At 45.1% G+C, this 117,166-nt stretch overlaps 2 protein-coding genes across 4 annotated transcripts; one reads left to right on the top strand and one right to left on the bottom strand.

Moving 5' to 3' along the window:
• Positions 1-564: 564 nt before the first annotated feature.
• On the bottom strand, positions 565-43,611 carry FLT4 (fms related receptor tyrosine kinase 4). 2 transcript variants are annotated; one of them, XM_060636445.3, is made up of 30 exons: positions 43,450-43,611; positions 28,560-28,656; positions 27,699-27,943; positions 27,390-27,502; positions 27,109-27,271; positions 26,753-26,892; positions 26,275-26,443; positions 25,879-25,996; positions 23,136-23,290; positions 22,808-22,970; positions 21,260-21,386; positions 20,071-20,179; positions 18,730-19,092; positions 18,302-18,448; positions 18,068-18,199; positions 17,799-17,905; positions 17,368-17,503; positions 16,815-16,919; positions 16,344-16,457; positions 16,079-16,167; positions 15,798-15,945; positions 15,199-15,293; positions 14,493-14,615; positions 13,264-13,375; positions 11,363-11,462; positions 10,949-11,054; positions 10,295-10,440; positions 8,919-9,039; positions 7,721-7,806; positions 565-2,171 (listed from the first exon to the last, which is right to left on the bottom strand). In XM_060636445.3, the coding sequence occupies exons 1-30, from the start codon at positions 43,514-43,516 to the stop codon at positions 1,973-1,975; spliced, it is 4,095 nt and encodes a 1,364-aa protein (XP_060492428.1). In that variant the 5' UTR covers positions 43,517-43,611; the 3' UTR covers positions 565-1,972. The 2 variants fall into 2 exon arrangements, with proteins under 2 accessions (XP_060492428.1, XP_060492427.1); XM_060636444.3 differs by having other exon boundaries at positions 565-2,174.
• Positions 43,612-85,600: 41,989 nt separating this feature from the next.
• On the top strand, positions 85,601-111,111 carry LOC132681720 (nuclear envelope pore membrane protein POM 121-like). Of its 2 annotated transcripts, none has more exons than XM_060636447.2 (2): positions 85,601-86,931; positions 110,938-111,111. In XM_060636447.2, exons 1-2 carry the CDS (start codon positions 85,715-85,717, stop codon positions 110,939-110,941), a joined length of 1,221 nt encoding a protein of 406 aa, XP_060492430.1. In that variant the 5' UTR covers positions 85,601-85,714; the 3' UTR covers positions 110,942-111,111. The 2 variants fall into 2 exon arrangements, with proteins under 2 accessions (XP_060492430.1, XP_060492431.1); XM_060636448.2 differs by having other exon boundaries at positions 85,601-86,851.
• Positions 111,112-117,166: the final 6,055 nt, after the last annotated feature.

The raw sequence follows: 117,166 nt of genomic DNA on the forward strand, positions 1-117,166 counted from the left end.
ACCAGGCTGGGTGCTTCCTGGCTTGGGGAGAGCAGCCGGGCCTCCTGGTGGTTCCCAAGTGCCCTCTGCTGGTGGCTTTGGGGAACTGCACAGCTGGGGAGGGGACCGGGCTCAGCCGCCTCTGGTGCCTGATCCTCTGGGTAGCCTGTCCTGTGGTCTCATGGGGCTAATGACTCCATGAGAAGAAGGCTGGAGTCACATCTTCATAGACAGCTGGGACTTAGCTGAGAACCAATTCATTGTAACTCAAAGACTGGCATCAAATTTATTATTATCTTTTGTTAAATACTTTAGATCTTTTCAGGACACATGGTCTATAAGGGCACGGTAGGTTGTCTTCCCAGTTTTGCGTGTACAGTTATGTGACAGGAGGAGAGGTGACATAATCAGGTGATATGCACGTAGGGAGGGTACTGGGGGACTGCCCCTGCACCTGCATCCATGAGCCTTGCCCCTCTGAAATGGCCTCTGGACTTCCACCAGGTAAACCTGGGACTTACATCTCCCAGTCAGGTGACAGCTTAGGAGGAGGGCCGTTGGGGACAGTGAGGATTACAGTCATACACGTGCATTCGATATATTTTAAAAGAACAATACACAATGGGCAGTGGGGGAGGTGTTCTGCCGGGCAAGCCCCTGCTCGCTGCACGGCCGCCTGTCCTGCAAGCGTCTCGTGGGGTGGGGGTGGGATGTCAATCTCCATGGTGCTAATTGGAGAAGGGTCTCTCTCCTGCCGGAGGTAGGGGTGACTGGGCAGTGGGTGCTGGAACGGGGAGCGGGGGCCCGGGCAGAGCAGCTCCAGCCTCCAGAGGGTCCTGGTCACTTCCCTGTGAAGGCTTGACCTGCCAGAGCACCGACATCAGGCACACACCAGGGGAAGAACACAGGGTTCTCCCCGGGGCCACAAAAAAGTCTGTTGATAGCCTCCCGGCATAGCGCAATGCTGCTGGGTCCTCTGGGCCAGCACCAAAGACCTTCCTCAGTGGGTCCCACGGTGTTGGCTTCTCATAAGGCCGTTCACAGCTTGGAAGGTGCCTTGGGTGGCAGATGGAGGACCCAGAGGGAAGAACCAGGCATTTCTCAAGCTGGACAGCTCTGGACTATCACCTGGTTCTTCCACTTTTGGGCCAGGCAGGTGGGGCTGGAGCCCTCCTCCAGCAAAAGGTGGCCATGGTGGCCTGTGCTATGTTGGTGTGGCCCCTGACTAGGGGTCAGAGACAAGAGTCGTCTAGATTCAGAAAGACCTTCCCTGGGCTCCCCTGGGACTAAAGATTTGAAAAGTAAATTCTTCACAGCAGCGCAAATAGTCTGAAGTTCTAACAAAAAAGTTCTGTTGGGTAGTTCTCAACACCCAGGGGAAGGTACCCTGTGACCCTGACACTTGGTGCTGCAGAGACCCCTGTCCCTGGAAGGGTGAGCTGTTCAGCAAGCTCAGGAGAGGACACCCCACCCCCCAATTCCTCATTTGTTGTTTGAGATGGAAGTACAAAGCTCTGTCTTCAGCCTTGGAGAGGCAAGAAAGCCATTCTCATGGGACTAGGTGCAGGGGACGGTGGGGCGGGACCTGGGAGACCACAGTACAAGTCTGGCTCCACCTCTGTCCCTGTGACTCTCAGACCTACGGAGTCCTTGTCAGAAATTGGGGACCGTGCCACCACCCAGCATGGTGGGCAGGGCAATCAGGGCTGGCCCCATAGGTGTTGGGCTACATGGAATCTGAGTCTGAAGGGAAGAAGGCCCCGGGAGATCCAAAGGGTGGCCTAGGGCAGGCGTGGTGATGGAGTTTGGGGAGCCTTGGAGCCTGGGTTTTATTCTTTCTAGCCAGGGAGGAGGAAATGCCTCCTGGCCCAAGCTGAAGGAGAGGAGTTCCCAGCCTGGGCCCCCTACCCTCTGCTCACCATCCAGACACGTCCCTCCACCCGTGCCAAGGGTCAGAGCCCAGGGTCTTGGGGGCCTTGCCTGGGGGCCGCCCTCAGTAACAGTCGTCTGCAAAGAAGGGTGCACGGGCAGACGGTGGGCAGTCCCCCACATCGTGTGGCCCCACCAGCTCCCCATACTCGCTGTTGTAGAACACCTGGCCTCCCCGTGCCCCGCGGTCCGGCCTCCGCCGCCGCCCTTGGGTGTCAGGGTGCGCCCTGGTCACGTCCACATTCCGGCCAGGTCCTTTACAGCTGCTGAGACAGGGAAGGAGATGGTCAATAAGACAAGAAGACAAGAGGGACAGGACCCTAGTAGGGGGTCTGGTTGGAATCACCAGAGACATGACCAGAGCATCAAACAAGTCCAGAGCCATCAGGAACACAGGCTTGACGCACACAGCAAAGCAGGTTGATGTGAGTGTTGGCAAACACTGGAGCTTTCTCTGTCCCAAGCCTGGGTGTGGGATGATGGAGAATGCCTGCTCCATGCCTCCAGACCTATTTCTCTCCCAGACCTGCCCATCTCTGTGAACGCACCAATGCTGACTCAGTGGCTCAAGCCCCTGGGTGACATCCTTTCCTGAGCCCCTCACATCCAATCCACCCAGACGCCTGTACATTTTAACTGCAGAATGCATCCATGCCCCTCTCTGCATGCCCTGTCCTGCTCCAGAGCCAGTGGCCACCTCAGATGCTCTGCACTAACTTGGCACACCTCTCCTCCTCCCAACCCTGCCTCCCTAGGGCCTTGTCTTCAGGGATCCTTTCAGCTGGAGAATGTCCTTCTCCTGACAGACCCTCCAATGGCGTTTTGTCACTCTCAGGATGAACGCCAAGCTCCTCTCCCTGGCCTGGGAGGCCTTGAAGGTGCCAGCCCCAACCCCTGCGTCCTCAGTGATGGTCAGGTGACACTCCCCACTAAGCTCTCACTTTCTTTGAGAGTTTGCAAATGTTGCTTCATTGCTTCTGATTTTAATTTTGCTTTGCATGGTGCTAAGCCTGATGCCAGCCTGACTTTTTTTTCCTTCATAAATGACTCTGCCTGGGGCACCTGGGTGGCTCAGTCAGTTGAGTGGCTGACTTCATGATCTCAAGGTTCATGAGTTTGAGCCCCACATCGGGCTCGCTGCTGTCAGCACAGATCCTCTGTCCTCCTCTCTCTGCCCCTCCCGGCTTGCATTCTCCGAAAAATAAATAAATATTAAAAATAAATAAATAAATGACTCAGCCTTTTTGCCTGAATTTACAGAATGTTTACCTTGAAAGTCTAACAGTTCAACTAAGCTTTGAGTCCAAGCCTACTGTTCTGGGTCAGTTTTCCTAGTCCATCTTTGGAGATGTAGATTTAGTTATTCTTTTCTAAGAGGGTTATCTTGAATTCCAAGTTTATTTTGTTAATTTTTTTAATCGTTTATTAATTTTTGAGACAGAGAGAGACAGAGCATGAACAGGGGAGGGTCAGAGAGAGAGGGAGACACAGAATCTGAAACAGGCTCCAAGCTCTGAGCTGTCATCACAGAGCCTGACGTGGGGCTCGAACTCACGGACCGCGAGATCATGACCTGAGCCAAAGTCGGACGCTTAACCAACTGAGCCACCCAGGCGCCCCTTGAATTCCAAGTTTAAAATACTAGGTCTATTTTACTGTCAGCATAGGCTTCCTCAGAGACTCCAATTTTACATAGATTGGCTCTTTTCTACTCAACTACTACACCACCAACTTTCTTTCTCATCTTTTTTACCTCTTTGTTTTGGTTTTATTTTCTTTTGTCTTTTCATGTCCATCTTCGGTGTCTTTCTCTGTAAGGAAGAATTATCATATCTACTGATCCTTGGGCACCCCCTCTCCAGTCTTCATTTTTGAGGGGATTTCTCTTTTATTTCAATTTCTTTCCTGAAATGTAGTCAACCACCATTTAATACTGTCACACTACCTATTTCCATCTGAGTGTTTGAGTTTCTGATTCCTGGTGTGGCTCCTTTGTTTAATTATGTATTGAATACACTGGAGTATGTATCAGCTTTTCCTTGCTTCCTTTTTTTTTTTTTTTGAGTATTTACATCTACATTCTAATTGTTTTATTCTTATAATAATTCTGTATGGATAGTGATTATTTTTTTCTGTTCATGATTATTCATGCTGGGATTTCCTCAGCTAGAAGTATCTGGTTATCCTATGGAAGGGGCTTGGGATATGGGTGGCTTCTGAGGTTGCTTAATTTAGGAGTGCTGCACTAGACCTGTGTCTGTGGTGTCACATTGAATTCCTTCAACTGCATCCTCTGCAAAGGCTCCATTCTTGTCCTGCATTGTATTGTCACCTGGAGCCAACCAGTGACTTTGCTGGGAGTCTTGGGCCCCCTTGTGGTTGCTGCCACACAGCCATGCTGACCTACCACAAGCCCAGGGCTTCCATATCTTCCTCTTGCCTACACACTTGGATGAAATGCCACACTTCAGGGGGTGGATCTGTCATCCTAAGTGGCTCCTCTAAGGGCCGGGTGAGTGACCTAGAAGTGAGGACCCTATGTGGTAAGTGTGATTGGTGGTTCACAGGAGACAGGAAAGGACCAGACAGATAAGCTCCCTCCTTCTCCCTGCACAGAGCCCTTCAAGGTGCATTCTATCTTTGCACCTGTTTGGAGAATGTTCCATGTACCAAGTGAATGCACCCACCAGGTGACCTGCTGTACCTCTTGGTGGCTGGTCATGCTGTGCTTCCCAGGGAACCCCGTGAGAAGAATAGTGCTGTCACTTCTATTGTGAGGTGCAGTGTTGTAATAAATGGTTTCCTTGGGTGTGTATCTGTCTTCTGGATTCTTGCTTCTGGAGGACTCTTATCTTCTGCAACTTTCTTCCTCCTTCACTATGAAGCACTCCCTTTCACAAGCAGCTCCTTCCCAAGACGGCTGCCCCTGGTGCCTCAGACTTGCCCTGGAGTCCTGCTCTCCTCCACCAGACCTCTGGCTCCTCCATTATCTCCCCAGTTTGTCTGGAGGACCTTATCACACTCCTCTCTCACGGGACAGTCCCTATTTACTCTCCCTCCACCAGGACTCAGGTATGGCTCTGCTGGCCCTAGTGCTGAGTTCCCTACTCACAGGTAAACTTGAGTCTGTTTCTCTTGGTTACATCACAGGTATGGGCTCTGAGTGGCCTTATTTTGGGTGTTGTTTTTACAAAGATAGGTGGAGATTAGAATTTAACAATCACCCTATGACTCACCCTCTTACTGAATTATCTTTTTTTGAGATAGAAAATACTGTTTGGTAAAGGGACATTAGCCAAAAACTATTTACAACAATGCAGTTAGCATTAATTTTCCGAAACTAGGTTACCAATAGAGATCACCTGATGGAATCAAGAAAAACAAAAAAAGAGGCCAAGATGCATGGTATAGATGCAAGTAGTCATGGCTGGGTGTGTGATCCCACAACCACCAGCATTCACAGCGCTGCAAACACACCCTTTGCAGGCTGCTGGGAAAATATCCAATAGTTGGTTGAGTTGTAGATGTCATAAATACACCTACCAGAAAGGTGAACAATAGCATCAACTATCCTAACGTGATACAAATAAATACTTGTGGTTTAGTGTAAAATATTCAGTGACAACCTCATTTAGTGATTAAAAAACAGCAGAGGCAGAAGCCATGGTTTGTTCTGGAAAATTGTGTCAGATGACCTAAAAAGGGACTCCTGAGACAGACACAGACATCAAAGGTAGAACTGAATGGTCTGAAGAAAGTGGAAAAGGGCAATGTCTTACAGTATTGTAGTTCCTGTCATCTATTCATCCATTCATTCATTTGTTCATTCGTTCATTTCAATGTGGGGTTTGAACTTGCGACCCCAAGATCAAGAGTTGCACGCTCCAAAAAATGAACTATTGGGACCTCATTAAAATAAAAAGCTTTTGCACAGCGAAGGAAACAATCAGCAAAATGAAAAGGCAACCAACGGAATGGGAGAAGATATTTGCAACGACATATCAGATAAAGGGTTAGTATCCAAAATCTATAAAGAACTTATCAAACTCAACACCCAAAAAAAACAAATAATCCAGTGAAGAGATGGGCAAAAGACATGAACAGACACTTCTCCAAAGAAGACATCCAGATGGCCAATCGACACATGAAAAAAGGCTCCACATCACTCATCATCAGGGAAATACAAATCAAAACCACAATGAGATACCACCTTACACTTGTCAGAATGGCTAACATTAACAACTCAGGCAACAACAGATGTTGACGAGGATGTGGAGAGACAGGATCTCTTTTGCACTGCTGGTGGGAATGCAAACTGGTGCAGCCACTATGGAAAACAGTATGAAGTTTCCTCAAAAAACTAAAAATAGAACTACCTTACGACCCAGCAATAGCACTACTAGGTATTTATCCAAAGGGTATGCTGTTTCGAAGGGGCACATGCACCCCAATGTTTCTAGCAGCACTATCAACAATAGCCGAAGTATGGAAAGAGCCCAAATGTTCATCGATGGATGAATGGATAAAGAAGATGTGGTATACATATACAATGGAGTATTACTTGGCAATCAAAAAGAATGAAATCTTGCCATTTGCAACTACATGGATGGAACTGGAGGGTAGTATGCTAAGTGAAATTAGTCAGTCAGAGAAAGACAAATATCATATGACCTCACTCATATGAGGACTTTAAGATATGAAACTGATGAACACAGGGGAAGGGAAGGGAAGCAAAAATAATATAAAAACAAGGAGGGGGACAAAACATAAGAGACTTTTAAATATGGAGAACAACCAGAGGGTTACTGGAGGGGTTGTGGGAGGGGGGATGGGCTGAATGAGTAAGGGGCATTAAGGAATCTACTCCTGAAATCACTGTTGCACTGTATGCTCACTAACTTGGATGCAAATTAAAAAAAAAAAAAAAGAGTTGCACGCTCCACCAACTGAGCCAGGTAGGCACCCCCAGGTCCTGTCATTTAAACAGCTATGTACAGGGCACCTGGGTGGCTCAGTTGGTTAAGCATCTGACTCTTGGTTTCAGGTCAGGTCATAATCTCTCGATTTCATGAATTGGATCCCTGAGTCAGGCTCTGGGCTGGCATCGTGGAGCCTGCTTGGGATTCTCTCTCTCTCCCCCCCTCTCTCTCTGTCCCTCCCGTAGTTGTGCTGCCTCTGTCTCTCTCAAATATATAAATGAACTTAAATAAACCCAGTAATGTACAAGTCAAGTAGGAGAATGAATAGGTAGACATGTAACTATTTCATCTATACTCTTAAAAGATTAAACATTCAAGTTTTTTTGGGGGGGGTGCGTAGGGTGCTATCACCTTGGACAAAGGGAGGTCATCTATCTGGGTCACTTTCTGTGCAGGCACACAAGGATTTCTCTGTAATGGTATTCTTATCAAAATAGGACAGCAGCCAGCTCCAAGTCACATGATCTCTCTGTCTCCTTCTGCCACTGAGCTTAAATACTGGGGTCCTGGGATGGTGGTGGAGTCCCCTGGCTACGGGTGCGTATGTACAGTGGGCATGGTGGCTCATACTCGATTCAGCTAGAGCATCCGTCATATGGAAGGAAGGTGTAGGGGACCAGCACCAGGTATGCTGAGCCAGGATGGTGATGGGGGTGGGGGCTATTTCGGGAGGACTGGTGGCCAAAGGCCTTGAGTTCCAGAGTAGTTTGCTTTGAACACACAAAAAGGCAATAGGCAACCATGAAAGGTTTCAGGTAAGACAGTGATGGGCATACCCAGGCCCAGCTTCCCTTTCTGGCCCTTTGCAGGGAAAGAGGTTCTGAAAGCCCTACCTGAGCCCGCTTTCTTGTCTGTACCTGCTCTCCAGCTGCTCAAACTCCTCGGAGGCTAGCACCATCCCACTGTCCGTTTGGTTATCCTGTGTGCAGAGAACAAGCCGAGGCTGTAGGCCCCCCTGAAGCCCATCTGCAGGCAGCTGCCCCCCGGCCAGAACAGCATGGCACAGACCTGCACTGCTGTAGACCTAACACCTGTCCTGTGAAAAGTGAGCAGAAAACAGGTGTCCGCCCCTCACTGGAGCATGCAGGGGAGGGTCACATGCCCTTGCCATGGAGGGAGAAACTGAGGCCCAGAGGGGCCGTGCTTGGCCGGCACTCAGAAGTTGGCAAAGCTGGGATACCGCATGCTGGGGGGTCCTACAGAGTGGCCATGCAAGCGCTCAGGGTGCAGGGAGAGCAGGAACACAAGGAGAAACTGGGAGAACATTGAAAGAATCTGGCAGCTCGTAGTGGATAAAAATGGTCTTCACGGAGACACATCCCAGATTTGGCGGGGTTCTGTCACCCTTAGATCGGGCGTGACTTTCGTTTTGAATTGCATGGAGGGGAATAGCACTCTCGTCAGAGCTGGGGGCCCTCCAACATCTTCACCTGGCCCCAGGCGACATGAGCACTCACTGACCAGGCCCATCCAGAGCGAGGCTGGAATGGGAAGGTTCCTGGCTATGTGTCTTGGCAATAGGCTAAGAGGGTGAGTTTGTGCTTTTACAAAGTGGACACGCGGGCTCCGGCTTAGTGGCATGGTGGGTCCACTCTGCTTGACTGAATCCGAGGACACAGCTATGTCCTGTGCCCTGTTCCCAGGCCTCCTTCTCTGGGGACACCATCCCCTTCTCTCTGGCCACATGGCTGGGGGGCCACCAAAGGGAAGCCCTGACCCAGGCTAATCCAATAATAACCATCTGGGAGGAGAAGCTGTCTTTCCACTGGGTTTCTATGCTGTGCGGAAGGAGACCCTGTGTGAGTGATGAGGGCACAGTGGGGAGTGGCTGAGGGATGGTGGCATCGCAGAGGCACACAGACCCCAACATGCCTGAGGTGCAATAGTGGACTTGACATTTCAAGGGACAGTCGGCACCCTTTCCTCAGCGACTTTTCCCCTGCCAGCCTCAGGAGTTCCTGGCACCTTCTCCCAGCAGACAGAGACCAGCCACCCTGATCTGGGGTGCCCGGGCCCACTGGCCCCACTTACCACGGAGGCCTTGTAGGTTGTTGGGGTCATGGGAAATTCTTCGAATGTTTTCATCCTGGAGGAGCCCTGGGTCTGAGTCCCTCTGGCCAGGCACCCAGGAAAGGACACACAGTTGTAGTATCTGTGGGGAGAAAGCAGGGAGTGCTGAAGAAATGTGCCCCAGAAAGCTCTCTTCACCTCTCCATCTGCCCCATGTCTCCCCAGGAGGACCCAGTCCTGGGATGAGAGTATGGGCCCTGGGTGCGGTGCTGGGCTGGGTCCCCCTCGGGTGCCCCCTGCAGCCATCTACCACGCGGCCCCCCTCCCCATGCTGAGCGGTGTCTCCTCTCCTGTGTGTGCGGGAGGAGAAAACCTCCTGAGGCCACTGCTGGGAAGGGCATGGGATGTGAGTGCAGAGCGCCCAGCCCCGGGGGGCAGAGGCGGGTGGTTGGCATGGAGCTGGCGAGAGATGTAGGGAGGCCTTCACCCCAGAACGGGCCTCTCTGTGCAAGGCAAGCAGTCTGGTGCAGCAAGCTGCCACCTGGCCTGTGTGTGTGGGTGTGTGTACACATGTGTGCCCATGTGCATGTCCGTGTGTGCGTGGGGATGACTGGTGGAAGGAGCCTCGTGGGCACCAGCTGGCTGTTCCTGTCTCCCAGGCCTGACCCTGCTCTATGCTGGGGTGCAGGGGGTGGTGGGTTTCAGAGAAACATAAAAAGCCTTCCTGGAGTATAAACAGCCATCGGCAAGAGACATCTGATCCAGAACTCTGGGAACTTAGGCTACCGTCTGAATCCTGAATACAGATTAGTGACAGGCCTACTCTGCTCCCAGGACCCCAAATTTCAGACTAAGGGGAAGTGCCTTTAGGGGCTATGAGTGCCAGAAGCAGAGGAGGCTGGAGGGTAGAGAGAAGGACTGAAGGGGTGCAGAGAAAAGCAAAGTGGCAGTCTATATGGCCTTGGAGGGGCCCCAAAGCTAACCAGGGCCTCCAGGGAGACACAGCCCCCAGTACTGTCTTTTAAAATCACTGTGCTCTTGGGGTGCCTGGGTGGCTCAGTTGGTTAAGCATCCAACTCTTGATTTTGGCTCAGGTCATGATCTCACAGGTCGTGGGATCAAGCCCCGCATTGGGTTCCAGGCTGACGGTGCAGAGCCTGCTTGGGATTCTGTCTCCCTCTCTCCTCTGCCCCTCTTCTTTTCGCTCTTTCTCTCTCAAAATAAACAAGCAAACATTAAAAAAAATTAAAAAAATAAAATCACTGTGCTCTCTGAGTTGGTCTCTCAAGTCCTTGTGGTTTGCTTTTTCTTGATGACTAACGAGAATAAAATATACCATGTTGGAACTGCTTTCTCCCTGCCCAGGGCATCCCTGGACCTGAGGCAGTGTGGCTGACCTGGCCGCCAGGCTGTGCCGGTGCAGGCTTGGCGGGCTGTCCTCGGTGTCGGCCTCGGCGATGTGCAGGGCCGTGGTGGACGCCTGCAAGAAACTGCCTTCCTCCAAGCTCTGAGAGCTGCAGGGAGCCATGCAGTCCTCCTCCTCCTGGTGGGAATGGCAGAGCCCACCAGGGTCAGACATCACTGTGTCCCCTCAGCCCCCACCCTCACGCTCAGGACTGCTGGGGCTCCTGACCGGTGAAGCTCTGTGCAGCAAGGTGCTCTGAGGTTTAAGTGAGCCTGCCTGGCGAATTCTCCCAACAGCCTTCCCAGGTGCCCCACTTATAAGGAGGAAGACACAACATGGGCAATCTCAACCCAGGGTCCCGTCCTTTGGGGCACAGTTGGTGTTGTGGGCACAGCCCTTGCTCACGCCTCTGGACCCCAGAGCACTAGGGTGGGCTTGAGCTGGCTTTGCTCTCTGCACCCCCAGGCACATTGTGGGAGGGAGACAGAAGTGAAAGGTGGGTGCAGGGGGCAGGGCTTGCAGACCCCCTGAAGGCCAGTCGAGGGCTCTGCATGGCCAAAGACGGGCTCTGACCATCTGCCCGATGGTCCTGGGGTTGGGGGTCAGAGGTTGCTACAGCAGGACAGGGTGGACAGAGAAGACTTACTTGTCGGCCCCTGCCCTGGAGCAGGTCCCCCAGGATCTCCACCAGCTCCGAGAACGCAGGCCTCTCTTTGGGGTCTCCTGACCAGCAGCTCAGCATGATGCCACGTCTGTGGGTAAAGCCGGCTGCTGGCCTGTGGTCTGAGTGCACCCGCACCATCCACCAGCAGACTGCCCAGCTCCCCTAACCTTGGCCCCTCACACCCTCACTGCCTACCCTGTCTTTTCTGCCTGGGGCAGGTGGGGGAGAGCTGTCCAGGGGCCAGTGGGTGGATCAGGGGTGGAGCAATGAACTCCATCTGCAGGCCTCTACCCCAGCCTCAGGCCTGTGCCACCTCCCCAGTTCTGCTCCTTTTGCATGCAACACCCCCAACCCCACCAACCCCCCAACACCTACAGAGTCAGTGGGGAAACTCACATGGCGGGAGTGGCCAGCTCTGGGGCTCTCATCCGCGTGCCCTCTTTTAGCCGCTGACAGAACTCCTCGTTGATCTGCACCCCAGGGTAGGGGGAGGCCCCTGATGGCAGGAACAGGGTGAGGCAGAGGGTGGGTGGGGAGCAGGCAGCCGGTGCTCAGTCCAGCCCCCTCAGATTGGCTCTGTCCTGGCCCTTTATGGCAGAGGGCTCATCCTGCTGCTTCCAGGCCTGGGGTGGGGGTGGGGGCTGGCCAGCACTCCTGTCCTCCTATTATAGTTCTTCATTAGGTTAAAAAAGAATGATGGATGAAAACACGGTTGCAGGGATCCCCAGGGTCAGGGAGCCACACTGAGCCAATTAAGCCAGGTTTGGCACAGTGACCCCTCTTCAGAGACACCCTCCCCAGGCATCCAATCCAATCCCTTCCTAAATCCTGTGGCTTTGCCTGCAGCACCTTGCCTCTCCTGACCACAGAAAAGATGGCCCTAAAGAGCCTCTTGGTCTCCCTCTGCCCCTGAGGGCAAGCCACACAACAGCAGGGTGATCCTTTTTATTTTTTTAATGTTTATTTATTTTTGAGAGAGAGAGAGAGAGAGAGACCGAGTGCAAGTGGGGGAGGGGCAAAGGAGAGGGAGACACAGAATCCAAAGCAGGCTCCAGGCTCCAAGTTGTCAACACAGAGCCCTACATGGGGCTTGAACTCACTAACTGTGAGATCATGACCTTAGCTGAAGTTGGACCCTCAACCCACTGAGCCACCCAGGAGCCCCAGTAGGGCAATCCTTTAAACTTTTTTTTTCATTTATATTTGAAGAAGAGAGAGAGAGAGAGAGAGAGAGCATGCACGCGCATGTGTGCCTGCATGCGAGCAGGGGAGGGGCAGAGAGAGGACAACAGAAGATCCGAAGCAGGCTCTGAGCTGGTAGCAGAGGCTCGAACTCAAGGATCGTGAGATCATGATCTGAGCCAAAGTCAGATGCTTTACTGACTGAGACATGCAGGCGCCCCAAGAGTGATTCTTTTAAGACAAAACCCAGACTGCTCTCTCCCTCACTCAAAGCTCTGAATGGCTTCCATGAGACTTAAATTCCAGGTCCTCACCCTGGTCAGCTCGTGCAGGGCATGGACCACCTCTCCTACCTCTTGCTGCATTTCCTGACGCCCCTTCCTCATCCCCTGCCCACCTCCGACACTCCGGGATGATGGGCCTGGTTGCCCCCTAGTCCTGGAGTGCTGTCTTCCCAGGCCTGCCTGCCCTCCCCCAGCCCCTTCATCAGCCAGGCCCTCCCCTCCAGCTCACACACAGCCCCTGTCTGTCCTCCTGTGCTCTCCAGGCCCTTGGATTTTTAGTAATAGTATTCATGGTAGTTGCTCTTTAGTTCTTTTACTTCTCCATTTGTTCACTGCCCAGCTCCACCCTAGTGTGTGTGTGTGGGGGGGGGGTTCATCTTGGTCCCAGGGGGCCCACCCAGGGACCCACGTGGAACTCTCCTAAGTAGGTACAATCCTTGAGTCAGCACCCAGTCTCCTCCAGGACACACCCCAGCCCTTGAAGGCAGGAGCGGCATCCCCAGTGACAGGTGAGGAAGGGGCTCATCCAGGGAGGGGACGATCTGGGGAGACCTGTGAGGCCTCTCCTCTGGGACCTGCGGTAGCCCCGGGGACTGCCTAGTAAACACAGGCTCTGTGCTCACAGAGACTGGAGCACACCACCCTCTACCTGCTAGAGCTGGTGCCAGGGTGGCCCACGCTGGAGGCAGAGGGGAGAGGTGGAGGGCTGCTGCTTGCTCCAGGTGCACACGTCTGAGCCGCCCAGCCCCCTGCTTCACAAGGGCTAGGGTGCTGTGACCTGGAGCCTACCATCCTGCCTCTCCCCTCCCCCACACCCTGCCGTGCACTTACCCAAGGAGAAGATCTCCCAGAGCAGCACCCCAAAGGACCACACGTCACTCTGCGTGGTGTACACTTTGTCAAAGATGCTTTCAGGGGCCATCCACTTCAGAGGCAGCCGGGCCTGGGGGAGGCGGGAGGAAGCTTGTCCCCATGGAGGGAGGGAAGAGAGGGAGAAAGCCAAACACTTGGGCAGCCCCTCTCTCACCCCCAGTCTCCCCAGAACTCTGGAGCCACACCCCAAGAAAGGCCTTTGGCCCTTCCCACCCCTTCTGTGTTCAGAAGACTCTCACACCCTATAGGTGCCTAGTGTCTTCCTTGAAGTCTTCTGCCCTGCTGCTGTTCTCCCAGGTCTGTCTGGGCCCCTTTCTGCCCCTGAGCACTCTTAGGGGGGCACTTGGAACCCCTCCTCCTCTGGACCCCAGACCCAGCCTCTAGCGGAACCGGGACCCTGCACCCCCTCACCATCCCCACCTCATCTCCTCATCTGATCACTGGGTAGCCACTGGACGCCTGGCATCACCCCTGACCACTCCTCTTGTAGCTCCTGATGTGCCTTCCCCATCATCTGTCTCTCTAACCTCTTGTGGCCTCTACCTGGGAGCCCTGAGGGCCACAGCTCCTTCTGACTGACCTCTGCCTCCACCTCAGCACCTCTGCTCCCCTTTCCTCACGGCCTGCAGAGGGGGCTTCTGGAAGGCACACTGGACTCTCCCCTCCAGCCCCCTCTACTCACCCGTGAGTGAGAATGAAGGGCAAAAGCTTTCTGCATGGTGGCTATGCTATCAGGGTGGCCCATCACAGCCTAGACCCATCTCGCCCACTGCTCCCTCTCCAAGCATCTTCCTTTCTCCTCCGGGGGACAAACCCCTAAATTAGTGCCTGCCTGGCTGCCTCTGAGTGCCACCAATGAGACACACACTGCACCCAGCACACACAAACTTTTCTGTGACCACCCTGCACCATTCAGGGTCCACCTCTGCAGGGCAAGCATGTGGAGTCAGTCAGTGTCCACCTACTGGACAAGGACATGGGGCCAAACACAAGCTCTAGTTGGAACACCACGGTCCCTGCTCTTCAGCTCCTGTCTCTACTCCCCTCCCCACGTGCCCTGGTGGGGCCTCTAAGGTCCCTATAGGCTCTCAGGCCTGCCATGTAGATGGCTGTGAGTCCCCCACCTGGCTCCTGGATGGGAGCTCCATGCCCCCATCGTCTGCCCTCCCTCTGTGGCCTGCACTCACGCTGCCCTTGCGCACGTAGTCAGGGTCTTTGTAGATGTCGCGGGCCAGGCCAAAGTCACAGATCTTCACCACATCACTTTCTGACAGCAAGATGTTCCGAGCAGCCAGGTCTCTGTGAATACACTAGGGGCACGAGGAGGTGTGAGGGGGGGGTGGTCAGCACAGGTCCCCGGGGCCCACCCATGCCCAAGTCCTGCTCTTTCTTTTTTTTTAATCTTTCAAATTTTATTTATTTATCTTGAGAGAGAGAGAAGGGAGAGAGAGAGAGGGATGGGACAGAGAGAGAGGAGAGAGCAAGAATCCCAAGCAGCTTCCTTGCCAGTGCAGAGCCTGATGTGGGGCTCGAACCCACAAACCATGAGATCATGATCTGAGCTGAAGTCAGATGCTTAACCAGCTGAACCATTCAGGTACCCCTTGGGGATAGATTTCTTGCTCCCCTGACACTCTCCAGGGGCTCATGGAACTTTGGGGGCAGCAGAAGAGGCTGTGGAGTGGGACAGATTCCACATCCAGTTCCACTGCTGATAGCTAGAGATCTTGGGAAATCACTGTCACACTCTGGTGTCAGTTTCCTCCTCTGCAAAGTGGGAGAAACATCCCCTAACCATAGCATCACTGTGAGGTGAGCTAGGACAGTGTGTGTCTTGGTGTGCTGGTAGGTCTGCACCTTTCTCCCTTCTGAGGGGCCTGCTGGGACAGTCACCTTGCGTGAAGCGAGGAACTCCATCCCTCGGGCCACCTGGAAGCTGTAGCAGACAAGGTCTTCCATGGTCAGCGGGCTCAGCCACAGGTCCCGGGCTGCACAATGGAGTGAGGCGGGCTCATGAGGGGCCCCTTCCACAACTCCTATCTTCCACCCCTCCCCAAAGGGAGCATTTGTTCACCAACCCTGGCGTATCCTCCTGGTTGGGCCCCTGAAGCCCCTGGCACTAGCTCACTGGCGTGTGGGCCCCTTCTCCTGCCCCTCAGCATCCACTTTCTCTGTGACACCCACTATCTACTCCCAGAGCAGTGAATGTTGTTGCATCACAGGCCTTTGCACCTGCTACTTCTTCCTGTTTGTTCCCACCCTTGTCTGGAAGGCAAATGTCTGTACATCCAATGATGCACGAATCAAATGTCAAGTCTCTGGAAACTGCCCCTGTGGTGTCTTCCCTTCCAAAGGAAAAGCCCATTACACACTCTCCCATGTAAGCCCCTTCAGGAGGGCCCAAGTGAGGCCAGTTTGTCTCACAGTCCCCTGATCATGGGTATCATCATGCCAGCCAGACTTCTCTGGGCAAGGGGAAGCCAGGCTCTTACGTTCTTGGACCGGAGGGGCCCGTCCTGCCCCGCCCTTGCCCATCAGGAGCCTGGAGAGGAGGGCCCTGTCGCTGCTTCCTGGCCTCCGGTCAGCCTTGGCGCCTTCCACCATGGCGCGGAAGCGCCTTCGCTGCTCAGGGGACTTCTCCTAGGTATGAACAAAGTGGGTCTCAGGGGGGGCTCCGCCACCCGCGGCAGTGGCGCTCCCCCACCTTCTAGCCCACCTTGGCATCCTCCGGGTCCCCGGCAGAGCTCGGGCCACTGGTAGGGCGCCCACTTACAGCATAGGGGTTGAAGGCCTCCCGCTTGGCACGCAAGAAGTTGGAGAGATTGCCGTACTTGCAGAACTCCACGATAACCATGAGGGGGCCTAGAGCAGGGCGAGAGCGCGGCGCTCGGGGACCAACGGCAAGGTAGAGGGCTGGCACCACAGCAATGCCCCACTCCTCAGTCCTCCTGCCCCGCCCCGGACCGGCCCCGCCCATACCAAGCCCAGCAGGCCCCTCCTCTCAGGGGAAGGGGAGGGGTGGGGCACGAGCTCCTCACCATTGGGCTTGGTGCACGCCCCCAGGAGGTTGACCACGTTGAGGTGGTTGCCAATGTGGATTAGGATCTTGAGCTCCGACATCAAGGCTCGGTGCTCGCTAGCTGTGGCGCCCTCTGGAGGGGATATGGGGGCTTCGCGGGGTGTCCGGCCTGCCGCCTCCCTCCCCGGACCCGGCCTCTAGTCCGTGCGCGTCCCTCTTCCCCACCACCGGCTTAGCTAAAGTGCAGCTAGAGCTCTCGCGCGTGAGGGCGTAGAGTCCCCAGCTGGTCCTGCTCGCCTCTTTGAGGCTGGAGTTTCGGGTGGGATTGGGAAGCATGACTCGGATCCAAGCCTCAGGCCTCCATGAAGAACCCTGGGTCAGGCTCTGGCTCTGAACCTCAGTTTCCCCTTCTGCACCACAGCTCTGCCAGCCCACCCAGAGCTGCTGCCCCTCACCGTTCCCACCACCTCCTGACCCGCAGACTCCACACCTTTCAGCATTTTCACTGCCACAGTGTCACAGCTGCTGCCCTTGTTGATTCCAAAAGCCGAGGCTTCCACCACCTTCCCGAAGGCCCCATGGCCGAGAACTCTCCCTGTGGGGGCAGGGAGCCGGCTCCAGGTGAGCTGTATGAGGGCGAGGGTGAAGAAGGATGGGCAGCAGGGGCAACCCTTGTGAGGGGCCAGGAAGGAAGGCCCAGGAGGGGGAGGAGAGGGCGCCTCTCTGCCAAACAGGAAGAGCACTGAGACCAGGAGCGGGAAGAGAGGGAGAGGAGAAGCTGACAGGAAGGCCCTGCATCCTCTCCCAGCAGGTGCGATGGGCCCACCCAGCTCAGAGCTGCAGGAAGTGACCCCGGGGGGCCTGAGAACTGAGAGCCCTGGCCAAAGTTCTTGGGATGCACGCCCAGATGGGCAGGTTGGGCCAGGTGGGGGCCAGGCATGACTTTCTGGCCTGAGAATGGAGGGATTTCAGCACTTCAGAGGCTGAAGCCCATCTGTGCAGGCAGGATAGGGTGGGTGGGGCAGGCTGGGCGATCGCCTCACCGAGGTGCAGCCGCTCCCGGGGGAACTCCCATTGGCTGGCATCATAGGACAGGTATTCACACTGCTCCTCCAGAGGCACCTCCCCGGGGTCCATGATGATGGACAGGTAGCCTGTCTTGATGTCTGCATGGGCTGGCTGGGGTGGGGGTGGGGACGACTCACTGATTTGGCCACACCACGGTCTTGGGTAAAACTTTCCCCAGGACAGATGGGATCTCCTTTGGGACTCTCAGGCAAGGAGGGGACAGACTGACAACCTCTGGTGGTGTAAGAGCCCAGCATGGAGGGGTCTGAGAGGCTTCCTAGGAGGTGAGGCTTCCAGGTGAGCCAGGACGGATGAGGATTTTATTTCTTATCTTACACGAGGTGCATGGTGTAGAGAGACCCCACAAGGAGCGGTGGAGAGGCTCAGTTGGGGGAGAAACGCTCACCCTCCTCATGTTACAGAAGATGAGGAGGAGGAGGACCCAGAAGAAGACAGCGATGACCCCGGTGCCGACAAGGATCACGATCTCCATGCTGCCTTTATCTTCGGAGCCTGAGTGGGCAGAAAGGGGCTACTCTGTGTGTGTGTTTTGGGAGGGGGATGCACCCTGCGAGAAGCGCCCTGTCTGGCGGGCACGACTTGAGGGAGGTGACTATGAGAAGGCGTCAAGTGCGGGTGGCAGGTGGGCGGGAGGGTGCAATGGGGAGGTTGGACCTTCCACGGCCACGCTGGCGGAGGAATTGACGCAGCCCTTGGCGTTGCACACGCTGCACAGATAGCGTCCCGCGTCTTCCTCACGCACGCGCTGTATGCTCAGTTTCTGGTTGGAGTCTGCCAGGTAGATTCCTGTATGGGGTGGGGTGGAGGTTCGAGTTCATTTTGGGTCTGGGCCCTTGACCTGGATAGCCTCTCTCTGCACCCAGCCCTTCGCCTGGATCCACCACCTACCGGACTCTTCCTCCAGTAGCCTCTCGTCTTTGTACCACAAGATGCTGGGCACGTGCGCCCCTGCCACGGGGCACCGCATCTCCAGAGAGTCGCTCACATTCACCAGGAGATCGGTCAAGTTCTGTGTGAGCCGCGGGGCTTCCAGGGCTGAGGGTGGGGGTCGAGAGCGAGCTAAGTAGCGCTGCAGAAAGCCTCAGGGCATTCCGGGAAAGGGTCTCGCAGGGCTGGGAGCAGAGAGTGGGGACGGATTGTGCGAAGCTCAAGGAAGGATCGGGTTTGAGCACAGAGTGGGAGGGCTGTGGACCTCCACAGCAGGGGGGTGGGGTGGGGAGGAGGAACCTCAGTGGCGGCTCAGGCGCGTTCTGGGAGGGGAGAAAGGCTCTTGGGGAAACACCGCCAGCCCTCTCCTGCAGCCCTGCCCGCCTCACCCTGCACTGACAGGTACTTCTTGTGGCAGTGCTTGTCGTGGCTGCGACGGTCCTGCACCTCGCATACGTAGTCGCCTTCGTGCTCTGGAGCCACGCGGGGGATGGTCAGGCTGAGTGTGGCGTGGCGCGCCCCTGGCTCCGCCTCCTCCAGGCTGGCTGCCAGCGGCGTAGCGAAGAGGTGCACGTTCTTGCAGTCGAGCAGCAGTGGGTTCCCGTGCGCATCGTGCAGCGTGGACAGGTTGAGGCGGTACCAACGCAGATGCTCGTAGGTGTAGTTGTCCGCCCGGCAGCTCAGGCGCACGTCTTGGCCCTCTAGGGGTTCTTCGGATGGCTCGGATACTATGCTGAAACCGTCAGGGATGTCTGGGGAGGGAGGAGGAACCTCTGTGACACTGCACCCAGAGTTGGCGCACCTACCTGCCTGTCCCGGTGCTCGCTCTCCCTTTCCCAGCTCTCTTTGGACTCAGCTCTCGATCAAGAGGGTGCATCACGTGCATTTGGGCCGGGTGCACCACCAGGGAGAGCCCCCTTCTCCCCAACACTGACCAGTGGGACTGGCTCCCTGAAGTCAGCCCCACCATTTCCTGCCTGTCATCCTTCTAGCTCTCTATTGGATAAACCCCAGCCCCGCTGCTGTCCCTACTGCTCCTGGGAGCCTGGACCATCAGTGGGGTCCTTGTCTGCACACTTGGTGCCGTCCTGTCCCATCCTCCCTCGCTGCTGATCACACTCCACCACTATCCCCTCCTTGAAACAATCTCATTGTTTCATTAGCTTGTGGCGATGCCTCGCTCCTGATTTCCTTTTGTCCCTTGGTCACACTCCTTGTCCGGCTCCTGTGGGCTCCTCTCCCCCCTCCCTCCCTGGGGGAGGGTGTCCTCTCTGGCCCCATCTCTCTTCGAGGTGCCCTTATCTACATGCCTGGGCACAGTGACTGTCCTTTAATAGGCTTCTGAGCATAATTGGGGGCACTAAAACATCTGAAAATCTGAGGAAACTACAGACCTTTTTCCCCCAGGAAACATGTACATGTGAGCCAGCTGTGGTGTGGGAAGGGGGTGGGAGGAGCACCAGTGGGGAGGTGTCTCCAGGGCTGGGGGCAAAGGGTGCCACTCCATCCCAGTGGACCGGCACCCCAGTTCATATGCTGATGACCTCCAAATCTATCCCTCCCACCCAGACCCAGGGGCCCACTGGGCCCCTGATGTCTCTCCTGGGTGCCTGACATCATCAGAAACTCAATGGGCCCAACTTGGGTTCCTTATCCTCTTCCAGGCCTTGTCTCCTTCCTCCTGTGCCCGCTGGTTCCTGACTCCACCCAGACCTGTGCAAGTCACTCACTGGTCACGTAGAAGTAGATGAGCCGCTCGTCCTGGCCCACTTTGTTGAAGACCATGCACTTGTACATGGCAGACACGTTGGCATCCTGGATCACCAGCTTGCTCACCGTCTAAGCAGAACACAAGCATTTCCTGCCCAAGTTCATCCCACCCTGACCTTCCTCCCTTTCTGCAAGAGGGCAGCTGTGCCCAGCAGAGTAGTGGGGATCACTGAGGCCTGGAGCTGGAGGGGACCAAGCTCAGAGACAGGACCAGGTGGGGAGCAGAAGGTGAAGCCTTTGCACAGCAGAAGTGGCTCTCTGGAAAAGTCAAGGACGAAGCTATGAACAGCATCAGCTGTGGCTAAGGTCAGAGGGCAGCATTAGGCAGGGCTACAGAGACTCTGGGTGTGGATAGGCTGAGGCTGTGGCCATGTTGAGGAGGAGGGGACAGACTCAGTCTAGCACTGGGGCGGTCCAAGCCAGGGCTAGGATTCATGGTGTGGAGCAAGGCCAGCAGCTGGTCACTGTGTGGGACCCTTGCGATGTGTCACATTCACCCCAGGGCTGCTCACAGCACTTCTCTCTGGGCCCTGGATGGTGGCAAGGGGAGGGAATGGGTCCCAGGTCTGGAATAGGACTGGCCTGAAGGACTCTGGCCTGGGGAATAGGAAGCTTGGAGGCTGGGGGAGGAGAGGGCAATAGGCCCTGCCTGCCATCCAAACACCACCACCCCCCATTCCAAGCTGGGCACTTCCTGGCCAGGCCTGGAACAGGAAGAGGCTCTGGAGGTGTGTAGGAAAACAGGAAGTGACCGTAGGAAGTGGGTGCCTTTGTTCAGTCCCTTCCCCCCCACCCACCCCCCCCCCCCTGCCTCTTCTAGGCATTGCCCCCAGGCTGGGCCAGAGGCTCAGTTGCCTTCGGTGGAGACCTAGCTAGCCCCAGGCATAACCCTCCTAGCTCTGGAGCCTGTGGGTGGCTGGGGCCCAGAGCCTGGATGGGCTGCCTTGAATCTAAGCTTCTCTGTCTAGGAAGCAGCTGGAGGTCCCACCCCCCATCCACGTGCAGGAAGGGGAGCTGAAGCCCAGAGACACTGCTGAAAGACCACCAACTGTCAGAGCTCAGCAGGCCTAGGGGAAATGGAGGAGGCCAGGAGAGGGCTCCTCTCTGCCTGCCTTCTCCTCCCCTATCAGTGGCACAGCTGACGCATACCTTATTCTTCCCCTCTACAAATTCGGTCCAGGTGTCCAGACTTTCAATGGGGTTCACCGCATCCTGTGTGGTCACCTCTCTCCAGTCATGGCACTGTGGCATGTGGTCTCTCTGCTGCCGCCGGCTGCTGGGAGCAAGAGGGGGCCAGGTCAGGTCAGGATATGGGCAGGGAAGGCCCCACAGAGGGTGGGGGTCGAGACTTTGTCATACTCAGAGTCATCTGCTCACACGTGTGGGGATTGGGGCTTTGTTTCTGGAACACTATCTTCCACTCTTTATGCTTATGGTCCCCTAACAACCTATCCTGTGAAGGCTGCCAGACACAGCCTTCCCCAAAGGCCAAGGCCTGCTGCCTGTGGAGCAGCACATACCTGTGGCCTCATGGCCCCCTCTATCCTTCTGTGCCCACCATCCCCTACTCAAGATGTGTCCCTTCGGCATCCCATTCCTAGATCTCCCAGGGGCAGCAGAGTCAACACTTTTGTTCTAGGAAGCCCCCTCCTCCTTCCAGAGCTGTGGCCCCTTCCTGGGCTGGGTGTGACCCCAGCACCTTTGGTCCCTTGTTGGGATATGGGTCTGGGGTCCCAAGGGAGGCTCTTGTCTACCCCCAGCAGAGCAGAGTGGGAACCTAGGGTTCTGTCAGTTGGCCTAGAGCAAAAAGGTAGAAGCATCAGAGGGAAGCAAACTTGGAAGGGCCTTGTGGTCTAGAGGAATCTCTTATGAGCCTTGGATGCAGCAGGCCACCCCTACCGAGCCTCCACCATTGATGGTCCTGTCGCTATAGCCCCTCTCCTGGTGCGGCTTCTCTGTCACTTCCTTGGGTTCCCAGCCTCCATCCTTCCCCAGCCTGTGGCCTTCCACCCTGCCCACAAGGATCTCTTGCTCAATGGCAAATGTGACCTGTGAGCCCCCCTACTCCATGCCCTTCACTGCTCCCTAGTGCCTTCCAGACCGCTGGCTACCTTGGCACCCTCTTCTCCCATCCCCTGCTTGTCCAATTTGTCCCTGCTCTCAGCAAACTCCTTGGTCTGTCTGTCCTGCTGGTACCCAGCTCTGTGTAGGGGCGCATGGCTCCTCAGTCGGGCGGGCAGGCTCTGCTGCTTACAGCCGTGACCTTGGGAAATTCAGGGCCCTTCTCTGATCCTCAGTTTCTTCCTCTATAAGGGGTCATCGTGAACACTGCTCAGGAAAAGTTAACTGGGCATGATTGGTGTGCCCCAGTGCTCAATACAAGTCTCATAAAACTAGCTCACGTCTGCCCACTTGGTGCCCAGTTCCCTTTGTCCTCCTGGATGATGCAGTTATGTGTCTTGGGGGCTTTCATTTCAAGGCGGTGGGTGGCAGCTGCACCATCCCATGTGCAGCCCAGCCTGATGGATACTAGGGAGGCTCTGAGCCTTGCTCAGGTGAGGTAAGGTCAGGGAATGGCGGTAGGGTTCGAGTTTAGAGCAGGACTCTGGGGAGGAGTGCGGGCAGCGAGAGGGGTACCCAGCCCAGGTTGAGGATGGGGCTGGGAAACAGGGAAGGACAGGCTGGAGCCACACTCACAGGCTGCGCTGGGTGAAGGTCTTGCAGGGGGTCCATGGCCTCCAGTGCCACTGGACGCTGAGAGGAGGGGGCACCCCATAGGCAGTGCAGGTGAGGGCCTGGCGGCTGTGGCGGGAGTAGGTGCTGGGGGAGGAGGCCTCCTTCTCGTGGATGTGGGGGGGCACTGGGGACACAAGCAGACAGCTAGTCAGCAGGCCCCTGCCGTGCCCACCATTCTCTACTCAAGATGTGCCCCTTCCTGTAGAGTCCACCCAGGAACAGCAGAGTCCCCCGTCTTGTTCTAGGAAGCCCACCCTGCACCGTCCCTTCTCCCGTGTCGCCCCTGTACCGTTCACCACCAGCTCCAGGCTGATGTTGCGCCACAGGCCGGCCGCAGAGTTCCACAGGGCGAGGGTGTAGATGCCTGCACTGGCCTCCGTCACCTCCTTGAGCACCAGGGCATGCGGACTATGGCGCCCGGACACTGACTTTCTGTCCTTGTACCTGGCCCGAGAAGGGAGTTCAGGGGCTCACGTGCACCAACGCCTGCCCTGTCCTAGCATCCCTTCCCTGCCACAGCCAGGCCCCTACAGGATAACTGCAGTAGACTGTCAGGGGAGGCAGGAAGAGGCTGGTGCCAGAGTCCTGACAGGCCAGGCTGGAGTGAGAGACCCCTCCTGGACCAGACCAGGAGGCTGCTGGGAAGGGCGGCAGGGCTTCAGGCTGGGGCAGCTGCTGACTCTGCATGGAGAGCAGATGACCTGGAGGCTATGGGGATGGTCTCCACGCCACACTGTCTCTCACAGACTTCAATGGTATGTACTGGGAAGGACCGGAAGTCAGTCCTCCAGTAGCACAGACCAGACCCTTACTGCATGGGGGCTCTGCCTCACTCTCTGACCCCAGCTCTGCCCTTCCTGGAGCTTTTCACATGCTGGGTCTTCTTGCTGCCCCCACACTCCCACTTGGGGCCTTTGTATTTGCTGTCCCTCTCCTTGCTTGGATGCTCGGTCCCCTAGACACCTGTATGGCTCCCTCTCTCCTACATTCAAATACTTACTCATTAGAGAAAACTTTGCCTACTGTCCTATGAACCAGCTCCTGCCCTCTGCCCTGCTTCTTCCTGCCTGCTTCTCCTCACACTGTCCCCTTTACTGCTATGTCCCTACACTTAGAGAAATATACATCGGTGTTCAGTGTATATGCAGATAGATGTGGTTCCTCCCCAGGCCTGACCTGGGAGTGCTGCTGGCAGCTGCCTCTGCAACCCAGACTCTACCTGGAAATGGTCCTCCCTCACACAGGTGCCTTCCCCTGGTATTCAGCCAGAGTGGTGTGGGAGAGGCACACCCTTGGTCAGAGACCAACAGTGAGGGGGGACGTAGGGGAGGAGCATGAGTCATCCAGGGTCACACAGCAGGACAGGGCAGGGCAGACCTGAGGCCATGTGGCCTGCCAGGCTCTGGTGCAAAATTCTGAGTCTGCCTCCTGCTGCGTCTGTGATCTTCGGCAACCCCCTTCATGGCCCCAAGCCCCCAATGTCATCATCTGAAAACCGGGGAAACAAAATGCACTTTTTTGCAGGGGTCATGAGGTTGAACTGAGTTATAGCCTGTGGTGTCAGCACTGTGCTGGACACAAAGGGTGCTTCAGGAGCTGAGGGCCAGCCTGTCTGTCCACTAGATCTCTATCCATTCACTTACTCATGGCCATCACATGACAGCCTAGAAGAGTAGACCCTTGTGGGGCTGTGGTGGCTACTGTGCCTGGGGGCAGGTGTCTCAATGGACAATGGGCCCAGCTGAGCACTTCTTGGAGGCAGGTGTTGGCCAGGTGAGAGGAGAAAAACTAGATGTAGTGGGAATGATGAGAGGCAGCCAGCTGCCTGAGCCTCAGGTCTGGGCCAGACCCTGGATGGGTCAGTCTTGCTGGCCTTGGAGAGCAGGGGACAGAGCCCCAGGTATCTCCAGGAGGCTGATATGTAAGGGAGGCTCCAGGCTGCATCAGTGCCTTCTACCAGGTACTGCTAATGGACCACAAAGCCTATGGCCTTAGAGGTAGGGTTATACAAGGCCCAGGCCCACAGCATCCTGAGGCCCTCCCAGGAGAAGCCTGCTTCCAGCCTGGGACAGCCAGCACAGTGACATCCCAGTGAGAATGTCTGGGGCCCCTGCTTGCCCAGCTCCAGGCTTTCATAAAAGGTCATCCTGCCTGGAGGGAGGTGCCCTGGTCTGGGAAGGGCAGGGTTTCTCTGGCCAGCTGGGAAAGGATGAAGCAGAGTTCTCCCAGGAGGCTTAGTGATCAGGTAGGAATGCCCTTCCCCTTCCCCCACCTCTGTTTCCATGTGTACAATGGGGGTCAGGCTAGAGTGTGACATCCCAGGGTTGGACTGCACTGATTTCTCAGATGACCCAAGGGTGTGTGTGTGTGGGGAATGCTGTGCCAACCTGAGCTCCTAGGGAGCTCTCTGGGAGCACATAGCAAGGGCGGAGCCACCACTGAGGGACCCTCCCCCTCACTGACCCTTAATACATCCTGAAGGGGAGGCCTTCTCGGGTCACAGACCAGAGCTGGGGCTCTGGAGTCTGTGGGCCTCCTGGAAACTCTTGCTTTCTGCCACACAGCTCAGGCCCAGCCCAGAGCCTGGCCCTACAACAGTCTGTGGAAACTGTGTGGCATCTCTGAACTCATGGATAGGAGGGTCCTGGCGGTGGTAACCTGTTCAGAGGGAGGCCTAAGAAACCCAAAGCCACTGCTGTAGGGCAGGCCCAAGCTCTGTGACATCCTTCAGCTGGTAGGGCCCTCAGGGACACTGAGCAGTTGCAGGAATCAGTTGGATAAAGCCCTACATTGTGCCCACCACACCCACTGATAACAGGAGGCTGGTGTTTGCAAGCTTTCGTAGCTTAGAAGCAACCAGAGATAACTTTCCCTCTGGCTTAAATATTGTCTTAGGTGCATGTTCCTTAGAGTGTCTTCAGAGGAGAGTCCCCATAGGGGTCTCAGGGCACAGACCCTTGATGGGGAGGATGCTGCCCTTCCCGCCTTGTTGGACCTGGTGGGTAGCAAGAGGCAGGGACCAGGGCTGGTACCATTGGAACTCCGGCGGGGGGTACGCTGCTAGCTTCACAGGCAGCTTCACCAACTCATCTCCTGCGGTGGCCTCCAGGACAGGACCCTTGAGCCACTCGACGCTGATGAAGGGCTTTTCTGCCAGATGGGAGGCATCAGTGTAAAGCCGGAGCCTGGAGTCACTGACCCAGCCCTGCCCAGGGACTCCCAGCTGTGGTCTGGCACCCCCCAGAGGACAGATGCCTGCAGACTGGGGCTCGCCCTGCCCTCTGGGGTCCACTCATTACCCTCCCTTCCCTCTGGCTGGACTCTACACTGCTCAGGTGCACCCTGACCTCTGACCTCCGCCCACACTGCACATGGACCCTTGTTCCTCAGGCTTGATGACTGACACCCGACTCAGCCCCACGCCATACCATGCACAATGACCTCAGTGCTCTCTCGGAATCGCTGGATGCCGTTGTTGGCCTCACACACATACGGGCCCAGGTCATGCTGGCTGACGTTGTGGATGGTCAGGATGCTGGAGAGCTCTGTGTGAGTCTGCTGGGAGCGCCGCTCTGGCACCCACTTACCCCGCTCTGCCTGCCCACGCCCAGGGGAAGCCCAGGGTCAGAGCAGGTGGGTTCTGGCAGAACTGAGCACCAAAGGCACATACCCCAGCCTAGCAGGGACTCTGGAAGCCTTGGACCCAGACCCAGAGTTTTCCTTGGGGTAGGAAAACTTTGCTATCAGACAGGGGCTCTTGGGGCAGGACCCTCTATTCAGAGGCCAGTGTGCACCAGGCCAAGGTGGGGGTGGGCAGTGATGGACACTCCTGGGGACAGTGTGGGCAGTGAATGGGGACTCCGGGGGATGGTTCCAGTATGACCCTGGCCGGGCTGCTGGCTTCACCTGCTTCCCTGGATAGTCCCAGTCAAAGGTGACACCCGAGTTGAACTCGGCCCACACAGTGCAGTTCAGGACCAGCTTCTCCCCAACCAGCAGCTCCAGCGACTTCTTGGGGAACAGCTGGATGTCATAGAGCTCGTTGCCTGGTGGACACATGCACAGTGACCCCCCCACCCTTCACAGGATGGCACACACAGGGTGTAGGGCACAGGGTGCCCGGTGAGACCAGCTGTGGCACCTATAGCCCCATTAGCAGGAATTGGGGGACCCCCCATCCTCTTCCTGCGGTCCCCCCAGGACATGGGCAGGGGTTCCCAGGTGGGGCAGGAGGAGGGCCTGCAGAGCAGGGCAGCCCCTACCTGTGATGTGCACGAGGAACGGGTTGGACAGGAAGGCCTGGCCACCCCAGGTGGTCTCACACTGCAGGTACAGGGCGTCGCGCAGCAGTGGTGTGGGCACCCGCATACCCCGGCGGTCGTCCCACACCACCTCCTGCCCATCAGGCCGCAGTGCTGAGTTTTGCTGCAGAGACATGGTGGCTGTCAGCTCACTTCCTCCTGGCCAGACCGGGGAACTCTTTTTCCAGTGACAGAGACAGGAGGGCCAGATCCTGGGGTGGGGTTGGGGATGGGGGCTGTACCGATCGCAGCGTGACGTTGAGGCCAGGGATGGATACCAGGCAGGGCACCCACATGGAATCCTTCCTGTTGACTAGAAGCGTGTCTGGCTTGTTGATGAACGGCTGCTCCAAGTCTGAGGAGAGGGGGCAGGTTGTGGGCGGGGAAGGCAGGGCTTAGGGGTTTTCTACCCAGGCAAGGGGCCCTGGGTGGCGCCCACAGGGTGTGCAGGTTGGGGCTGGGGGTGCAGCTGCTGGATGCCTCTCCAGGATCCAGCACACTGCCCATGCCTCCTGGGCAGCCGCGGGGCCGGCTGCTCTGGGTGCCCTCACCTCTCACGAACACGTAGGTGCTGGCCGCGGTGGTACCCTCTATGCGGGCTTTGATGTACTTGTAGTAGCAACGGTAGCTGCCCGTGTTGTTGGCGTGGGCCTCGGGCAGCAGCAGCACCTTGCAGTAGGGCCTGGTGTCCGTGCCCTCGCAGTCCCGAACAACCCCTGTGTCCTCACCGTCCTTCTCCCCCGTGGCTGGTGTCTCGTGAGCCCCTGGCCAGGCCCACTCGAGGGGGTGCTGCCCCCTGACAGAGGACATGAAAGGACAAGGGGGTTCCTGCTGCAACTCTAGGGCACAATCCCTGCGGAGCCTTCCCAGAAGTCAAGCCTTGCCTATAGCTTGTCTCACCCAGAGGTTGGAACAGCCCATGGACCCAGCCTGGGGCAGGGTGCTCCTCGAGGCCCTTGGGGGCCTTTGCATGGCTCCTGGGCCCACATATTGCAGGCTGGCTTGCAAAGAAGCCTGCAAGTCATTCCTAGGGCTGCAGGGAGGATAGGAGGTCTCAGGTCTGTGTGGGTGGGCCTGGAGCCAATGGAGGGTGGCTGGGGGTGGGTGTAGGGAACCTGGGGTCCATGCAGGGTAACTTGGGGCATGGAGTGGCCTGGGGTCAGTGAGGAGTGACCCAAGGGTGGATGCAGGGTAATCGATCTGTGGCGAGAGCAGGTGTAGCGTGTCTGCAGGGCAGGGGATGGTCTATGCCTCCAGGAACCGACACCCAGGCAACCAGGGAGCCCCACGAAGCCTTGAGGTCCCTTTGCCCTTGGGAGGGACTGCCTTCCAGGTTCTCCTCTACCATCTCCTGCCTTGGCCTTCTGTAGGAGGGACCCGGGCCCCTGATCCCTTGGCTGAGGTATGAGTACCTGCAGGAGATGGACAGGCTGTCACTGGAGTCAATGATGTATGTCTCCTCCGTGATGTTTAGGGTTGGAGGGGTCATGGAGTAGCCACTTGCCAGACCTGGGGTGGGAGACAGGGTTAGTATGGTGCTGGATCATGAGTTCACATGGTGATGTCAGTCTGGGACTGATGGGCCTTCCCTGCCCACAAGAGCATACCCCTCTCTACGGCAGGGCTGCCCCAGCTCTTGGCCCCGGGCAGCACCTTCCAGGCCCCAAGACAACCAGGGATCTCTACCTCAGGCTGCCCCTTGCCCTTGTCCCTGGCAACAGACTGGGCCCAGCCCCCAGTGAGCTGTGACCTGACTGAATCCCAGTCTCTGGCCCCATAAGCTCACATAAGCTGGGCTGCCGACATGAAGTTGATGGGAGAGACCACCGGCCTTACTCTAAATTGGGGAAGGCCTGGAGTGTGTCACCTTGGCATGGTGACCCCCACATGACTATATGAAGGGCTTTCCCTCCTAAACCCCAGACACACAGCCACTGCTTGTAAGGGGGTCCTTACATGCACAGTGTAGACCCTTCCCAAATGCCCAGAACCAAGGGCCTCCACTGCCCCTGCTGCAAACTCTGCCCGTGACCTCACCCTCTCCCAGGTCCCATGGAGTTCGCCTCCTGTGTCCTTGGCTCCATCTGCTTCTGTCCACCCTCGCAGCCCCCTCTGGCTGCCCCAGCATCCCCCGACACCCCTCGCCTCGTTCCTCCATCCTTCCCACAGGGCTTGACCCCAAACACACAAATAACTCTGCTTTGAAAACCCTCCTGCTGCTCTGCTGCTCATGCAGCTTCTTGCCCCCATTCTCCTTTCAGCAGGACAGCATGTGCTTATGTGTGCACATGCCCATAGGTGTGTGTGTGTGTGTGTGTGTGTGTGTGTGTGTGTGTGGCGTGGATCTGCGTGTTTGTGAGGCTGGTGTATAAGTGGTGTGTGTGGCTTTGTGTGTGGATGTGTATGTGTGTGTCTGACATGTCCATGTGTGCATGCCCATGGGCGTGTGTGAGTGTGTGTGTGAGATCCCGGTAGGGGTGGGAACAGGCCTTGGGGGAGGTCTGGACCTGGAACTCTGGCAGATGCATCCTGCCAGGACCATCGTGAGACAACAGGAAGAGAGGACTGCGTGGCTGGAGGCCCAGGGCTGTGTCCTGTCCCCCCTCCCCCCAACCCACCGTGTCCCATGTCCCTGTCCTTCTGAGGGGCACAGCTCACTACTGACCCACAGGTCCAGCTCCTCTGTCCTTCCCTGCCCACCTCCCTGATACCAGGTGTCCCGCCCTGGCAGCTTATTGTGGGATGCGGATCCTAGAGGACCCCCACTATAGTTGGCTCTACACCACCCTGAACCCTTGACCCCCGACCCACCCTAGGGTGTAGGACAGCACACTCTGTACACTCAGATCTCATTTAAGCCTCATGTGGACAAGAAGGCCACTAGCCAGAGCCTGGCTCTCCCCTTCCCTTCCGTGCCTCCTGTTGGCCAAAACCTTCTAGGCACCACACCACAGTGGGGCAGAGGCAGAAGGCCCTTACTGAGCATCTAGTCTCATTGTACTGACAGGGAAACTGAGGACCTCCAGTTGGACTGCACCATTGCTCTCAGAAAGCAACTCCCCGTCTGGCCACTGTGACCACTGCAAAGTCCCTCCTTAGCCTGAAGGTGTGCCCCCTCCTGATACTCAGACCAGTGGGCTCTGCCACCAGTTCCACCCTCCCCAGGGCAAGTGTTAGCACTCCCTGCACACCAGCCCCCATTGCACACCTCCAGGGCTGGTGTGGGAAGGGGGTGTCCTGCAGAAGGGAGGCTCCCCTCAGGTGGTTAGGGGCTAGGAAGAAATCCCAGGAGAGGTGGGTGTTGAAGGAGAAATGGGATTTTCCAGGTAGCGGAAAGTGAATAAAGCCACACCAAGCAGATGGCTGGCCTCTGAGCTACAGTAGAGGGAGGTCAGTGGGCTTGGGTTTGGACCTGTGAGGGAAGAAAGGATGGGCCCTCCCAGTGGATCAGTTAGGGGTGAGGCCTGAGGCTGGTGTGTGGGCACCAGAGGAGAAGTATGGCAGCCAGCACTCACCTGCCCCTGGCTTGCGCATGCCCTATGGTGAGGCCTGCAGCATTGCCTTGGGACCCCCAGGGTCCCATTTTCTGGGGTACACATCCAGGGCACACCCCTGGCACCCCTGGCTAGGAGCTGTGGCAGATGTCAGCCCAGCTTCTTTGGCAGCAAGCTTTTGCTTCTAAGATAAAGTAGGGGCATGCCAGGACTTTCTGCCCAGTGCCCTTCTCTCCAGCTTCATCCCCTGACACATCTCTGAGAGGCACAGAGTGCTCACCGTTGTCGCAAAGGGCTGGGCTTTTCATATCCTGAAGTCTTTGCTTTCACCTGTCTTTTCACCCTGGACATTTGTACTTCCTTCCCTTCTGCAGAGCCCCCTCTTCAGGGCCTAGTTCACATGTCCCTTCCCTATGGTGGGGCAATCATCATTACTCAGGCAGCTTCTGCCTCCTGGGCTCCTGCTGTTAGAACGTTTATCAGACTGATTTGTGGTTTTCTGGTCACATCTGAAGAGAGGCTGTATTTTATTGATCTTCCTAAGCTCAGTTCAGAGGAGATGTACACTGAAGATTGAGGGGATTGATTCAAGAATGGTAAGATGGATGATGAATGATCAGGTGAATAAATGGATGGGTGTGGGTGGATAGGTGGGAGGGTGGATGGGTGGCTGAATAGTTGGATGGATTGATGGTGGGTAGATGGTTGGTGGATGGATGGAATGATGAATGAGTGGTGGGTGGATTGATGGATGGAGGGTGGATTGGTGAATGGGGCATGGATGAGGGGTAGATGGGTAGATGGGTGGGTGGATTGTGGGTGGATGGGTGGATGGGTGGATAGGAGTGGATGGGTGGATGAATGGGTGGGGGTTGATGGGTGGATGTGGAATGGATGGGTGGACTGTGGGAGGATGAATGGATGAGAGGGTTGGTGAATGGAGGGTGGATGGGTGGATATGGGTGGATAGGTAGATGGGAGTAGATGAGTGGATTGGGGGGTAGATGAGTCGATGGGTGGGTAGATTGTGGGTGGAAAGGTGGATGTTGGAGTGGATTGATGGATGAGGAATGAGGCCTGTAGGATCTTCCTCCATAGAGGGCACCGTACCACCAAAGGAAGCATCCATATCACTGTACTGAACAGACAAGCCATCCATTTTCCTTGCCAACCCTTTTATCATCTGTGCAAGCCTCTCCTTTGTCTCCAGTGCCCCTGTCTTCACTCACTTCCACCAGGCTCTGCATGCTCAGCAGACTTTGCTGTAGACCTCACCATCCTCAGCCTTAACTGAAATATGACTTTCTGAAGCCACCCCTCTCATTGGGGCAGTACTGCTCTCCACTGCACATACCTGGCAATGAAGGGCTCCTTGTGGTCACCTCTGTTCTCTTATGGTACCACCTACTCCCCACTAAAGCTGTCATCAGCTGCCGTCATGGTGACTTCCCTTCATTCTCTGCTCCTAGCTTTCCAGCTCCTGCAACCACAACTCCCACCATTCCCCATGACTTCAGAATCCACGTGGATGACTCACCAGCGTCCTGGCCTTTGTGGTCTTCATCCCTACTGTCCTTCCTCCTCCTCTCAGCCACTCACTTCCTGGGCACACCCTGGATCTGGTCCTCATGAGAACTACACCATTACCAAGTGCCTGCCTTGCCCTGCTCTCCCCATCTCCTCTTGCTAGGTGCCATTATGCCACCTCTGCTAAGTCCTTCAGCCTCATGAAAACTCCTAGTCCAGGGACCCCTCCCCATAGGCAACCCCCTCCCTGGCCTTGCCCTTGTCTACTGGGCATAGTGCGGCCTTCAGCCCATCATCCTGATCCTTTCCTTGCCTCTCACCTTCCACCGCATCCCTGCAGTGCCACCATGGCCCTCAGTGGCTCAGCACACAGTGCAAAGCCAGAGCCCTGTGCTGTTGCCCCACCCCCTTCTTTTCCTGTAGATGGATCCTAAATGAGCCCTCAGACTGAAGTTCAAGGTGTTCTTTCCTCCCTCACTCTCAGCATTAATGAAGTAAAACCATCATATGGAGATCATCTTTCCCCATCCGAACTCTACACCCCCTACCTGGGCCCTGGAACCCCCTGACACTCGCACTCCCAAGGCCAAGACCTCCATCTCCCATCCTATAAACAAGTCTCGCCCCACCCGCCACCACCCATTCCTTGATCCTCTATTCGCTTCCTGTGCCTGTCCCCTTTCCCCTTTCCTATTCCCCTTCACCGCAAAAGCTCTGCTTGCTGCCTTCTCCTCTCAAGTTCATCCATCCTTCCTGTGGGGTGCAGATCTCCTTCTCCTCCAACCCCCTGCTTCAGGGAGCCATTGGTCAAGGCATCCCATGACCTCCATGTTATAGGACCAGTGGGTGCTCCAGGCAGAGAGCAAGGCTGCCTCCTCTTCTGCCACCTGCTGTGAGCTCACTGTACTCTTATCTTCCTCCTTCCCCTCTGCCCAGCACCACATGTACTCCCTCTCACTCTCTTCTCTGTAGGTCTCTTCCCTAAGTGTCTGGATACTTCCAGAGTCTCTACCTCCTGTCCTTCTCTCAACTCCAGCCTGAAGTATCCAGCTGCTGCTGCACTTAGCCACCTTACAGACACCCCAAGTCCGACATTTCTGATACTGAACTCCAGACTCACACCCTCTTCACCTCTGCCCAAGGTTTCTCCTTGATAGTTCCCACCTCTCCATACGGGAGCAGCTGTGGACACGCTTCTCCTCACCCTGGCCAATCACCGACCACCAAAGCATCTCAGAGCCAGCCCCTGCTGTCTCATTGGGGCCTGCCCAACTGCACTTTCCCCCAAAGTGGGCTTCTGGGCCTATTCTTGCCCTCCTTCAGTCCCCCACATAGTTGTAAGTGATACATAGGGAAGAGAAAGGGGCCATATCATGCTCATGGTTAAATCCCTTCAGTGATTTCCCCTGCATTTTCAGGAAAATCCAAACTCCATGGCTAGACCCCTGATCCCTTTCCATTCCCTCTTGGGCCACCCTCACCTTGTGTTCGTGTTCTCCAGCCATCATGCCCTTCAGGCTCTTCCATAATGTGCATGCTCCTTCCTGTCCCGGGGCTTTGAACACACTCCTCCTGATTTGCATCCTCTCACATGCCCTGCACAGGCTGGCTTCTTCTCACCTTAAAGCCTTAGCTTAGCCATGACCTTCTAACCCCTTCTAAAACCTAAATCCCCCTTTAATATTCATCTTAACTTTCTGGTTGCTTCCTTAATCCTTCTTGTCACAACTTGTAATTATCTTATTTACTTATTTGTTTAAGTTACATTTTTCCATTTCCTCTACTAGACAGTAAATTTCAATGGGGTAAGAACCAGGACAGTTTCCTTTTCTACCCCACCCCATGTCTAGCACAGCATCTGGCACAGAATCAAGATTCCATAAATACTTGTTGAATGAATAAATGGATGACCGGATAGACTGATGGATGAATGAGTGAATGGATGGAAATATGGGTGGATGGATGAATGAAAGAAAAGATGGCTAGCTGGACTGTCAGATGGACAGACAGATGAATAGAAGGATGGATGGATAAATAGAAGTACAAATAGATGGAAAGAAGGATGGGTAAATGGATGGATGAAAGGAAGTATGGCTATGTGGAAGGACAGATGTACAGACAAATGGATAGAAGGACGGACAGATGGATAGATGGATGGATGGATGGATGGATGGATGGATGGATGGAAGGGTTGATGAATGGAAGGATGGGTGGATGGAAAGATGGATGAAAGGATGGAAGGGAGGATGGCTAGTTAGGAAGATAAATGGACAGATAGTGGATAGAAGGATGGATAGATGGAAGGATGGGTGGATGGATGGATGGATGGGTGATGGGTGATGGATGAAAGGGTGGAAGGAGGGATGGATAAATAGAAGGATAGATGGACAGATGGATAGAAGGATGGGTAGATGAAAGAATGGGTGGATGGATGGAAGGAAGCAAGGATGGATGAATGGATGGATGGATGGAAGGAAGGAAGCAAGGATGGGTGGTTGCATGGATGGATGGGTGGATAGAAGGATAGGTGGATGGCTGACTGGCTGGCTAAACAAACCTCAGGTTTTCCTTTAGGTTGGAACTATGTCAGACCCTGTCATTCCTCTGGAAAATGTTTCCAATTTTAAAGACCAAGCTCCCTGGTGACCATGTGTACCCCAGAATGCTCAGTAGCTAAGGCAGATTTGGTCCAATGACTGCCTTGTCCAGAGGCTCCATGCTGCCCAACCCCCACCTGCAACCCCAAAGAAGATGCATCCTTCCTGCCTGGTTGTTGTCTGTCCCCACTGTCCTTCCCTTCCCGCAGCAGGAAGCGCTGTCATCCTGGCCTCTGCTGCACTCCCCCTGCCTTCCTGTTCCTGGCCCAGGAACTGGCTTCTTCCTTCCCCTGGCTGGCGTCCCTGGCCCCCCAGCTTGCAACAGAGCAGTCAGGGCAGGCGCTGGGCCGAGGTCAGGGAGGCCAGAGTGCACACCTCCTCTTCTGTGTGCTGTCAGCAGCCTTGGACAGTGGGGACCCTGGAGTCAGCCACAGGCAGCCGGCTGTGGGAGCAGCACACTGGGATCCTGGGTGAGGGGTGAGTCGCAGGGGGCGGGGGTGTGGGAAATTCTGTGCATTAGGCACTGGCCATGACCTTGTAGTCACTGTCTCATTTGATCCTCACACAGCCTGGGAGGAAGGGAAGAATCATGAATCTAGTCAGCAATGAGGAAACTGAGTCTCCCAGCCCCATAGCAGCAGCAGGCTAACAGCTGTGCAGGAGCCCAGGTCTGGAAAAGTCCAGGCCCATCCCTGCCCAGTCCTAGCCCTCACATCTCTCGGTCCCCTTCTCTCCCACCACTAACCTGAGTGCTGGCCTCTCCTCCTCCCTGCTCCCCAGCAGCCTCCTTTTTGGCCTCCAATCTGTCCCTCAGCCCAGAGGGGTGTCGTGACCTGAGGAAACCTGCACTGGACCCTCAAGGCCCTCTGGAGCTGTGCATTCCCTTGGCCTGGCCTCCAGGGTGATGCCCATCCTAACAGGCCCTGCCCTCCTGGCTGGCTTCACCTCCCAATGCTCCTGCCACAGCCAGCATCTACTAGGTCCTTGCCCACCTCCCTGCTTGCTTCAGGTTGTACACTTTGTCCTTCCCTGCTCTCTGTGGCTAGAGAATCACTGCTCCTGCTCCAAGACACTAGGCTGAGCACATTGTCCTTACCCTGGCCCTGATGCTCTACATGGGGAGGATTTGTATCATCAGGCAGCTCCTGGGGGTCATGGCTCTGTCCTCAAGTCCAGTATGGCCAACCTGGGGATGATGTCAGGATTGTCTGTGAGCTCAGGGGTGCCCCCACACACTGCCAGAATATAGTGGTAGTGGTTATTGCATTTGATAATTTCTTCCTGCAGACACTGTCATGGTCACCCTGTGGGTGATGGAGATTATATGGCAGTAATGCCAGTCTGATCCACACATTCCTTAGCAGCTGTGTCCAGAAGGACAGAGGCAGCTATGGCTGCAAACTGGAGGCAAGCTGAGGGAGAAACATGGGAGACAGCTGGCCAGTTGAGGCTGGGTTTGGGGTCTCTATGCATCTGTCCTAGAGCTGAGTAGATCTGGGGAGACCTGCTCCAGGTCTCTCTCTTTCACTCTTGGCCAGAAGGCACAGGGGTGTTCAGTCCTAGAGTCCCCCCACACCTGGCCGGTAACCTCTGTGCCTCCAGAGGTCAAGGGTAGGGTCAAGAGGCCACAGTTCCCTGACCATACAGGGCTGAGATGGCTGGGATGAGAGGGGCTGTTCCCAGAACGTGCTTGGAGCCCCTTGAGCCTGGCTGTGTGCTCCACAATGCCACTCTCTGGCTGTATGGCCTTGGGTAAGTCCCTTGCTCTTTCCAAGCCCCAGTTTTCCTACTTGAGAAATGAGAATTGTTCCCAGGATTACAGGGAACCACAAATAACAATACCACATAAGAATCATAGCAAGGACAAACTGTTGCTGGCTCATGCACACTGAGCCCTTGGCTGTCACTGTCTGCTGAGTGCTTTGTATGTCACAGTTGTGGTGGTGGTGGGGGGTGTCAGAGAAAGCCATGCTGGTAGGAGGGGGTGAGCTGAAATGGGCTTTGTAGACTGAGTAGGAGTTTCTTCCAGGAGAACACACATGGCAGAGGGAAGTGCAAGACCAGAGTATGGCTGACCTTGGATTGTCACAGAGACAGAACTGATGTGGGTCAATGAGGCCACAGAAAAGGGTCCCAGGTCACAGGTCAGCCTCAGACTTTTGGCCTTGCTCCCTGGGGTGCTGCCTTCTGGTGATGGCAGGGCTCTGAGCCCACCTTTGAGCTCCCCCACTCTCCCTGGCAGCTCTCTTGAGCTCCAGCCCTGGTTGGGGGTGGGGCTTGCTTCCAAGATGTCTCTGGCAGGGCACCCCCCAGCCCTCCTACCAAACCACACTCACCACTGGGCAGGATAGCTGGAGCCACAGGGCACACAGCTGTAGATGAGCAAGTGTCTAAAGGATAGAGAATTCCCAGTGTTGGCAAGGATGTGGGCACACAAGCACTCATCATAATAAAAGAATATTCACATGCTTTGATCCCCAAATTCTGCTTACCCCATACATACTATTTAGGATAATAGTAGCAAACATGGATTTAACACTTTTCTGTGTGCCTGCCCAGGCCTATGCACACCACACCCCTCTAACGCCCCACTGAGGTGGGTACTATTCTTGGCATTTCGCGGGTGAGAAAACTAAGGCACAGAAGTTAACTTGTTGCTCAGAGATGATCTCTGAGGGACAGGATTATGGGAAGTTACCACTTACTCTATACAGGATCGCATTATTTGCATTTCTGCAGTTTATGAAATGTAAAGGCCTTCAGCTGATCTGACCATCTTCCTTCCTTCAGCCCAGAAGCATTGCTCTCCCTTCCACTAGGTTTGCCATCCTAGGGACGGTCACCTGTCAGGCATTCCTGACTCTGCCCACCCCCCACAGCCCGTTAGTCATAAAGTCTGTCCATTCTCAGAGGCAGCACCAAAGGCAGGGTGGCTGGGAGCTCTTGGCCTGTCCCTCTTCTCTCCCTGCCCCCCTGGCAGAGGGCTTTGCACTTCCAGCATGCAGACATCTAGCAGTGGATGCCTTCTGCTTGGATAGCCACATCTTAGGTCTGCCCTCCTCCAGTCCCCTGCTGTCTAGCCCTCCAGTCCTCCACTGTCTGGTGTGGCCCACCACACCAGTGTCTTCCCACTGGTCCAGATCTTACCCAGTGGTTAGATTATTTTTCTAGAACACAAGTTGCTTTCCTGCCTAAAACCATTCTGCTGCTTGGCGGCAGAAGCTGAGCTCTTTGCATGGCCTTATCTAGTGCCCACTCCCTAGAGGTACATGCTGAGGCCCCTCCCCCCTCACCGGGGACCCCATTGCATGTTTCTGCAGCTCCATGCAGTGGTCAGCTCATTACATTTGACAGTTGCTTTGTGCAAGGATGAGGGAGCTAATGCTCGCCTTTAATGGTGGCATCCCCAGTATGAGACTTGGCCTGGGATTGCTGCCCACTCCCCCGAGGATCTAGGGGGCAAAGGGGCAGCTGTGGAGGTGAGGGATGGACATGGAGATGTCCTGCATTGAGGTAGGCATGTTGGCCAGGGGCAGACTTGGGAGAAAGGCAACGTGTCTGTGGGGCATGTGGCTTTTGAAAGGTCTCTGGGACAATCAAGGTAAAAATGTCCAGAGGTGGTCAGAAATTTAGTTTCCCCCATGGTCCCCCCTCTAGATCCTTCCTTGGGGAACGTGGACAACCACCTGCCCCTTCTAACCCCTTGGCCCTATGCCATCTGAGACCAGATACTCTAGCACTTAACACTCTAGCAACTTGTGAGCCATTTCACCCCTCTGGCCTTAATTTCCTTATCTCCAAAATGGGCACAATAAGCCTATGACACAAAGCTAAAACTTTCACACACCCTAGGGTAAAGCAATTTGATTTACCATTTTATACTGAGGTGAGGCTCCGCTGCTGGACACTCCAAATGTGCATGTGTGTGTGTGCGTGCCTGTGTGCTGCTTAATACTGAGGAATCTCCATTTGGTAGAATTTAGGGTGGCTTTGAGAATGGGGCTTTAGGTTGGGTGACGATAAGAGCTCCCCCTGGAACTGCCTGAAAGCATGCATTTGTGCCTCTGAGGCACACAGCGAGTGGGAATGAAGCCCCCTCCCACCCACCCACATGGAACAACACCATCCTCCCTCCACCAGCCTAGAGCTCCTGGCAATCTCCCAAAGGCTGGATGAAAGACAAGGTGTATCTAGAGTAGGAGAAAGGTCATGTGCTGAGAGCTGGGGTGTGTTGTGGGTGTGGGCTAGGCAGACACAGGGTTAGGGATGCCCTTGGGACCCCAGTGGGAAGGGTCAAGAACTTGGTGCTTATCATTGGCAGTGCCACTGAAAGGTCAGATCAGATCTGTTTTCTAGAGGTCCCACGGGGGCAGCATGGAGGTGATTTCAGGGAGGGTAGGCTGCCTGAGTCCCCCTGAGGGTGATATGGGGGGAGGGGCACACTGGCAGATGTTGGGCTCCTGGTGCAGGGCAGCTGTGCCAGGCAGTTGCCTGGCCTGCCTGGGGTCAGGGCTCTGCTCCCTGGCGGCAGGACGGGCGGTGTTATCGGACAGCCCAGCTGGCTCAGAGGTGGCCCCCCAGCACTTCTAAATCGGGGCCGTGGGCTCCTGCCACAGGAAGAGGGAAACGCAGGCAGGATGTCCTCTCCTGTGGCCGACAAGTCCTTTCCCATGAACCCCTGCTGACCTCGCTGGACACGTGGCGGGGCTCCCCCACTCGCCACCCAGACCTGCTCCTGCTCGTGGGGCCACCCCCACCCTGGCCTGGCCTGGTGGGAGGGTGGAGGTGGCCTGAGGCTCGGGTCCCGGCCGGGGCGTGCCTGCTGCTGCCCCACCCAGGCCCAGCCCCTGCCAGCACTGAATGCCCGCACCTTCCTGCTCCCAGACTTCTCCCTTTGGCGTGACCGGAAAACTGAGATCCCAGAGGAAGCCAGTGTCTGAAAAGGATCGAAACTCAGGAATCCCTGGCTCCAGCTGGACACGTCGGCTGCCTCTGGCTCTGAAGTCAGTGCAGGGAGTGTGAGGGACTCTCCGGACCCCTTCCTCTGCCCACCTCCCTCTCTGAGAGGCATCTCAGAGAGCCATGGGGGCCAGGTCAGGCCCCAGGGGGGTTGAAATCTGCCATATGGAGGAAAACACCCAAATGACAGCAGTAGGAGTATAAGCTAGATGCAGAGAAGAACTTCCCACTTAATTTCCCTGGGTTCCCTGACTCCTCTCTGCCCTTTTACACTCAAGCACTCCCAAATTTCCTCCTTCCTTATCTGGCCCGGTTGCATCAACTGGGGTCTCCCAGGAAGTCCTGCTGGGCACCTCCACCTGGAGGACCTGCCTCCCAGGGCAGCACTTCCTCTTTCCCTACATGTGCCCCTCCTCCCATCTGGTCAACAGTCTTCACGACCCACTCTGTGGCTTAAGCCAAAGACTAGCATACATCCCTCTCACCCCACCATCTCCTGCTGTCTCCTCCTCTGGTGTATTGTCCTTGCCATGGGCTCCCATCTTGTTTTGCCCCTCTGGCAATGCTTTCAGGGAACCTGACTAGGTGGCTCTCTGTCCAGAACGTCCCCTTTCCAGGTGTGCTGCTGGCTCCTGCCACCTCCAACAGCCTCACCTCCCCCACCCCACCCAAGACTAGTGTCATCTGACTACCCCTGAGTCCCCATAGGCCATCTGCACCTTCCTGCCTCTGAACCTTTCAGGGGTTCTTTGCCCTACTTGGAATTCCCTTCCCTGGAGTCTGCAGACCCTTTCAAGAAGCCCTGAGCTGGAAATGATGCCACCTTCCTGAGCAGCCCACAGCTCCCAGCTGGACCTCATGGGGGTCACTGAGCACCTGCATCCCTATGATACAGATACCATGCCTGTGTCCCTGCCAGTCTGGCACTCAGGAAACCCCTGCAGGATGGGGCTGGTCCAAATCCTCCCTGAGCTACCCTGAGCAGGCACCCTAGCTTGCGACGTGCACAGAACTGCAGTCTCCTTCCCTGGATCAGGGTCCCACTGCCTGGGGCAGGGTGGGGAGGTGGCCAGATCATCCTCTTGTTATGCCTCATTCTCAGTGCGGTGCCTGGTAGTGTGGGCACTGTGCTTTGTGAAGGAAGAGAGCCCTTCAACCACAGTGACTGAGCCGGGGCCAGTGGTCCACAGGACTGAGTAAGGTGGCCCAGCCCCCACATCCTGCCTGCGCTGACTTGCATCCCCCATCCCACCCCCACACCTTTGTCCAGACTTGGGTCTGGCTCAGGGCTGAGTAACAGGGACAGCAGAGAGCTGATTGGCTGGCAGGGGCCACTGTCCTTAGGCCAAGGCAGTCCTGAGCAGTCACTTGCTTCCCCTACCTGTCCCTGAGCTGATTTCCTACTGTCCAATGGCACAAACAGCCTTTCTCTAGAGGGACTCTCCTCCCTCTTGGGCCCATCTTCTGCCACTTGCCCTCTCCACAGGGACACTGCCAAGGCAAAGCTTTTTGGAACTGGACTGGGACCCCAAGACATAAAGTTGGGCCCAAGCACAGCCCTCAAGTGCTTGCCCACTGCACTGCTATGCATGGGGAAACTGAGGTGCAGGGAGAGGAAGATAGAGTCCCAGGCCACAAAGCCAGGAATTTAGGGGCAGAGCTGGGACAAAAATCTGGTTCTAGGACTAACTGCACACCTTTGAGGGGTCAGCTTCAGGGTTCCCAAGATTCTTACCTACCAGTACTTGGCCACCCACCCTGGGTGCCCTGACACTTGGTTACATTTAAGTGTTTATGCGTCTGCTCCAGCATCACCTACCAGGCTGGGAGCTCCTCAGGGCAAATGCAGGGCTCATTTCCTACCAGCCATGCACTGATCCAGTCTGGGCTCTCTTGCTCCACGGACCCCTTCAGCTAACATCCTCTCTCCACTTCACTGCCTGACTTTGGTAAGAGCCACCCGCACTCCCTGTAGGACTGGCCTCATCTGTCTTCACTCTTCCACCCCCTGGGTACCCTACAGCAGGCTCTCCCAGTTCTTACACCTTGTGGTATGTTCCCTGTCTCCCGGGAAGCCTTTTCCTGTTCTAGCTTCCTCCCTGGGGTGGGGGAATCCCGTCCTCGAACCTTTGCTCTGCTCCCACTCCAGCTCCCCAGCCCAGCCTCTCTCTTGAGCCTCATACACTACATGCAACTGCCTGCTGGGTATCTCCTCAAGGTGGGGTCTCCCATTATCAGCCTGACCACCTTCACTTCTCTCCATGTTCATTCAGTCACTCAACAAGCTCACCAAATATCTGTGGGAGCCTAACCTCAGCTGGATGCAGGAGAGCAAGGAAGGACTAAAGGACAGCCCCTCTTCTCTGACCTGCCCCAACTCAGATGTCCTCCTCCAACCTGCCTCTAGATTCATCCACACCTACTTCATCTCCCCTGTCCTCTGCCCTTCACCTTGCCAAGACATAGAGAAGAGGGCTTTGTTATCCTATAGATCTGGGTTGACCATTTCCCTTACTGCTGATCTCTGAGAACCTTGAAGAAGTTACATATGTCTTTATTCTGTGCCCCCCATCTATAAAATGGGTCTAACACTTCCTTGTGAGTTAAAACAGTTAAAACATGTAAAGCCAGTACTCAATATGGGCAGTGTTCAAAAATAGTAAGCTCCCCACCCCCTTCTCCAGCCGTTCCAGCACTTTGCTCCCAACCACTGGGGACCCATGACCCTCCTTCCACCCTCTGATTCCCTGGGTCACTAGATCATGCGTGGACTTCTAGCACATCATCACCAAACCCCTGAGGGGTTATCCCTGACATCTCGATTCAAACATACCCCTCTGTTCCCTCCCTCATCTTCCACACTCCCTTTTCTCCAACCCCACAGGGGCAACTTCTGGTTATATTCCTTTCACAGACCGGACCCTGTCTGTCTTGCGCTTAAGATCCTTCCGTGGCTGCTGCTGCCTTATATATAGTCCAGGCTCTTGAATTTGGCCTTCAAGGCTCCTGACCCATTAAATACAGGGAGCGCTGGAATCCTGCCTCTTGCCACGCTGATCTCTCCTGAATTGCCAACTCAAGACTCCCCTCAAGTTCCCACGTGCACCTGCGCCCAATCCGCCTGACGGCTTCTGTCTCTGGCGGTCCCCGAACCGCTGCCCCGGCAATCTCTGGCCTGGGGAAGGTGGACACCTGCCCGGAGCGCCCTCTGGGGGACCGACCTCGAGTGCAGCTAGGAGGAGTCGGGAAGTGCGCACCCAGGTCTGCGGCCCCGCGGGGATTGCCGCCTCGGTCACCGGGATACTGTCCCCGTTGCGCGAGGGTCTGAGGGCAGAGCCGTGCAGCGCCGGGACTCCGCCGGGGAGCTAGTAAGCAAGCGAAGGATCCTATCTGAGAATGCCGTGCGATGGGGCCAGGCTCCAAGGGAGCTGAGCCACAGACAGTGGAAGGTGGTCGAGGACCCCGAGCACAGTCCCTCCGCTGTGGTGCAGACGGTGCCCGGTCCCTGACCCGGCTGGTCTCCGCCCGCCCTTTCCTGATCCCGGAGGGCCCAGGCCCTAACTGCCGTGCTCCATCGGCGTCCGTATCCCCGGGCTCCCAGCCCCGTCTCCCCTGCTGCCCCAGGCTCCCGGGGGTCCAGTGCCCCCCCCACCCCATCCCTCGTCGCCCCGGGGAAGTATCCCCCCTCGCGGCCAGCCGCGCACTCGCGCGGGCGGCGGGCTCACCGCGCTCGCCGTCGAGCAGTCCGAGGCAGAGCCACAGGCGCAGGCACAGCGCGGCTTCCCGCTGCATCTCCGGCCGCTGCGGCGCGGGTCCGACCTGCGCGGCCGCCGCTTCGGGCTCGGTGTGTGAGCGCGCGGCCAGAGCGCGGGCGGGGCTGGGGCCAGGCCGCGGGCGGGGCGGGGTCCCGGCGGACACCCCCCAGGGGGTGGGGCCAGGCCCGTCGGACCGCCCCTCGCACCTATCAGTCCCGCCCCCTGGCCGGGTGGAGCTTGCCCGCTAGATCCGAGGTACCCGTGTTGCTCAGCGGCTTGGAGGCTGGTTAGTGTCCTCCTTCGGAGTCCGTGGCCGCCCTACAGCCCCCCGGGACCCCTGCGGGCGGACAGAGAATGCAAGTAATGCACCAGTCCTTCACTGCGCGCTGAAAAGGGAATGAACCCCGCAGCGGTCAAGTTTAGACAAAATGTAACGGGGTGTAAAATTTTTCTGTAATTTCCTTTAATCAGTAAATACAGTGTTTAAAGTAATAAAAATAAAAAGCAATGAATACAGTATGTCAAATCTTCGAGAACATTCGGTAAGCTTTGTGTGGCTGGAGGCTGTACCCTTGGGCGAGACATCCAGTGTTAACAAACCTCCGCCCTGCAGGCACCGCCTCCTCTTTAGATCTTCCCCAAATAGTTTTACTCTGAGCTCATTCATAAGTCCTTGTATCAGGTGACGCTTTACTCTCTGACTTGGCAACCCTCTCACAGACTTCCTTTCTCTTTTCAGTTCTGTCTCTAGAATTTTCCTATTTAAAAATAAATCCCATGATGATGACTATCGCAGCCTCCCTCCCCCGCTTTTATTCACACTTCAGTCCCCCCGCCCCCACGCAAAAGTCCATTCATCCTGGCCAAAAACCAAGACCAGATTGTTGATAACAACCATAACCAACTCTCAGCTGAGAGTAAGAATTAAATGTTAGAAATGTGTGATAATTCAGATGATTTAAAAAATTATGTTGGAGGAACCCCGCCACCAAATAAATGAAGTTAGACTTTTTCTCAACTATATATTGATTTTATTACAATATTTTTAGTTTGAAAATAAAAACTTGTTGTAAGATATAGCACACATAAAAAGTATATATCAGTGTATTATAAGTGTTAATTTAAAATATGCCTACACCATCCGGATCAGAGCATATAGAATGGCAGGAGCATTCCAGAAGTCCCCACCCTTTCCCATCACAAACCCCTCCCATACATCCTCCGTGACCCACCAGTCCTGGCCTTATCATTTCCCTGCTTCTGTTTATCTTGTTATTACCCAAAAAAATGTTTTGGCTGTTTTAAAACTTTATTTAAATTGATTCATCCCATATATTCTTTTGTTCAGCATCTTTTGTGTGATACATGTATCACGATGATGGTACATCATCACTCATTTTCATAGCTGTGTGATAACCACAATTAATCTGTCCCTTTACTGTTGAGTTGAGTTTGAGTTGTTACCAGTTCCCAACTTTTGCTGCTAGGAACATACTTGTGTATGTTTCTTGGTGTACATGTGCGCTGTTCTCTAAGCATGTGGCTAGGAGTGAAACTGCTAGGTTAGAGAGTGTGTATCTTCAACTTTGCTGGACAGTAACAGCTGTTTTTGTTGTTGTTGTTGTTGTTATTTGTACTATTTTGCACTCCACAGCAGTGTAATTAGTTCCCTGTACTCTGTATCTTCACTGGCACAGTATTGTCAGTTTTGATTTCTTAAATTTAGCCATTCTGGTTGGCTTATAGGGGCAATCTCATTATGATTTTCATTAGCTTTCCCCTTATTACTGTTGAAGCTGAACACATTTTTATAATTGACCATTTAAATTTTAAGTTGTTTGCTCTTTACCACTGTCTGTTGTCTTTTTCTTACTGATTTGTAGAAGTTCTTTATATATTCTGGATATGAGCCCTTTGCCAGTTTTGGATATTATTGCTGTGCAACAGATTACTCCAAAGTGTAGTGATATAAAACAGCAACCATTTTATTTTGCTCAGGCTTTTGAAAGGCAGAAATTTGAGAAGGAGTTGGCTGGGTAATTTTTACCTGGGGTCTCTCATGAAATTGCTAAAAGCTATCCAAAGGCTTGATTGGGTTGGACAGTTGGCAGGTGATGCTGGTTGTTGCCTGGGAACTCACCTGGGGCTGTCAACCAGCATCCATGGCCATTCCAGCATGGCAACCTCAGAATAGTAGAGCTGGCTTCCCCAGATAAGTACCCCAAGAGAACCAGCTGGAAGCTACATGGTCTCAAAGTGGTAGTTACAGCCTCCTGGGGAGACATACTATCCAGCTTTTAGATAGGGAGAGGCAAGGTCACACTGACGAAGAGCATGTGGGAAGGGAGATACTGTTGAGCCATCTTTGGAAAATACACTTGGCCACAATGTGCTGCTGGAATCCTCTCTCCCATTCAGTATCTTTTCACCCTCTTAATGGTGTCTTTTTTGGGGGGAGAGTGGGAAGGATGTGAGACAAAGGATCTTAAATTTAATGCAGAACCCTTATTTTCCTTATGGTTGTGCTATTTGTATCCTTTTAAAGAAATCTCTTTCTTGCATGAAGATATTTACTATTTTTTTATCATTTACAAATTTTTTTTAAAAAATTGAAAAAAAAATTTTAATGTTTATTTTTGAGAGAGAGAGAGAGAGAGAGGCAGAAAGAGAGAGAGACAGAATGCCATCGGGGGAGGGGCAGAGAGAGAGAGAGAGAGAGGGAGAGAGAGAGAGACAGAGCATGAGTGGGGGAGGGGCAGAGAGAGAGGGAGACACAGAATCCGAAGCAGGCTCCAGGCTCTGAGCTGTCAGCACAGAGCCCTATGTGGGGCTCGAACTCATGAACCTCGAGATCATGACCTGAGCCAACATCTGATGCTTAACCGACTTAGCCACCCAGGTTCCCCTATCATTTAAAAATTTTAATTGTTTTGTCTTTCACATTTATTTTTTTAAGTTTATTTATTTATTTTGAGAGAGAGAGAGAGAGAGAGAGAAAGAAAGAGACGGACAGAGAGAATTCCAAGCAGGCTCCGCATTGTCAGTACAGAGCCCAATGAGAGGCTCGATCTCACGAACCCATGAGATCATGACCTGAGCCGAAATCAAGAGTCAAAGACTCAACTAACTGAGCCACCCAGGTGCCCCCAGGGTGGTTAGTCCTCTTACATTCAAAGTGATTGTTGATGTGGCCAGGTTTAAATTTGCCACCTTGATATCATGCTTTGGTTTCCTATTCATCGCATCTGTCTTTTGTTTCTTGTTTTGTCTTTCTCTTTTTTGGACTGAGTACTTCTATGGTTTCATTTTATCTCTCTTGTTGGCTTATTAGCCATAACTCTTTGTTTTCTGACTTTAGAGGTTGCGTTAGGGTTTATGGTATATATCTTTAACTCATATTAGTCTACCTTCAAGTGATAATATACTGCTTCACATTGTTGATGGAAGTTTGAATTGTTACCGGTTTCCAATTTTTGCTGCTAGGAACATGCTTGTATATGTTTTTTGGTGTACATGTGCCTGTTCTCTAAACATGTGGCTAGGAGTGAAACTGCTAGGTCAGAGAGTATATTCTTCAACTTTGCTGGACAGTAACAGCTATTTTTTTGCAATAGTTTACCTCCATTCTCCTCTCTCAGCTTTGATGCAATTGTTGTCATTCATTTCACTTGCTCCTATCATAAGCCCCACAACACCTGATCATTCCTTTTGTCTAGTCACTTATCTTTCAAAGACATTTAAATAATAAGAAAAAATGTTGTATATTTATCATTTCTGATCTGTCAACATTAGGTATCATTTTCTTTCTGCCCATAGGACCTTTTTTTTTTTTTTTTTTTTTTAACATTTCTTTCAGTGTGAGTCTGCTAGTGATGAATTCTCTCAGGTTTTGTAGGTCTGAAAAGTCTTTATTACTTCTATCTTCTTCTGGGACTCTAATTACAAGAATACCAGATCATTTGATATTGTCCCATAGTTTTCCAAGACTTATTTTTTAGCCTTTTTACTTAAAAATTTTTTTAACGTTTATTTATTTTTGAGACAGAGAGAGACACAGCATGAACGGGGGAGGGGCAGAGAGAGAGGGAGACACAGAATCGGAAGCAGGCTCCAGGCTCTGAGCCATCAGCCCAGAGCCCGACGTGGGGCTCGAACTCACGGACCGCAAGATCGTGACCTGAGCTGAAGTCGGATGCTCAACCGACTGAGCCACCCAGGCGACCCTAGCCTTTTTATTTTTAAAAAATTGGGGTAAAATGCACATAACAGAAGCTTTACTATCTTAACTATTTTTAAGTCCAGCAGCATTAACACTCACATTGTTGTGCCATCATCCCCATTGTCCATAAACAATAACTCCCCTCTCATCTTCCCCTCAACCTCTGGAAACCATCACAGATGTATTTTCCATCTGTATAAATTTGATGACTCTAGGTACTTCTTATAATTGGAATCATACAGTATTTGTCCTTTTGTAACTTATTTGTCCTTATTTCACTCAGCATAATTTTCTCAATGTTCATCTATGTTGTTTGTAGCATGTGTCAGAATTTCATTCCTTTCTAAGGCTGAACATCATTCTATTGTGTGTATACAACATTTTGCTTATCCATTCATCTGTCGATGTACACATGGGTTGCTTCTACCTTTTGGCTATTGTGAATAATGCTGTTATGAATGAGTGTGAAAATACCTTTTTGAGTCCCTGATTTATGTACATTGCTTTGGGTATACACCTAAGGGAATTACCGGCTCATATGATAACTTTATTTTTAATTTTTTAAGGAACTTCCATACTGTTTTACAGCAGCTACATAATTTTAGTCTCCTATCAACAGTACACACAGATTCCAATTTCTCCACATTCTCACCAACACTTGTGATTTTCTGTGTTTTTCCTTCGGTAGTAGCCATCTAATGGTTGTGAGGTGGTATCTTATTATGATTTTAATTTGTATTTTCCTATTGGTTAATGGTGTTGAGCATCTTTTCATGTCTTTATTGGCCATTTGTACATCTTCTTTGGAGGAATGTCTATTTAAGTCCTTTGCCATTAAAAATTTTTTTCTTTTAGCCTATTTTTCTAGTGTATTTCAGTTTGATGGTTTTTACTGATTTTTCAAGTTCCCTGGTTTCTTTTTTCTGCTAATCTTCTATTAGGTATTTTCATTTCTTTTTTTTTTTATATATATTAACTTGTTTTATTTTTTATTTTTTTAAATTTACATCCAAATTAGTTAGCATACAGTGCAACAATGATTTCAGGAGTAGATTCCTTACTGCCCCTTACCCATTTAGCCCATCCCCCTCCCACAACCCCCCTCCCCCCGCCAGTAACCCTCAGTTTGTTCTCCATATTTATGAGTCTCTTCTGTTTTGTCCCCCTCCCTGTTTTTATATTATTTTTGATTCCCTTCCCTTATGTTCATCTGTTTTGTCTCTTAAAGTCCTCATGAGTGAAGTCATATGATTTTTGTCTTTCTCTGACTAATTTCACTTAGCGTAATACCCTCCAGTTCCATCCACGTAGTTGCAAATGGCAAGATTTCATTCTTTTTGATTGCTGAGAAATACTCCATTATATATATATACCAATCTTTATCCATTCATCCATCAATGGACATTTGGGCTCTTTCCATACTTTGGCTATTGTTGATAGTGTTGCTATAAACATGGGGATGCATGTGTCCCTTCGAAACAGCACACCTGTATCCCATAGATAAATGCCTAGTAGTGCAATTGCTGGGTCGTAGGGTAGTTCTATTTTTAGTTTTTTGAGGAACCTCCATACTGTTTTCCAGAGTGGCTGCACCAGCTTGCATTCCCACCAAAAATGCAAAAGAGATCCTCTTTTTCCTCATCCTCACCAATATCTGTTGTTGGCTGAGTTGTTAATGTTAGCCATTCTGACAGGTGTAAGGTGGTATCTCATTGTGGTTTTGATTTGTATTTCCTTGATGATGAGTGATGTTGAACACTTTTTCATGTGTCGGTTGGCCATCTGGATGTCTTCCTTGGAGAAGTGTCTATTCATGTCTTTTGCCCATTTCTTCACTGGATTATTTGTTTTTTGGGTGTTGAGTTTGATAAGTTCTTTATAGATTTTGGATACTAACCCTTTATCTGATACGTCGTTTGCAAATATCTTATCCCATTCTGTTGGTTGCCTTTTAGTTTTGCTGATTGTTTCCTTTGCTGTGCAGAAGATTTTATTTTTATGAGGTCCCAGTAGTTCATTTTTGCTTTTGTTTCCCTTGCTTCCAGAGACGTGTTGACTAAGAAGTTGCTGCGGCCAAGGTCAAAGAGGCTTTTGCCTGCTTTCTCCTTGAGGATTTGATGGCTTCCTGTCTTACATTGAGGTCTTTCATCCATTTTGAGTTTATTTTTGTGTATGGTGTAAGAAAGTGGTCCAGGTTCATTTTTCTGCAGGTTGCTGTCCAGTTTTCCCAGCACCACTTGCTGAAGAGACTGTGGATTGGATATTCTTTCCTGCTTTGTCGAAGATTAGTTGGCCATACGTTTGTGGGTCCATTTCTGGGTTCTCTATTCTGTTCCATTGATCTGAGTGTCTGTTCTTGTGCCAGTACCATACTGTCTTGATGATTACAGCTTTGTAGTATAGCTTGAAGTCTGGGGTTGTGATGCCTCCTGAATAGCCAAAGCAATCTTGAAAAAAAAATTTTTTAATGTTTATTTATTTTGAGACAGAGAGAGACAGAGTGCAAGCTGGGGAGGGGCAGAGAGAGAGGGAGACACAGAATCTGAAACAGGCTTCAGGTTCTGAGCTGTCAGCACAGAGCTTGATGCAGGGCTCGAACCCATGAACCGTGAGATCATGACCTGAGGCAAAGTCAGACACTCAACCAACTGAGCCACCCAGGTGCCCCAAAGAGAAAAATCTTTAAAGCAGCCAGAGAAAAATGAATCATCACCTATAGGAATTCCCTGTAAGATTAACAGTTGACTTCTCAGCAGAAACAATGGATGCCAGAAGACACTCGGATGACATATTCAAAGTGTTCAAAGAAAAAAAATCCCTGTCAACCAAGAATCCCATAGATAATATAACTCCCTTTCAAAATGAAGACATAATAAAGACATTCCTGATAAATAAAAATTGAGAGAATTTGCTGCCGGAAAATTCACCTTACAAAAAATACTGCAGAATTTCTCCAGGCTGGAAGTAAGTGATCACAGATAATAATTCAATTTCATGTGAAAAAACAAAGAACACCAATAACAGTAATTATAAAAGACAGTTCAAATGAATATTTCCTTTCCTTTCTACTCCTAACAGATTTAAAAACAATTATATAAAATAATATGTATGTAATATCTTGTTGATCCTTTAAAATATAGAAATGTAACATATTTGCAATAATAACATAAGGGAGGAGAGTGTGAGCAAAGCTGTACTGAGTTGAAGACATAACTCTGGGTAGTAACTTGAAGCCACAGTAACATATAAAGAAATCCAGAAATGGTAAATGAAAAGGCTAAAGTGACAGAAGCTATAACTGTATACTTGATCCCCTTTCTTATCTCAGCTTCTTTATTTTTTTTTAAAGTTTATTTTGAGAGAGAGAGGGAGAGAGCACATGTGAGCAAGCAGTGGTGGGGAAGGGGCATAGAGAGAGGGGAAGAGAGAATCCCAAGCAGACTCTATGCTGTCAGTGAAGAACCTGATGTGGGCTTGATCCCATGAACTATGAAATCACAACCTAAGCAGAAATCAAGAGTTGGATGCTTAACTGACTAAGCCACCCAGGTGCCTCTCAGCTTCTTTAAAAGATAAAATTAACAAGAAGATGTGGCATATATACACAATGGAATATATTCAACCATAAAAAAGAATCAAAAAAGAATGAAATCTTGCCTTTTGAAACAACATGGATAGAGCCAGAGGGCAAAATGCTAAGTGAAATATGCCAGGCAGAGAAAGACAAATACCATATGATTTCACTCATATATGGAATTTAAGAAAGAAAACAAATGAACAAAGGACAAAAAAGGAGAGAGACAAACCAAGAGACAGACTCTTACAGAGCAAACTGATGGTTATGAGAGGGGATGTGGGTGGGGGGATGAGTGAAATAGGTGATGGGGATTAAAGAATACACTTATCATAATGAGCACTGAGTAATGTATAGAGTTGTTGAATCGCTAGATTGTCCACCTGAAACTAACATAATATGTTAGTTGTATGTTAGCCATACTGGAATTAAAATAAACATTTAATTAAAAAATTAAATTAAAGACATAAAATTATGTAAAGTTCTAATTAAAACCTTAAATTTTTAACAGTGTATTCTATTTGTAACAGGGATGGAATATGTCCAACTATAATACCACAAAAAAAGGGTGTATCCTATATCTTACTGGGATTGAGTCAGTACAAATATGAGTAGATTGTGATTGGTTAAGATGTATGTGTAAGCCCAAGAGCAATCACTAAGGAAATAACAACAAAAAAAGTTTAAAAAAATCATTAAATAAATTAAAGTTACATAAGAAGATATTATTGCAAAAGAGAATAGAATAGCAATAGAAGAAGAAAATAGAAGAACAAAAAATACATGAGACATATAGAAAACAGGAAAAATGAGATGGTAAACAAACCCATCTATATCAATAATAATAAATGTGAATGGATTGAATAATCTATTCAAAAGATAGAGATGATCAGACTGTACAAAAATAAGACCCAACAATATGCTGTCTATAGGATACACACTTTAGATTAAAAGATACAGATGGATTGAATGTAAAAGGCTAGAAAAAGATACATCATGCAAACCGCAGCCATACAAAACCTGGTGTGGCTGGGCTAATATCAGTCAAAATAATCTTTAAAACAAATGATGTTACTAGAGATAAACAGGAACATTTTATTATGGTAAAAGGGTCAATCCATCATGAAGATATAGTAATTATAAAAAAATATGCACCTAACAACAGAGCATTAAAATACATGAATCAAAACCTGACACAATAAAGGAAGAAATAGTCTATTAACTGCAGGGTTGGATACTTTAAACCCTACTTTTAATAATGGATAGAACAACTAGACACAAGATCGACAAGGAAATCGAAGACTTGAATGACACTAAAACCAGTTGGATCCATAGGATCTATAGAACACTCAAACTTTCAATAGCAGAAACATACATTCTTCTCAAGTGCACAAGTGAGAGTCCCCGAGGAAGCCATATGCTAGGCTATAAAGCAAATTTCAATAAATGTAAAAGAATTGAAATTAGACAAAGCATGCTAACTACAATAGATTGAAATGAAAAATCAACCACAGAGAGAAATTTGGGAAACTCACACACATGTGGAAATTAAACAACACATTTCTAAATACCCAATGGTCCAAGAAGAAATCAAAAAGGAAATTAGCAAATACTTTGAGGTCAATGACATAAAGACACAACATACAAAACGTATGGGATGCAGCTAAGGTAATAGCTGTAAATGCCTATATTAGAAAAGAACAAAGATCTCACTAGTAACCTAACCTTCTGCCCTAAGACCCTAGAAAAAGAAGAATACACTAAGCCTTATGAAAGAAGATGAAAGGAAATAATAAGATCCAGGGGGAAATTAATGAAATTGAGAATAGAAAAACAATATAGAAAATTAATGAAGCAAAAAGTTAATTTTATGAAGAAAATTGACAATACTGACAAACCTTTAGCTAGACTAAGAGAAAAGGAGACAATGCAAATTAGTAGAATAAAAAAATGAAATATGAGACATTACCAGTGACCTTACAAGAAGAAAAAGGAGTATGAAGGAATAGTATGAACAATTGTATGCCAGTAAATTACATAACTGAAGTGAAATGTACAAATTCCTAGAAATATACAAACTACCAAAATTGACTTCAAGAAAGAATAGATAATCTGAATATACCTGGAGTAAGTAAACAGATTGAATTAGGAACCAAATAAACTACCCACAAGGAAAATGCCTAGGCCCAGATAGCTTCAGTGGTATATTCAATGAAACATTTAAAGAATTAATACCAATTGTTCACAAACCCTCCTAAGACACATCCTAACTCATTCTATGAAGACATTATTACCTTGATACCAAAACAAAACAAAACAAAAACATCATAAGGAAAGAAAACCACACCCTAATATTTTCTATGAATATAGATGCAATAATCCTCAACAAAATACTAACAACTAATATCTATCAACATGTAAAAGTAACTATACATTATGACCAAGAGGGATTCATTCCAGTATTGCAAGGTTAGTTTAACATTTGACAATCAATTAGTGTAGTGCACATTTCAAGAGGCTAAAAAAAATAATCCACAACATTATATCAATTGATGCAGAAAATGCATTTGACAAAATTCAGTACCTTTTTGTGATAAAAGCACTAAAAGAATAGGAATAGGTTCACCTGAACCACACATGTGACCATTTGAAAATGAAATTAAGAAAACAATTGTATGTACATATAAACAAAACGCTTAGGAATAAATTTAACAAAAGAAGTTAAAAAATTATACCCTGAAAACTACAAGATATTACTGAAACTTTAAAGATTTAAATAAATGGAATGATAGTTCATGTTTTAGGATTGGAATTGTGACGATGACATTAATATTAATTAATATTGTGAAAATAACAATACTTCCCGGACTGACCTATAGATTCAAGGTAATTCCCATAAAATTCCTTTTTACAGATGTTGACAGGCTGGTTCTAAAACCCAAGGTACCCAGAATTGCAAACAATCTTGAAAAAGAAAAAAAAAAGATGGAGGACTCACGACTTTTTGTCTTCAAAATTTTCCATAAAGCAACAATAATCCAGACAGCATAGCAGTGGCATAATGTAGACATAAAGATCAATAGGGTAGAATTAAAAGTCTAGCAATAAACTTATTTGTATATGGTCAATTGATTTTTGAGAGGGACCCACTGATTTTTGGCATGGGTGCCAAGATCATTCCATGGGAAAGGAATAGTCTCTTCAGCAAACAGTGCTCAGATAATTGGACAGCTACATGCAAAAGAATGAAGTTGGACCTTTTCCTTACACCATATACAAAAATTAACTCAAAGTGTATCAAGACCTGAATGTGAGAACCAGAACTGTAAAATTCTTGAAAGAAAACTTAGGGGTAAATCTTTGTGACTTTTGATTTGGTAAATGATTCTTAGATCTGACACCAAATGCACAAGCAACAGAAGAAAAACATGGATAAACTGGGATTTATTAAAATTAAGAAAATTTGTACACCAAAAGGCATGAGCAAAAGCATGAAAAAACAGATTATAGAATGGGAGAAAATATTTTCAAATCATATACCTGATAAAGCACTTGTATCTAGAATCTATAAAGAACTCTTTGGGGCATCTGAGTGGCTCATTCAGTTAAGCATCCAATCTTGATTTTGGCTCAGGTCATACTCTCATGGGTTCATTGGTTTGAGCCCCGTATTGAGCTCTGTGCTTACAGTGTGGAGCCTGCTTGGGATTCTCTGCCTCCCTCTCTCTCTCCATCCCACCCACCCCCACTCATGCTCTCTCTCTCTCTCAAAAAATAATTCTTACAGCTCAGTAATAACAAGATAGTTCAATTAAACGTGGGCAAAAGATCTAAATAGACACTTCTCCAAAGAAGAGCTACAAGTGGCCAATAATAACATGAAAGATGCTCAACGTCATTAGTCATCAAGGTAATGCAAATCAAAACCACCATGAGAAGCTACTTCACACCTACTAGGATGGCCATGATCAAAATAATGAACAATAACAAGTTTTGGTGAGGAAGGGAAGAAACTGGAATTCCCACATACTTCTGGTGGGAACTACTTTGGAAACTATTCAGCAGTTCCTCAAAAAGTTAAACAGAGTTACCATATGACCCAAGAATTTCACTGGTGTGTATATATTCAAGAGAAATGAAAATATATGTCCACAAAAATATGTAAACAAATGTTCATAGCAGCATTATTCAGAATAACCCAAAGGTGAAACAACTCATTTCTACCAACTGATGAATGGGGAAGTTAAATGGGGTTATATCCATACGGTGGAATATTGTTCTGCTATGAAAAGGAATGAAGTAATGATACATACTACAATATGATAGTAGTTGCTTAAGGCTGGTGCAAGGGAGCATAGGAGAATGATAGTGAAAGAGTACTAGTTTTCTTGTTTTTTTAATGTTTATTGATTTTTTAGAGAGAGAGATAGAGCACGAGTGGGGGAGGGGTCAGAGAGAGAGGGGGACACAGAATCTAAAGCAGGCTCCAGGCTTTGAGCCTGTCAACACAGAACCTGACCTGGGACTTGAACCAATGAACCGTGAGATCATGACCTGAGCTGAAGTTGGATGCTTAACTAACTGGGCCACCCAGGCACTCCCTACTAGGTTTCTTTTTTTCTTTTTTTAATAATTTATTTATTTTTTAATTTACATCCAAGTTAGTTAGTGTATAGTGCAACAATGATTTCAGGAGTAGATTCCTTAATGCCCCTTACCCATTTGGCCTATTCCCCCTCCAGCAACCCTCTGTTTGTTCTCTATATTTAAAAGTCTCTTAAGTTTTGTCCCCCTCCCTGTTTTTATATTAAATTTGCTTCCCTTCCCTTAGGTGCATCTGTTGTGTATCTTAAAGTCTTCATATGAGTGAAGTGATATGATATTTGTCTTTCTCTGACTGACTAATTTCACTTAACCTAATACCCTCTAGTTCCATCCACATAATTGCAAATGGCCAGATTTCATTCTTTTTGGTTGCCAAGCAATACTCCATTGTATATACCTATATCTATCTATCTATCTATCTATCTATCTATCGTTATATATATATATATATATATATATATATATATATATATGTATGTAATATATATATATATATATCTTCTTTATCTTTTTTACATCTTCTTTATCAATTCGTCCATCGATGGACATTTGGGCTCTTTCCATACTTTGGCTATTGTTGATAGTGCTACTATAAACATTGGGGTGCATGTGCCCCTTTGAAACAGCATACCTGTATTCCCTACTAGGTTTCTTTTTAATGTTATAAAACCTAAAATTGATTCTGGTGTTGGATGCACAACTGTCTGAATATGCAAAGAGGCATTGAATTATATACTTTAAATGGATGAATTGTATAGCATGTGAATTAGTAGCACAGTTTTATACACATTAAATGGTTAAGGAGTAGATAAATACTTCAGTAAATATGGCATTTTACCCTGAATAAAATTCAAGGTTGCTTGTGGAATGGTTGTTGGAAGCGTTGCAGTTTATGAGTCGGTGTGAAGTGATGGAAGGGAGATTATCTGAAATCAGATGGAATTGGAAGTTGTTACACCACATATGAATGGATATGGCTCATAAAACACATGGTGAGGTAAGGTGGCTGCTAGGTGTTGGAGGTATGTTTCTTTGTGCTTTTCTGTAATTCTATATGGCTGAGTCAGTTGGGAGTGGGTACATTTTCTACATTTACTAATATTTCTTGAAAATGAAATCACACAAGAGCAAATGCAAAATGTGTGCTATGGTCAAATTGTTTCCTAATATATCAATTGTGTTGAATAAAATTCAAATATTCAAAATAAGTCTTTTATAGCATAACTGACTGTAACTATTCCCTTATGTTTAAAATATTTGATAAACACCATTCAGTTGACTTAAAAAAGAAACTAGGCTGACAACCTGACATTAGTGCCTTTACATTTAATGTAATGACTAAGATATTTGGGTTTATGTCTATCATCTTGTCATTCATTTCCTATTTGTCCTATCTTTTTGTTGTTAATTTATTTCTTCTTTCTTATTTTTTATGGACCAATTGAATGCTTTAAATAGATTTTATTTTTTAGAGTAATTTTAGGTTCATAGCAAAATTGAGCAGAAGCTCTAGAGATTTCCCATATACTCCCTGCTTCCACACATGTGTAGCCTTTCCCATTATCAACATCCTTCACCAGGTCAGTACATTTGTTACAATTGGTGAACATACATTGACACATTGTCACCCAAAGTGACAATAGTTGTTACTAGGGTTTAACGATTTGTACATTCTATGGGTTTAGACAAATATCCACTATGACAGATTAGTTTGCCCTACAAATCCTCTGTGCTCTGCCTGTTCAACCTTCCCTACCCCCTAACCCCTGGCAACAACTGATCTTTGCATTGTCTCAATAGTTTTACCTTTTCCAGAATGCCACATAGTTAGAATCATACAGTGTGTAGCCTTTTCAGATTGGCTTCTTTCACTTAGTGATATGCATTTAAGATTTCTCTGTATCTTTTAATGGCTTGATAGCTCATTTCTTTTTAGTGCTGAATAATATTCCATTGTCTGAAAGTACCACAGTTTATTTATCCATTCACCTGCTGAAGGACATCTTGGTTACTTTTGGGTTTGGGCAATGATGAATAAAACTGCTATAAACATATGTGTGCAAGTTTTTGTGTGGGCATAAGTTTTCAACTCCTTGTTGAATCATGTGGTAAGTGTATGTTTAGTTTGAAAAAACCCACCAAACTTCCTTTCAAAATTGGCTATACTATCTTGCATTCCCATCAACAATCAATGAGAGTTCCTATTGTTCCATGTCATCCCCAGCATTTGGTGTTATCAGTATTCTGAATTTTGACCATTCTGATAGGTGTGTAGTGGTATTTCATTGTTGTTTTAATTTGCGATTCCTTGATGACATACAATGTGGATCATCTTTTCATGTGTTTACTTGCCATCCATATATCTGTTCAAGTTTTTGGCTCCTTTTTAAATTTGGTTGTTTTTATTATTGAGTTTTAAGTGTTCTTTTTATATTTTGGTTGACAGTTCTTTATCAGATGTGTCTGTTGCAAATATTTTCTGCCAGTCTGTGACTTGTCTTACTGTTCTCTTCACAATTGCCTTTCACAAAGCAGAAAATTTTAGGTTTAATGAAATCTGGTTTTTTCCTTTCTGGACCATGCTTTTGGTGTTGCATCTAAAAAGTAACCACTATTCCCGGGGCCATCTAGGTTTTCTCGTATGTTATCTTCTAGTAGTTTTATAGTTTTGCATTTTACATTTAGGCCAATGCTCCATTTTGAGTTAATTTTTGTGAAGAGTGTAAGGTCTATGTTTGGATTTATTTTTATGCATGTGGATGCCTAATTGTTCCAACACCTTTTGTTGAAAAGACTCTTTTCCATTGTACTGCCTTGGCTCCTTTGTCAAAGATCAGTTGACTCTATTTAGGTTCCATGGCTCTATTTATCTATTCTTTTGCTAATACACACTGTCTGGATTACTGTAGCTTTATAATAAGTCTTGAAGTTAGGTAATGTCAGATGTCTGGCTTTGTTCTTCTTCAAAATCCAGTTGGCTATTCTGGGTCTTTTGCCTCTCCACTTAAACTTTAACACCAGCTTATCCATATCCACAAAATAACTTGTTGGGAGTTTGAATTGGATTGCATTGAGTCGTAGCTCAAGTTGGGTTAAGTGTTTTTTATTATTACATATTTTCTCTTCTATTAATGTGGCAGGTAGATTGCAAAGATGGCCACCATCCCTTACTTGTTCCTATGTCCATGCACTTTTGCTATGTGACTTTGAAGCTCCTTCCATCAAAAGTTGACGTTGATTTCTTATCTCCTTGATTCTCCTGTCTTATTTTAGCCAAGAGAATTTCTCTTTACACTCTTAGAACCTACCACCACTGTGGCATGTACATGTTAAGGATAGTCTGCTGGATTATAGAAAGCAGAGGAATCACCAAATGATAACTCTGGTCTGACTTTGAAATTAAATGTTTTAAAGCTCAGAACAGAGGTAAGTGTTGGGGAAGATGGCAGAGTAGGAGAATGCTAGGCTCAACCTGTCCCATGTTAACAACTAGATATCATCCACATCCAAGTCAATAAGCCAGAGAGTGATCCAAAGACTGGCAGAACAAATTCCATAACTAAATATAGAGGAGAAGTGCAGGTGAAAGGTTAGGAAGATCAAGGGTACCTGGTTGACTCAGTTGGTACAGCATATGATTCTTGATCTCAAGGTCATGAGTTCAAGTCCCATGTTGGACAGGGAGCCTACTAAAAAAAGAGAAAGGTTAGAGGAATGTCAGAGAGGCAAAGGGAGGCTGCCGACAGCAGAGAGGGAGCTGCATGTGTGAAGAGGGCAGAGAAAAGGGCCCTTACACCCAGGAGCTCATATGGGGAAGACTAATCCCCATAATGTTTGGCCTTTAATACCAGAGGGGCTGAATTCTATGAGTTTGTAAAACCAGTGGGACACCCAAAGTCTGGAGCTTTGAAAGTCAGACAACTGAGCACTCGTGGGTGGGGGAGGGTGAGTGACAGCTGGGTCGCTGCCCTTAAAGAGATAGCAGCCTGTGTGGAGAGGCAACATAAAAACAACCGTGTACATAATGCCAGGGCAAACCAGGACAGATCTGTTCATACTGATTTTTCAGCATTGGGGGGACTTCTCTGAAAATGAGAGAGCTGACAGGTGCCATTTTCCTTCCCTGACCTCCAGCACAAACACAGAACCACCTGCAGGAGGTGGGGTTGCACAGACACTTGTCTCAGCCCAGGGCTCAGGGCAAATTTGATTAAAGCTGCATGTGCACCCTGCCCAGCCATAACACAGTGCCCAACTGCCATGCCCCCTGCCACTGTTGTAAGCTGCACCCACTTAGGCGTACAGTGGCAACTGCACACAGCACCCAGCTGCCCCACCACACCCAGACTTGTGTCCCCAACCACTCTGGCATGTAGCCCCCAGCCACTGCAGTGCTTCAGGGGATCTGGCATAAGACTAGTGGCCCAACACAAACTTTGTTAAACACTGCCACTCTGCACTCATGCTCCCTAGTGCATACACCCCCTCAGACTTGGCCTGCATGGGTCCCACTAATATCACAGGCATAGCCCACAACAGGCAGAGAGTCAGTGCAGATGGCTGCACTGAAAGGAAAAGTGACAGACACAACAACAGGGCATAAGCAACACAAATAAATTACTCTCCTGAAGTGCCAGGTTCTGGTGAACAGGGGACACTGCACTGCAGGGCACTCCAGGACCTCATCTGCATTAAAGTCACTACTCTGAGAGCAGAAAACATAGCTAACTTTCTTAAATATTTTTTAAGTGTACTTATTTATTTGAGGGAGAGAGAGAAGGAGAAAGCTGGGGAGGGGCAGAGAGAGAGGGAGAGAGAGAGAATCCCAAGCAGGCTCCACACTGTCAGTGAAGAGCCTGATGCAGGACTTGAACTCACAAACCATGAGATCATGACCTGAGCTGATCTCAAGAGTTGGATGCTTAACTGACTGAGCCACCCAGGTGCCCTAACATAGCTTACTTTCTTAGCACAGAGAAACAGACACAGAGAGGCAGACAAAATGAAGAGACAGAGAAATTTATCTCAAATGAAAGAATAGGACAAGGACATAGCCAGAGATCTAAGTGACACAGATATAAATAACATGACTGATAGAGAATTTAAAGAAATAATAATAATAGGGATACTCACTGGACTTGAGAAAAGACTGAAAAACATGAGTGAGACCCTTAACACAGAAATAAGGAATAACATAGCAGAAATAAAGCTCAATAAATGAAATGAGAAACATGATTCATGGATTGAACAACAGGCTGGAATAAGTAGAAGAACGAATTAATGACCTAAAAGAGTAATGGAAAGTAATCAAGCTGAAAAAAAAGAGAAAAAAGAATTACACAAAACAAGATTAGATTTAGGAAACTCAGTGACTCCATTAAATGTAATAACAGTTGTATTATAGCAGTCTCAGAAGAAGAAGAGAGAGAAAAGGGAGTAGAAAATTTATTTGAAGAAATTCTATCTGAAAACTTCCCTAATCTGGGGAAGGAAGCGGACATCAAGTTCCAGGAGGCACAGAGAATGCCCATCAAAATCAATAGAAGCAGACCCACACCAAGACATATTGTAATTAAATTTGCAAAATATAAAGAAAAAATCTGTAAAAACAGAAAAAGTAGTCAGCAACTTACAAGGAAAAGCCCATAAGGCTAGCAGGAGATTTTTGAACAGAAACTTTGCAAGCCAGAAAGGAGTGGCATGATATATTCAACATGCTGAATAGGAAAAATCTGCAGCCAAGAATACTTTATTTAGCAAGCCTACCATTCAGAATAGAAGAACAGATAAAGATTTTCCTAGACAAACAAAAACTAAAGGAGTTCATATCCACTAAACTAGCCCTGCAAGAAATATTAAAAGGGACTGTTTGAGTGGAAAGAGAGAACAAAAGTGACAGTATAAAGGCAGGAAACACAAAAACAGTAAAAACTAACATTTCTGTAAAAAAATAGGTCAAGGAACTCACAAAAAAGGATATGAAGTATAATAACATATACCTAAAATGTGGGGGGAGGGAGGAGAAAATAATGGGTTCAGATTTAAATGACCATTCAACTTGATATAGACTGCTATGTGCAGAAGAGGTTATATACAAACCTAATGGTAACCGTATATCAAAAACCGCTAGTAGATATAAAAAGAATAAAGGGAAAGAATTCCAGATATATCAGTAAAGAAAATTAGCAAAATGTGAAAGAGAGAAAGAAAGGATCAGAGAAAATCTTCAAAAATAGCCACAAAACAAGTAATAAAATGGCAATAAATACATATCAATTGGTAAATGCTTTGTAAATAGACTAAATGCTTCAATCAAAAGACATGGGGTAACAAAATGGATTAGAAAAACCACAAGACCTGTCTATATGCTGCCTATAAGAGACTCACTTCAAACCTAAAGACACCTGCAGATTGAAAATGATGGAGAAACATAGATCATGCGTATAGATGTTAAAAGAAAGCTTGAGTGGCAACATGTGAGACAAAATAGACTTTAAAACAAAGACTGTAACAAGAGACAAAGGAGGACACTATATAATAATAAAGGGGACAATCCAAAAAGAAAAAAATAACAATTGTAAATATTTATGCACCCAACATAAGGAACCCCAATACATGAAATAGTTAATAACAAACATAAAGGAACTAATGAATAATAATACAATAATAGTAGGAGACTTTAACACCCCACTTGCATCAATGGACAGATAATCTAAACAGAAAATCAAGAAGGAAACAATGATTTTGAATGACACTGGACCAGATGGACTTAACAGATATATTCAGAACATTTCATCCTAAAACAGCAGAATACACATTCTTTTCAAGTGCACTCAGAACATTCTCCAGAATAGGGGTGCCTGGGTGGCTCAGTCAGTTAAGCAGCTGACTTTGGCCTGCGTCATGATCTCATGGGTCATGGGTTCAAGCCCCGTGTCTGGCTCTGTGCTAACAGCTCAGAACCTGCTTCAGATTCTGTCTCTACCTCTCTCTCTGCCCCTCTCCTGCTCACTCTCTCTCTCTCTCAAAAATAAACATTAAATTTTTTTTAAAAGAATGTTCTCCAGAATAGATCACAGAATAACCCACAAAAGAAGCCTCAAAAAATTTAAGAAGATTGAAGTCATACCATGCATCTTTTCTCACCACAATGATATGAAATTGGAAGTCAGACACAAAAAATCTGGAAGGACCACAAATGCATGGAGGTTAAATAACATGCTACTAAACAATGAGTGAGTCAACCAGGAAATCAAAGAGGAAATTAAAAAATACATGGAAACAAATAAAAATGAAAGCACGGTAGTCCAAAATCTTTGGGATGCAACAAAGTGGTTCGAAGAGGAAAGTTCATAGCAATACAGGTCTACCTCAAGAAGAGAGAAAAATCTCAAACAACTAACCTGATACCTAAAGGAGCTAGGAAAAGAAGAACAAATAAAACCTAAAACCAGCAGAAGGAAAGAAATAACAATTTAGATTATAGCAGAAATAAATGATACAGAAACTAAAAAATAATAGAACAGATCAGTGATACCAGAATCTGGTTCTCTGAAAAAATTAATCAAATTGATAAACCTCTAACCATACTTACCATAAGAAAAGAGAAAGGACCCAAATAAATTCACAAATGAGAGAGGAGAAATAACTAACACCATATAAATGCAAACAATTATAAGAGAATATTATGAAAAACTATGTCATAAAAATGGACAACCTGGAAGAAATGAATAAATTCCTAGAAACATATAAACTACCCAAACTGAAACAGGCAGAAATAGAAAACTTGAACGGACCAATAACCAGTAAAGAAATTGAGTCAGTAATCAAAAATCTCCCAACAATAAAGTCCAAGTCCAGATAGCGTCACAGGCAAATTCTGTCAAACATCTAAAGAAGAGTTAATACCTATTCTCCTCAAACTATTCCAAAAAAATTGAAATGGAAGGAAAACTTCCAAATTCATTCTATGAGGCCAACATTATCCTGATACCAAAACTGGATACAGATCCCACTAAAAAAGAGAACTACAGGCCAATATCTCTGATAAATGTAGATACACGTATCCTCAACAAAATACTAGCACACTGTATCCAACAATACATAAAAAAAAAATCATTTGCCATGATCAACTGGGATTGATTCCTGAATTGTAAGGGTGGTTCCATTTTCCAAATCAGTCAATGTGATACATCATATTAATAAAAGAAAGGATAAGAACCACATGATCATTTTAATAGATGCATAAAAAGCACTTGACAAGTACAACATTCATTCATGATAAAAACCCTCAACAAAGGGTTAGAGGGAACATAACTCAACATAATAAAGACCATCTATGAAAAAACCCACAGCTAATATCATCCTTAATGGGAAGAAACTGAAAGCTTTTTCCCCAAGGTGAAGAATAAACGAGGATGTCCATTCTCACCAATTCTATTCAACATAGTACTTGAAGTCCTAGCCTCAGCAATCAGACAACAAAAAGAAATAAAAGACATCCAAATTAGCAAGGAAGAAGTCAAACTTTTACTATTTGCAGATGACATGATACTCTATGTAGAAAACCCAAAAAAACTCCACCAAAAAATTTCTAGAACTAATACATGAATTCAGCAAAGCTGCAGGATATAAAATCAATGTACATAAATCCGTTGCATTTCTATACACCAATAATGAAGCAGCTGAAAAAGAAATCACGGAATGGAGCCCACTTACACTTGCATCCATAACCACAAGATACCTAGGAATGAATCTAACCAAAGAGGTAAAAGACCTGTATTCTGAAAACTATAGGACACTTATGAAAGAAATTGAAGATGACACAAAGAAATGGAATATTCCATGCTCATGGATTAGAACATTGTTAAAATGTCTATACTACCCAAAGCAATCTATAGATTTAATGCAATCCGTATCAAAATACTACCAGAATTTTTCACAGACTAGAACAAACAATTATAAAATTTGTATGGAACCATAAAAAAACCTTGCATAGCCAAAGCAGTCTTGAAAAAGAAAAGCAAAGCTGGAGATGTCACATTTCTAGACTTTAAGTTATATTACAAAACGGTAGTCCTCAAGATAGTATGGTACTGGCACAAAAATAGACACATAGTCAGTGGAATAGAATTGAAAACCCAGAAGTGAACCCACAACTGTGTGGTCAATTAATCTTTAACAAAGCAGGAAAGAATATCCAGTGGAAAAAAAGTCTTTTCAATAAGTGGTGCTGGGAAAACTGGACAGCTGCATACAAAAGAATGAAACTTAGACTACTTTCTTACACCATACACAACAATAAATTAAAAATGGATGAAAGACCTAAATGTGGGATGGGAAACCATCAAAATCCTAGAGGAGAACACAGGCAGTAACTTCTTTGACATCAGCTGTATCTTCTTTCTAGATATGTCTCCTGAGGCAAGAGAAACAAAAGCAAAAAATAAACTGTTGGGACTTTATCAAAATAAAAAGCTTCTGCACAACAAAGGAAACAACCAACAGAATTAAAAGTCAACCTACAGACTGGGAGAAGATATTTGCAAATGGCATATTCGATTCAGGGTTTGTATCTAAAATATACAAAGAACTTATAAAACTCAACACCCCAAAGCCAAATTATCCAATTAAAAGTGGGCAGAAGACATGAAAAAACATTTCTCCAAAGAAGACATACAGATGGCTAACAGACATATGAAAAGATGTTCACCATCACTCATCATCAGGGAAATACAAATCAAAACCACTACGAGATACCACCTCACACCTGTCAGAATGGCTAAAATTAACAACACAGGAAACAACAGATGTTGGCAAGGATGTGGAGAAAGAGGAACCCTCTTACACTATTGGGAATGCAAATTGGTGTAGCCACTGTACAAAAACAGTATGGAGGTTCCCCAAAAAGTTAAAGATAGAACCAGCCTACAATCCAGCAATTGCACTACTGTGGGTATTTACCTAAGGAATACAAAAACACTAATTCAAAGGGATACATGCACCCCTATGTTTATAGAAGCATTGTCTACAATAGACAAGTTATGGAAGCATCCAAAGTGTCGATCGACAGATAAATAAAGAAGAGGTGGCATATACATACAATGGAATATTATTCAGCCATAAAAAAGAATGAAGTCTTGCCATTTGCTACATGGTGGATGGAGCTAGAAAGTCTTATGCTAAGTGAAATAAGTCAGTCAGAGAAAGACAAATACCATATAGTTTCACTCATGTGGAATTAAAGAAACAAAACAAAAGATCATAGGGGAAAAAAAGGAGAGACAAACCAAGAAACAGACTCTTCACTATAGAGAACAAACTGATGGTCACCAGAGGAGAGATGGGTGGGGGAATGGATTAAATAGGTGATGGGGATTAAGGAGTGTACTTGGGATGAGCATAGGGTGATGTATGGAAGTGTTGAATCACTATATTGTACACCCCAAACTAATATTACACTGTATATTAACTAACTGGAATGAAAATAAAAACTTAAAAAAATAATCAAGCTCAGAGTAGAGAAACCACCTGAAAACTAGTTGGCTTTTGATTTCCAAGTGTTAGAATGAAATTTTGGGTTGAACTCCAGAAAGGCCAAGAATAGAAGACTCAGACCACAGAATTTAAAAAATGAAGGCACAAAATAGGGAAGTAGCTATAAGAACCATTTTTCCGAGGAGAGACATGTGTATCATAGGTAGACAGGAAGAAGTGTAGGCACCCAAGTCTGATGAGGCCTGGATTCTCAGGGGTATGTCGTGTCCCCAGTAATTGGGCCTTGGCCCAGGAAGGTGGTCTTGAGATGATGGTTGGGGGCTACTTCAGGACACAGAGGCAGTGCCATATTCTGGAGGTTGCCTGGAAATAACATGAGCACCAAAGATAAGCCCATGTCCAGCACACTGCTGTTGGTCCTGTGGAGAGTAGACAAGAAAAGGCTGAGGGAGATGCCCCGAGTGACAGGCCCAAGGCATCCTCCAGGGAAGGCCCCATGCAGTGCATGCCAGGAATGTTGAAGAGAGGTCCTGGAATTGGTTTCTATAAGACCCTGTAGCAGGTGTGGCCTGGAGGAGCCAGGGTCACGACAGGAGGTAATGGCACCAGGCCAGCCAGCCGCATGGCAGTGATTACATACAGGGGAGACCCTAACTCTGCCCAGAGCTGCTGAAGAGTGGAGAGTGAACTCTGGGGAGCCTCTACAACCTCCCCAAACTTAGATCACCCTCAGGGATGAGGGGAGCTGATGGAGAATTGGGGGAACCTTGACATGCCAAGCATTTACCCAAAGGAGCCTGAGTTAGCTTGAGAGGAACTGAGATTCAATTCAGAAATGACTAAAGGGACATGTAGGCACAAGTGTGTTTACAGAATCTGTGGAAACAGAGGATGTTGTCCAGTAGTAACTTCATTCAATTATGGATAAAGAGCCATGCATTTATGTGCCTCTGAGTTACAATATGTCCATGTCAAAACTTCCGCATTTGTGAGACAGAGAAAAGCTCAAGAAGGGATTTGGTTAAGTAGGTTAATTTAGCTTCACATCATGAAATCCCAGATAGCCATTAAAAGGTGGTGCTTGCTTTATATGCACTAACTTGGGGAGATGCCCTTGAGATATGATTAACTGAAAAAAAGTACAAATGACAGAGCAAACATTGTCCCTTTAAGTGAGAGAAAGGAAGGCAGATGGGGACACAGGTGGGAAGGATGAATAGATCTCAGGACCTGCCAATTGAGACACTGCCTCATGGTCAGGGTGCTGCTGTTCCACTCTTCAGGGCCCACCTGAATGGAGGAAGAGGAAGATGCCCAGGTGGAGCCCCTCCCCCTACACACACCAGCAGCCCTGACCCCACCCTACAGGCCACCCTACCTGCTCATCCTCATTCCCTCCCCTGCACAGGGCACAATTGTGATTTCATTTACCCCTGAGATTGGCCTACATGGGGATAGTACTGGTACTCAAATACCTAATGGGCTATTGTGGAGAACAGGATTTGATTTCTTCCATCTGTCTCTGGTGGAGGGCAACTTAGGAACACAGTCTTTTTGAATGGTTCTAGTTTTCTAAAGGCCCTGCATAGTTGAAACCATATATTTATCAAGGTTAATTTTTCTGTATTTTCTCTTCTCCACATTGTCTCTTTTACCTCACAGACTCTCTGGCATTATAGCATGTCATACTGTAGTAGAAGTTTCATTGGCTTCATAACATTGTAGCACATGTAATTTCAAGCACTGATTCTTATTTGTGTTTCTCAGCTCTGGCACTAATGTTGCCACCTAATGAATGTGGTACACTACTGTGGTACTTCTGGGAAACACAGCTTACAGTATGATAAGAATTTTAAAATAGTATAGTCACATTGTAGAAAGAAAGAAAAAGAAAGAAAGAAAGAAAGAGGGAAAAGGAAGGAAGAAGGAAGGAAAGAAAGAAAAGAAAGGGAGGGAGAGAGAGGGAGAAAGCAAGCAAGCAAGCATAGTGAGAGACCACTTGCAGGTGAGATGTGGGGATATTGCAGCCTGGGTTTCAAGATCCTAAGCAACTGCAGCAAAAATTTGGTTACTTCCTAAAGGGCGCCACCGTGTGGCTATATTGTGCTGTGTGGCCATGAACCTAAAACTGCTTACCTATAAAAATCACTGGATCTTGAGAAACTCAACAGAAGACCACAGGGGAAGGGAAGGGGTAAAAAATAGTTATAGAGAGGGAGGCAAACCATAAGAGACTCTTAAATACAGAGAACAAACTGAGGGTTGGTGGGGGGGTGGGGGAGAGGGGAAAATGGGTGGTGGGCATTGAGGAGGGCACTTGGGATGAGCACTGGGTATTGTATGTAAGCAATGAACCACGGGAATCTACCCCAAAAACCAAAAGCATACTTTACACACTGTATGTTAGCCAATTTGACAATAAGTTATATTAAAATAAATAAATATTAAAAATGAAAAAAATCACTGCCATTCGCAATGACATGCATGGAACGTATTATGCTAAGTGAAATAAGTCAGTCATAGAAAGACAAATACCTTATGATTTCACTCATATGTGGAATTTAAGGAATGCAATTATGACGAACACAGGATAATGTATGGAAGTGTTGAATCACTACATTGTATTCCTGAAACTAATATTACACCGTGTGATAGCTAACTGGAATTTAAATAAAAACTTAACCAAAAAAGTCCAGAAACATAAAAAAATCCAGAAACATACGAAAAAAAATCACTGCCCCAATATTTTTTTAATTTAGAAGGATTCACATTATTTTTAAAAACCGTGCACAAAGAGAGGACTTATGAATGATTTTTAGCATGCAATTTCAAATTCACATAATTTATACCTATGGAGAAGAGCATACTTAGGGAGAGACGAGCTGCACTACTTTGAAGAAGAGCTGTGTAGACAATGTGAGTCAAGAGGGTTCATCTTTCCCCTTTCCACCGGTGTTTAGGGGCGTGTGCCTAGAGAAGAAAATCCCTCTTTAAGATAGGTGACCAATCCAGTTATATTTTACTGAATGCTGACTGGCCAGCCCCCATGGTAAGTACTCCATGCATTTATTTATTTGCTTATTCATTCAGTAGTGACACCTTGCACTCCTACTATGTGACAGGATCTCAGGATATAGGGGTGAATGAGTAGGAGCTCCTTGCTCCTTTGTAATCTATTGGCCTCACCACAACTCTGTGAGGTAGGTACTATATTCATCTTCACTTTTCTTATTGGAAACTGACTTGCCCCATAGCATTACTCTGTCGCTAGTTTGGACATGCCCCTGCCATTTTATGGTCCCAAGTAGGGGCCATCTCTTTGGGGATGCATCATGCAATCAGGAAGGGCCACAGAGGTGAGGAGCACTGCCTGGTATGCCAGATCTCCACACACCTCCATTATCTGTGGATTTTCTACTTACTTGCTCATGCAAGAAGGACCCATTAGGCCTGTATAAGGAGCTCTTGTAGACACATGTATGAATGACCTCTCAGGGCTACTCAGTGGGAACTTTAAGTTGGAAGGGCCATGAGAGGTGATAGCTTGTCCTCTGACCTTGCACAGTACCCTCTGCATGGGACCTCTGCTTTGGCTTGCATCCTTTCAGTGATAGGGGCTCAGCCCTTGTAAAGCAGCTGGTGAAACAAGCCAAGCTTCCCTTTATATCTGAAGAAAACCACAGAAGACCCATGATGAAATGAATCTTTTACTCATGAAATTAAGACTTACTTATTTCTTTGCAAAAAAATGCAAAATACTTAAAATACAGAAATTGAGTCACCTCCTCAGACCCTCAGAACTGTCAAGCTAGGACCTGTTTGAAAGTTGCATATGAGCTAGGTCTGTTTCTGGGCTCTCTGCTCTATTCTATTGGTCTATTCATCTATCTCTGTGCCAAACCATCTTCATCATTATGGCATAATCAGGAATAATCAGGAATAAATCCTGATGTCTGGTATAGCAAATCACATCCCTTTAGGCTTTTTTGGAAGTGTCTTGGTGATTCCAAAATTTTTTTTGAATATAGGTTTTATTATTATATGGGTCTGGCTAGGCCAACAGATGATGAAGTCATTGTCATCGAAAAGATCCCAGGAAGAAGGTACATGCTGCCACACTAAGGGGCCACAGAGGGAAGCATAGGGTCAGCAGATTTAGGATTGACTAGTTTGAATAATTTTAGGGGGCTCTGGATGAGATTAGAGCAGGTGGCAGAGTGTGAAAGCCAATAAAGGAGGTGGTTGGGGGTGGTCTCTGGGTTATGTGGTTTGCATATGAAAGATGCACTCTCTCTCCTGGGAGTTGTTCGCTGTCTCTGGGAATTGGGAGACCCTGGAGGGGGAGCCCCTCTGGCGTCCCCATGACTCCAGATGTCAAAACACCAGAACCCAGAAAATAAAAGACACCATTAATACTGTACCCATTTAAAGCTTTATTCTAAAATTTAGTTACAATAAAATTTTGTGATATGCAGTTTTGTAAATTTCATCTAATGCATAGATGGGTGTATCAACTACCCTAATCATGATACACAATTTTATCATTTGCCCAAATTCCTTTATGCTGTCCTGCAGCCCCAACACCTGGCAACCACTAATGTAATTTGCCTTTTTCAGAATATTGTACAATGCAATCATGCAAGAGGTAGGTAGGCCTTAGAAGTGGCTTCTTTTACATAGCATAAGGCTTTTGAGATTCATCTAAGTTATTGTATCCATAATTCATTCCTTTTTGTTGAGGTAGAATTCGCATAACAAAATTCACTATTTTAATCATTTTGAAGCGTACCATTTAGTGGGACTTAGTACTTTATAATGTGCAACCATCACCAATATCTAGTTCTATAACAGTTTCATCTCCCCAAAAGGAGATGCTTTCTTTATAAAGCAGGCATCCTGATTCCCCCTCTCCTCATCGTCTGGCAACCACAAATCTGCTTTGGGTCTCTGTAATTTGCTTGTTCTAGATATTCATAGAAATAGAACCATGCAGTCTGTGGACTTTTGTGTCTGGCTTCTTTCACTTAGCATTGCTTTTGAGGTTCATCCATTTTGTAGCACATATCAGTACTTCATTCCTTTTTGTGACTGAACTGTATTTTATTGTATGGATAGACTGCATATTTATCCATTCATCTGTTGATAGCCATTGAGGGTGTGTTCACCTTTTGTCTACTGTGAATAATGCTGCTATGAACATATGTGTACATGTATGTGTTTGAGGGCCTGTTTTCAATTCTTTTGGGCACATGCTTAGAAGTGGAATTGCTGGGTCTATGGTAATTCTAACTTAATTTGTTAAGGCACCATCAAACTGCTTCCCATAGCAGCTGTGCCATTTTACATTCCTGCTAGTAATGTATGAGGGCTCCAATTTCTCCATGTGTTGGCCAACACTTGACATTTTTTGTTTTGTTGATTATGGCCATCCTAGTGGATATGCAGTGGTATTTTACGGTGGTTTTGACTTGCATTTCCCAAATGACTAATCACATCGAGCATCTTTTCATAGGCTTGTTGGTCATTTGTATATCTTTTTTGGGAAAATGTCTATTTCACCTCCCTTGTCCATTTTTTTAAATTGAATATTTTGTCTTTTTGTTATTGACTCAAAGGAGTCTTTTATATATTTTGGATACTAGAACCTTGTCAAGATATATGATTCCCAAATATTTTCACCCATTCTTTGTTTTTTTCTTTTAATGTTTATTTACCTTTGAGACAGACAGAGAGACACAGTGTGAGCAGAGGAGGGGCAGGGAGAGAGGGAGACACAGAATCTGAAGCAAGCTCCAGGCTCCAAGCTGTCAGCACAGAGCCCAACCCCGGTCTCGAACTCACTGACTGTGAGATCATGACCTGAGCTGAAGTCAGATGTTCAACCGACTGAGCCACCCAGGCACCCCTCCTTACCAGTTTTAAAATCTGACTCAGAACTAATAAATACTTGTTGTATTTTCTATTATTTTCCCCAGGATATAATTCTTTTATGACCTCATTTGAAATATTTAGTTAATGAATATATCTGGGGTTCATTTGGCATATAAATTGTGGAGTTAACATAACTATTTTTGCTGAATTGTTATATATTTACCACAATACTTCCCACTACTCTATACCTACTTCCTTTTTAAATAAGCTTACTGTACCAAAAAAAAAAAAAAGAATACACATATATCATCATCTTTCTTTTTTTTTGGTTTTCCAGTCTGTTACTGTACTCTATATTTCTACTTTTGTACTCGTGTCAAAAGCTTTAAAGTTTGTTGTTTTATAATATGCTGTAATATCTGCTCTTATCTGGGTGGTCTTTTGCTATCTACTTCTAGTACATTTTTTTAAGGGAATTTTAGAATCATTGTGTTAAAAACATCCTTTGAGGATTTAGATTTCAATTTCATTTGGTTTGGTTGCATTTAAAAATGTATTTACATCTTGGTAATTGTGATTATTTAATATTCCTCTCCCTGTACTTGATTTTTATCTATTTCTTCTAATACAACTTTGAAGGTTTTTTTTTTATAAAAAATGACTGATTTTTAAAAATTAATTGATCATATATGTGTGGGTATGTTTTTGGACCTCATTGATCTATTTGTGTATTTTTATATGAATGACAAACTGCCTTGAATCCTATGGTTTTTTAAAAAGTCCTGAAATCAGATAGTGCAAGTCTTCCAATTTTGTTCATCTTTTTGAAATGTATTTTGGCTCTCCTAAGTCTTTTGCATCTCCATATGAAACAGGTCATCATTTTCTATTAAAAAAAAAAAAAGCCTGTTGAAATTTAAATTTAGACTGCATTAGATCTATAGACCATTTGGGGAAGAATTGATACCTTAACAATATTTCATCTTCAGGTCAATCAACTGAGAGTCTTTCTTTCTTTCTTTCTTTCTTTCTTTCTTTCTTTCTTTCTTTCTTTCTTTCTTAATTATTTATTTCTCTTAGCAATGTTTTGTAGTTTTCAGTGTGCGGGTCATATGTATTTATTATCAGACTTATTTGCAAGTTTAAAAAGTTAATTTAATTTAATTTTTTAAAAGTTCGTATTTAAATTCCAATTAGTTAACTTATGGTGTAACATTAGTTTCAGGTGTACAATACAGTGATTCAACACTTCCATACAACACTAAGTGCTCATCACAACAAGCACATTTCTTACTCCCCATCACCTATTTCACCTATCGCCCCCCCACTTCCCTTCTGGTAACCATCAGTTTGTTCTCTGTAGTTAAGAGTCTGTTTCTTGATTTCTTAATTTCAATTCCAGTGTTTTTTATTTATTTTATTTCATCTGTTTTATCATTTTTGTTGATTTTTATATTTTGAATTCCAATGGTCTTTGTGAGTCCATAGAAATATAATTGATTTTTGTTTATTGATTTGGTATGGTGCAACATTGCTAAAGTCACTTATTTCTAGTAGTTTTTGGTAGATTCCACTGGAATTTCTATCTAAAAGATTATGTCATCTGTGAATAAAGAGTTTTACTTCTTTTAAAATCTAAATGGAAATCTTTATCTTGAGTTATTATACTTTCTAGAGCCTTTAATGCAATGTTGAATGTAACTTGTGTAAGGAGATATCCTTGCCTTGTTTCTGATTATAGAGGATAGCATTTGGTCTTTCACTATTAAGTGTGACACTATTAAGCAGTCACACCAGAGGCTGCACACTACAGGGAAAGCTGAGTTTAAAGGAAAGTCACTGAAAAAGCAAAAAAGAGTAAAAACAACATTCCCTAGGGGACCAAAATTCAGAATTACTTCAATCTGATATTTACAGTTTCCAGTATTCAAAAAAATCTATACAATCTATACAAAAAAAATCTATACAAAGAAACAGGAACATATGACTTATAATAGGAAAAAAAGTTAGGTAATAGAAATTGTCTTTAGAGGGCCCAGATGTTGAAATTAGTAAACATATTTCAAAGCTGTTAGTATAAATATGTCCAAAGAACTAAAGAAAACCATATTTAAACAATTAAAGAAAATTATGACAATAATCCATCAGATGGAGACTACCATTAAAGAGGTAAAGATTATTAAAAAACAAATGAAAATTCTGTAATTAAAAATAAAATGACTGGTATGAAAAATTTCTAGAGGTGCTCTAGATTTGAGCTGGCAGGAAAAAGAATCAATACCTTAAAGACAGAGGAATAGAGATTATGCAATCTGAAAAACAAAAGTTAAAACAATGAAGAAAAAGAAAAAGAGCCTCAGAGTCTTGTGGGACACAACTAAGCATAATGGGAGTACCAGAAGAAGAAAAAGATTGAAGGACAGAAAAACAAAACAAAACAAAAAAACCCTCAAGTAATATTGGCCAAAAATGTCCCAAAATATTTGATGAAAAATAATCCATACATCCAAGAAGTTCAATGAACCCCATGTTGGATATATTCAGTCATCCACACGGTCCCCTCATCGTCAAATTGTTGAAAGCTAAAGATAGTGAGAGAGTCTTGAAAGCAACAAGATAAAGCTAACTCCTCAGAAACAACAGAGGACACATGTGTGTGATAATATATTCAGTGTGATGAAACCTCTCAGCTAAGAATCTTATACTGAGCAAAAATATTTTTCAAAAATGAAGATGAAATAAAGGCATTCCCAGATAAACAAAAATGAAGAAATTAACTGTTAGCAGACCTGCATTACCAGAAATAGTTTAGCAAGTTTTTTTTCAATGTGAAAATAAGCAACACCAGACAGTAAATGAAGAAAGAACAAATATCAATAAAAGCAAGTATGTAGATAATTATAAAACAGTATAATTATACATTTTCTCTTTTTTCTCTTATGTTATTTAAAAATAAGTGCGTAGGACAATAATTATAAAATTGTATTGTTGCTTTTTAGCATATAAAGGAACATATATATTATCTATATCAATAATAGTACAAAGGGGGAGGTAGAGATGAAGCTATAGATTTTTTTTTTCTTTTCAAATTTTTATTTAAATTCATTAGTTAACATACGGTGCAATATTGGTTTCAGGAGTAGAATTCAGTGATTCATAACTTACATATAACACCCAGTGCTCATCATAACAGGTACCCTCTTTTTTTTAAATGCTTATTTACTTTTGAGAGAGAGAGAGAGCGAGCAGGACAGTGGCAGAGAGAGAGGGAGGCACAATCCAAAGCAGGAACCCAACTCGGGGGCCCAACCCACAAACTGTGAGATCATGACTAGAGCCGAAGTCAGACTGAGCCACAGGCGCTCCAACAGGTACCCTCTTCACTATCCATCACCTGGGGCATCTGGGTGGCCTAGTCAGTTAAGTGTACAACTCATTATCTTATGGTTCATGAGTTTGAGCCCTGTACTGGGCTCTGCACTCCTACTTGGGATTCTCTCTCTCCCTCTCTCTCTGTCAACCCCACCCCCACCACATGCTCTTTCTCTCTCTCAAAAATAAATAAATAAACTGAAAAAAGTACCCATCACCCATCTAGCCCATCCCCCACCCACCTCCCTCCATCAACCCACAGTTTGTTCTCTATCTTTAAGAGTCTGTTATGATTTGCTTCCCCTTCTCTTTTTTCTTCCCCCACTCCCATATGTTCATCTGTTTTGTTTCTTAAATTCTATATATGAGTGAAATCACATGGTATTTGTCTCTCTTTGACTTATTTTGCTTAGCATGATGCTCTCTAGTTCTATCCATGTTGTTGCAAATGGCAAGATTTCATTCTTTTTGATGGCTGAATAATGTTGCATGGTATATATATACACCACATCTTCTTTATGCACTCATCTATGGACACTTGGGCTGCTTCCATAATTTGGTTGTTGTAAATAATGCTGGTATAAACGTAGGGGTGCATGTATCTTTTTGAATTAGTGTTTTTATACTTTTTGGGTAAATATCCAATAGTGCAAATCCTAACTCATAGGTTAAATTCTATTTTTAATTTTTTTTGAGGAACCTCCTTACTGTTTTCCACAATGGTTGCACCAATTTGCATACCCACCAACAAAAGCGAGGGGGTTCCTTTTTTCTCCACATCCTTGCCAACACTTGTTGTTTCTTGTGTTTTTGACATTAGCCATTTTGACAGGTGTGAGGTGATATGTCATTGTAGTTTACATATGCATTTCCCTGATGATGAGTGATGTTGAGCATCTTTTCATGGGTCTTTTGGCCATCTGGATGTCTTCTTTGGAGAAATGTCTGTTCATGTCATCTGCCCATTTTAATTGGATTATTTGTTTTTTTTCAGTGTTGAGTTGTATCAACTCGTTATTTGTTTTGGATACTAGCCTCTTATTGGATATGTCGTTTTCAAATATCTTCTTCCATTCAGTAGATTGTCTTTTAGTTTTAATTTTTTTAATGTTTATTTATTTTTGAAGGAGAGAGAAACAGAGTGCAAGTGGGGGAGAGGCAGAGAGAGGGAGACACAGAATCAGAAGCAGGCTTCAGGGTCCGAACTGTCAGTACAGAGCCTGATGTGGGGCTCGAACTCACGAACTGTGAGATCATGACCTGAGCTGAAGTTAGACGCTCAACCGACTGAGCCACCCAGGCACCCCATTGTCTTTTAGTTTTTTGATTATTTACTTAACTGTGAAGAAATTTTTTATTGATGTAGTTCTAATAGTTTATTTTTGCTTTTATTTCCCTTGCCTCAGGAGATATATCTAGAAAAATGTTGCTATGGCCAATGTCAGAGAGATTACTGCCTGTGCTCTCTTCAAGGATTTTTATGGTTTCAGGTCTCACATATAAGTCTTTAATTCATTTTCAGTTTGTTTTTGTGTATGGTGTAAAAAAGTGGCCCAGTTTCATTTTTTTTTTTTTTTTTTTTTTTTTTTGCATGTTGCTGTCCAGTTTTCCTAGCACCATTTGTTGAAGAGACTGTCTTTTTCCCATTGGATATTCTTTCCTGCTTTGTTAAAGACTAATTGTCCATATAATAGTGGGTTTGTTTCTGGGTTTTCTGTTCTATTCCACTGATCTATGTATTTATTTTTGTGCTGCTACCATTCTGTTTTAATTACTACCGCTTTGTAATATAACTTGAAATCTGGAATTGTGATGCCTCCACTTTTGTTTTTCTTTCTCAAGATTGCTTTGGCTATTCAGGGTCTTTTATGCTTCCCAAGTTTAAAACTTGTTACAAAGCTACAGTAATCAGACAGTTTGATAGTGGCATAAGAAAAGAGATACAGGCCTGTGGAATAGAATTGAGAGGCCCAGAAATAAACTCTTACATTTAAGATTAATTGATTTTGAACAAAGGTGTCAACACAATTCAGTGGGGGTAAAGGATAGTCTTTTCAATAAATAATGCAGGACATCTGGATAGCTCAGTCACTTAAGTGTCCAACTTCAGCTCAGGACATGATCTCATGGTTCGTGAGTTCGAGCCCTGAATTGGGCTCTGTACTGACAGTTCAGAGCCTGGAGACTGCTTCAGATTCTGTGTCACCCTCTCTCTCTACCCCTTGCCTGCTCACACTCTGTCTCTCTCTCTCTCAAAAATAAATAAGCATTAAAAAAATTATAAATAATGCTAGTACCTCTGGATAGCCACATGCAAAAAGATGACTTTGGACAATTACTTTACATAACACACAAAAGTTAATTTAAAATATATCATACACCTAAATGTAAGAGCTAAAGCTACACGATTTCTAGATACAAAAAACAAAAACACAAGAGCAAACCTTTGAAACCTTGTATGTAGGAAAAATCCTCATTCTTCCTTCTGTGTGTTTCTCCATTACTCTCACATGGCTACCACAGTCACATTTCTGACACCTGATGTGTGTGGGATTTCCCAACACCAAGCAATTCTGTGACACAAGCTGGGTTTCCTACCATTTAATTCCACTCTGACACTATCTACCTGGAGATAGAGTCAGATCCCACAGGTTAAGGGCTCAGTCCCACAACACTGCCCCCACTTTAGATGCTAACTGCAAGTAGTAAGTCCCTAGGTTACCCACAACTTCTGTCCAAGTTGGCTATAGATCAGAGATTCCCATCACCCCCTTCCTCTTTGATTTGATTATTTGCTAGAACAGCTCACAGAACTCAGTGAAACACTTATGTTTACTGGTTTATTATATAATAAAGGATATAATAAAGGACATGGATGAACTGCCAGGTAAGGAGATACATTGGGCAAGATCTGGAAGGGTCCTGAGAGCAGAAGCTTCTGTTCTCACAGAGTTGGATCACATCACCCTCCTGGTATATGGTTGTGTTCACTGACCTCAAAGCTCTCCACACCCTTACTATAGAGATTTTATGGAGTTTTCTTTACCTAGCCATGATAAATTATTAACTACATTTCCAGCTCCTCTCCCCTCTCTGGAGAAATACAAACTTTAAAAGTTCTCCTCATGAAATCTCAGATGAATATGAGGAATATGTTATTGCAAACTGGAACTTGGCCAATCCTGAACTTGGCCAAACTATGTTTCCATGTGTTGTGAAAAGTAGAACTTGTAAGTGTTGAACTTGGATATTTGGTTGAGGATATTTCCAAGAAAAATGTTGACAGCATGGCTTGCACTCTCCTGACTGCTTATAGTGAAATGTGAGAGGAGAGAAATCATTGAAAAAGGAATTATCAAGCAAAAAGGAGCCAGAATGTGAAGATTCAAAAAATTGTTTATCCATATTGCAAAAAATGAGAAGCTGTGCTCATAGAGAACACCATGTGTGGCTGAACAACCTCCACTACAGAGATTGTGGGTGTGGAACACGTGGATTCAATCAGCCATCTCAGTAGAAGCACTGTAGCTTGGATTGAGGAGGGCCAGAGGTGGGATGAAATGAAGAAAGCCCATCAAACTTCTGGAATTCCATAGGCAGGAAATGGAATGGCATAGCTCTCTGGATGTGAACATGCATCATCCCTCAGTAACAAGGAAAAATGACCCCAAAAGGAGCTCAGAGGTCAGCAGGGCTGTCACTGCCCCCATGGGTTTAGAGGCAAGTGCCCAGGCAGCAAGACTGTCTCCTTCTTCATTCTAGAGGGTTTGGGGCTGCAGCTCAGGGCTGAGGGAGCAGGGCCACTACCTTGGCTGGTCTGGAGGACAGAACATTTAAGCCAAAGAGGATTATTCTCTAGCCTTAAAATCTGGTGGAATTTCCCACAAAAGCATCTTGAGATTAGCTGCATGTATTTACGTTGATAAATGAGTTCTGTAGAAGTATTGCAGGCTGAAGAAGCAAAGATGTGAATTCTAGTGCTGATGTTGATATAATACACTAAATATATGAATAACTTACAAATCTAATGGAATTTGCCCTGCTAGGTTTTGGGTTTGCTTAGGACCTGTTACCCTTCTTCCTTCCAATTTCTTTTTTTTGGGGAATGAAAATTTCTATCTTATGTCTGTCCTACCGTTGCATTTTGTAAACAGATAACTTGTTTGTTTTCACTGTTTCAATACTAGAGAAGAATTTTGCCTTAAGATGAACCGTACCTCTAATCTCACCCATACCTGATTTAGATGCTATTCAGGTGGTATTTTGGACTTAAAGTTGATGCTGGGATAGGTTAAGACTTTTGTGGCTGTTGGGATAAGGCAAATGTATTTTGCATGGGTGGACATGAATTTTGGAGAACCAAAGGATAGAGTGCTATGGGTTAAATTGTGTCTGTGTACAATTCACACTTTGAGGCCCTGAGTACCTCAGAATGTGAATGTACTTGGAGATAGAGTTTTCAAAGTGGTAATTAAGTTTAAATGAGGTCACTGGGGTGGGTTCTAATCTGACATGACTTGTTCTTATAAGAAGAAGAGGCTAGGACACACACATACACAAAAGAAACAACATGTGAGGGGCATCTGGTGACTCAGTCAGTTAAGTGTCCGACTTTGGCTCAAGGTCATGATCTCATGGTTTGTGAGTTCAAGCCCTGCTTTGGACTTTGTGCTGACAGCTCAGAGTCTGGAGCCTGCTTTGGATTCTGTGTCCTCCCCTCTCTCTGCCCCTCCCTCATTCACGTTCTGTCTCTCTCTCTCAAAAATAAATAGACATGAAAAAAATCAAAAATTAAATAAAGAAAAAAAGAAAGAAAGACCATGTGAGCACACAGGGAGGAGACAGTCATCTACAAGCCAAAGAGAGAGGCCTCAGAAGAAATCCACTCTGCTGACAAGTTGATCTCAGCATTATGAGCAAATAAGTTTCTGTTTAAGCCAAAAAACCAGTAATAAAGTATTAATACATGTTACTACATAGATGGCCCTCAAAAATATTATGCTGAGTGAAAGAAACTCAACACAAAAGAACACATATTGTAAGAGTTTGTTTATGTGAAATGTCTAGAAAAAGCAAATTTACAGAGACAGTGGTTGCCTGGGTCTGGGAGTAAGAATGGGGAGTGATTGCAAACAGGCACAAGTTTTCTTTTTGGGTTAACAGAAATGTTATAAACTTAGATTTTGGTGAAAGTTACATACTTTGTAAAGATACTAAAAATTCTTGAAGTGTAATCTTAATATCAGTAAATTTTATGGTGTGTACATTATGTCTCAATAAAGCTGTTTAAAAATTAATTGTTGAAAAGAATTATTCAACATGGTATTTGTTGGATCACAGAAATATGATTATGTTTTACTTTATTGTGTCTACAATTAAGATTTCTTTCTTTTAAAACTTTTTTAAAAAATTTATTTCTGACAGACAGAGAAAGAATGCAAGCAGGGGGGATGGTGAGTGGGGGGGGGAGAGAGAGAGAGAGAGAGAGAGAGAGAGAGAGAGAGAGAATCTGAAGCAGGCTCCAGGCTCTGAGCTGTCCGCACAGAGCCCGAAGTGAGGCTTGAACCCATAAACCGTGAAATCCTGACCTGAGCTGAAGTCAGACCTCAACTGACTGAGCCACCCAGGTGCCCCAAGATTTCTTTCTTTTTTTTTTTTTAAACTTTTTCTTAATCTTTATTTATTTTTGAGAGAGAGAGAGAGAGAGAGAGAGAGAGAGAGAGAGAGAGAGAGAGTACGAGCGGGGGAGGAACAGAGAGAGAGGGAGACATAGAATCCAAAGCAGGCTCCAGGCTCCGAGCTGTCAGCACAAAGCCCGTCGTGGGGCTTGAACTCACAAACTGTGAGATCATGACCCGAGCTGAAGTCAGACACTTAACCGACTGAGCCACCCAGGCACCCCAAGATTTATTTCTTTAACAGAGTAGAGGGCTATCTTTAAACACCTAGGATAATTTCATTCATATTGTGGTAGTATCATGAGTTTTTCCTCTTTTTTTATTTTAAAAAGGGCGTTGAAGCACAAGAGGCTGATGAAACACTGGGAGGTTGAAAAGTCAATATTGTCAACATTTTTTTGCATAAGAATGAAGGTCCAACTCCTGGGTTTTAGAAATCGTTTGTATATCTCATTAATGTACATCCCTTTAGATATAGGTTATATAGAATCATATTTCCTTCTGTTTGCTGAGAGCAGTACAGATTGTCACAACTACTTTGAAAAACTACTTGGTCTAATAAAAGGACTTGGGTCATTCACTAAGTGATAATAATCGAAATGCAGGCAAAAAGATTTAAAAAACAACAACAAAGAAGCGGGGGTAATTATTAGAACATCAAAAACTTTTAAATAGTCTAAGTATTCCAAAGTGTGCACCATCGAACTAATCGTATTAACTTCAGTCAGAGTGTTTGTAAGGGAGCTGACTTCTGAGTTCCACCTCGCATTGCCAGGTCATGTCTCTTATCCCATAGACTCAGACTTATTAGAAAAGAAAGACACAAAGGCCTACAGGATCTGTTAAGGTGCAGAAAACAAAGATTAGGGTGAAGAAAAGCCTGACCTTGAAAACAGGGATCAAATTTTAGGCCCAGATAATATTGCTCTTAGGTGTCTAAAATGATATCAAGTTGCTACCTCTAAGTTCTGATTTTTTTTATCCAATGTGTTCTTTTTTATTGAGATATGATGGACAGACAACATTTTATTTCAGGTGTATAACATAATGATTGGATATTTGGATATATTGCAAAATAATCACCACAGCAAGTCTAATCAACACCTATCACCATTCATAGTTACAGAATTTTTCTATTGTGGTAAGAACTTTTAAGACTTAGTTTCTTAATGACTTTGAAATATGCAATGCGACATTATTTTTTATAAATATAATTTATTGTCAAATTGGCTTATATACGACACCCAGTGCTCATCCCAACAAGTGCCCTCCTCAATGCCCATCACCCATTTCCCCTTCCCTCCCACCTCCCATCCACTCTCAGTTTGTTATCTGTATTTAATAGTTTCTTGTGGTTTGTCTCCCTCCCTCCCTGTTTGTCTCTATTTTTTTCCCCTTCCCTTCTCCCATGGTCTTCTGTTCAGTTTCTCAAGATCTACATATGAGTGAAAACATACGATATCCGTCTTTCTCTGAGTGATTTATTTCCTTCAACATAATACCTTCGAGTTCCATCCACATTACTGCAAATGGCATGATTTCATTCTGATTGCCAAGTAGTATTCCATTGAATATATAAACCACATCTTTATCCATTCATCAGTTGATGGACATTTAGCCTCTTTCTATCATTTGGCTATTGTTGAAAGTGCTGCTATAAACACTGGGGTACAAGTGCCCCTATGCATCGGCACTCCTGTATCCCTTGGGTAAATTCCTAGCAGTGCTAGTGCTGGATCATAGGGTAGCTCTATTTTTAATTTTTTGAGGAACCTCCGCACTGTTTTCCAGAGTGGCTGCACCAGTTTGCATTCCCATCAACAGTGCAAGAGGGTTCCCATTTCTCCACATCCTCACCACCATCTGTAGTTTCCTGATTTGTTCATTTTAGCCACTCTGACTGGTGTGAGGTGGTATCTCAGTGTGGTTTTGATTTGTATTTCCCTGATGATGAGTGACGTTAAGCATCTTTTCATGTGTCTGTTGGCCATCTGGATGTCTTCTTTGGAAAAGTGTCTAGTCATGTCTTCTGCCCATTTCTTCACTGGGTTATTTGTTTTTTTGGGTGTTCAGTTTGGTAAGTTTTTTTTTTGGATTTTGGACACTAGCCCTTTATCCGGTATGTCATTTGCAAATATCTTTTCCCATTCCATCGGTTGCCTTTTAGTTTTGTTGATTGTTTCCTTTGTAGTGCAGAAGATTTTTATGTTGATGAGGTCCCAATAGTTCATTTTTTTGCTTTTAATTCCCTTGCGTTTGGAGATGTGTCGAGTAAGAAATTGTTGCTGCTGAGGTCGAAGAGGTTTTTGCCTGCTTTCTCCTCTAGGGTTTTGATGGTTTCCTTCTCAAATTTAGGTCTGTCATCCATTTTGAGTTTATTTTTGTGTATGGTGTAAGAAGGTGGTCTAGTTTCATTCTTCTGCATGTTCTCCCAGCACCATTTGCTAAAAAGACTGTCTTTTTTCCATTGGATGCTCTTTCCTGTTTTGTCAAAAATTAGTTGGCCATACATTTGTGGGTCTAATTCTATGTTCTGTATTCTATTCCATTGGTCTATGTGTCTGTTTTTTGTGCCAATACCATAATGTCTTGATGGTTACAGCTTTGTAGTACAGGCTAAAGTCTGGGATTGTGATACCTCCCACTTTGGTTTTCTTCTTCAATATTACTTTAGCTATTCAGGGTCTTTTGTGGTTCCATACAAATTTTAGGATTGTTTGTTCTAGCTTTGAGAAGAATGCTGGTGTAATTTTGATTGTTATTGCACTGTGTAGATTGCCTTGGATAGTGCTGACATTTTAACATATTTATTCTTCCAATCCATGAGCATGGAATGTTTTGCTATTTCTTTGTGTCTTCTTCAAGTTCCTTCATAAGCTTTCTATAGTCTTCGGTGTATAGATTTTTCACCTCTTTGGTTAGGTTTATTGCTAGGCATTTTACAGTTTTTGGTGCAATTGTAAATGGGATCAATTCCTTGATTTCCTTTTCTGTTGCTTCATTATTGGTGTATAAAAATGCAACCGATTTCTGTACATTGATTTTGTACCCTGCAACTTTGCTGAATTCATATATCGGTTCTAGGAGTCTTTTGGGTTTTCCATGTAGAGTATCATGTCGTCTGTGAAAAGTGAAAGTTTGACTTCTTCTTTGCCTATTTCATGCCTTTTACTTCATTTTGTTGTCTGATTGCTGATGCTAGGACTTCCAACACTACGTTAAACAACAATGGTGAGAGTGGACATCACCAACCAACAATGGTGAGAATGGAGATCATGACCTGAGGTGAGGTCAGATGCTTAACCAACTGAGCCAACAAGGTGCCTCTGATTTTTTTTTTAACAAAAAATTAAAAAAAAAATTTTTTTTTTTACATTTATTTATTTTTGAGAAACAGAGTGAGACAAAGCATGAGCGGGGGAGGAGCAGAGAGAGTTGGAGACACAGAATGTGAAGCAGCCTCCAGGCTCTGAGCAAGCGGTCAGCACATAGCCTGATGTGGGGCTCCAACCCACAAACTGTGAGATCATGACCTGAGCCGAAGTTGGAGGCTCAACCGACTGAGCCACCCAGGTGTCCCATAACAAAAATTTTTTTTAACATCTATTTATTTTCGAGAGACAGAGCATGAGCAGGGGAGCAGCAGAGAGAGAGGGAGACAGAATCCGAAGCAGGCTCTAGGCTCTGAGCTGTCAGCACAAAGCCAGTGGTGGGGCTTGAACCCAGGAACTGTGAAATCATGACCTGAGCCAGTCAGGTGCCCCTACAAGTTCTGATTTTATAAAATGTGTCTAGAATCCTTACTTCCCAGGAAAGGGGAAGGAGAGACAAGAAGGAGTAGCTGGAAAGTCAGGTTCTAGGGAAAGGGAAGAGGGTAGGTTAGGGACTCCACTCTGGTGTCCCAGCCTAGCCAGTTCCCTCCTGGGGTCCTCCCGCCTCCTGAACACTCAGGTGGTTGTACCATCCCTTAGGATCTAGGCACCACAGATTCTGAGTGGTTTGACCTCTGGGTATGGGGGGCTAGAGTAAGCACAGGTAGACCCCGGTGTTGACTCTGAATCTCTGGATTGGAGGGAGCACTCCTGAGCCTGGAGCCGTTCCTGGGTTCTGGGAACCATGGTGTTGCACCTTCCCCACCCCCAAAGGAACTGGGGCCTGGCTGATGAAGGGCGGCTGTGCCCGCAATAAGCTGGTCTATTTCGTGCCTTCGATGAGAAGCAGGGGTTAGGAAGCGACCTGGGTGCGCGCGCCCATCCCTCGTGCAGTACTCGCGCGCCCCTTTCTTTGTTCACACGTTCCAAGGACGCGTCATAGGCGGGACACCCAACAGTGTGCGCTTTGCCTGGCCCCTTTGGCAGCTAACGGAAACCTGAGCCACTGACTCCATTTGAAGGACCCGACCTTGCAGAAGTGCTCCTCATGGGCAGTTACCTGAGCCGGCTCCGCCCTCGGCCGCTGTCCCCTTCTCTGCTAGGCGGGGACCCGCCCGAGACGCTTGAGAGCCTCGGGCCCGCACACTCAGCCCGCAGTGTTCCTCCGACGTGCCGGGTTCACTCGGCGGCCCCGACCCTGGACCTAACTCGCAGGCCGTCATGCGAGAATCTTGTGGCTTCACCCCGTCGTCGTCGGTACCGTCGGCGATTTGCCATAGTCCATCTGCGGCAGTATCCAATCCAGCAGGCCCGGTGTTTATTTCTGGGGGTCTTTTCCTCAGTGCCCCACACCCGCCATCCGAAGCCTGTGCTGTCTGCCTGCAGGTCCAAGATGTTCTGCACTTCAGTGATCCTGAAGATGGCATCTGCTAAGGGCAAGCTGACGCTGCGTTTGGCTCTGAAGGAGACAGTCCTCTGTATGTGGTCTTCGCTGTCTAGTCACCTCCCAAATCCTTGTGTAAGGGAGACCTTGATGAGGGCCCTCGAAGAGAATGGTCAAGCGAAAGCCAAAGAAGAGAAAGACCTGACCTCCCTGGTTGAGAGCAGGGAAGAGCTGGCAAAGCCTGGAGAAGGGCACCCAGTCCCCAAGAGGCAGGATGATCTGAGAGGGGATGCCGAGTGCAGTGGGAGCATGCAGTCAGCATTTAGGCGCCTGATGGTCAATGGAGTCCTCTCTTCCTTTGTGCCCAGGCCGGGGCCTCTGAAGAGAGACTTCTGTTCTACCAGCTTAGAAGACAGCCTGATTAGGAAATCCCACACCTGCTTTTTGAGCTCATGCAGCAAACGCAATGCCATCACCAGTTCTTACAGCTCCACTCGAGGGTTCCCACCGCTGTCGAGGAGCTTCCCAGGCACAGCTGGGATCCGAGGCCCAGCCTCATACCAGCCCCAAGTGGCCGCAAAGAAAGCCAGTGAGGAAAGCTATCATTCTAGCTCTTCAGCCTCAGTAGAACCACAAAGGAAGATCAAGCATGAAAATGTTGCAGATGCACCTTCTGGGCAGAAGCAAAGTTTGAGGGATCGCTCACCTCTACCTGACAGCTCCAGGCCCCGGAAGCGCAAGATTCCTCTGCTGTTGTCCTCTAGGCGACATGACCCACTGATCCTGCTCCCACCACCCCAGGTGGGTTATCGAGTCACTGCTGAAGACCTTGACTTAGAGAAGAGAGCTGCGATCCAGTGGATCAACAAGGCCTTGGAAGGGTAAGACTGAGGCCATCTCCAACTGTAGCGCCCCTCAGCTTTCCTGTTTGTCCATACCCGCCTGTGGCAGCAGGCACTCCCTCTTCCAGCTCCCAGCACTAATTCACAGCAGAAGACTTCTTGCAGATGCAGAACTCCCCAGGCCCAGTGGCCTTCCCATAGTTGGATGGAGGGGCACCTCCATGGGCTGTTTTTCTTGGTTCTCTCTAAACCTTTGCCTTACTTGGCTTGGCTATAAGAAAGGGGTCCTCCTTTCCCTGGTCCACCAGGGTTTATTCCCCAGTACTTTGTGCAGGGCCTCACTGGTTCTTTGGAGGAGCATTGTAGGAAACCATCAAAGTTCTGCTATGCCCAGGGCACTGTGCCTGTGGGCCAACTACCCCCATCAGGTAGCTGTCTCCATAGAGACAATGTTTCATTCCCATTGTCTTTCTGCCTGATGTGTCCCTAGAAATTGGGTGGCTGGAGCTTGTTAGGCCGGCCCACCCAGTGATCCCTGCAACCGAAGAACAAGATTTGGACTAGTTTTTCTCTAGGCAGGAGCAGGCAAGACAGCCTTCAGTCTTTCTCTTTCTACATATGAACACTTGGTACCACATAAACATTCAATAAATGAACAAAGTTGTATATGTCACACACATATATAGTCATATATGTTTATATGTTATATATGTTTTATATAGTCATATATAATATATATGTATATAATATGTATTATGTGTATTGTTAGATGTATTATATATATTACATAATTTACTATCTGTAATGTACATAATATATATGTAATGCATATGTATAATATGTATATTTAACATGCTACATATGTATAATGTATAATATATAATTATTATACATAATAGAATATACAATATAAAATATATGCATACATTATATACATATGTAATATATGTATATATAGGTGATATATATAATAGGTGATATATATAATAATTCTTGTACATATAAAATGTATATAATATGTGTAATATATACAAAATATACAATATGTATCATATAATAATATATATCGAATACATATGTGATTTTTTGTTATGCCAAATGTTCCATGTCTTTTCTCTTTGAACATAATGGAGGAAAAATTAACTCGTACAAGTAGCTGGTCTTAACTGTGTCAGGTTTTCTGTGGCTCAGCTGATGGGAAAGCAGCACCACTTTATGCCTCTAGACACTGACTCCTGATTTTTGTATTTGAGACCATGAGGTGGCAACCCGTGCACCAGCCTTTTCCCTCTTTTGTGTCTCACAGGCTCACCCGACATCACTCTGGGCTTGATCATGCCTACTGTGTGTTATGAAATGGCTGTGACAACTTAGTCTTTTTAAAAATTTTTAAATTGGATGCAACTGTAGACTTACAGGACAGTTACAAAGTTACAGAGAATCCCCATCTAGTCTTCACTGAACTTCTCCTAATGTTAATATCTTACAGAACAATGGTTGAAACCAGGAAACTGACACTGATATGATGCTATTAGCTAAACTTCAGACTTTAATTGGATTTTCCTAGTTTTTCTAGTAAAGTTTTCTTTCTGTCCCAGTATCAGTCCAGAATCTCAAATTTGATTTAGTTGTCATGTCTCCTGAGTCTCCTCCCAACTGACCATCTCTCTGTCTTAATATCTTGTGTAACCTTGATATGTCTGAAGAGTACTGGTTAGGTATTTTGTAGAATTTCCCTCAGTCTGGATTTCTCTTTTTTCTCATAAGAACATTGAGGTTAGGATTTTGAAGAAAAATCTTAGGTGATGTACCCTTCTCAGCACGTCACCTCAAGGGTACATAATATCCATATATCTTACTATGGGAAATATTAGCCTTGATCACCTGGTTAAGGTGATGTATACCAGAGTTCTCCATTGGATAATTATTTTTCCCTGTGTCATAAATATTTGAGGGGGGAAATCATACTTTGATGCTACAAAAAAATTCTGTTTATCCTTGAACTTTGCATCATCAGTGGATCTTGACTACAGCAATTATTATTGTGCTGTTTTATAAAAATTTTTTAATTTTTTTTATTATTTATTTTTGAGGGAGAGACAGAGTGTGAGCAGGGAGGGGGCAGAGAGAGAGGGGGAGACACAGAATCTGAAGCAGGTTCCAGGCTCATACCTGTCAGCATGCGGGGCTTGAACCCACCAACCATGAGATCGTGACCTGAGCTGAAGTCAGACACTTAACCGACTGAGCCACCCAGGTGCCCCCAAAACACTTCTTGTAAGAATCACTTGGTTCAGATCCTTTCAGCTTCCTTTAAGTGAGGTTATGTGATTCATTTGTATCACACTTAGATTCATTTCTCACAGTCTGCATTCCATTTCAGGTTCCCCTAACAGTCTAACAAATCTAGTTGATTTTAATTTGCAAACAGTGAATCTCACTCTTTTTGGTGTACAGTTTGGTTATGTTTTGTTGAGTACTTCTGTGTCTGAGTATTCTGTGTTTGAGTATCCATGAGAGATATTGGTCTGAAATTTTATTTTCTTGTGCTCTTTTTGTCTGGCTTTGATATCAGAGTAATATTGCTCACATAGAATGAGCTGGAAGGGTTCCCTCCTATATATCTGGAAGAATTTGTAGAAGGATTGGTATAATTCCTTCTTGAAATGTTTGGGAGGATTTATCAATGGAGCCATCTGGGCCTGGGTTTCTATGGGAAGATTTAAAAATTACTAATTCAATATCTTGCTGAGGCCTACTAAGGTTTTCTAATTCTTCTTGAATCAGTTTCAGTAACTGGTGTCTTTCTGGGAATCTGCCCATTTCATGTAAGTTGTCTAATGTGTTGGCATAAAATTGTCCATTGTATTTCCTTATAATCTTAATATTTGTAAGGTAGAAAATGATACCCTCTCTTCAATTTCTAATTTTCTTAGTGACTTTACTCTGTATCTCCACCTAAATGTCTCCCATTCTCATTCTTGCTTTCTTTTTGGTCAGTGTGTCTAAACGTTGTTAATTGTGTTGATTTTTTTGTGGTTTTTATTGCTGTTTTCTATTTTTGTTGTTAATTTAGGTTCTAATCTTTATTATTTAATTCTTTCTGCTTCCTTTGGGTTTAGTTTGCTCTTCTCTTAGAAGTTTCTTAAGGTGGAAGATTAGGGATTTGAGACCTTTCTCTTCTGTAATTTAGGCATTTTAAGCTATAAATTCGCCTTTTTAATGGCATTAGAATAATGTTGAAACTATGTTTGGATGACACTCAGTTCAATATATGTTCTAATTTCTATTATGATTTTTTTCTTTTACCCTAAGTTTAGAAGTATGTTCTTTAATTTCCAAATATTTGGGGATTTTTGCACATTTCTTTCTGGTTTTGATTTATAATTTTATTCCACTGTGATCTTAAACCTACATTTAATGATTTCAATCCTTTTAAATTTGTTGGGGCATTTTTTATGGCCAACCATATGCTCTATTTTGGAAAATGTTCCATAGGTACTTAAAAAAAGGTATATTCTACTGTTTGGGGGCAGAGTGTTCAATCAATGTCAAGTTGAGTTGTTGGATAGTGTTGTCCAAAACTTAAAAATAAGTCTTTTAGGGGAGCCTGGGTGGCTCAGTTGGTTGAGCGTCTGACTTCAGCTCATGGTTCGTGAGTTCGAGCCCCGTGTCGTCTCTGTGCTGACAGCTCAGAACCTGGAGTCTCTGTGCTGACAGCTCAGAGCCTGGAGCCTGCTTCCAATTCTGTCTCCCTCTCTGTCCCTCTGTCCCTCTCCCCCTCACGCTCTGTCTCTATCTCTCAAAAATAAATAAATGTTAAAAAATTTTAAAAAATGTCTTTTTATTCTTGCTGTTTTCCTGTCTAATTTTTCTATCAGCTATTGAAAATGGAGGCTTAAAATACTCAACTATAATTGTCTTATTGTCTGTTTTACATTTCAATTCTGTAAGTTTTGGCTGTGTGGATGTTGGAGCTCTGTTGTTAGCTGCACATAAGTTTTAAATTGTGACAGCTTCCTGATTATTGATCATTTTATCATTATGAAATGTCCCTCTTTCTCTTTTGTAATATTTTTAGACTTAAAGTTAGCTCTGCCAAATATTGTTACAGTTAATCCAGCTCTTATGGATACTGTTTACGATTAATATATTTTTCCATTCTTTTAATTTGAATTTGTTTTTATACTTGAATCCAAGCTGTATCTCTTATAGCCCAGCATATAATGGGTCTTGCTATTTAAAATCCAGTCTCTGTTCTTTTATTTGTACTTTTTAATCTATTCACATTTATTGTAATTATTGCCAAGGTTGGGTTTACTTTTTACATTTTGCTACTTATTTTCTATTTGTCTCATGTGTGGTTTTTGTTTTTTGTTTTTTGCTTCTCTGTTGCTCCTTTACTACCTTTGTGCTAAATAGATTTTTTTTAGTGTATAATTTTAATCTCCTCTCTTCCCCCTTTATTTTTACTATTTTTGAGTTATTTTCATAGTGGTTTCTCTAAGAATTACAATATGCATCTTAAATTTTCAAATATCTACCTCCTTACATGCAGATGACAAATAAATACATGAAAAGATATTTAACATCATTAGCTGGTAGGGAAATGCAAATTAAAACCACAATGAGCTATTACTACATGCCTATGAGAATGGCTAAAATAAGTAGTGATGATATCAAGTGCTGGTGAAGATGCTAGGTCATTCATACATTGATAGTCAAAATGCAAAATGATACAGCCACTCTAGAAAACAGTTTGGCAGTTCCTCTGAAAACCAAAAGTGGACTTACCATTTGACTGAGTTGTACTCATGGCCATTTATCACAAAGAAATGAAAACTTATTTCCATGAGAAAACATGTTCACCAATGTTTATAGCAGCCTTATACCTGATATCTCAAAACTGTAAACTACCCAAAAGTCCTTCAATGGGTGAATGGTTAAACAACTATGTACATCATTCTATGAAATACTATTCAGCAATAAAAATAAACGAGGAACACCTGGGTGGCTCAGTCAGTTAAGTGTCTCCCCTTTCTCTCCGCCCCTCCCTGATCACTCTGTCTCTCAAAAATAAATAAATGTTAAAAAAAATGAACTATTGATATACGCAATTTAGATGGATCTCAAGAGAATTATGATGAGTGAATAAAGTCAGTCTCCAAAGGTTACATAGCATATGATTCCATTTATGTAACATTCTTGAAATAATAAAAGTATGGAAATAGAGAATAGATTAGTAGTTGACAGGGGTTAGGCATGGGGTGGATATATATGGCTATGAAGAGATGTCACAAGGAAGGCTTTTGGTGATAGATTAGTTCTGCATATTGATTGTGGTGGTTACACAAATCTGCATAGACATTGTAATTGAATTGCATAGAAATACACACACATAAATACATGTAAAATAATGAAAAATGAGTAAACTTTGTAGATTGTACCAATGTAATTTTTCTTGTTTTTATGTTGTTCTATAGTTATACAGGTATTGTGATTGGGGGAAATTGACTAAAGGGTACATACAAACTCCCTGTACCTTCCCTCAAATTTGCTGGCAAACATAAAATTATATCAAAATAAAATGTAAAGGAAGTATATCTCAGATTAATATGAATTAATTGATTAATACTAATTTATTTCCAGTAAATAACGTAAACTTTGCTCCAACATAGATATATTATTTTTCCTCTCTGAGAGACTATTGCATCTTTATATGTTATAAGCCCAGGTTGATAATTATTATTTTGTAAACTTATGCCTTTTAAATCAGTTTCTTCATGATAAGAGCTAAGATGATGGAGTAGTAGGAGGACCCTATGCTTACCTTGTCCCTCAAACACAGCTAAATGAATATCAAATCATTCTGAACACCCAACAAATAGATCTGAGGACTGAGAGAGCAGACTGCACAATTAGTGGGAGAGAAGAGACTACATCATGGAAGATAGGAGGTGCAGAGATGTGATTTGAGGAACAAAAGGATCTCAGGTGCTGCAGAGGAGAGGGAGCCCTGATCACAGAGGAGAGAGAGCAGCACAAAGGAGATTGCACAAAGAAAACACTTCCCCAAGGCTATTTACTGGGAAAAGGAGAGGGACTGATTATTTGAGTTTTTACAACTAGCAGAGCTCAAAGACTGGAGTTCTAGAGGTCCACACCCTGGCTGGTGTTGAATCTGGCAGGCACTACAGTGGATCCAGTGGATAAGGCAGGGAGAGGGCTGGGAGCAGATGGTGTGATCTGAGAATCCCTCAGATCCTCGCTGAAAATAAATGATATAGAAGATAATAATAATAATAATAATAATAATAATAATAATAATAATAATAAAACAAGTAGAACAGATCAATGAGACTAGGAGCTGGTTCCTTGACTTAATAAAATTGGTAACCCCAGCTTTATCAAAAAGAAAAGAGAAAGGACCCAAATAATAAAACCATTAATGAGAGAGGAGAAATCATAACCAACAGAAATACAATTATAAGAGAATATTATGAAAAATTCTATGTCATCAAATTGGGCAATCTGGAAGAAGTGGATAAATTCCTAGGAACATATAAACCACCAAAACTGAAACAGAAAGAAACAAAATTTAAACAGACTGATAACCAGCAAAGAAATTGAATCAGAAATCAAAAATCTCCTAACAAAAAAAATTACAGGGCCGGATGGCTTCCTAGGGGACTTCTATGAAACATTAAAAAAAAGAGTTAAAATGTATTCTTCTGAAACTGTTCTAAAAAATAGAAATGGCAGGAAAACTTCCAAACTCATTCTACAAGGCCATAATTACCTTGATTCCAAAACCAAAGACCCCACTAAAAAAGAGAATTATAGGCCAATATTCATGATGAACACGGATGCAAAAACTCATAACAAGTTACTACACATTAAATCCAACAGTACATTAAAGGAATCATTCACCACAATCAACTGAGACTTATTCCTTGGCTGTAAGTTTGGTTCAATATTCACAAATCAATCAATGTGATATACCACATTAATAAATGAAAGGATAAGAACCATATGACCCTCTCAATAGATGCAAACATATGTCAAAAAGCATTTGACAAAATACAGCATCCATTCTTGATAAAACCCTCAACAAAGGGATGTTAAAGGGGACTCTGAGTATAAAGGAAAGGCCATAAGTAAGAATTAGAAAAATAAGAAGTATAAAAGGAGTAAAAATAAGGATATCAGTCAAGGGACTCACAAAATAAAAGGACATAAACTATGACACCATATACCTAAAACGTGGGGAGAAGAGTAAAGAATGAGTTCAAACTTAAGTGACCATCAACTTAAGATAGACTGCTGTGTGCAGAAGATGTTATACACACTTAATGGTAACCACAAATCAAAAACCAGTAGTAGATATGCAAAAAATGAAGAGAAAGTCATCCAGGTATGTCACTAAAGACAGCAAACTTATGGTGAGAGAAGACAGCATGGAAAGAAAGGAACAGAGAAAATCCACAAAAAGAAACACAAAACAAATAACAAGATGGCAATAAGTACATACCTATTATAATTGTTTTTAATGTAAATGTACTAAATGCTCCAATCAAGAGACATAGGGTGATAGACTGGATAAAAAAAAAAAAAAAGAGCCATCTATATGTTGCCTACAAGAGACTCATGTAAGACCCTAACAACACATGCATATTGAAAGTGAAGGGATGCAGAAGCATTTATCATGCAAATGGATGTGGAAAGAAAAGCAGGGGTAGCAATACTTATATGAGAAAAAATTCACTTTAAAACAAAGACAGTAACAAGAGATAAAGACGGACACTATATAATCATTAAGGAGACAATCCAAAGAGAAGGCATAACAATTGTAAGTATGTATGCACCCAACATGTCAGCACCCAAACACATAAAATGGTTAATGACAAATATAAGGGAACTAACTGATAGTAACACAATAATAGTAGGGGATACCCCACTTACATTGATGGACAGATCATTCAGACAGAAAATCAACCAAGAAATGGTGGCTTTGAATGACACAGTAGACCATACAGATTTAATAGATATATTCAGAGCATTTCATCCTATAACAGCACAATACACATTCTTTTCACCAGCACACAAAACATTCTCCAGAATAGATGACATATTAGTCACAAAACAAGTCTCAACAATTTCAAAAAGATCAAATTATACCATGCATCTTTTCTGACCACAATGCAATGAAATTAGAAATCAACCACAAAAAAAATTTTGGAAAGAGCACAAATATTTGGAGTCATTTTAAATAACATGCTACTAAACAATGAATAGTTCAGTGAAGAAATGAAAGAGGAAATCAAAAAATACATGCAGACAAATGAAAATGAAAACATAGTAGTCCAAAACCCCTGGGATACAGCAAAAGTGGTTCTAAGAGGGAAATTAATAGCAATACAGGCCTGCCTCAAGAAGCAAGACAAATGTGAAATAAAAAATCTAAACTTACACCTAATGGAACTATAAAAAGAACAACAAACAAAGCCTAAAGCCAGCAAAAGGGAAATCATAAAGATTAGAGCATAAATAATCAATGAAACCAACAGCTTGTTCTCTGAAAAGATCAACAAAATTAATAGCTTCTACCCAGACTCATCAAAAGAGAAAGGGAAGGAGGGAGGGAGGCAGAGTGAGAGAGAGAGAGAGAGAGAGGACTCAAATAAAAAAACCCAGAAATTAAAGAGGAGAAATAACAACCAACACCACAGAAATACAAAGGATTTTAAGAAAATTTTATGAAAAAATATATGCCAACAAACTGGACAACCTAGAAGAAATAGATAAATTTGTAGAAAGAAATAAACTACCAGAACTGAGTCAGGAAGAAATAGAAAATCTGATTAGACAGATTACCAGCAAGATAATCTTTTCCAAAATATAGAAGAGAAAAGATCACTTCCAAATTCATTCTATGAGGCCAACGTTACCCTGATTCCAAAACCAGATAAAGATACTACACAAAAAGAGAACCACAGGCCAATATCTCTAATGAACATAAATGTAAAAATCCTCAAAATTATATTAAACTGAACCCAACAATATATTTTTAAAAATTCACCATGATCAAGTGGGATTTATTTCTGGGATGCTAGTGTGTTTTAATATTTTCAAATCAATCAATGTAATACATCACATTAATAAGAGAAAGGACAAAAACCATACGATCACTTCCATAACTGCAGAAAAAGCATTTGAAAAAGCATAAGATACACTCATGACAAAACCCTCAACAAAGTATTTAGAGGCAACATACCTCAACATAATAAAGGCCTTTTATGAAAAACCCATAGCTAACACCATAGACAAAGGTGAAAAATTGAGAGCTTTTCCTCCACGGTCAGGAACAAGATGGGGCTGTCCACTCTCACCAGTTATCCAGCGTAGTACTAGAAGTCCTAACCACAGCAATCAGACAAGAGAAAGGAATAAAAGGTGTCCAAATTGGTAAGGATGAAGTAAAACTTTCACTATTTGCAGATGACCTGATACTATATATACAGAAAACCCCAAAATCTACTAGAACTGATAAATGAATTAATCAAGGTCACAGGATACAAAATTAATGTACAGAAATCCACTGCATTTCTATATGCCAATAATGAAGCAGCAGAAGAGAAATTAAGAAAGCAATCCCATTTACAGTAGCACTAAAAGTAATAAGATACTTAGGAATAAATTTAACCAAAGGGGTGAAATTGAAATTGAAGATGACACAAAGAAATGGAAAGTAATTCCATGCTCATGAATTGGAAGAACCAATATTATTAAAATGTCTATACTACCCAAAGCAATCTACACATTTAATGCAACCCCTATCAAAATACAAATGGGATTTTTCACAGAACTAGAACAAACAATCCTAAAACTTGTATGGAACCACAAAAGACCCCAAATACCAAAGCAATCTTTGAAAAAAAAGAAAAAGAAAAAAGAAAACAGGAAGCATCACAATTCCACACTTCAAGTTATATTACAAAGCTACAGTAATCAAGACAGTATGGTACTGGCACAAAAATAGAAACATAGATCAATGGAACAGAATAGTAAGCCCAGAAATAAACCTGTAATTATATGGTCAATTAATCTTCAACAAAGGAGACAAGACTATTCAATGGGAAAAAGACATTCTCTTTAACAAAATGTGTTTGGAAAACTGGACAGCTACATCCAAAAGAATGAAATTGGACCACTTTTTTTTTACATCATACACAAAAATAAACTCAGAATAGATTCAGAATTTAAATGTGAGACGAGAAATCATAAAGATCCCAGATGAGAGCACAGGCAGTAATTTCTCTGACATCAGCCATAGTGACATCTTTCTAGATAAATCTCTTGAAGCAAAGGAAATAAAAGCAAAAATAAAATATTGGTATTACATCAAAATAAAGAAGTTTCTGCACAGCAAAGGAAACAACAAAACTAAAAGACAACCTATGGAATTGGAGAAGATATTTGCAATATAAGAGATATTCACTGAAAAGGAAAAAATAAAACTCCATTTCCAAATGGCATGATGGTCTGTATAGAAAATCCCAGGAAAATCTACAAAATAAATCCTCCTGAAGCAAATTATTGAGCTTGACCTGCTCTCAGGATACAAGATCAATACACAAAAATGAATTTCATTTCTATATACTAATGGTGAATAGGTAGAAACTAAAATCAAAGCCACAATAACACACTTACAATTTCTTTGGAGAAAACGAAATACTGAGGTATAAATCAAACAAGATATGCACAGGATCTGTGAGATAAAAATAAAAAATGCAAATGGAAGAAATAAAAGATGATCTAAATTCTTGGAGAGACCTACCACATGAAAGGACCAAAAATCTCAACATAATAAAGATGTCAAATCTCTCTGAATTCATTTATAGGGGTTTTTTTTGCTTGCTTATTTGTTTGTTGGGTTTTTAAATGTTTTTAAGTTTTAATTCCAATGTAGTTAACATACAATGTTACATTTGTTTCAGGTGTACAGTATAGCGATTCAACAATTCTATATACTACTCAGTGCTCATCAAGGTGTATACTCTTAATCCCCTTTACCAATTTCATCCATCTCCCCACCCACTTCCCCTCTACTAACCATCTCTTCTCTATAGTTTGTTGATTTTATTTTTTTCAGAAAAGTGGGGTTTTGCTTAATTTTCTCTATTTTCCTGTTTCAATTTCATTGGCTGCTGCTTTTGTCTTTAATAATTCTTTCCTTCTGCTTTCTTGGTATTTATTTTTATTTTTTTCTAATTTCTGGAGGTAGGAACTTAGATTATTGAGTTCTATTGAGTTCTGTTTTTTTTAATGTTTGTTTGTTTTTAAGAGAGAGAGAGAGAGACAGAGAGACAGAGTGTGAGCAGGGGAGGGTCAGAGAGAGAGGGAGACACAGAATCCAAAGCAGGCTCCAGGCTGTGAGCTGTCAACACAGAGCCCGATGTGGGGCTCAAACCCATGAATGGTGAGATTATGACCTGAGCCAAAGTCAAACGCCCAACTGACTGAGCCACCCAGGTACTTAGTGAATTCTGTTTTCTAAAGTAAGCATTTGTTGCTATAAGTGCCTCTCTCAGCACTGCTTTGGCTACATCCCACAAATTATGATAAGTTGTGCTTTCATTTACATTCAATACATAATATATATATTTTTCCTGTGGGACTTTCTCTTTGACTCATGAATTATTTAGAAGTATGTCATCTAATTTCCAAATATTTGAAGATTTTTTTGTTCACTTTCTGTAATTTATTTCTAGCTTTATGCTAGTATGGTCAGAGAACCTTCTCTATGATTTCTACTCTTTTAAATTTTTTAAGGTTTATTTTATGGTCCTCCTTAAGTGTTATCTTGATAATTGTTCTATGGATGTCAGAAAAGAATGTGTATTTTACTATTTTTGGAGTATTTTACAAACGTCCATCAAGTTCTTTTTCTTTGTATCATTGCTGAATTCTTCTATTTTGCTGATTTTCTGTTTAATTTTATCAATTGATAAATGAGGACTGAAACCCCCAACTATACTTGTGAATTTGTCTATTCTTTTGGTGCTTTCAGTTTTTTGCTTCATGTAGTTTGTTTTTTTAAAAAAAAATTTTAAATGTTTATTTATTTTGAGAGAGTGACAGAGTGTGAGTGGGGGAGGGTCAGAGAGAGAGGGAGACACAGAATTCGAAGTAGGCTCCAGGCTCTGAGCTGTCAGCACAGAATCTGATGCAGGGCTTGAACTCAACCTGAGCCCAAGTCAGATGCTTAACCGACTGAGCCACCCAGGCGCCCCATGCTTCATGTGTTTTGAAGCTTTATTGTTTGGTACATACACCTTTAGGATTGCTGTATCTTCTTGGTGGATAGGTCCGTTTGTTGTTACGTAATGTCCCTATTTATCCCTACTTACTTTCTTTGCACCAAAGTCTACTTTATCTGATGTTAATATATCCCTTTCTGATTAAAAAAATAATGTTTGCATGCTTTGTCCTTTTCCTTTCCAGCATAGGTATGTCATTATGTTTGAGGTGAGTTTTTGCAGGCAAACTACGTTTAGGTCTGCCAAACTCTGTCTTTCAATTTGTGTATTCAGACCATAGACATTTAAAGTAATTATTGGTATATTCGGGCATGGTTCTGTCCTTTTATTATTTGTTGTCTGTTTCCTATATTTCTCGTTCTTCTGCTACTTTTTCCTTCTATCCTGTAAGTTAGCTGAACATTTTTAGAGTTCCATTTTGACTGATTTATAGTGTTCTCCAGCATATTACTTTTTGTGTAGTTTTCATAGTAGTTGTTCTAGTTATAATCATACATATATGTAATCACAGCCTACTGGTGTTGATGTCTTATCACTTCAAGTGAAATGTAGAAACTTTACCTACCTTTACCCTTCCACTTTAAAAAATATAATTATTTCCACTATATACTTTAAGTACCACATCACATGGTGTTATAACTTTTGCTTCAACCATAAAATATGATTAAAGAAACTCATGAACTGAAGGATTGTGTATTATATTTACTTCCAGTTTTATCATTTTCTTTCTATTTGGAGATCTTCCTTTAGCTGGTATTTAAGACTAGGTCTGTTAGCAATAAATTCTCTTAGTTTTCCTTGTCTTAGGATATCATTATTTCTTATTCACTCTTGAAGGAAGGACATGGGATTCAAAATTGACAGTTCTCTGCTTTCAACGCCTGAAAGATGTGTCTTTTCTTTTTAGCCTCCATTGTTTTAGATGAGAAATCTGTTGTCGTTCAAATGGGTGCTCTCTTCAATGCAATATCTTGCTTCTTTCTGGCTGTTTTAAAGTTGTTTCCCTTTTTGGGGCACCTGGGGGGCTTAGCCAGTTTAGCATCCGACTAGATTTCTGTTCAGGTCATGATCTCGAAGTGGTGAAATCAAGCCCTGCATCAAGCCCCAAGTTGGACTGTGAGCATGGAGCCTGCTTAGGATTCTCTCTCTCTCTCTCTCTCTCTCTCTCTCTCTCTCTCTCTCCCCCTCCCTCCCTCCATACCTCCCTCCCTCTCCCTCTCTCAGCCCCTCCCCTGCTCATGCTCACTCTCTCTCAAAATAAATAAACATTAAAAGAACAAATAAAATTGTTTCCTTGTTAGTTTTCAGAAGTTTAGTTTTGCTGTGTCTCGGCATGGATTTTTCTTTTCTTGTTATCCTTTTTGGGAATTGTTCAGCTTCTTGAATCTGTAGAATTATGTCTTTTGCCAAATTTGGGACTTTCAGCCATTATTTCTTCCAATACATGTTTATTTCCACACGTTGTCCTCTCCTTCTTCTGGGGCTCTGATAGTATAAATTCTATGAATGGTAGACCTCCTTTTTATTTAGTCCTTTAAGTTCCCGAGGATCTTTCACACACTCTTCCCCCCTTTTTTGGTCTACTATGTTCTCTTTACTCAGATTGGGTAAATTCTACTCACTTGTTTTCATTGATTCTGTCCTCTGTCATCTTCACTTACTATTGAGTCTATTTAGCAAGTTTTTAAACGTTAGTTATTTTATTTCAGTTGTATAATTTCCATTTAAGGTTTTGGAGAAGTTAAAATGGCAGAATAGTGGGGGTTATGCTGAGCTTGCCTTGTCCTTCCAACACAGCTAGATCATCATCAAATTATTTTTAACAACTAGGAAATCAATCGAAGGATTAAGAAAATAATCTGTACAATTGGAGTGGGAGAACATGGCAGATGTGAGGTTCAGAGCTATTGATTGAGGGAGAGGAAAGTCTCAGTACCACAGCGGGAAGGGAAACTTTTTCATGGAGAGTGGTCAGGAAGAGAGGGAGAGAGTGGTGGGGAAGGAATGACTTGTAGGATTCACACAAGACTCCATGGTGTGTGGATCCCCTGGGTCGCACTAAGAGATATTGCTTCCTTTCCCGGTGTATATTTGGAAGAGGGCTTTTGTTTGTTTGTTTTTGGTTTTGTCTCTTCAAGGACAACAGTCCTGTTGGGAGCCATTGAGTGGCCATTCAATAGCAGGGAATTGTTATGGTAGCACCTGCAGATGGTAGACATACTGGTTGCAGCTTTTTGCTGTTCACTGCAGTAGACTCCAGCCACTTGGCTTGCCTTGTGTGACTGCTTTTCTGGAACAGAGGCACACAGAGACTGCAAATAACCTGATCACAGCTTTTCACTGTGTGCCACAATATATTCCAGCCACTGTGAGCGTGCCATGTGACTACTTTTCTGGGACAGGCCAGTGAAGGGCAGAGGAAGAGAGCAGGTCTGCTCCAGGCCTGGCCCTTTAAGACTTGGGGTTTTGAATCACAGTCACCAGCCAGAGATAAAACACAGGAGAACTGTGGTGCTGGGTGTGCCAACTGCCAGGTACAGACAGGTTAAGGACAGGGATTTGACAAAAGCCTAGGACGCTTTTCTGTAAGGGCCACCTGAACAGAGGTGAGTTCCCCTCCTATGGGATTAAAGGGTGATGTGATGCCATCTTCCATCTACTCCCCAATCCCAGCAACATCAGGCTTCAGAGGGAAGCACAGCGCCATCTAGTGGAGGCTGAAGTCTTTTACATCAAGCCCCACCCCCTGCATCCTGGAAGTGTTTCCATGACACACGTCAGCCTGAGAGTCAGTGATGCAGGACCTTCCGGCAAAGACCAGCACAAACAACTCCCTTGCACCAAGTCTACAGATCGTAGTGTTGCAAAGTTTCAGCTCGAGGGAAAATATGATCTAACTTCAGTTTTACCGTTATTCTTTATTTTATTATTATTTTTCATTTATTTTCTTGTTTTTTAAATTCTTTTTATTATTATTATTTTTATTTATACATTTTATATATATACATATTCTTTTAATTTTATTGTTTCTTGTTTTTTATTATATTTTGTTATATATATGCATATATATATATATATATATATATATATATTGAAGTTTATTTATTTTGAGACAAAGACAGAGTGTGAACAGGGGAGGGGCAGAGAAAGAGAGGGAGAGTGACAATCGCAAGCAGGCCCCGCACTGTCAGCATGGAGCTCGATGAGGGGCTCAAACTAAAAAACTGTGAGATCATGACCTGAGCTGAAACTAAGAGTAGGATGCTTAACCTACTGAACCACTCAGGCACCCCTATTTTATTTTCTTATATTTTATTTTATTTTTGGATCTAGATTTCTTTAGCAAGTAGACCAAAACACATACAGGATCTAGGCGGTTTTTTGTTTGCTTGTTTTTCTTTATTTTTTTTCTTCTTCTTTTCTTTTCTGGACAAAATAACAAGATGGAGAAATTCATCCCAAAAGAAAGAACAGTAGACTTCAAGTTGTGTTACAAAGCTGTAATCATCAAGACAGTATGGTACTGGCACAAGAACAGACACTCAGATCAATGGAACAGAATAGAGAACCCAGAAATGGACCCACAAATGTATGGCCAACTAATCTTTGACAAAGCGGGAAAGAATATCCAATGGAATAAAGACAGTCTCTTCAGCAACTGGTGCTGGGAAAACTGGACAGAAACCTGCAGAAAAATGAACCTGGACCACTTTCTTACACCATACACAAAAATAAACTCAAAATGGATGAAAGACCTCAATGTAAGACAGGAAGCATCAAAATCCTCGAGGAGAAAGCAGGCAAAAACCTCTTTGACCTTGGCCGCAGCAACTTCTTAGTCAACACGTCTCTGGAAGCAAGGGAAACAAAAGCAAACATGAACTACTGGGACCTCATCAAAATAAAAAGCTTCTGCACAGCAAAGGAAACAATCAGCAAAATGAAAAGGCAACCAACAGAATGGGATAAGATATTTGCAAGCTACATATCAGATAAAGGATTAGTGTCCAAAATCTATAAAGAACTTATCAAACTCAACACCCAAAAAACAAATAATCCAGTGAAGAGATGGGCAAAAGACATGAATAGACACTTCTCCAAAGAAGACATCCAGATGGCCAACGGACACATGAAAAAATGCTCAGCATCACTCATCATCAGGGAAATACAAATCAAAACCACAGTGAGATGCCACCTCACACCTGTCAGAATGGCTAACATTAACAACTCAGGCAACAAAAGATGTTGGCGAGGATGCAGAGAGAGAGGATCTCTTTTGCACTGCTGGTGGGAATGCTAGCTGGTGCAGCCACTCTGGAAAACAGTATGGAGTTTCCTCAAAAAAATTAAAAATAGAACTACCCTATGGCCCAGCAATTACAGTACTAGGTATTTATCCAAGGGATACAGGTATGTTGTTTTGAAGGGGCACATGCACCCCAATGTTTATAGTAGCACTATCCACAATAGCCAAAGTATGGAAAGAGCCCAAATGCCCCTCAATGGATGAATGGATAAAGAAGATGTGGTATATATATACAATGGAGTATTACTCAGCAATCAAAAAGAATGAAATCTTGCCATTTACAACTACATGGATGGAACTGGAGGGTATTATGCTAAGAGAAATTAATCATTCAGAGAAAGACAAATATCATAAGACTTCACTCATATGAAGACTTTAAGATGCAGAACAGATAAACATAATGGAAGGGAAGCAAAAATAATATAAAAACGGAGGGGGACAAAGCATAAGAGAACAAACTGAGGGTTACTGGAGGCGTTGTGGGAGGGGGGATGGGCTAAATGGGTAAAGGACATTAAGGAATACACTTCTGAAATCATTGCTGCACTATATGCTAACTAACTTGGATGTAAATTTAAAAAATAAATTAAATAAAATGGTAAAAAAATTTAAAAAAAGAAAGAAAGAACAGGCAGTAGAACTCACAGCCAGGGATTTAATCAATACAGATATAAGTAAGATGTCTGAACTAGAATTTAAAACCATGATTACAAGGATACTAGCTGGGCTTGAAAAAAGCATAGAAGATGCTAGAGAGTCCCTTTCTGCAGAGATAGAAGAACTAAAATCTAGTCATGCTGAAGTTAAAAATGGTATAATTGAGATTCAATCTCCAATGGATGCCATGATGGCAAGGATGGATGAAGCAGAGTAATAAATCAGTGACACAGAAGATAAAATTATGGAAAATAATGAAGCTGAAAAGAGTGGGAAACAAGGCAAAAGACCCACAATACAAGACATAGAGAGAACCCAGTGACTTATTAAGAGGAAAACAATTATATCATAGGAGTCCCAGAAAATGAAGAGACACAAAAAGGGGCAGAAGGTGTATGTGAGCAAATTATAGCTGAAAACTTTCCTAATCTGGGGAGGACACAGACATCAAAATCCAGAAGCACAGACAACTCCCTTTAAGTTCAACAAAAGCTGATGATTACCAAGGAATATCATAGTCAAATTCACAAATACACAGACAAGGAAATAATCATGAAAACAAGGGGAAAAAAACCTTACCTACAAGGCAAGAGAGATCGGTTCACAGCAGATCTGTCTACAGAATCTTGGCAGGCCACAAGGGAATGGCAGGAAATATTCAACATGCTGAATGGGAAAAACATGCAGCCAAGAATTCTTTATCCAGCAGGGCTGTCATTCAGAATGGAAGGAGAGATAAAGAGTTTCCCAGACAAACAAAACTAAAGGAGTTCATGACCAGTAATCCAGCCCTGCAAGAAATTTTAAGTGAGACAGTGAGACTCTTTCAGTGGAGAAAAAACAAAACAAAACAAAAGACCAAAAGCAACAATGACTAGAAAGGACCAGAGAATATCACCAGAAACACCAGTTCTACAGACAACACAATGTTCATATTTTTCAATAATCACTCTGAGTGTAAATGGACTAAATGTTCCAATCAAACGACATAAGGTATCAGAATGGGTTAAAAAAAAACAAAAACAGGATCCATTTATATGCTGCCTACAAGAGCCTCATTTTAGACCTAAAGACACCTGCAGATGGAAAGTGAGGGGATGGAGAACCATCTATCATGCTAATGGACATTAAAAGGAAAGCCAGAGTAGCCACATTTATAGCAGATAAACTAGATTTTAAAACAAAGACTGTATCAAGAGATGAAGAAGGGCATTATATCATAATTAAGGGGTCTATCTATCAAGAAGATTTAAGAATTATAAATAATTATGCCTCTAACTTGAAAGCACTCTAATATATAAATCATTAATAACAAACACAAAGAAACTTATTGACAGTAACACAATAATAATAGGGAACTTCAACACCTCATTCACAGCAATGGACAGATCATCCAAGCAGAAAGTCAACAAGGAAATAATGGCTTTGAGTAACACACTGGACCAGATGGACTTAATAAATATATTCAGAACATTTCATTCTAAAACAGCAGAATACACATTCTTCTTAAGTGCAAATGGAACATTCTCCATAATAGATCATATACTGGGTCACAAACCAGCACTCAACAAGTACAAAAAGATCAAGATCATCCATGCATATTTTCAGGTCACAACACTATGAAACTTGAAGTTAACTACGAGAAAAAATTTGGAAATCCCTCAAATACATGGAGTTTAAAGAACATCCTACTAAAGAATGAATGGGTTAACCAGAAAATTAAAGAATAAATAAATAAATGCATGGAAGCAAATGAAAATGAAAACACGACAGTCCAAACCCTTTGGGATGAGGCAAAGACAGTCCTAAGAGGAAAGTACATTGCAATTCAGGCTTATCTCAAGAAGCAAGAAAGGTCCCAAATATACAACCTAATCTTACACCTAAAGGAGCTAGAAAAGGAAAAGCAAATAAAGCCTAAAGCCAGCAGAAGAGGGGAAATAATGAAGATTAGAGCAGAAATAAATGATATAGAAACAAACAAACAAAAAACCTCGAGTAGAACATATCAATGAAACTAAGAGCTAGTTCTTTGAAAGAATAGATAAAATTAATAAACCCTTAGCCAGATATATAAAAAAGAAAATAAAAAGGACACAAATAGATAAAATAATGAGTGAAAAAAGACAGATCACAACCAATACCACAGAAATACAAACAATTATAAGAGAATACTATGAAATATTATATGCTAACAAATTGGGCAATCTGGAAGAAATGTACAAATTCCTAGACACTCACAAACTATCAAAACTGAAACAGGAAGAAACAGAAAATTTGAACAGACCTATAACCAGCAAGTAAATTGAATCAGTAATCAAAAATCTGCCAACAAACAAGAGTCCTGGGCCAGATGGCTTCCCAGAGGCATTCCACCAGACATTTAAAGTAGAGTTAATACCTATTGTTCTCAAACTGTTCCAAAAGAAGAGAATGGAAGTAAACTTTCAAACTCATTCTATGAAACCAGCATTACCTTGATTCCAAAACCAGACAAAGATCCCACTAAAGTGCAGAGTTATGGGCCAATATCCCTAATGAACACGGATGTAAAAATTCTCAACAAGATGCTGGCCAATCAATTTCAACAGTATATTAAAAGAATTATTCACCACGATCAAGTGGGCTACAGGGCTGCTTCAATATTTGTATATCAATCATGATACACCTCATTAATAAAAGAAAGGATAAGAATCCTATGGTCCTGACAATAGATACAGAAAAAACATTTGACAAAATACAGAATTCCTTCTTGATAAAAACCCTCAAGAAAGTATGGATAGATGGAACATACCTCAACATCATAAAAGCCATATATGAAAGATCCACATCTAATATAATCCTCAATGGGGAAAAACTGAAAGCCTTTTTCCCTATACTGAGGAATGAGACAAAGACATCCACTCTCATCATTACTATTAGCCTCAGTAATCAGAAAACAAAAAGAAATAAAAGGCATCCAAATCAACAGAGAAGAAGTAAAACTTTCACTATTTGCAGGAGACATGTACTCTACATGGAAAACCTGAAAGACTCCATCAAAAAATTTCTGGTACTGATACATGAATTCAGGAAAGTTGCAGGATATAAAATCAATGTACAGAAATTGGTGTATACCAATAATGAAGCAACAGAAAGAGAAATCAAGGTATTAATCCCATTTACAATTGCACCCAAAACTGTAAGACATCTAGAGAAAAACCTAACCAAAGATGTAAAAGATCTCTACACCTGAAAATTATAGAATGCTTGTGAAAGAAATTGAAGAAGACACAAAGAAATGGAAAAAGTTCCATGCTCATGGATTGGAAGAACAAACATTTTTAAAATGTCTAAACTACCCAAAGCAATCTACACATTTAATGCAATCCCTATCAAGATACCAACAGCATATTTTGCACAGCTAGAACAAACAATCCTAAAATTTGTATTTAACCACAAAAGACCCATATAGCCAAAATAATCCTTAAAAAGAAAAAAACTGGAGGCATCATGATTCTGGAATTCAAGCTATACTAAAAAAACTCTAATGATGAAAACAGTATGGTATTGACCCCCAAACAGACACATTAATCAATGGAACAGAATAGAAAACCCAGAAATGGACCCAGAACTATATAGTCAACTAATCTTTGACAAAAGAGGAAAGACTCTCCAATGGAAAAAAGACCGTCTCTTCAACAAATGTTTCTGGGAAAATGGATGCCATGACATGCAGAAGAATGAATCTGGACCACTTTCTTACACCATACATAAAAATAAATTCAAAATGGATGAAAGACCTAAATGTAAGACAGGAAACCATCAAAATCCTAAAGGAGAATACAGGCAGCAACATGTTTGGCCTTGGCTGGAGCAACCTCTTACTAGACATGTCACCAAAGGCAAGGGAAACAAAAGTAAACATGAACTATTGGTATTTCATCAAAATAAAAAGCTCTGCACAGTGAAGGAAAAAATCAAAGGCAAACAAAAATCAAAAACAAAACTAAAAGGCAGCCTATGGAATGGGAGAAGATATTTGCAAATGACATATCTGATCAAGGGTTAGTATCCATAATCTATGAAGAACTTATCAAACTCAAAACCAAACAACCCAGCTATGAAATGGGCAGAAGACATGGACAGTTTTCAAAAGAAGGCATCCAGATGGCTAACAGACACATGAAAAGATGCTCAACATCACTTCTTATCAGGGAAATACAAATCAAAACCATGATTAGATACCACCTCACACCTGTAAGAATGGCTAAAGTTAAAAACATAGAAACAACAGCTGTTGGCAAGGATGCAGAGAAACAGGAACCCTCTGGCGCTGTTGGTGGGAATGCAAACTGGTGCAGCCTTTCTGGAGAACTGTATGGAGGTTCCTCAAAACACCAAAAGTAGAACTGCCCTACAATTCAGCGATTGTACTAGTCAGAATTTACCCAAAGGATACAAAAATATGGATTTGAAGGGGGTACAGGCAACGTTTATGGCAGCATTACAAACAATAACCAAACTGTGGAGAGAGTCCTAATGTCCATTGACTGATAAATAAAGAGGAAGTGGGGTGTGTGTGTGTACACACACAATGGAATATTACTCAACTATCAAAAAGAATGAAATCTCGCCATTTGTAATTACATGGTTGGAGCTAGAATGTATTATGCTAAGCAAAATAAGTCCATCAGAGAAAGACAAATACCATATGTTTTCACTCATATGTAGAATTTAAGGAACAAAACAGATGAACATATGAGATGGTGGCAGGGAGGAAGAGAAGAGAAGGAAACAAACCACAAGAAACAAACCACAGACCAAACTGTGGGTTGATGGAGGGAAGTCGGTGGGGGATGGACTAGATGGGTTACGGGTATTAAGGAGTGCACATGTTATGAGCACTGGCTGTTGTATGTAAGTAAGTGATGGATCACTAAATTCTACTCCTGAAACCAATATTGCACTGTATGTTAACTAAAATTTAAATTTAAAAAATTCTTCTTGGTTCTCCCCCCCCCATTTTTTTCTTTTAAAAATAACTTCTATTTTATTGCTTAAAATTTTAGTCTTTTTTTATTTGTTTCAAGAGAGAATTTGTAATTTATTATTGATGCATATTTATGATGACTGCTTTAAAATATTTAACATTCCATCATCTTACTCATCCTGGTTTTGGTGTCAGCAAACTCTTTTATTCAAATTGTGATTTCACTGGTTCTTGGTATGAGGAATGATTTTTCTGTTATATCCTCAATGTTTTGGTTATGTTGTTAAGAGACTCTTTATCCTATTTCAATATTCTATTTAGCAGGTAGTTTTGCTGTTTAAGTTTAGCCTGTATGTTCTGACCTATTTTTGTGAGCTTGACAGTTTAATTCCAGAGACTTGCAATGTTATTCTGTTCTGCTTTATTCTTAATTCTCCTTAATTCTGCTAGTACTCTCTGTGGGGACAGTGAGTGTTCACTGGGTTGCCTGGTATCCCTGAGCTACCTCCTGGTGAAGATAGGGTGTCAGTAGCCATTTCTTTGAGGTCTTCTTATGCCACTGTTAAAGGGCAAAGAGACAAAGGGCTTTGCTGCTGCTGCTGCTGCTGCTGCTGCTGCTGCTGCTGTTGCTGTCATGGGCAGTTGGGGTTGTTTGCTGATGACTCAGTTGTAGAGTGAGGGTTGAATCTCTCCATGAAGTCTCTGTTGGGCTTCTCTATTCTTGTTCTTTGGCCAGAGACAGCAGGATTTTATTGTTGTTGTTGTTGTCGTTTTGTATATGCCCATTGGTGGTTCTAGGTTCTAGAACCCAGGTTCTTGGTTCTGGCACCAAGTCCTGGATATATGAGAAATTAACACACACAAGGAATTTGTCATATGTCATTCCTCCTGTTCCTAGTTAGTCCACTTTCATTTTTCCAGTCTTCAGAGTCTTTTTCATTGCTATCTGCATAATTTCTGAGGTGTTTTGTTCCATTAGAGGGGAGACACAGGGAACAGTAGTAAGTTTATACCATCTTGTTATGGTTCTGGTGTCTCTAACATTGCTTTTTGAGGAGAGGCTTTGCTGACCACCCCACTCTGCCACTGTGGAAGTCCCATACCCAGATCAGTTTAACTGTAAATTTGCTGACAAAAGTCTCATTTATTCCATATTTTTATCCTCCTCTGAAGGATCCTAACACAGTCCCAATACCCATCAACTGTTCCCATTAATTAAAAAATAACAATTTTTATACATGTGTGTTTTAAATGGGTAAAGATACTAATTACATTACATAATTATACATTTCTGGGATCCTTTTTCCTGTATTCTAAGTCTGTTCTCTAGGCTCACTTTTGTTCTTTCTGATACTATTATTAAATAGTTCCTTTAAGTGAGGCTGTATGGGAGTAAGTTCTCTTATTTTATATCTATGACTTTTTTAGCCCTTACTTTTGAAAGATAATGTAGATAGGTATAAGGTTTTTAGGTTGATACATAAATCCCCTTACCACCTTTATATTAGGGCATGGTTATGTGAAGACACTGTAAGTTTTGAGTCTGTTGGCCAAGTACATTCCCATGGATAAGATTTTGTGTTCTTGTGTCAGGGTCAGTCATTCAAATGTGGACTCACATGTGTGTTGGGTAAGTTACTAATCCTCTGTTTACTTACAGATAAAATAAGGATAATCATAAGTGAGAGTTACAGAGTGCTTATATAAGTCCTCCTCTATGTCAAGTGCTTTGTGTCTAATACCCTTTTTTATTATTTATGTTGTTACTATTATTTTTTTCTCTTTTACAGATGATGGAGCTAATATCCAGAGCAAACTTGAGGACAGTGACATCATGACTCATCTGCATATGAGCTGACCCTCAAATCTGAGTACATATACTGTACTCTGTACTTGTAGTGCAATATTACATTCTATGTAGGGTCATTTTGATACTTAAATAAGATAATCATCTAAAGTGCTAACTGTTGTATCTGACTTATACTTGTATTCAGTACATTTTATCCCTTATGATTTCCTCCCCTTCTGCTGGCCACATCTGTGAGCCCACAGCCTTTTAGAGAATCCTCTCATTTCCCCTTGGCTGTCATGGGAATGCTCATGTGTTGGCTGAAGTGATGGCCCAGATACTTCTTAACTCCTCATTCCCCAGGGTTCCAACAGTGGTGCTGTCTTCCATGTAGAGCCTGGGGAAAGCGCCACTTCTTCCTCCCATATTTACTCTCTGTGTCATGCCATGGAAGCATCTGTATTTACGTACAGAGCATCATAAAACCTCTCTTCAGTAACACCATGGGCTTCTCCATAGGCACTCAGCTCAGTATGTGGGATCAGGTTTTGGACAGATGACAGTCTGGTATCCTCCACATACCCTTTTCCTTCTCTCTTGCCTCTAACCCCCCCAAATTTCCCTTGTCTTCCGATCCCACTGTACCACTACCAGTCACTCATCTTCTCCATTGCTAGCTTTACTGAATCCAATTTAATTTCCTGCTCTAGGATAGTGAGAGCCACAGGGAAGAGCTTCAACACTTCAAGATGAAAGAGAATGAGGTGCCTGAGACCTGAATCAGAAATAAGTCCTAAAAGAGGAGGGGACGGCTGAGGCAAGGTGTGCTACCAACACCAGAGCAGAGGGTTCTGTGAGGCCAGTGCCAGAGGAGGGCTAGATTCTTCTAGATTGGGACAGAGACGGATCTGCTGAGTGGAGTGCCTAGTGTTAGGTAGAGAAAATATCCCCCAGGTGTCTTTCAAAGGTACTAAGGAGGAGGAGGTCCTGTAGCAGCCCATCTTGGGCTAGAGTCATTCACTGTGGAATGACAGACATGAGACAGGTACAATATGACCCTTGTTGGTTAGTGTTGGAATCTGGCATTTGTTGACTACTGCTGATGCCTAGCATCAGGGGATGGTGGCACCAGGGCACTGGGAAAATTGCTGTGGCCAGAACTCCTGGTCCTTCCTCCAGCAGTGATCAAATAGATACATAACAAGCAGGCCCTCAGCTCAGGGCCTCAAGATGTAATGGATGATTCAGAGGACATGCTAAATCCCACATGGCTTACATGTAAGGGGACTGTCTATCACCACTTGGGAGACCTGGACTCCTGGAGGAGGCAAGGGCTGACCTGAGAGAGGGGTCCCCACTGCTCCCACCTCTGAATGGTCTCCTGAAAAAAACACAACGTCTGGCTTCTGCAGGTGAGACCCTCTCCCAGTAGCCTTAGGTTTATTATCTGAGATGCTGCATTTTGTGTTGTGTTCTATTTTGTCTGTTGTGGCCATGAGTGGCAGGACCTGGATCTTTCCTGAAGGATGTGGATATCATTTGTATTTCACATCTTATAAATCAAGGTGTCCACAGACAAGTGACTGGATATGGAAATGTGGACAAGAACCAGGAAGAAGAGGGAAGCTGGGGGACCAGTGGTTACTTCTCTGTTAAGTCAGTGGAGTAAAAAGACACCCTTCTTTTATAATGCAGCTTTAAAAAGTCTTATTTTTCCTCCATCCTCCCTGCATTTATCCAATGTTAACAATATTCTTATATGAATGTATACACATAAATGGCACACAGAAAAAGTTGGTCATCATTTGTTTTACGAAAATGGGGTTATAATGTATGCCTTCTCTGCCTCTTCTGAACACATCTGAGAGATCTACATGAATCAGTTAATAGAGATCTAGCACATTCCTTTTAAGACCCTAATCCTGGGGCACCTGGGTGGGTCAGTTTGTTAAGTGTCTGACTTCAGCTCAGGTCATGCGTCCGACTTCAGTTCAGGTCATGATCTCATGGTTCATGGGTTCAAGCCTAGCATTTGGCTCTGTGCTGACAGCTGGAGCCTGGACCCTGCTTTGGATTCTGTGTCTCCCTCTTTCTCTGCTCGAGCTCTGTCTCTCTCTCTCTCAAAATAAATAAACATTAAAACAATAATAATAATAATAATAATAATAATAAAAAGACCCTAATCCCGAGAGTCATCTTAACCCTAAAGTACCAACCTAAGCCCTAATTGTAAGATCTTAAATTTAAGGCCCTAACTCGAATCTTAACATTAGGGTCCTCACCTGAACCCTAATCCCCATGCCCTAATCCTATAAACCCCAAGAGTGACTCTGAGGCCCTTGTCCATGGTGGAGATAAACTGCAACGTACCTCCTCATTATTGAAGAGCACAGGAAATTTTTTTGCTTAATAACATCTTTGAATGTGATCTTTACTTAGTGATTATTTCCTCAGAATAGATATCCAGGAATGAGATTATGGTGTCTAGGGGTAGATATATTCTAATGCTATGGAACATTGCCAAATTGTTTTCCAAAACTGACTGAAAGATGTTTCCTTTTGTGATGTGTGAGAGGACCTGTATCAACAACCAGATATAGGATTTATCACCTCCATCTTTTCTCCATTTGAAGTAGCCATTGACCAGAAGTGGGTGGGAGAACAGGTCGCCGCCCCTTCATTCCTAAACCTAAAAAGGTTTAGGGGCGCCGAGGAACTCCTCCTGAGGTCCCTATCAGCAAAGGAGACTCCAACCCCATGCTAAAGTTCTCAGAGGATCCCTGTGTGCCGTCCCCTGGAAATGAATGAGGCCCTAGAAGAGCGTCAGACAAGGAGAGGCTGTAGGTTCATCACAGAGTAAGGGAGAGAGATGGTCTCCTGGTGCCACTCAGGCCAGGGCGCCCATTCCCAGCGCTCACGGACATATACCCTATTATCTTCGCGGTCCGACCTCTGGCGTCCCTAAATGAGCCGGACCTGATCAGGCCAGGGGGCGCTGCGGATAGCGGCAGTTTCTCTGAGTGAGCTTCCGTGCACCTTAAAACAGTGGGGGCATATCTGTTCCATTATGGGTAGAAAACCCAACACGGAAGAATCTGGCAATTAAGAACCGGGGCCAGAACCCGCAGGGGCAAAGGAAGCAAGGAAGGGGACTCAGAGAAGGCGAAAGAGGGATACAGGAAAGAGGAATCGGAAAGAGGCAGAAGGAAGCAAGGGAGCTGGCAGGGCGCCCCTCTCCGGGGTCTGGAAGGACGCGGAAGGTTGGGAGTCGGGGCTTGGGATCAAGTACTGTTGCATCCCCAGCCTCAGCCGGGAGCAAGCTGGCTGCCGGGTAGAATGCGTCTCTGGGCAGGGTGCAGAGAAGGACCAATCAGGAGAGCGGGTTCCGAGATCATTTGCATATGCACCGCCCCCTGGGTCACTCCCTCAGGGCGCCACCTCTGTGCTAACCGAACCGACCCAACTGTGGTAGGAGACTTTCTGTGCTTGGGCAAAAGCTGAGTTCCCAACCCGGGGGAGCGCTCCCAGAAGGACCCTAAGAGGGGTCGTCTGCGGACAGCAATGCTCCTTCCATTAAGGCACAGAGCAGACTCATTTATTTTATCTTACTTTTTTTTTTCTTTTTTTTTGAGAGAATTACAGAGTGCCAGCAGGGGAGGGGCAGAAAGAGAGGGAGACAACAGAATCCAAAGCAGGCTCCAGGCTCTGATCTGACAGTACAGAGCCCAGAGGTGGGGGCTCGAACTCACAAACCGTGAGATCATGACCTGAGTGGAAGTCAGACACTTAACTGATTGAGACACCCACACACCACAGAGCAGACTCATTTAAAAAGCATAGTGAAAATGGAGAAAAGTGGAGAATTTCTAGGGAAGAAAATGGGGAGAAGAGGCTAAAAGCCGGATGGCAGCATGAAGAGGGCAGGAGAAAAAATAAAGGCGGGGCCACCTGTCTCTACACAAGGGCTCGGGTAACAGGTGCCTCTTTGCAGTAAGGGTGGGTGGTGGGTCGGTAACGGTGGGTCGGTGGGTGGGTCGGTGGGTGAGGGCTTGGCGGTCTCAGTGACCAGCCTCTTCCGGTTGGAATCCTACTCTCTGGGGAGAAGGGAAGTCAAGGACAGGAAGGAGTTGGGGTTTGGGGGAACGGTGGCCATTTAGTGCCCACTGGGGGTTCTAGGAGGTTTGGCTCAGCTCTAAGGGCAGAAGAGAGAGTGAGAAGCAGAGCAGTGGAAACTCCAGTGGACCTGAGGGAGACTCTTACCCAGCTCTGCTTGTCCAGCATGAAAACATTCAACCCTGGGGGGGGATCCTGGAGAGGATGGCTCAGATCCCTGGGAACACTCCCCCACTCTGTCCCTGGTCTTCCATTTCAGTCTTACTTTCCTATGGAAGGCCAAATCTTCTAATGTATTGATCTGTCCTGTGCTGTGGGACAGATGTTTCCTCCTGCTGTCTAGGGGGAAATTCCAAGGTGTTTCTAAGGTTTTGAAGCTGAACACTGTCTTACTCATCTTTAAACGGAGACATTAATCAGGGAATTCCTGGTTTCAGGGCAGCTTGAATTCATCTCTGGTCCCCTTCACCATTTCAAGTTCAGCAGGGGTCCCACTGGCAAGGCAGCTGCAGACCAGCAGGCAAGGCCTGGCCAACTTGCTGAGGTCTGGGGCTCTGCTGGGTATGCGTGTAGAGAAGAGAGCTCCTCAGGCCAAATGAGAGCCTGGCTGACAGCAACAAGGAGGCTTAGGGCAGATCAGAGGCCGCTGCCTCCAGGCACCTTGAGAGCAGCCTGCCTACTATCCCCTGGGGTTGGGGGCTGAATGTGTGAGTTTCCTGTTGCCACTGGAACAAAGTGCCACAAGCTTAGTGGCTTAAAACAACACACATCATTCTCTCACAGTTCTGGAGGTTAGGAGTTTTACTATGTTAAAGTCAATGCGCTGCAGGGCTGCTTCCTTCTGGAGGGTCTGAGGTGAAAATCCATTTACTTGCCCTTTCCAGCCTCTAGCAGCTGTCTATATTCTATTCTTTGCCTTGTGGCCCCTTTCTCCATCTCCAAATCACACCTCTTCAGTCTCTGCTTCCACCATCACACTGTCTTAGTTCTGATGGATTCCTCCTCCCTCCTTCTTACTAGGGCATGCAGCCTGCCCCGATAATCCAGAACAATCTCCCCATCTCCAAAATCTTTAACTTGGTCACTTCTTCAAAACCCTTTTGCCATTTAAGGTAATATATCCCCAGGTTCTGGGATTCAGGATGTGGACATATTTGCAGGCCCATCATTTAGCCTACCACAGAAGGCTTGATGGGCTTTCCCATCCCAGGAAACTGAAGATCCAGAACCGCTGCTAGCTCACAGAGGACTGGTTCTCTGTAACCCAAGGCCTGTGGGAGGCAGCCTTTGTAAGCAGAGACTTGGGGGCCGAGGGTGCTAGGCAGAGATGTCTCACAGAGGCACACATGCTGTTGACAGTCTCCTAGCCAGAACCGGACTCATGACTTTTTTTTTTTTCCTGGATGGAGGAGGGTATTTAGCTGGGGTTCCCATATCCAACCCTACCCACAGGCTGCTTGCTCCTACCTCCAGCTTGAGTGAGGGCAGGAACACAGCTCCCACCCCTCCCCTTACTCCCTCCTTTCACCTCTTCTATATACTCTTCCTCTTCCACTTCCCTTCCTAGACTTTCCCACGTGGAACATCTGGTCTCCTCCCTCCCCTGAGACCCTGATCCTACTCTTGGTCCTGCCTCTCCCTAAGGCCCCTACCTGGTTACCCTACCAGGAGAGGAAACCAGGGACACACAAGCCCTAGGGGGCAGACTGATGACTCTGGGGCTCAAGGTCTCCAGGACTTCAGGAGGAGCTATCACTGCCCTCTCCCCAAGCCTGACACCCTGCTTTGCTTCCATGGATGCTCCTCTCCAAGCCCCGCACAGCTGCACTTGGGCTTTGGGGCCCCAAACCTCCATCTGGGATCTGCTGTGGGGCCTAGTCAATAGACCCCACTCAACTTACCAGCTGAAACTGCCATGTCCCCTCCTATACCTTTATCCTTACCATTGCACTTGAATTCTAGTCATTCTCCCACTGCCTTGAGGACACGGGCTCTGTCTCATTCACTTTTACACCCAAAGTACATTGAGGACCCCATTATGTGCATAGGGAAACTGAGGCAGCAGGAGGAGGGCTCATGGCTATTGGTAGTATTCTGTGGGGGCTTGAATGCCAGCT

This window comes from Panthera onca, chromosome A1 (assembly GCF_046562875.1).
Source record: "Panthera onca isolate mPanOnc1 chromosome A1, mPanOnc1 haplotype 2, whole genome shotgun sequence".
Lineage (NCBI taxonomy): Eukaryota > Metazoa > Chordata > Mammalia > Carnivora > Felidae > Panthera > Panthera onca.

What these genes read in the sequence shown, in the direction of transcription:
- LOC132681720 (XM_060636447.2), top strand. Translation starts at nt 85,715, where the DNA reads ATGGGCAGTTACCTGAGCCGGCTCCGCCCTCGGCCGCTGTCCCCTTCT.
- FLT4 (XM_060636444.3), bottom strand. Translation starts at nt 43,516, where the DNA reads ATGCAGCGGGAAGCCGCGCTGTGCCTGCGCCTGTGGCTCTGCCTCGGA. An exon ending in CGCCAGCGTGGCCGTGGAAG is followed by an intron (nt 17,906 to 18,067) that starts GTCCAACCTCCC and finishes CTGCCCACTCAG; the next exon opens with GCTCCGAAGATAAAGGCAGC. An exon ending in AGACAAGAAAGCGGGCTCAG is followed by an intron (nt 2,175 to 7,720) that starts GTAGGGCTTTCA and finishes TCCCTGTCTCAG; the next exon opens with CAGCTGTAAAGGACCTGGCC.